The sequence below is a fragment of the Mugil cephalus genome, chromosome 14 (assembly GCF_022458985.1).
Source record: "Mugil cephalus isolate CIBA_MC_2020 chromosome 14, CIBA_Mcephalus_1.1, whole genome shotgun sequence".
Classification (NCBI taxonomy): domain Eukaryota; kingdom Metazoa; phylum Chordata; class Actinopteri; order Mugiliformes; family Mugilidae; genus Mugil; species Mugil cephalus.
The window spans coordinates 25,040,035-25,182,115 of record NC_061783.1 but is presented as its reverse complement, the minus strand read 5'-3'; the positions used below and the strand labels follow the sequence as shown (position 1 = coordinate 25,182,115).

General features: G+C 44.8%; 8 protein-coding genes, 1 long non-coding RNA gene and 1 pseudogene across 11 annotated transcripts in view; 4 read left to right on the top strand and 6 right to left on the bottom strand.

Moving 5' to 3' along the window:
* Positions 1-2,931: 2,931 nt before the first annotated feature.
* On the bottom strand, positions 2,932-7,129 carry LOC125019774. The gene is made up of 6 exons (XM_047604752.1): positions 6,945-7,129; positions 6,262-6,407; positions 4,754-4,818; positions 4,504-4,668; positions 3,100-3,204; positions 2,932-3,012 (listed from the first exon to the last, which is right to left on the bottom strand). The coding sequence occupies exons 1-6, from the start codon at positions 7,056-7,058 to the stop codon at positions 2,969-2,971; spliced, it is 639 nt and encodes a 212-aa protein (XP_047460708.1). The 5' UTR covers positions 7,059-7,129; the 3' UTR covers positions 2,932-2,968.
* Positions 7,130-18,215: 11,086 nt separating this feature from the next.
* LOC125019749 lies at positions 18,216-23,226 on the bottom strand (annotated as a pseudogene).
* Positions 23,227-34,559: 11,333 nt separating this feature from the next.
* Positions 34,560-40,525, bottom strand: LOC125019788 (cortexin-3-like). Its single transcript, XM_047604756.1, has 2 exons — positions 40,255-40,525; positions 34,560-35,070 (listed from the first exon to the last, which is right to left on the bottom strand). The coding sequence occupies exon 2, from the start codon at positions 34,991-34,993 to the stop codon at positions 34,727-34,729; it is 267 nt and encodes an 88-aa protein (XP_047460712.1). The 5' UTR covers positions 34,994-35,070; positions 40,255-40,525; the 3' UTR covers positions 34,560-34,726.
* A 9,208-nt stretch (positions 40,526-49,733) lies between these two features.
* Positions 49,734-54,747, top strand: LOC125019748 (toll-like receptor 13). The gene is made up of 3 exons (XM_047604714.1): positions 49,734-52,336; positions 52,747-52,864; positions 54,256-54,747. Exons 1-3 carry the CDS (start codon positions 49,831-49,833, stop codon positions 54,470-54,472), a joined length of 2,841 nt encoding a protein of 946 aa, XP_047460670.1. The 5' UTR covers positions 49,734-49,830; the 3' UTR covers positions 54,473-54,747.
* Positions 54,748-63,019: 8,272 nt separating this feature from the next.
* On the top strand, positions 63,020-83,046 carry LOC125019801. Its single transcript, XR_007114123.1, has 3 exons — positions 63,020-63,199; positions 70,933-71,079; positions 82,989-83,046. It is a non-coding gene; the product is annotated as an uncharacterized LOC125019801 (long non-coding RNA).
* Positions 83,047-83,051: 5 nt separating this feature from the next.
* LOC125019747 (semaphorin-6D-like) lies at positions 83,052-112,309 on the top strand. 2 transcript variants are annotated; one of them, XM_047604713.1, is made up of 20 exons: positions 83,052-83,212; positions 86,279-86,393; positions 86,792-86,849; positions 87,287-87,343; positions 87,426-87,527; positions 89,742-89,832; positions 90,080-90,202; positions 92,251-92,339; positions 92,428-92,517; positions 92,752-92,879; positions 93,418-93,549; positions 93,625-93,780; positions 94,901-95,074; positions 96,019-96,159; positions 99,117-99,194; positions 102,030-102,088; positions 103,334-103,387; positions 105,574-105,824; positions 107,036-107,161; positions 107,246-112,309. In XM_047604713.1, exons 1-20 carry the CDS (start codon positions 83,074-83,076, stop codon positions 108,461-108,463), a joined length of 3,381 nt encoding a protein of 1,126 aa, XP_047460669.1. In that variant the 5' UTR covers positions 83,052-83,073; the 3' UTR covers positions 108,464-112,309. The 2 variants fall into 2 exon arrangements, with proteins under 2 accessions (XP_047460669.1, XP_047460668.1); XM_047604712.1 differs by having other exon boundaries at positions 107,234-112,309.
* LOC125020353 (extensin-like) lies at positions 112,269-114,142 on the bottom strand. The gene is made up of 2 exons (XM_047605672.1): positions 114,031-114,142; positions 112,269-113,005 (listed from the first exon to the last, which is right to left on the bottom strand). The coding sequence occupies exons 1-2, from the start codon at positions 114,140-114,142 to the stop codon at positions 112,269-112,271; spliced, it is 849 nt and encodes a 282-aa protein (XP_047461628.1).
* Positions 114,143-114,167: 25 nt separating this feature from the next.
* Positions 114,168-116,395, bottom strand: LOC125019763 (zinc finger protein 771-like). The gene is made up of 3 exons (XM_047604738.1): positions 115,657-116,395; positions 115,458-115,550; positions 114,168-115,120 (listed from the first exon to the last, which is right to left on the bottom strand). Exons 1-3 carry the CDS (start codon positions 115,853-115,855, stop codon positions 114,417-114,419), a joined length of 996 nt encoding a protein of 331 aa, XP_047460694.1. The 5' UTR covers positions 115,856-116,395; the 3' UTR covers positions 114,168-114,416.
* Positions 116,396-116,897: 502 nt separating this feature from the next.
* On the top strand, positions 116,898-131,994 carry LOC125019756 (carcinoembryonic antigen-related cell adhesion molecule 2-like). 2 transcript variants are annotated; one of them, XM_047604722.1, is made up of 10 exons: positions 116,898-117,065; positions 117,165-117,488; positions 120,506-120,669; positions 120,753-120,879; positions 121,907-122,185; positions 123,401-123,679; positions 123,868-124,122; positions 124,616-124,733; positions 128,972-129,018; positions 129,815-131,994. In XM_047604722.1, exons 1-9 carry the CDS (start codon positions 117,017-117,019, stop codon positions 128,991-128,993), a joined length of 1,617 nt encoding a protein of 538 aa, XP_047460678.1. In that variant the 5' UTR covers positions 116,898-117,016; the 3' UTR covers positions 128,994-129,018; positions 129,815-131,994. The 2 variants fall into 2 exon arrangements, with proteins under 2 accessions (XP_047460678.1, XP_047460677.1); XM_047604721.1 differs by having other exon boundaries at positions 116,902-117,065; positions 117,162-117,488.
* Positions 131,995-140,690: 8,696 nt separating this feature from the next.
* The window catches only part of LOC125020352 (glutamate receptor ionotropic, kainate 5-like), a 21,810-nt gene continuing 20,419 nt past the window's right edge, over positions 140,691-142,081 (bottom strand). Inside the window, exon 18 of the mRNA XM_047605671.1 lies at positions 140,691-142,081. This exon is cut by the window's right edge and continues 799 nt beyond it. The gene's annotated coding sequence lies outside the window, so the exon portion shown is untranslated.

Sequence of the window (142,081 nt, the reverse complement as noted above, 5' to 3'; positions counted from 1 at the left end):
GGGACCTAATGGAGTCCTGTATCAGCTGCATAAAAGATGAATGCACCAGATGTACTGAGATTTCTGTGGAAATTGATGAAGGTAGTTTGGAAGAAACAGGTCATTCCCAAGGCATAGAGCCGGGGGGATGTTCATTCCCAAAGAGAAGGGCTCAGTAGAGATAAGTCAGGTTAGACCAGTTTGCTTAATGTTGTGGGGAAGTTCTTCTTCAGTGTTGTGTCATAGAGTCTGTGCAGGTACCTGGAGGAAAATGGCTCGATTGATACATCGGTGCAAAGGGCCAGAATCTGGATGCTTAGAGGACACCAGCATGATCTGGAACCAAATCCAGTTAGTAAAGGGAGAGAAGAGAGACCTGCATGTGATATTTCTAGACCTGACTAATGCGTTTGGTTCAGTTCCTCACAGTTTGTTATGGGAAGCTTGTGATTTTTTTAGAGTTCCAGGCAGTATCAAAGGCCTAGTCAAAGTATACTCTGCAGATATACAGCTCTGCTTTACCACAGCAGAGAATACTGCAGCATGGCAGCAGCTGGAAGTAGGCATCATGGCATCATGGCAGGGTGTACAATCTCTCCACTAGCCTTTACAATGGCAATGGAGGTGATTATTAGCCTCAAAACGGGTGGTAGGTGGAGAAAAGCTGCATGGAGGGCTTCGTCTCCCCCCAGTTAGACTGTGACGTCTACTGCTCCATGTGCTAGCAGACTGCTGGATAAGTTACATGGCAACTTGCAGTGGGCTGGGGTGAAGGTGAAGCTGAGTAAGTCTAGGAGCATCTCAGTTGTTAAAGGAAAGGTAGTAGATAAGAAGTTTGTTATAAATGAGGAGGTGATTCCCACAGTGATAGAGAAGCCAGTGAAGAGTCTGGGAAGGTGGTATGATACAAGTCTTAGCGATGTAGCACAGTTTGAGGGATTGAGACAAGATATGATCCAAGGCATTTCAAGCATAGACCGGTCAGGGCTCCCAGGAAAGCTGAGGCTATGATGTATCCAGTTTGGATTATTGCCCCGACTAATGTGGCCACTGACAGTGTATGAGGTCCCTCTGACAAAGGTTGAGAAGCTTGAAAGGATGATTAACTCATTAATTAGGAGATGGCTTGGTGTCCCACGCTGCTTAAGCATCACAGCCTTGTATGGGAAAGACATACTGGAGCTCCCAGTAACTAGTCTAACAGAGGAGTTTAAGTGTGCTAAGGCTAGACTGGAGATGACTCTTACTCAGTCAAAAGATCCAGTATCAGGCTACAGCCCCCACGGTTAAAACAGGGAGGAAGTGGAATCTGAGGCTGCCCTCAGGCTCAGGGACGTCATGGGTTATGTGCAGTTAGGACATGGAGGCCTGGGACTGTGTGCAGGGAAACCTCTGTGGAGCAAGGCATCAGTAACAGCAGAGATGTGCTAAGGCAGTGTCACAGGCTAAGCTAGGACAGTGGGTCGTTGAGGAAATGTTCTGAAATTAGCAGCTGCAATTGAGGAAAAATGGATTGAAGGAAATTCATCATCTGCTAGAAAGGAGAATAAGCATATTATGTTTGTTCAGAAGGGAGATAAGGCCAGATCAGCGAGATTCAGGCACAGTGCATGGCAGCTAAGTGTGGGCGGAGCCTGGGAGCTGAGGACCGATTTAGATGGCGGTTTGCGCGTTTCACAACAGATAGCCATAATCCTCAAAAGACCGGATGTGCTGTTGTGGTCTGAGAAAGAAAGGAAAGTGTATTTTGTGGAGTTAACTGTCCCGTGGGAAGACAGAGTTGAAGAGGTGAATGAGAGATGGATACGCGGAGTTGGCATCGGAAGCAGAGCAGCGAGGCTGGAGCGCCCGTGTGCACCCACTGGAGGTCGGCTGCCACGGATTTATTGTCAAATCTGCCATTGCTCTCCTGTGTGAGATGGGCAATCACGGAAAAGAACAGAGGGTCGGCGTAAAGAAGGAGTTTTACCTTAGATCATGGCACAAGGGACTGTAACATCTTGTCCTGTGTATTAATGAATAACATTTCAACTGTCCCTCTGATGGGTCTGTTGTACTTTCAGTGACATCTACTTTGACCACATGTTGTGGGTTCACAGCTTCTAAATGTAAATGCTACACCTGGAATCAACTCCAGACCTTTCACCTGCTTCATTGATGAAGGATTAATGAGGGAACAGACCCCGAAACAGCTTTTGACTCAACTGTCCATTTACTTTTGGTCCCCTGAAAAAAAGGGGGCTACACATTGAAGAGCTTTGACTCCTGAACCCTTGGTCCAGCGTGGATGTGAATACCTCAGATTAGAGCCGAGAGTCTGAACTGTACGACCACAGAGATCAGAACTGGATCTTTAACATGTTTTAATAAACAGCTAAAATAACAACACATATATATGGACAAAACTGCAGAACACAATGAACAAAGACTGAGACTTGTGATGATTTAGATTTTTAATTCTTCAGTTTCACAGTGTTTGTTCTGAAGGAGGAGGAGGTTTTAGGGGGAGTTAGGGGGAGTTAGGGGGAAGGAGGAGGTTTTAGGGGGAGTTAGGGGAAAGGAGGAGGTTTAAGGGGGAGTTAGGGGAAAGGAGGAGGTTTTAGGGGGAGTTAGGGGGAAGGAGGAGGTTTTAGGGGGAGTTAGGGGGAAGGGGGAGGTTTTAGGGGGAGTTAGGGGGAAGGAGGAGGTTTTAGGGGGAGTTAGGGGGAAGGAGGAGGTTTTAGGGGGAGTTAGGGGGAGTTAGGGGGAAGGGGGAGGTTTTAGGGGGAGTTAGGGGGAAGGAGGAGGTTTTAGGGGGAGTTAGGGGGAAGGGGGAGGTTTTAGGGGGAGTTAGGGGGAAGGAGGAGGTTTTAGGGGGAGTTAGGGGGAAGGAGGAGGTTTTAGGGGGAGTTAGGGGGAGTTAGGGGGAAGGAGGAGGTTTAAGGGGGAGTTAGGGGGAAGGAGGAGGTTTTAGGGGGAGTTAGGGGGAGTTAGGGGGAAGGAGGAGGTTTTAGGGGAACGGCAGCCGCACGCCTTCACCTTCCTGACAGAAACCTGCAGAGAGAAAGACGAGAAGGAATCAGCTGGAATCACAGAAACTTAAAATAAAAGATGTTTAAAATAAAAGATGTTTAAAAGCACTTTTCTCCTGGTTGTAGTAGAAGTCCGGTTCTCCAGAGAACCCCAGACAATCAGCCTGCTGCTTGAAATGTTCCAGATCTGAGGCCTTTACAGTCGGTTCTTTAGCTGGAAACAAAGAGACAGATGAATGGATGAGTGGATGATGGATGGATGAGTGGATGGATGATGGATGGATGAGTGGATGAGGGGATGATGGATGGATGAGTGGATGGATGATGGATGGATGAGTGGATGAGTGGATGGATGATGGATGGATGAGTGGATGGATGAGTGGATGAGTGGATGATGGATGGATGAGTGGATGGATGAGTGGATGATGGATGGATGGATGGATGGATGAGTGGATGATGGATGGTGGATGGATGAGTGGATGGATGAGTGGATGAGTGGATGATGGATGATGGATGATGGATGATGGATGGATGATTGATGGATGATGGATGGATGAGTGGATGATAGATGGATGAGGGGATGAGTGGATGATGGATGAATGATGGATGGATGAGTGGATAATAGATGGATGATGGATGGATGAGTGGATGATGGATGGATGATGGATGGATGATGGATGGATGAGTGGATGATGGATGAGTGGATGATGGATGGATGGATGGATGGATGATGGATGGATGGATGAGTGGATGATGGATGGATGAGTGGATGATGGATGGATGATGGATGGATGGATGGATGGATGGATGAGTGGATGATGAGTGGATGATGAGTGGATGATGGATGGATGAATGGATGATGGATGGATGGATGAGTGGATGATAGATGGATGGATGGATGGATGAATGGATGATGGATGGATGGCTGGATGAGTGGATGATGGATGGATGAGTGGATGATGGATGGATGATTGATGGATGAGTGGATGATGGATGGATGATTGATGGATGAGTGGATGATGGATGGATGATGGATGGATGAGTGGATGATGGATGGATGAGGATTGATGGATGAGATGGATGAGTGGATGATGGATGGATGATGGATGGATGATGGATGGATGATAGATGGATGATGGATGATGGATGGATGGATGGATGGATGAATGGATGATGGATGGATGGATGAGTGGATGATGGATGGATGATGGATGGATGAGTGGATGATGAGTGGATGATGGATGGATGAATGGATGGATGGATGGATGGATGGATGAATGGATGATGGATGGATGGATGGATGATGGATGGATGAGTGGATGATGGATGGATGATGGATGGATGAGTGGATGATGATGGATGATGGATGGATGGATGGATGGATGATGGATGATGGATGGATGAGTGGATGATGGATGGATGATGGATGGATGAGTGGATGATGGATGGATGATGGATGGATGAGTGGATGATGGATGGATGATGGATGGATGAATGAATGTCTCCTCCCTACCCAGGAAGTAGAGGAAGCCAGAGGAGAACTCCTTGTTGTCTGATACGCTGCTGATTTTCATGAAGTCCAGAATCTTCTTGTGGTTCTTCAGGGTTGAGTTCCCACTGAAGACGACACAACCTTCACAGCTGGGCAGAACCTGGAAGTACGTGGTGATGTTGGCCACTGACAACAAACAACAAACACACAACCATGTTTACATTTACATGAATATGAGACTGAAGACAGACAAGTTTAGAATGAGACTCACATGAAACCGTCGCACTGTCGGACTCAATGGAGACGTTCACTGAGGAAGCGAAACACGAACCGTTTCTGGGGACAGACGGGTTCATGTTAGACCTGGTCTACAGGGAGTCTGGTCTATACAGACCCTGGTCTATAGAGAGCCTGGTCTATACAGACCCTGGTCTACAGGGAGCCTGGTCTACAGGGAGCCTGGTCTATACAGACCCTGGTCTATAGAGAGCCTGGTCTATACAGACCCTGGTCTACAGGGAACCTGGTCTACAGGGAGCCTGGTCTATAGGGAGCCTGGTCTATACAGACCCTGGTCTACAGGGAACCTGGTCTACAGGCAGCCTGGTCTACGGGGAGCCTGATCTATACAGACCCTGGTCTATAGAGAGCCTGGTCTATACAGACCCTGGTCTACAGGGAGCCTGGTCTACAGGGAGCCTGGTCTATACAGACCCTGGTCTACAGGGAGCCTGGTCTATAGGGAGCCTGGTCTATACAGACCCTGGACTATACAAACCCTGGTCTACAGGGAGCCTGGTCTACAGGGAGCCTGGTCTATAAGGACCTGGTCTACAGGGAGCCTGGTCTATACAGACCCTGGTCTACAGGGTGCCTGGTCTACAGGGAGCCTGGTCTATAAGGACCTGGTTTACAGGGAGCCTGGTCTATACAGACCCTGGTCTATAGGGAGCCTGGTCTATACAGACCCTGGTCTACAGGGAGCCTGGTCTACAGGGAGCCTGGTCTATATGGACCCAGGTCTATAAGGACCCTGGTCTAAAGGGAGCCTGGTCTATACAGACCCTGGTCTATAAGGACCTGGTCTATAGGGACCCTGGTCTATAAGGAGCCTGGTCTACAGGGAGCCTGGTCAATACAGACCCTGGTCTATAGGGAGCCTGGTCTATAGGGAGCCTGGTCTATAAGGACCCTGGTCTATAGGGAGCCTGGTCTATACAGACCCTGGTCTACAGGGAGCCTGGTCTATACAGACCCTGGTCTATAGGGAGCCTGGTCTATACAGACCCTGGTCTACAGGGAGCCTGGTCAATACAGACCCTGGTCTATAGGGAGCCTGGTCTATAGGGAGCCTGGTCTATACAGACCCTGGTCTATAGGGTGCCTGGTCTACAGGGAGCCTGGTCTATAAGGACCTGGTCTACAGGGAGCCTGGTCTATACAGACCCTGGTCTACAGGGTGCCTGGTCTACAGGGAGCCTGGTCTATAAGGACCTGGTCTACAGGGAGCCTGGTCTATACAGACCCTGGTCTACAGGGTGCCTGGTCTACAGGGAGCCTGGTCAATACAGACCCTGGTCTACAGGGAGCCTGCTCTATATGGACCCTGGTATATAGGGACCTGGTCTATAGGGAGCCTGATCTATAAGGACCTGGTCTATAAGGAGCCTGGTCTATAAGGACCTGGTCTATAGGGACCTGGTCTATAAGGACCTGGTCTGCTCTCTTTAAATCCCAGTGGAGGACAGAATCTGTCCCTGGTGTCAGGTTTTGACTCACATGCGGTTCTCCTGGGACATCACCACTTGTCTGGGGGCTGATGGCGACGCTGTGATCTTGACCCAGGAGCTGTCGGTCACCTTCAGGATGTTCTTGTAGGTGTCCTGTTCAGCGTAGGCCATGAGGAAGTACAGCTTCTCATGGATCTGAGCACAGACACAGTCACTCGTTACTTCTCATCACTTCCTGAAGCTGTTTCCTGTTTTTGTGTTCTTCTCCAGATGTTTTGTCCTTTGTCCTCAGAGCTTTTTTCTGTTCTTTTGGATTATTTAGATCACATTATCTACCTCACTCAGTTTTGTGTTTTCTTCATTGTAGGTTTCATCAAACTGAACCTTATCATTTCACCTGTGCTTTGTGTTGCTACCTCGCTGCTACACATCGTGACTCAAACCTTTAAAATCTTTAAAAATACATTTTCAACTCAGACCAATCCTTATTTGTGACATCTGATATCGATCCATGAACAACCTGGAGACAACCAAGTCTCCTCCATCCTCTGCTGACAAACCTTAGATCCAGATGTGAGACCTCAAACCTCTGGAACCGTCTCTTGTTCAGCTCCTATCAACCCGGCTTTCATTGCATGGGTTGGCACTTCTCAGATAAACTTGTCTTTGTTTGAAACCACTGTTTTTTTGTTACCTGCATGTGACAGTGAAAGAGACAGGAACCAGGTTTACCATGGAGTCCAGAGAGGTGGGTTTGACCAGTGGCTGGCATTCTTCCGGAGTCAGAGCTGAGCACCTCAGAAAAAGCAGCGCAACCATGAAATGAGCTCGGAGCCACAGATTCATGATGCCGGATGACTTCAAAGCAAAACTGTAAACGAAACCTTTGTGACTGATCCCCTCAGAGCTGGTTTTATAGGAGCTGCTGGCGTTTTCACTGTTTGCATAAAGATGGTTATTTGTGCTGGAGTGTCCAGAGTTCGGTAAGAGAAGCGTATCTAAGCAGGTAAAGGGTGACGGCTGAGTGTTTATTCATGGGGTTAACACAGCGAGCATTGATCCCTGTACACAGGCTGCAACAACTCATGATGAACCCAGAAAAACTGAGGTTTCAAGTTATAACACAGTGAAACCACTTCAGAAAACAGCATCTCTGGTCCAGAACCAGAACCAGAACCAGACCCAGACCCAGAGGACGGAGACCTGGATGAAAACAAAAAAACAAGCCGAGACAAAGACGTTTCCTCCACGTCTCCAGCTCTAAATGTCTGGTGGAGAGTTTAAGTTTTTCACATGACTGGAGTCTGATAATGATCTGGGGCCTCATGTACGAAGGGTGCGTGGGCTCAAAAAAGTTGCGTGCAGTCTTTTTCACGGCAAAATTCAGATGTATCAAGAGTGAAATGGCCGTAGGAATGTGTGTGGCCAAAACGTGTGGCGTAAGTTCTTCCTCGCTGCAGAGTTCAGACATTAACAGTGAAATGACCGTGGAAATGTGCGGTGCCTCACCAGACTTCATCGGCTGCGAACACACGTATCTACTGACGTTGATCCTTTGGCTGCACCTAGAGGTGATGCCGGGACACTGTCATAATACTGTATTAGCAGCTTCATATCCACCTTGATATCGGACCACTTTTCTGATTCTGAACCCAAATCATTGACAGTCTTACACACATCTGGGACCTCCAGTAATCTGTAACAGTGCTGAACGTCGTCTGTGATCTTAATCTCTTAATTGGCCCAATTTGCAAAGTCATAAGTCATAATTGCACTGTAAATAATTTTCGTAATGCAGAGATAAAACTAATCCAGTGTGAATCAGCATCTCTGCGGTTCTTGTCACTTAAGAATTATGATGTGTCTATAAATCAAAGTTTGGACAGATGTTTGGGAGCAAAGTGGAGATGCAGTTGAACTATTCACTCGTTTAGATGAGGGATGAAATCACTAAATCAACCAGTATGTGGAAAAATAAAATCTATGTGGTTGGGGCATCTCCAATTTGCTTTCTGTCAAGTTCTTTTTTTCCCACCCTACTCATTGGGCAAAGTGCGCACACACTTCACACATCACAACTTTTGGTCGAGCAGTTTTCTGGTTTTGAGTGTACGTCCAAGTTTAGTAGGAAATCTAGGCAAGTCCAGAACCTTCATCAACAAACTGCTGTCCTTGTTTATGCTAATGGTGATGCTAATGGTGATGCTAATAGCCAGACATCTCTACTCGTGTTGTTTTCCTCCTAGTAACTGGTTCAGACCAGCCTAAAACTCAAGTACAAGCCGAGGTCTAGACCCAGGTTCAGCTCCAGCTCCAGGTCTAGGTCATTATCAGACTCTAGTCATGTGACCTTCAGGTGATAAAAACCTTAACTCTCCACCGTCAGTCTGGTTTTAGGTTTACATGAAGATGATAAAGGTACAGACTGTGTCTGATGATTACAATAGGAACTCACTCATGTCTTCACTGAGGGTTTTATTAAGTGTGAGTTCCATCCAGCCTCCTCCATCCTGTCAGCTCTTTGTTTATCCGATATTTGTATGAACTTTGGTTTGGATCGAGATAAGAACCCGAACACTCAGCTACACAAACAAAGGATCACAGCTGGAAACTGGACCGTGGTCCAATGTCAGTCACATGATGAGAATCTAACCGAGAACATTCAATACATTTAAAGAGCAGTGAAAAGGTTTTATCTGTTACTTCTGCTTCAGACTGTCGACCCCTGTAACCCCCCAGCCCCCCAGCTCCCCATAACCCCCCAGCCCCCACCCCCTGTAACCCTCCAGCCCCCCATAACCCTCCAACCCCCTGTAACCCCCCAGCCCCCTGTAACCCCCCTGTAACCCCCCATAACCCCCCAACCCCCTGTAAGCCCCTGTAACCCCCCAGCCCCCTGTAACCCCCCAACCCCCTGTAACCCTCCGTAACCCCCCAGAGTTCTTGAATATTTTATATGCATCTTAACACCATCCACAAACCAACTCGGATAACAAATACATCTGCAACCTTGACTAATAATATATTTACAAATTATTATAATGACAAAATCAAATAAAGATTTAATGTCCAAGGTGATGATGACCTTAATGAGCACTAGAGGGAGGCAGAGTTCAGGTTCAACATCACCGCAGAGGACACAGCTCTGCTGCATATTACCTCATAGAACAACATTATGTACAGACAAATGTTCGTCTTCATATAAAATAATTACCAATGAATGGTTCAACTCCTCATTTCTACTCGTCATAATTATTCTGAATATTCTGAATCCCAATGAAAGCAGTTATTGGTTGAAATGAATGAATGAATAATTAAAAATAATGATAAACAGACCCGTGGACAGTTTTTTTATCAATCATCTATTTAATCTGACGGTGATTTAAAATGAATCAGTGCCTCTGGATCAACTACAGGGGGTGCGGCCTGTGGTGCAGATGGGCAGGGACATAAGTACAGACTCCTCCCCTTCTCATTATTAATTGTGCTGATAGAAAAAAAAATAACCTAAACATAACATATAACTTTTAACATGAACCAATCATGGGGCAAGGAACCATATGTGATATCTTTATTGATCTTGATTTTCTACATGAAAATTCAAAATTTTGAAAAATTTCACAAAGGTAAAAAAGTCACAATAACATTCTAAGGTTGAAATTTTGAGTTTTTAAGTACTTCAATTATGGCCCTTTAAAGCATCAAGCTAATGAAACTGGGGCCTAGATTTAAAAGAAATAAGAAGAGAATTTGAGAATCCTGAATTTAAATGAATCTAATCAGATGTTTTATTGTGAACCTCGAATCTGAACCATCATCAGTTTCTACATGAACGCTTCAGTCAGATGGATCTATCTCTTCTCTCTCTTCTCTGTCTCCATGCGGCCTTGGGTCCCTCCATATGAGCTGGTTCTAGTTCTGATTCTGTTCCTGGTTCTGCTGCAGGTTTCTTCCTTTTCTTTTTTCTTTTTTTTTTTTGTTACTTATTTTTTTTTTTTTTTTTACTTAACATGTCAATAACATAACCAACAAACGGCAACAGACTAGAAAGAAAGAAAACAAAAACAAATAAGGAATTAATCAATGAATAAATGATCATGAAGGAATAAATGAATCAGTCCCCGGTCACAGTTGTGTACGTGGTATCCAGACTAAAACTGTGTGTCTGGCCTAAAAGCAGCTGGAAGTCGTTATTTAATCGTTATTTATCGTCCGACACACCAGGTAAGTCAAATGTTTAGGGATTTAATGTCTAATCAGGGTGTATTTCAGTTGCTGCCACATTGTTTGATTTGGGTTTTGTCTTTATCTGATCCTCGCTGGCAAATGAGTTGGTAGCAGGAGAAACCACGTGGTCCGTCTGAGTGGACTAGTTTTCTTTTCTTCCTGAGTAACAGTCCTTCAGTGGAGGCTTAAAGGTGACGTGGTTTATGTTTGCAGTGAAATGCATTCACGTCAAATCAGCCCTGTTAGTGATGAGTGGAAGCTGAGAGTGGGCCTAGGGTTTGTTGAACCATATTTGGGAATGAAACTGCTAACTTTTATTCTTCTTTAAGCTATCGTTACCTGCAGAGGGTGTAACATACTGATGCTAAAACACCCTGACATTAGCCGCTCCATTAGCATAAGAGAATAGCAAGATAACGCAACTATGCTAGCCTAAACAAGATTAGCCATTTAGTTAGTTTTTATCAGCCTTCAAACCCTCGTAGGTGTGTTTGGTTTCTTCAGCTGACAACAAATGAAGCAACATGTTTCTCTCTCTCTCTCTCTCCCACTCAGATCAACGTCCTCCTCTCTCGCCCACTCTCCATCCACAGCACATTTCACAACATCTTATGCAACAGAAGAGAAAACAGCTTCCAGGGCTCAGCGTCCTTCTTTAACGTTTTAAATGAAAGGAAGCAGGAAGTGGAGGAACCACAACGTTCTTCACTTCAATCATGAAACAGAAATCACTGAACAGAGTCACGGTTCACAGCTGAAAGTCCTCATGAAGTTAAAGAGGAGCCTGAAGGACGTCATGAGAGAAACAGCTGACGTTTCCTGCTGGAGTCAAGTTTTGGAAGTTGATCTGCAGCCATGTGCAGTTCTTCATAAACATCCTCAAAGTGGACGAATATTCCACATGTCCACAGTCCATGAGTCCAGGAGAGTTTCCATCAGTGTGATGAGACTCAGGTCCTGGTTCAGTTTCTATAAATCAGGGATTTGTCTCGTGTTTGTGTTGAAGTGTGTGATGACAACAGATCAAAGGAGCTTTGTGAAGAGCTCAGAAAAAGAGTTGTTGTTGCTCATCAGGCTGGAAAAGGTTCCACAACCATCTGTAAAGAGTCTGGAAGCCACAAATAATCCACAGAGAGTCAGACAGATTGAAGACGACTGTTCCCCTCCACAGGAGTGGTCCACCAACAAACATCACTCCATCATAGTGGGAGAGGAACCAGAGGAACCAGGGGAACTTCTAAGCAGCTAAAGGCCTCTCTCACATTGGCTGATGTTCATGTTGATGAATCCACTCAACAACCAAAGACACTGCTCTCTGTCCACAAAGGACATTTGGGACAATGTTTAGTGGACGGATGAGACCAGAGTAGAATAGTTTGGTTTAAATGTTTGGGCATTGTCATGTTTGGAGATGAACCAACACTGCATTCCAGCATCAGAACCTCATCCCTCCATGACACATGGGGGCGCTAATGTCCTGGTTTGGGCCTGTTCTGCTGCATCTGCTCATCAGATGTGGATCTGGAAGCTGTGACTAGTGAGGTAGTTTACCACCACCAGGGGGTGACTATGTGAGCGAATGAGTAATGCAACTGTAAGTGCTTTGACCATCTAAAGATGGAAAAGTGCAATATAAAACCAATGCATTCTTCTTCTTATTGTTGTTGTTGTTTATTTAAGTAGCTGGAGTCAGCAGAGACCTCCCTTAGTCCTGGGGGGCCCAAACAAGAGCCAAAAAAAAAAAAATCAATCAATCAAACGTCTCTCAGAGACCAGGACGTCTGAGACGGTCTCAAGGACCTTGATGAGTGAACACGTGTGAACACAGCTGGATTATTGCAGGTAAACAGGAAGAGTCCAGGTGGTGTTTTCTCTGATTCTCTGGTCTCTATAAATTCCATTTTAATCTGTTTCTGTTTGCTTCATTTGTTCCTTCTGGGAACCTGAGACGTGAAAGATGATAAATAAAACCCAGGATTATTCACGGTGTTAATTTGCCACTCGGCTGTTTTCACACCATGAGGAGGCGTGTGAGTCTTCTGGTTTTCATCCCGGTTCTCGTGGGTCCATTTTTCTCCTGAAGGTTGAACCGTGTTCAGACTGGGTTTGACTCAAAGTGAATGGATCATGTCCTCACAAAGATAGAAACACTGCTTTATCTGCTTTCATGCATCAGAGGATTCAATTAGGAGGAGATGTAGCTGCAGAGTCTCATCTGAATGGGACATGATGGAGTTTTATGATGATGATGATTATTATTATTTAACATGCTCATCTCACACAACAGAACATGAGATGTTTCCTGATGAAACTGATGAATGTTTTCCAGACCGCCACAGATCTGAGGGGGTGGATTACGAGCTCACTCACTTTTATGTCAGTAAATTAAATAATAATCTTTGTCTAAACTAGAGGCGCTGATGAATGTACGTCAATAGACTCAAATATTTAGTCACAGCTAATCAGATCTTCTCCACTGGTTTTATGTCAGAAAGAAAAAAACAAGACAAAAACAGTCTAAACTAACAAATGCTAAGCTAAACTCACCAATGCTAACTCAGAGAAGATAACATTGACATAAACAACCTGATGTCAATCTAAACAAGTTAAACTAAACAAGCTAACATTAGCCTAAATAATTGGCCATTATTTGAATGGAGTTTGGTTTGAAGATTGCTTTGATCTCTGTAAATACACCACTATTCATCTCGACTGATACCAACCACTACACTGCCGTTAAATTAGCTGATATTTGAATGGAGTCAGGTGCAGTAATGGTAACTGGTGGTCCTCTGCTCTGGTCTCTGGTTCTTATTGAACATATACATGTTTGTCATCTGTCAGACAGATTGTAGCTCAGCACCTCATCCTGGTTCCCACAGAGAGGGATGAGCTCTGTGTTACCATCGTCACCATCGCCATCATCATCATCACTGTCCACATTACACAAGGATTGCTGTATTGCTCGTGTTGTCGTTTATCACCAGGAAAAGAGAAACTGCTTGATCAGTAGCTTAGTAGCACATAAAAGAACCACAAGTAAAAAACTAGAGCTGTCAAAGATTCAAGTGTCTCATCAGATTGATCTCATCAGGATTAATTCTATTAATCAGGTTAAATCTGCTTCATGTTTCATCTCTATTGATTCGTTTCATTGTTGATGATCAAACAGACCCCAGGAAGAAGAGAATAAATCTGCACTGAACATCTTTCTTTGTCCACCATGTGTCCACATGAATGTGTCCCTGTTGCTACGGAGACAAACTAACTTGTGGACATTGTCCAACCAGAGGAGAGCTGACGCTTCTTATTGAGAACAGTCTCTCCCAGTGAACAGTGGCTGCAGGAGTGGACACATATTAGCAGCAGCATTGGCAGCTTGTCTTTGTCTTGGTTTGTCTTGGTTTGTCTCCAGCTGTTAGCCGCGTTAGCCCAAGTGCTAGCAGAATCCCAGACTAACGTATGCTACATTTGTTCATGATGATGGTAACTCTACATGGACAAACTGAATCATGAAATGTGTTGCCAGAGACACTCAGAAAAAGTAAAAACAAGGTTATAAAATTTAGAGATGTAACAGCTAATTAACTCCTGCACCTGTTACTCAACAGGGGCAGGAGTTAAACCAGTGAACGATGTTAGGACAGTGAGTTTTAGGGTGTTCTGTTCTGTAATCAGTTGCTGCAGAGATAAATCCACAGACTTGGACTTGGGACATTTTGAGAAGTTTAATGGATCTTAAATTGAAGGCAGAGTACCAGAGGTGTTAGAATATCAAAAAAAATATCCACATGCTGCTGACAGTTGTTTTTTTTTCTTCTTTTCCAAAACGTTCAAATATGACTTAGGCAACTATGCCATTAGACTAATGATATGAATGTTGGTATGGTGAAGCATGGTAGTCACAGCATCATGTTCAGGAGCTTCAGTGAAGGAGGACGATAATGAATCCACCTCGTGTACAGGGATGGGGCTAACTAGGCTAAACAAGCTAATGACAGTCTGTTCCAATATTAAGATAAATAAGCACACATTAGCTCATACACGCTAACATTAACCTGCTAGTTTGATTGATGGTCGGTTTGATTCTACCCTATCCCTAGTCTGTCCGTTGTGTCCTTGGACAAAACACTTAACTCACCTTGATCCCAGGTGTGTGACTGTGAGTGAGTGATGGTGGTGGTGGTTGGAGAGGTCGTAGAATCAGCTGCCATGTTTCTGTCAGTCTGAACCAGGGCAGCTGTGACTACTGAGGTAGTTTACCACCGTTATTAATATCTCAAATGGAAAGCACAACATAAAACCAATACATCATTATTGTCATTATTACTGTCCCTCTTGCTTGCCTTTTAGCATTTTTATGATTTTTAGTTTGATTTTTCCTCTTTGTGCTCTTGTGTTTTACTCCATTTCTAATAATGTGTAGTTTTTGCTTATTGATTGGTTTTACCTGCTGCTGTTTTCTCTCTGGTGGTTCCTGGTGGTTCCTCTCCTACGATAGACTTCCACAGTTGTTCTCGCTCTTCTTTTAATGGATGCTGCTCTTATTGGTAGCTTCACTCGTTATTAAGATGTGTGGAATAATTGTATAAAGCACTTTGTGCTACATTTTGTATGAAAAGTCTGATTGATTGATTGAGCTCCATGACTTCTGATTGAAAAACATTGAGTTTTGGCCCTATGATCAATGAGAATGAGTTCAAGGCATTGACTGAGAAGCCTAAGAGATTCACAGAAAAAGTCACACCTCTGAAGTCTTATAATAATCAGCCAATAAAAACAAAAGGAGAATGCAGACTTAAAGTGACAGCAAGATGCAAGCAGCATAACTTGATGTTCACCATTGTGCCTGATGGACATGAGTCAGTGTGAGGGAAGCACTGACATAGTCAACAAGTCCATAGTCCATCTGTCTTCAAAGGACACGGGACATTACCTTACACTTACAAAATCCAGCTCAAGGATGATACCAGGCCTGTGGTTCCACGAGAGTACCAGCATAACTCAGAGAGACTCCAGCACATGTGGTGAGAAGAAGAATACAGGTGCTTTAAAAATAATGCCTTCATCCCAAAGATTTAAATGAAAATGTTAAAAGGAAGAATTATCAAATCCCAAAACAAGAGGGGATAGTGAGTGAAATGGCTGGAGTGAAGTTTTTCAGCAAACTAGATGCTTCCCATGGGTTCTGGCAACTGCGTGTAGACACAGATAGCAGCAGGTAACTTCCTTCAACACACCATTTGGGCGTTACTGTTTTTTGAAACTCCCATTTGGAATCAAATCAGCACCATAGATCTTCCACTTGGTGGGATCACAGAGATGACAAGCTCACAAGTGAAGGAGTGGAACCTGACCATTCAAAAGTGCAAGCCATATTGGACATGCCCGCCCCCATAGACAAAACAGGATTAATGCGAGCCATGGGAATGATCAATTTCCTGGGCAAGTTCATTCAAGTTCATTCCTAATCTTACCTTTAAGAGGTAAGATTAGGGAGTTGCTCCAGCATAACACAGTGTTTGAGTGGACTGCTCGACACACGAAAGTGGAAAAAATTAAAGGAACCTGTAACTACCGAACCAGTCCTCACATACTTTAATCCATCAAAACCAACAAAGATCTCCACTAATCCCTCCAAAGATGCCTCGGGAGCTGTGCTGCTCCAAGTCAATGGAGACAAATGGGAACCTGTGCATATACGTCAAGATTGACGACAGGAACTGAGCAACTCTATGCACAAACAGAAAAAGAGACAGAGGGCTTAGTGTGTGGATGTGGAACGTTATGTGTATTGATTGCCAACCTTTACAGCAGAAACTGACCTCAAATCAAGGAAAAAGAACCTCAGTGACATGTCACCCAGGATACAGCGTCATGACCAGCACCAAGCAGCGACATGCCGGACGTCTCCACAAACCACAAACACATTCTGTGTGTGCAGATCTGTGTACAGCTAATGGTCTGGTGCTGAGGCTAAACAGATTGTTATGTCACACTGCATGCACACTGAGAAGGTCCTACAACAAGGAAGAACTGTTCAACTTTTACAGTGTGAAAGGAAGTTGTTAACATTTAATAGCGATGGATGTGAAAAATGCTGGCACAATGTGACGTGTTATATGTTATTGACAGTTTCATTTGTGTTGATGTGTTGAGCTATAATGTGCTATACTATTACTTCGTTTGGTCGGGAAGATTTATATCATTTTGTTAAAGTTAAAGTTGAATATATTTTATGTGTGTAAAAGAACTTTACAGTTTATGTCCACTACAAAAAAGTATATATTTTGTTGCTCTATTTGTGTTAGTTAAGACTGTTGAGATTTCCAGAGTGACAATACTTTAAGAGTTTTGCTTTATGTTGTACTCACCTGTTTGAAGAGGGATGTAATGTTAAGTGCTAACAAAGGTATTACCCACAGGTGGCAGTATAAGTTCAGCAGACTACTTACAGAGCGAATGTCGATGCAGTAAGGCAGACAGAAAAGTGCAGCTGAGTTTGGGAATAAACAGCTAGCTGAAGCTGAAGCTGAAGCAAAGTTCAACTTGAGGTTGTATTCATACAACTTTACACTGACAATGGAAACTCGAGAGGCATTTGAGAGTTTGGGGAAGGAGTCAAGGCTCAGTTACTGTGAGACAACCCTTAATCTCGCTGCTAATCTTGTGAACGAGCAGCAGATTGATGCCGGGATGCAGAGTCACCCTGTTTCTGGGGTCAACACCTTCAACTGGTGACTGGAAGACATTTGACTTTGCAAACTGTCCTTATAAGAGACTTCAGGAAATGCAGCACCAGGTCAGCATGTTCTGGAGATCCTGGAGCCAGCTCGCCGGTCCTAATGTGAGAAGAAATATCACACCACTCAGAGGAATGCTGTTGTTGGAGGGGCCAGTTTAAGCTTGGAAGAGTTGTCAGTGTCAACCTTGACTCCAGAGGCATCGTATGGGATGTGAACATCAGGGTTGTTTCAAGCTCCTGAAGTGAGACCTGCAACGTCATTATCTAAGCATCCTGCCTCCAGCATCCAGGCGTCTTCAGTCTACAACCCTTCACTGGGATGTTGGTCAGCTGGGCCTCCGCTGGAAAAGATCTCAATCCAAGCTGGAAAGATGAGGAAGATGTGCAAAGAAATTCGTTTCAAAATAAGGAAGGATGAGATCGATGTTGGAGGCAGATACTGATGGCTGGGATCATCTTTATCTTGTTTTCTCTCTATCTTCTCTGGTTCTACCCGGCTGGTTTAAGACAGATGGTTCCTCCTGGTTCTGGTTCTGGTTCTGGTCCAGGTTTCTTCCTGTTAAAAGGGAGTTTTTCCTTCAGGCTGATCTGGAGGTTTCAGCTCGGATTTTGCAAAGTGTCTTGACACGATTTATATTGTTATTGACGCTATATAAATAAAATAGAATTGAACTGAATCATCAAAGCATCTAGACCTCTAAAATAAAAGAAAGACAGAAAACAGCAGAAAGTGTGATCGATGAGTGGAATCCTGTGAAGCCTTTGTGGAACTGGCTGCTCTTTTCGAGAGGGGGGAAACCTGTGAGGGACCATCTACATTTATCTGATATTTGTATGATAATGAGGTTAGTATTTACACTAACACATGAATGAATCCAAACACTGAAGTTCTGTATGTGGTTTCTTTGCTGAAGACAGTTTTTTTTTTTTATAGAAAACACATTTGAAAATGTTTTTAAGCAGAAATAAAAGAAGACGTGAGACAATGTCCTGAGGAGAGACAGTTTATTGTCTTGTCAGATGTTTATGAAGCAGATTGAACATGAGACACGAAGCATTAGCTTAAACTAATTCTACTTATTTAACTTTAACTTCTTCTCAGAGCTCCACCTCCACGTATTTCGTCCCTTTTATAGAAAACAGTTGAAAATGTTTTTAAACAGAGAAATAAAAGATAAAATCGAATGAAAGAGGCCGTGTCCTGGTGACGTCTCTGTGTGGGACATCCAGAGACACGTCCGTCCACAGGTCTGATCCAGGTTCTACCTTCTTCATCTCAGCAGATGTCGGTGTCCAGAGCGTCCCCCGTCCTCAGAGCTCTTTGGACGCTCTGCCAGAAGACTCCGGGATGTTGTCCAGCCTGACGCCAGCTCAGGTAGGTGCGTCTCTTCACCAGCTTCCTCATGCGGTAGTACGGAGACAGCTGCTGGGGCGGGACGTCCTCCAGAAACAGGAGGATCAACACGTCCTTCTGCTCATCAAACAGTCGGAAGCTGCAGAGGACAGAGGACAGAGGACAAGGTAACGGATCTAGCTTTCATTATCTTCTGGGGTCCTTTAGAGTCTATGAACCACGTGGAGACTCGACTGATAGAATCTGAACCTTTAGTCTCCATCTAGTGGTCTAATGGTGCTACTACAGATAATAAACAATGCAGCCATCTAGTAGTGGAAGTTAGCTTAGCATTGATGTGTAGCATGTAGCCTTGGTGACTTTTAGCTTAGCATTGATATGTAGCATGTAGCCTTGGTGACTGTTAGATTATCATTGCTATGTAGCATGTAGCCTTGGTGGCTGTTAGCTTATCATTGCTATGTAGCATGTAGCCTTGGTGGCTGTTAGCTTATCATTGCTATGTAGCATGTAGCCTTGGTGACTGTTAGCTTAGCCAGTCAAAGTCAATACCAGGGTCCACAGAGACCAGGATCAGGAACATGGACTTGATGGTTGTGGAGATGTTCCTGGTTTACAGAAGACAGTAACCCTGTGTCACTGAAAAGGCCACGCCCCCTTAGGGGTGAAGACAAAGAAGAAGTTGCTGTGTTGTGTATCGTTCTTTGAACAATCTCAAAGATTAAAGAGATTTGCTCTGCTCCTTGAGAGAGAGAGGGACTAAAACCAAAGAAATGTTTGTCTTCAGGGCATCAACCAGGTAGAAGATGGAAAGCTGTGGATCCCTGAGTAGTCGATATGTGTGGCAAACAGTTTAGCACTTTAAGTGATGATGCTAATGTTAGCTAATGTCAGTCATCAGAGTATTTACTTTAATGTTAAAAATGATAAATTCATGTTAAGAAGTCAAAGTAGTGAATGTTGATGCTGAAGTGAAATGAGGTAACGACAGAGTTTAATTACTGTAACAAATATTTTTAATAAAAGGGTTAACGTTGGCTAAGCTTCACGCTGTATTTATGTCACGATTAATCGATTTAATCTTATGGAACGATTATGAATTGATGACAGATGTCATATATTACCCAGAGATTCAATGGGGTAATAGAGTAAATGTCTGGATATGACACCTCCGGCCACTGAGTGGACTCCTTCACCCATTTCTCTGTTGGTAGATGGACATACGGCTCCTGTTTTTAAAGTTTTACAATAGAATAGAATAGAGTAGAAATAGAAAACCTTTATTTGTCCCACAATGAGGAATTCTTCTATGTATCGTCACTGAACGTCGCTGGACTACAACATTATTTATGTGTCTGCCAGACTAACCGTAGCCATTTTGCTGCCTGTGGTTTGTTTTCACCCAAACTGGGGCGTGGCCTAATTTGCTAGTGTCATCCTTTGATTATTTTTAGGCTCCACCTCCCGGCTGCCTTGGACTAAAGAGGTTAAACTAAGGGTATGAAGAATAATGGAAGGCAGCGCCCCCACCTGGCCATCTGGATCTCTCTGGAGCACCACTCGCTCTGCAGGTAGTGGCGGCTGATCACACAGATGGTCTTCCTGCTTCCATAGATGGCGTCAGTGATGTTCTCTATGATGGGTTTACCTGTTGACACAGAAGAGAAGACACTGAACTGCAACTGTCTCCTCCTTCATCTCAGAACCCGTCCTCAACAGACTGAATCAGTCCCCAAAAAGAGACACAACACAGACAAGAGACTAAAGTAACTGCAGGAGCCAGAGCTGAAGAAACATGGTGGACATCAGGGAGAAAGGGGGATGTGAAAATCAGAGACAGTCATGCATACTTTAACACCAGGCTCTGAAAGAACAGAGATAAGAAATGGAGAAGTGAAAGAAAGAACAGACACTGTTCTTTCTTTTACAGGGTCCTGGGTGAAGTTACCTTCCCAGACCCACATTCTGTGTCTGTAAGCTCACCGTATAGTGGTATACCAATAAACACCCCGCTACAGCAAACCTTCATCTAAGGACTGTGAATATTGTTCTTCTACCTGGTTGGAAGTCTCTGTGGTGCAGACAGAGTCTCCAGCCCTGCTCTCCCTCCAGCACTGGGAGCATCTCTCGGTAAACCCAGTCCTCGTCGTGGACGTTGTAGGAGACAAAGGCGTCGTAGCGATGAGGAACTCCCTTCTTCCTGTTCCTGCTGTCATAGAGGAAGGCCAGGAAGAGGTGGAAGGCATAGGTGAGATGCCACCTCAGGAAGTGGTAGATGAAGGATGAGAGGAGAGTTAGAAGGACCAGAGAAGAGCTGGAGACGAAGAAGATGAGGCCGGTGTCCATCCAACAGGACTGGACGTCAAAGTCCAGCAACATGCTTCCCTTCATGGCCACAGGAAAGGCACAAGTGTACTGATGGGCGTTTACAACCTGAGTCTGGTTGTTGCTCTTCACCCACTGGATGAAGCCGGCGTTGGAGCATTCGCAGGTGAAAGGGTTGTTGTCCAGGTCCAGGTACGTCAGCACAGGGAGAAACTGGAAGACCGTCTCATTGATCACATTGATCTCATTCCCACTGAGTTTCAGAGATCTGAGAGCTGACAGGTCGGCCTGCGCCAGAAAATCCAGGGACTTGAGTTTACTCTCAGAGAGATCCAGAGTCTCCAGGTTTGGGATTTGTTCAAACAGTTCAGGGTCCAAATCTGAAAAATCTGTCTTCCCAAAGGTCAGACTCTTGAGCCTGTGGTTGAACTGAAATGTGTCTGGCTGCGGAGCAGAATTATAGATATTTACAGCTGTAAAGGACTCCAGATGTCTCATGGCCTCGAAGAATTCCATCGGTACTTCCAACGGCATGTTGTGGTTATCACCACTGCAGATTACTGTGAAAACCTTCACAGATTTTAAATGGTAGAAGGCTTCAAAGTCACTGGAAAGAGGACATTTGAGCCCATAGGTAATGCTGAGGTACATTGTAAGATTTTCCAAGCGCTCTAATCCTCTGAAGCTATTTTCATAGTCGCATGGAATAGATACAATAAGAGTTTCCAGGTTGTCCAGTTTGTCAAAGGTCTTATGTGGCACCCTTGAAATTTGATCCATCATCACATTCAAATATTTCAGGGACACTAAACCCTGAAAACTCCCCTCTCAAGGGAGGAGAGAACATTTTTGCTCAAGTCCAAGAACTCGAGTTTGTGCAGGCCCATTTTGAAGGTGTCTCCAAACGTCCACAGCTGGTTGTAACTCAGGTCGAGCAACTTTAGATCAGGGAGACTCTCAAAGACACACCTGTCCAGTTTGGTGATGTGGTTGTTAATCAGGTAAAGTTCTGCCAGGTGTGTTGTGTTCATGAAATCGTCACAGCCAAGCTCCGAAATAACATTGCTTCCCATGTGCAGGATCTCCAGGGAGGGGAGGCTCTTAATGTCGTCTGGTACCTTGGCAAGGTAGTTGGTCGACACCTTCAGGGACCTGAGTTGCTCCATCAAACGTATCGAACCTTTTGGCAACTCTTTGATGTAAGTCCAGGAAAGGTCCAGCTCAGTGAGCCGAGAGCAGTTTGCCAGGTCCATTAGGAATTTGTGGAGATGGTTGTAAAACAAATTCAAGGCTCTGAGTGTTGGTATTTTACAGACTGTAGCCAACAGATCTCTCTTTATCCACTCATCCATGTAATTCATCTGCAGGTATTCCAGCGAGTCAAGGCTCTGCAGGACCTTCTGGAGGTCTCCAAAGAGAATATTAGGGAATCTAAAATACAGGTGAGTTATGTTCCCCAGTAAAGTCTTGTCAGGTATGTCCCATTTCATACCAGAGTCTTGGCCACTTTGAGAAAGGTCTATCGTGTGAAGAAGAGGAAAGATCGGTGTTGAGATGCTGAACATTTCCAACTTACGATTATTTGAGACACCCAGCACCTTGAGGCCTGAAGGCTCATTCAGCAGCAGGTCTTTGGTCTGGAAGGAGGAAAAGTGGTTTGATCCAAGGTTCAGATTCTGTATTTGTGGCAGCTGTAGGATGGGCTGAATGTCCACGACTCGTTGGAGTCTGTTGGAGTCCAGCCTCATGGTTTGTAACCTGGTCAGGTACCAGAAGGCCGAGCTATGAATAAACTCAATCTGGTTGCCATCGAGGTCAAGAGCAGTGAGGTTGGACAGTCCTTGAAAGACATAACCTGACAGACTGGTGAGTTGGTTGTTGCTTATGGAAAGAGTTTCCAACGCTACAAGATCAATGAAAGATCCGTCATCAACATGAGTAATATTATTACAGGCCAGGACCAAAATGATCAGCTTTGACATCTGAGCAAAATCGTTTCTGTTAATCTTCTGAAGCTTATTGTACACAAGATTTACAGAGGCAGCATTTCTGGGGATGTCATCAGGGACGGTCACAAGTTTACGGCTTGCACAATCCAGAACAAGAACAGAGGAGGCCTCTTCAGGAGAGTCTATGATACAGTTTTTCAGAGAATACTCCAGAGAAAGGTTTACATGACACAGGAGAGACAGAAGTGAGACGAGAAGTCTCAGAACAAGATGTCTCATTGTGGACATGTTGGTGGAGTTCCTGAGAGGATGATGATTGTCTGGAGAGGACACAGATAAATTTGAAGTGAATTCACAAAGAGGCAAAAGGTAAGTGCAAAGAGAAATAACTACAGACCTGGTCACGAGCCTGGAAGTCTGACGTCTTTTGTGATGAGTTCAGTGCTGACAGCATAAACACTTCATTTCAACCTTACATGTTCAAAAATATCTAATGTATCCACCTGACGAGAAGACTCAGACTCAGTTGTTTTAATCTTAATTTCTTGTAGTGCTCATTTAAGGGCTGATTTAGGGAAGTGAGACATTGCTAATAGTTCACACATTTGTGTGCTGTGTCTAGAAACAAAATAGGATTGCCCATGAGGAGAGGAACATCATATAGAGCAGATGCAAGATCAGAAATGCAAACAGCAACACATCGAGCAAACTGAACTGTGAAGAGAAGTGAGAAGTGTTTTAATTTGAGGACAAATTGTGCAGCTTGTCACTTGCATGAAACCCTGAATGAGGACATTTACAAGAAAAGTGTAAATGCTAATGATATGTAAGGACTGTTGTGACCTAAAGTCTGAGGACAGCAGCCACAGCAGCTTAACCTCAATGAACTTAAACCCACTTTAATTGCTCCACTGAAATAGGGCTTGCAAACACCAGCTGTGCTGCGCTATGTATGCTATGTATGCATCAGATAACATGACTTTTACAGTATAATTGAAAATAATAGTGTGTTTTAATTGTCATTGTCCAGTGAAAAACAACACTGTGGCAGCAGTGGCTCAGGTGGAAGAGTGGTCGTCCAGTAACTGTAAGGTCGACAGTTCTTAAAGCACCGGTCTGCCAGTGTGAACTCCTCTGGTGAGTGTCGAGTGAGTGATGGTGGTGGTTGGAGAGGCTGTTGGTGTGGATTAGCAGCCATGTTACTACTGAGGTAGTTTACCACCACCAGGGGGTGAGATTAGATTCGAGATTAGAGTCTTTACTGATGGTGACTGTGTGAGCGAATGAATAATTCAGAACAATTGTAAAGCACTTTCAGACTTTATGATAAGGTGCTGTATAAAATTAAGGCATTATTGGGGAGGGGAAGGTGTGTGTGTGTGTGTGTGTGTGTGTGTGGATTACTTCTCACTTAAACAAGCAACACCCTCCGGATACACATACAGTACATAGACCAACCTTGGCAATGTGGCAACACGAGGGAAAATTTACTCAGTTATGTCTCAAAACTCTTTTCTCTTTTGTATACAACCGACAACGCCACCTTGGGTTAGGGCCCAAGGACCCGTATTACAGGTCAATTACCAACTATTACAAAAGGACACAGGTTCGTTCAATCAGGGAGAATAGGAGACGGAGTTCAATTATCACATACAAAAACTTTATTATGGCACTCTAAAATAAACAAGGCATGGGACAAAATGAAAATAATAAAAAAAACGGAGCCAACTGAGAAAAAGGATACGAGCTGGGGCTTACCGGCTGGAGGAGGAACCAACACGGGGAGTGACGTCCACAATAAAAATGAAAAGGGGGGGCACCCCACTCACACAACCAAAAAAACGTGAGGAGCGCACAAAATAAGCAGGCAGACCACACACACACACACACACACACACACACACAGGGGACCAACACCACCCGGGGAAGAACCACCACCACCGTCCACCTCCAGCTCTAGGGAAAATAAAGCACAGTTAACAGGGCTCACAATTAAAGGAAAACAAACAATATCCCACAATATAAACGAATTAAAGAATAATCAATTAATACACTAAGGAATAATACAATTAGATTAATCAAAAATCAAACAAATTAACAAACAGATTAAAGAGTCTCTGGCCAGAGATATCTACTCAACAGTAATCGTAACTAATCCATTTCTGACAAGTAACTGAGGGCTGAAATTAAGAAGTTTTCCCCCAAATAGAACGTAAATAATTACAATAAACTCCCAAAATGACACCTTACTCAAGCAAAGCAAACCACTTAACCAAAAAATAAATAACCACAATAAACTTTACTATTAATCAGAAAAAGAAACAAAATATAAATAAATGAATAAACAAAATTACACCACACCTTGAGAATTACATTTAAAACACGCACACACGCAAACACTCACGCACACACGCAATCCAAACTAGGGGCTGAGGGTCTGAACTGGGCTCGTAATGTCCAGCACAAGCGGTAGCCACACACCCACGAACGCGCACCGCCACACGTGCAATAGCAGCAGAAAACCTGGGCCAGCAGCACGAAGCAGGTCGACCCAAAACAGCCGTCAAGAACCCAAAGTCAGGAGCAGCAAAATAACAGGAGCAGCGAAATAACAGGAACCACGAAGTAGCAGTAGCAAGGTAGCAGTAGCGAAGTGGCGAGGCAGCCGTGGCTAATCAGCCGGGATTATTCAGTACCAGTCTTACTCTGCTTGGCGTCCAAACTACCGGCCTTTTATCCGGTCGGTTTCGGTCTCTACCAAAAAGGGAGAGGGGTGAAGAGGGTCGACGTAGCGGCGGGGACAGCCACCACAACACCAACAACCAGCACTGTTAGAGGGAGAGGAGTGGAGAAAGGAGGAGGCTCAACACCTGGCCAAGACAATTAGCAGCAGCAGCACACCGCAACTCACCTAAACGCCAGTGATAGCGACCCCAGTGCCCTGCCAGGACCGCGTCAAGGATGCCGGATCTATCGGAAAGGTTATGTTTGAATTAACTGACACTAACAAGTGTGCACTTTTACCGGCTTGCTGATGCGTGCCTACCTGTCCGATGCGGTGAGCAGCGGGGACAACCTGGAAGTGGGCGGGCCGACGAGGCAGGAAGCGAGAGGACAGGGGGAGAAACCTCTCCTACTTTTATCCTCTCTGTGTGACTAATGATTGGCCAGAGAGGGCAGGGTGAACCGGAAGTATTCAAGACAGTGGTGCCTCATACCACTACAGCAAGAAGGAAGCAGTGGCGGTATTGCAGTCATCCACAGAACGGACATCAAAATCACCACACTCCCCATCCCAGCAGTGTCCTCTTTTGAGCATATTGCATTCAAGCTCCCTGGCCCCTCCCCTTTGATGACTACTGTAAATTACCACCCACCCAACCCTGATTTTTTCACCGACCCCTCGACCTCCTAAACCAGCTCAGTGCCATTTCTCCATCAGTCCTCCTCCTTGGCGACTTCAACATCCACATTGACAACTCCAGCTGCACACGCACCACTGAATGTCTGGACATTCTGGACTGCTTTAACTTCACACAGCACATCCACTTCCCCACACACAACCGTGGGAACATCCTTGACCTGGTCTGCTCCGCCAGTCTTCAGATATCACCTTCATCTGGCCAAAACCTCCACATCTCCGATCACCTGCTACTCAGGATGGACATAATCATCCCCATCCCCCCCTCCAAAACCAAATGCACCATAAACTTCCCAAACATAAAATCCATCACTCCCTTAGCCCTCACCACTGCTCTCTCCCACAGCAACCCTGCTGAACTTGTTGCTCACTACAACAACACTGTTCCCTCCTGCCTGGACCATCTCAGCCCAAACAAAACCAAAATGGTTTCTTTCACACACTCTGCCCCTTGGTACACCCCAGCACTCCATCAAATGAAAGCACAGAAATGCAAACTGGAACGCCTCCACAGAAGAACCGGACCGACAATTCATCTCCAGCTTTAAACAGACCACATTCACAAGTACAGAGAAGCCCTCAACTTGGCCCGGTCAACATACTGCTCCCACATCATCCAGTCTGGCTCCGGCGACCCTACGACACTGTTCACCATAAACTCACGTTTGAAGCACCATGACAACACCACCTCATCCTTCACATCTGAAAACTGTCGGGCCTTCCTTTCATTTTTTCAGTCCAAAATAGACTCCATCCACAACAGCCTCCATTCCTGTGTATCGTTGAATACTCACTTGGATTAAATCATACCTCTCCAACTGACAACAATTCATACACTTAAACAACCATTCCTCATCCACTGCCCCCTTGGCGTAAGGTGTCCCCCAAGGCTCGGTGCTCGGCCCCCTCCTGTTCATCCTCCACATCCTTCCCCTCGACAATATCATTCGCCACCACGGTCTCAACTTTCATTGTTACGCTGAAGACATTCAACTATACCTTTCCACAGAACCCATCACCTCCTCCACACTCTCTTCCTTCTCAACCTGCCTCTCAGAAATAAGCACATTGATGAATACCAAATACCTTCAGCTGAACTGCAATAAGCCAGACCTCCTAATCATCAGCTCAACATGGCTGTTCTTACATTGGCAACTCACTTCTGATTCCCTCCTCCCACACCCGCAATCTTGGATTCATCTTTGACACTCAGCTCACCGTCGAACAGCGCATGAAACACATCACAAAAACAGCTTTCTTCCACTTCCGCTCCCACTGCAGCTGAAACACTCATCCACTCCTTCATCACCTCCAGACTGGACTACTGCAATAGCCTCCTTTACGGTCGACCTTCCAAACTTCTCACAGACACCAAATGTTCCAAAATTCTGCCACCCGCCTCCTCACCCACACCCGTTCTCATGACCACATCACCCCCGTCCTCCAACATCTCCACTGGCTTCCAGTCAAACAAAAAATCAACTTCAAGATCCTCCTACTCACCCAGAAAGCCCTCCATTACCAGTAAATATAGGCTAATTGTGCTAACCATATGCTAACTGTGCTAAATGTGGTTTAATTCTATGCTAAATGTGGGTTAATTGTGCTAACCGTAAGCTAACTGAGCTCTTTCAAAATTTCCCAGAGGGAAAGAAAAGGCTGCAGTGAGTGGTCAACACAGGATTATCGGCCACCATCTCCCCTTTCCTGGACTCCATCTACACTTCAAACAGAACTAGAAACATAGCTCAGGACATCATCTGCTCCACCTACTGCCCTCTGGGAGGCGCATCAAGACCGGGACAAACAGACTAACAACCAACTTATATCCCTTTTATCATGATCCTGCTGAATGGAAACATGAACTAACTGAAAATAGAAAGATTTATCTAATACTGTTTATCTAGTTAGTATGTCTCAATGCACTTCTACTTTATATTTACATTTTATATAAAGCTTTGTACCTGACCCAAGGATGAAAGTTATCACTGGCAGCGATGTCTTGTTCCTGTACACCCGATATTTTTGGAGACCGATCAGCTGTTGCAGCAACAGAAGGGACGGGGCTTCAGAGGTGGAGTAAACCCTCACAGTCTGCATTGGCCGTGCTGCTCTTCCTATTGACAAGGATCGGACAGTCCAAATACCAGATCTCACCCTTTCTGGGTGGAGTTTGCATGTTGTCCATGTCCATGTGGGTTTCTTCCGGGTGCTCTGGCTTCCTCCCACCTCCAAAGACCTCATTAATTCATTGTCCACTGGGGGTTTCCACTAACACTCCAATTAATGAAGCCTGGATTAAATGCTGACTCACTGTCAAACTATAGACCTGTCTCAAACTTTTCCTTTTTGTCAGAAATTAACTTGTCCAGTATTTAGCTAAACATGATCTATTTGAACCCCTTCACTCTGCGTTTCGTGGAAATCATTCCACAGAGAGAGCACTGACGAAGGTGGTTTATGACTTGCTAAATGTGGGTTCTGATCAAGCTTCTTTTTTTTGTAGTTGATTTACAGTTATATATACCGATAACCTTTGAAATTGGATCTGACATGTCCAAACTTGAAACCTGTGTGGCAGTTATTAGGAGCTGGTTGTCGAATAACTTCCTGTTCTTAAATTCTGCTAAAACAGAGGTAATGATTATTAGGCCACAGTAACTGCATCTGTTTGATGATTTTGCCTTGTCTCTGGGTGACTGTGATGTTCACTGTAGACACAGAGTGAAAAATCTTGGTGTAATTTTTGATCAGATGCTTGTAAATATTGCAAAGATCTGATTGATCCTGTCGTCAAAGGATGCTGAGGTCCTTATTCACTCCTTTGTGACTGCTCAACTCGATTATTGTAATGCCCTATTGTCAGGTTTGCCCAAAAAAAATGTTTCAAGGCCTGTAGATGGTGCAGAATGCTGCAGCTCGTATTCAGACTGGTGTGGGTAAATATGACCACATCACCCCAGGCCTCTTGTCAGGTTAGGGCTGATTTCAAGGTGCTTCTGCTAACCTATAAAATTTTAAATGGCATTGCACCATCTTATTTGAAAGGATTTTTGACCTTTTATGCACCTTCTCATGCACTTCACTACCAGGGAACTGGTTTGTTGAATGTTCCCAAAGTTAGAAAAAGGACTGTTGGTGAGCGTGCACCAACACTTTGGAACAGTCTTCCTCAAGATCTTAGGCAGCATGTTCTGTTGGGGTATTCAAAGCAAAGTTAAAGACTCACTTCTTATGCTTCTTATAAGACTTGTTTGTTAGTATAAACTATTTTATTTCTGTTCTGTTTTGTGTTTTATGTCTGATTATTTGTTTTAGCTCTGCTTGTACACACTTTTTCATTGCCACTGTTGCCTTCAGGCTGATCTGGAGGTTTCAGGTCAGTTTTTGTAAAGCATCTTGAGACAATTTGTATTGTTATTGATACTATCTAAATGAAATGTAATTGAATGTAATGAATGTAATTGAATTGATCCTGATTCTGATCCTGATTGTGATTGTGATTCTAGAGAGAGGTCAATGGGATGAAGCATATTTACTGACAGGAAAAGAAGATGAAGAAGATTAAAGAATGCATATCAGAAAGAAGAGGATAAGAACTAACACAAAGACAAATTTTCAGTGTATGTTGTTTACACATTTTCTCGACTATTTTAAGGCCCGGTTGCCATGGGAACAGCTGGATTGGTACATCAGTCAGCAGAGTTTTGGTTGTGGGTTATTGTGTGTTGGCTGACCGTGTCCTGAACCATAAAAAGTCTGTTGGTGTCCTCTTTACATCCACACTTTCTGCTGATGTGAACATTTTCTGTTCTTATTTTCTGGCATGTTAGCTCACAAAGATTCTGGACGTGGTCAGCATTAGATCATGTTAGCATGATGATGTTAGCTGTGCACTAAGAGCAAAGCTGTGCATTGTCAAAACAAACACAGAAACTACAAACAAGACAAAAATTAAAGAAATCTATAAAAATAAAGAGTGCAGACGGAATATTTTTTCAATTCGACAGAAAGTTATTTATTTAAAAAACAAGAGCGCAGACTCATAAAGAAGCTCTGACATAAGGCAGAGAGATAAATCTACACCACAACTTTCAGCCACTTTGAAAATATAGAGATCTGTTCACACTGATGAAACCTGAACGTCACCTGCACTGTAAAAACCAGCAGATCAAAAACATTAAAAAAAAAAAAAAAAAAAAAAAAAAAAACTCACTGTGCTGAAAGCAAATTAGTCGGACCAGATAAACATTTCAAACCACTGGAATAATCACATTTAAATATTTCATTCTTTGAGATTTTTATTCGAGTTGTTTTTTTTTCCAATAAAATCCAGAAAAGTTTATTTTGAAACTCATGTAAAACCAAGTATGTTTTGCCACAGAGACACCGTTGACAACATAGCAACTTTGATTAATAGCACTGAAATAAGTTAAATGTAATTTAATAACTTTATTTTTTTTAAAATGAACACAAAAATATTCTGGCGACATTTAGTCAACGTTAAATTTGGCACAGAAAGAGGTCAGTGGTTGAGGTTTTAAATTTAAATTGACTTTAACTACAGACTTTTATTCAAAGTAATCATCCAAAAGAAAAGCACCTCAAAGTGCCTCCTTATTAAAACTAAAAAAAATTGGACTGATAAAATACAACATTAATATAGAGTTAAGAATCTTTTTTCAGTTGCAACTTGAAAGTATTTGAGCAGATTAAGAGACATTGCAGAGAGGAAGTATACATGATAGTTTGAGAGAGTTTTTCCAGTTCACAACACAAAAAAAGACCCACAAAAAACTTTTCATAGAAAGTCATCATAAAAAAACTATTTAAATCAGACTTCACAGTTTTAGGGCAGATTTAACAAAATATACATAAAGGCAAAATCCACTTTAAAAAACGAACAAAAACTGCATTATGATTCATTTCAAGTCAACTCTGTGGTAGTTTTATCAATTTATTTATTTTGTCATTTGTTATTTTGACACCTCTGACCCTGAGCCTGTTGCACCTACAGCTCAAGGAAGATTTTTCCTTCAAGTACAAAGATAAAAAAAACTATTTGAGTTAAACCAGCTCAGCTTGAATGCATCACAAACAGAAAGACATCAACTCACAACCGGGACAGAAATCCAGTCCCAACTACTTAAAGGGTAAAATAGCAGCGACAGAGCTGCTGGAGTTTGTAATTCATGTAAACAGGCTTAGTGTAAGGCAAGGAGGAAGAGGATAAGAGCCTTAAGATGAGGCAGAGGAGGAGGAATAGGTGGATAAGAGCCTTAAGATGAGGAGGATAATGATGAGGATAAGGAAGGTGAAGGTGTGGGAGGAGGATGAGGAGGACGTGGAGGAGGAAGATGGGCATGAAGATGACTGAAAGGCAGACAGCAGAATTAAAGGGCTAAGACACAAATGTGTGTTAAAGGCTAACGTATATTGTCTAAACCAGCTGTTCACCAACATCTGTATTATGTGTCAGACAATACATAAAAACACAGAGGACTCTAATGTTTAATATTCAATCTCACCCTCTAAACTAGACTGCTTTTCTTTTCATTTTAAATGTGCTTTTATGTCGCACCTTCAGAAGCACTCTGACTGAAACCTGCATTACTACCAAAGACCAACAGGGGGCAACTTCATTGTTCAAGTAGTGCAACAACTGGATTCATATCCTCAATAACAATCCTTGCATCAATCTAGCCATCCACAGTTAAACCTCTAAATAAATATTTATTCCTGAAGGAAAAACATGCCACTTGCTTACATCCCCACAATGCAGGATCCATACATGCGTCCCCACAATGCAGGATCCATACATGCGTCCCCACAATGCAGGATCCATTCATGCATCCCCACAATGCAGGTGTCCAGACAGGTATGCGGTACCAAACTTAATAACTAAAATACACAACCATGGACAGTGCAGGAGCAGACCTGTAAACCTTTGGACACCGAGCTGCACCTCTAACCACTACTAAGTCAGAGTCATTTATTTACTCTGACGTTTTCCAGCCAAGAGCAAGAACAATAGGAGCAAAGGGAATTTATGACTGGACTTTTGAGTTCGGCAGTGAGACGCTGGGAGAGGACCCTCATATTTCTATCTTGAGGACATGAAGTCTGAAGACATTTTGGAAAGTTCATAAAAGTCTGCAAACAGCTTTAACTCTCTGATGTATCAATCATTAACTAATATTTAAGAGCAGAGAAGATCAAACAAAAGATGAAATCAACTAAAATTATTGTTTTTCTAAAACTAAAATTAAAATAAATCCATCATCTTTCCCATAATTTCCACCTGTAACCATTCCACAGCTCAGAGGATCGGCAGTTACTCCCACGGGGTTTAATAATCCATCAGAACACAATCTGGAAAATACGCTAACTCAATGGATGTGGTAGGAGCAAGCAAGTCCGAATGACTTCTACCACCTAGAAGCATCTAGTGTTAGCACTTAATTAGCCTGAACAAGTTAATCTCATCCTTCAGTCAGCCTGAACAAGGTAATGTTAGCATTTCATTAGCCTGAACAAGCTAATCTTAGCTATTAAGCTGATCTGATTTGAATCACTTCCCAACCCTAGATGTTATATAAAGAGAGAAATCTCTCCCTTTTACCTCTTTACCCAAATTACAGAGGATGTGTTTCATGTTAACATTAACTCTAGTTGTTTGGTCATTTGTTCATTCAGAGCTTGTTGGCTGTTGTTGACTGTTGGCTGCAGCCATGCGACAGAACTGAGCATGCTCCGTGGCGTTTCAGCAGAGTCATCACTCACATTTCTTCAGTGACTTGTCTTAAAGTTCTTAAAGTCAAAAAAAATGAAAAATGTACAAAGAAAAAGTAACTTTTGTCTCGTGAGAGACAGAAACCCGAACATGCCGACCAGGTGTTTTTCTTCCTGACGGCGACCGAGGCAACGATCAGAATAAAAGCAGAACCAACACAGAGCTCATGTTTCCCTCTTTGTGTTATTGAAATGTTTCGTGTTACTGTGCATTTAGTTGCAGGACAATCTTCCTCACTTACACCTGATTTTAAAATAGTGACGTTCTTACCATTAAGGACAAAAGTACCCTCTTCAAAAATGCTCTAAAAATTTTAATGCTTTTTCTATTAGTTTTTACATAAAAAAATACCAAAAACTTTACCAAAAACGACTTTTAACCTTTTATGTGCCAGTGTTTGTGATGACATCACAAAGTTTTTGTTATAAAACACAAAAATGTCCCATAATCTAAATGCAAAGTGGATTATTCATGGGCAGATTATTAGAGCTTTAGTAGTCTCAGATTTTAAACAAACAAACAAAAAAAATCTCATTCAAACACATTGAAATTGCAGTTGGAAGCTGCACTTTGGCTTTTTTTTCCCCAGATTTATTCTGATTCACTGTCTTTCAAGACTCTTATATTACCCTCAAGAAAAATCCACTTTCCATTTAGAGTGTCCTGTGTGTGTTTCTTCAGAAACAAGTATCTACAAATTTAGCATTTCTGTAAGGTTGGAATTTTTCTTTCAGACTGAAGTTGCGATGTGGAAATGATCCTGCAGCGACATGGACAAACTGAATGTTTAAATCAGCTTTAACCCTCTGCTGCATCAATTATTATTTAGATATAATTTAAAAAGTTCCTAGAATGTAAATATACCAAAAGGAAAATGTGGGTAGTTGCCTAATTCTTAGTCTTTACTGATTTTGAAATTACTGTTTTTGCTTTGTAATTTTAACGTTATTTTTTTTTTCACAGATATGATAATGGTTCTCAAATCATCTCATCACGAGGACGACAGTTGAAAATTTGCCAGCTAGCTAACACTGGCACATTTACTATTAAGTTGATTAATGTGCAATGTCCTTTAAATATAAGATGAAATCAAATCAAATTTCCTGTGGATTTAATATCATCAAATGTTTGTACTTTCAAAATAGGAAACTTGTTTTCACAAAACTGTAAGAAACATGGGATTTATATCACTGCCGTCCAGTAAAAGTGAGATAAAAGTGTGTGAGGAAATGGAGATATATCTTTCTGTTGGTTTCCTGTTATTTTCAGTTACTGAAATAGCTTCCTCGTTTACATTCTTGGTGGTGGACGGGGACCCTAACCGTAACCCTAAACCTAACCCTAACCCTAACCCTAACCCTAATCCTAACCCCAACCCTAATCCTAACCCTAACCCCTAACCCTAACCCTAACCCTAACCCTAGCCCTAACCCTAGCCCTAATCCCAACCCTAATCCCAACCCTAACCCTAACCCTAACCCTAACCCTAACCCTAATCCTAATCCTAACCCTAACCCTAACCCTAACCCTAATTCTTGGTGGTGGATGGGGACCCTAACCCTTCCCAGCCTGCTCTCTGCTGGTCTGGTGGATCCTGGTGGTGAAAATGAACTTGTGTGTTTCTGCTTTTTTTCCTCAGTGTGATTGTTGCCTCAGTTCAACATGTTCTTTGTCCGGGTTGCTGCCTCTCACGCCGCCTGTCAGGAAATCCGGTAGTCGAAGGTGTCCTTCTCCATGTAGTCGGTCCAGGTGGAGGACGGCATGCTGCGGTACGGGTCCAGCAGGATCCGGAAACAGCGAACGATGAGCAGGCCCAGGAAGATGAAGAGGATGAGGACGAAGACGAAGGCCGCCCTCTGCTCCAGCGTGAGGAAGGAGGCCGAGGCCAGCGAGGACGAGGAGGACGAGGAGGACGGGAAGTCGGACTCAGACGCAGAGAAGGTGCTGCTGTAGAGGTCGTCGGCCATGACAGGATGAAGAACGCTTTGCTTCTTCAACTCAGGAAAACATGCTATGTAGGAGAAGAAGGTCAGAGACTGGACGTCTGCAGAGAAACACAGGTTCACCTTTTACAGCAAGTCACCAGGAACAAAAAAGAAACAGAAAAGACATCGTAATACAGAGTGCAGACGGAAACTTCTTCACCTTGGTCACAGTTTGGAGGCGTTTTGTTTTGTTTGATAAATAAATGGGTGTCACTTCATTTTAAACATATTGTTGAATTAAGTTCCTCGTTTTCTTTCTATATCTATGTCTGACCAGATTATAGGGACGGCAAAACTAAAAACTTAAATGCAGACAGGTTCAGATGAATGTGGCATCTCCAGACCTGGATGTCCGATCAGTTTTGGGAGGAGAGCTTCATCTTCATGCTGAGGCTGCAGAGTTAAACTCTCTCCTCCCGCCCGCCTTAATATTCCACTGTCGCTTTTCACCCTGATTCAGTTCAGTTTCTGAACTGAGCTGAGGAGAAATGAATCCCTTAAAACTGATGTTTATCGTGTGGTTATTACACTCTGAAGATTAACTGGAAGTCATTCTGAGCTGGTTCATCACTGCAGAAGGAGAAAAAACAGCAGCTTCTTCTTCTCTGTGGATTCTGGATTTCCTGCAGTGCCAGAAAACCTAAAACCAGTAATTAGTTTTTTTTTTTTTAACATGTCAATAACATAAAAAAAAAACAAACAACGGCAACAGACTAGAAAGAAAGAAAACAAAAACAAATAAGGAATTAATCAATGAATAAATGATCATGAAGGAATAAATGAATCAGTCCCCGGTCACAGTTGTGTACGTGGTATCCAGACTAAAACTGTGTGTCTGGCCTAAAAGCAGCTGGAAGTCGTTATTTAATCGTTATTTATCGTCCGACACACCAGGTAAGTCAAATGTTTAGGGATTTAATGTCTAATCAGGGTGTATTTCAGTTGCTGCCACATTGTTTGATTTGGGTTTTGTCTTTATCTGTCCTCGCTGGCAAATGAGTTGGTAGCAGGAGAAACCACGTGGTCCGTCTGAGTGGACTAGTTTTCTTTTCTTCCTGAGTAACAGTCCTTCAGTGGAGGCTTAAAGGTGACGTGGTTTATGTTTGCAGTGAAATGCATTCACGTCAAATCAGCCCTGTTAGTGATGAGTGGAAGCTGAGAGTGGGCCTAGGGTTTGTTGAACCATATTTGGGAATGAAACTGCTAACTTTTATTCTTCTTTAAGCTATCGTTACCTGCAGAGGGTGTAACATACTGATGCTAAAACACCCTGACATTAGCCGCTCCATTAGCATAAGAGAATAGCAAGATAACGCAACTATGCTAGCCTAAACAAGATTAGCCATTTAGTTAGTTTTTATCAGCCTTCAAACCCTCGTAGGTGTGTTTGGTTTCTTCAGCTGACAACAAATGAAGCAACATGTTTCTCTCTCTCTCTCTCTCCCACTCAGATCAACGTCCTCCTCTCTCGCCCACTCTCCATCCACAGCACATTTCACAACATCTTATGCAACAGAAGAGAAAACAGCTTCCAGGGCTCAGCGTCCTTCTTTAACGTTTTAAATGAAAGGAAGCAGGAAGTGGAGGAACCACAACGTTCTTCACTTCAATCATGAAACAGAAATCACTGAACAGAGTCACGGTTCACAGCTGAAAGTCCTCATGAAGTTAAAGAGGAGCCTGAAGGACGTCATGAGAGAAACAGCTGACGTTTCCTGCTGGAGTCAAGTTTTGGAAGTTGATCTGCAGCCATGTGCAGTTCTTCATAAACATCCTCAAAGTGGACGAATATTCCACATGTCCACAGTCCATGAGTCCAGGAGAGTTTCCATCAATGAGACTCAGGTCCTGGTTCAGTTTCTATAAATCAGGGATTTGTCTCGTGTTTGTGTTGAAGTGTGTGATGACAACAGATCAAAGGAGCTTTGTGAAGAGCTCAGAAAAAGAGTTGTTGTTGCTCATCAGGCTGGAAAAGGTTCCACAACCATCTGTAAAGAGTCTGGAAGCCACAAATAATCCACAGAGAGTCAGACAGATTGAAGACGACTGTTCCCCTCCACAGGAGTGGTCCACCAACAAACATCACTCCATCATAGTGGGAGAGGAACCAGAGGAACCCAGGGGAACTTCTAAGCAGCTAAAGGCCGCTCTCACTTTGGCTGATGTTCATGTTGATGAATCCAATCAACAACCAAAGACACTGCTCTCTGTCCACAAAGGACATTTGGGACAATGTTTAGTGGACGGATGAGACCAGAGTAGAATAGTTTGGTTTAAATGTTTGGGCATTGTCATGTTTGGAGATGAACCAACACTGCATTCCAGCATCAGAACCTCATCCCTCCATGAAACATGGGGGCGCTAATGTCCTGGTTTGGGCCTGTTCTGCTGCATCTGCTCATCAGATGTGGATCTGGAAGCTGTGACTAGTGAGGTAGTTTACCACCACCAGGGGGTGACTATGTGAGCGAATGAGTAATGCAACTGTAAGTGCTTTGACCATCTAAAGATGGAAAAGTGCAATATAAAACCAATGCATTCTTCTTCTTCTTCTTATTGTTGTTGTTGTTTATTTAAGTAGCTGGAGTCAGCAGAGACCTCCCTTAGTCCTGGGGGGCCCAAACAAGAGCCAAAAAAAAAAAATCAATCAATCAAACGTCTCTCAGAGACCAGGACGTCTGAGACGGTCTCAAGGACCTTGATGAGTGAACACGTGTGAACACAGCTGGATTATTGCAGGTAAACAGGAAGAGTCCAGGTGGTGTTTTCTCTGATTCTCTGGTCTCTATAAATTCCATTTTAATCTGTTTCTGTTTGCTTCATTTGTTCTTTCTGGGAACCTGAGACGTGAAAGATGATAAATAAAACCCAGGATTATTCACGGTGTTAATTTGCCACTCGGCTGTTTTCACACCATGAGGAGGCGTGTGAGTCTTCTGGTTTTCATCCCGGTTCTCGTGGGTCCATTTTTCTCCTGAAGGTTGAACCGTGTTCAGACTGGGTTTGACTCAAAGTGAATGGATCATGTCCTCACAAAGATAGAAACACTGCTTTATCTGCTTTCATGCATCAGAGGATTCAATTAGGAGGAGATGTAGCTGCAGAGTCTCATCTGAATGGGACATGATGGAGTTTTATGATGATGATTATTATTATTATTTAACATGCTCATCTCGCACAACAGAACATGAGATGTTTCCTGATGAAACTGATGAATGTTTTCCAGACCGCCACAGATCTGAGGGGGTGGATTACGAGCTCACTCACTTTTATGTCAGTAAATTAAATAATAATCTTTGTCTAAACTAGAGGCGCTGATGAATGTACGTCAATAGACTCAAATATTTAGTCACAGCTAATCAGATCTTCTCCACTGGTTTTATGTCAGAAAGAAAAAAACAAGACAAAAACAGTCTAAACTAACAAATGCTAAGCTAAACTCACCAATGCTAACTCAGAGAAGATAACATTGACATAAACAACCTGATGTCAACTTAAACAAGTTAAACTAAACAAGCTAACATTAGCCTAAATAATTGGCCATTATTTGAATGGAGTTTGGTTTGAAGATTGCTTTGATCTCTGTAAATACACCACTATTCATCTCGACTGATACCAACCACTACACTGTCCCTTAAATTAGCTGATATTTGAATGGAGTCAGGTGCAGTAATGGTAACTGGTGGTCCTCTGCTCTGGTCTCTGGTTCTTATTGAACATATACATGTTTGTCATCTGTCAGACAGATTGTAGCTCAGCACCTCATCCTGGTTCCCACAGAGAGGGATGAGCTCTGTGTTACCATCGTCACCATCGCCATCATCATCATCACTGTCCACATTACACAAGGATTGCTGTATTGCTCGTGTTGTCGTTTATCACCAGGAAAAGGGAAACTGCTTGATCAGTAGCTTAGTAGCACATAAAAGAACCACAAGTAAAAAACTAGAGCTGTCAAAGATTCAAATCGTCAATAAGTCATCAGGTATCAGCTGGTAGAGGACAGAGACGGAGGGATGAGAGACCAAGACTGTCCTCCTGTCCCCTCCTGTCCCCTCCTGTCTTCAGATGGTCACCAGTATGAATAAACCTTTCATCACGTTTAGTCTCAGACGTCTCGAGGACACATCAAAGCTTTGTCTCTTCTACTTCTGTCCATTCCTGTCCTCTGTCACTCTGTCTGTTCTTCATATTTTGTCCCTCTCTCTCTTTGTCTTGTCCATTTGTCTCTTCCTCTCTCTACTTCTATGTCTCTTCTTTTAAGTCTATTTCTGTCTTGTCTTTCCTTTCTGTCTGTAATTCATGGACACCATCAGAAGTCTAAATATAAAGAAGTTAAAACCGGTCTGAGGATATAAATACTCTTTTAGTTGTTACTGAGCGCGTGCAGATGATTTAACACCTCCACCATTTTCAGGTGTGGATCAGCTGATCAGGCTTCAGCTCATCGTCTCTGACGTCTCCTGTCCTGTTAAACCTCTGCTGCTGTGGCTCATGTCTGTCATGTCTTATCAGAGAAGACACTTAGTCTGAACCAGGGCTCCGCTCAGAACATTTTGCTTTCATGTTTCTCTTCCCTGTGTTTGATTTTCAGTCGTTTTCTGAAGAGACATAGAAGATGCTGAAGGAACATTTAGAAGAAAATACAGACCAGATCTGTGAATCAGAATGAGCTCTAGAGGCAGGAGATAGATCAGACTCATGTTCTCTTCTTCCTTCTGAGAGCAAATAAACTGCATCAGTTCTTCTTCTCTGTTATGAACCTGTTCTTCTTTCTATCGGCGGTTCTGTTTCCTGAGGAACTGATGGAGAAGAAACATCACAGTGAACCAGACTGAGACAGAATAAGATTCACTGAGGCGTCTTCAGACCCTGTGATCAGTCTGATCAGGATTAAAACAACTGGATAAAAACGTCTGATCAAAAATCTAAAATAGGAACTAAACGACAACGAGAGGATAAAAGAGCGTGGATGGAGGGATGAGCTCTGGACAGACTCTGGTTCTTATCCACATTGGAGTTGGGTCCTGACCTCCCACCAGCGTCTACCTGGCTCCAGGTCTTTCTCAGGAGACACTGACCCTAAATCATGGTGACTGTCGCCTTGCTCACGGTTTTTATTGCCGCTTCACGTAAGAAACTGAAGTACGTCCTGAGGTGGAGTCACAGTCAGTAGGAATAATGCAGGTAATGGTGATGAGGTAAACCCCCCCCCCTCTCAGACCAGATCAGAGAGGACTCACCCTGAGCAGGCGGTGGTCTAGGTCCAGATCCTGGTCCTGGGGGTAGTCCTGGTCTTGGGGGTCACTGCCTGCTCTCCAACAGCTTCCTGGATGAAGTAGTTGTTGCTGTGGCGTCGCAGTGTCTCCAGACTCACAAGTTTTCTCTTATTTTTATTTTATTTTGGTGAGAGGAGGAGAAGCCTCTGTCTCTCCGTCCTCTCCTCTGGCGACTGGAGGAGGATGCTGGCTGACGCCGGCTGTGTCTCGTCTCCCGTGGCAACAGGTTGCTATAGCGACGGACCCGAGCTCACTGGGAGAGATGGAGGCGATGGTGATGGAAACGCTGGGGGTGGGGGTGGGGGGTGGGGAGGTGACAGGGAAGTTAGAGGAGGAGAAGGAGGAGGAGGAGGAGTTCAAAGATGGTTTATTTATTTCCTGATATTCTAGATGAGCGGACAGACAATGACACAACACATATATGTGTATATACATAGATACACTCACTGGCCACTTTATTAGGTACACTTTGCTAGTAAAAGGTTGGACCCCCCTCTCCTTAATTCTTGGTGTCATACCTTCAACAAGGTGTTGAAACATTCCTCAGAGGTTCTGGTTCATGTTGACATGATAACATCACACAGCTGATACCTGATCACATCTATGAGGAGAATCTGTGAGTTAAAATCACAGTAGATCAGCAGCTTCTGAAATACTCAGACAAACAAAAATACCACGTTCAAAGTCACTTAAATCCCCTTTTTTCTTCATTCTGATGCCCAGAACACACACACACACATATATATGTGTACATGTATCCAAGGGACAGTTCCTTCCTTCCTTCCTTCCTTCCTTCCTTCCTTCCTTCCTTCCTTCCTTCCTTCCACCTCTGTTTGTGATTGAATGGGATGTTTGAACATGAAGAATCAATGAAATAATTTTGACTGTTGTTGGTGTCCAGACTAACGCTGATGCACGAACTAGACAAATAACCCATTGTGCGATTCAAACCCTCTATAATTTTGCTGCTCTCTTGATTTCAATTCAATTTTACTTCTATAGTGTCAATAACAAAACAAATGATCCCAAGGCTCTTTACAGAAACCAGCCTGCGACCAGAGCATCATGGAGGGAATATGCTGCTGCTGTAAACGGGGATTTACCCGTTCAGGGACAAACACAGGATTTCTAAATCAAACTACGTGAGCACAACATGTTAAAACATTAAACAAAGAAGTTCAAAGTTATATAAATGTACAAATAATGAATACAACGAAGTTCCAATCAGAAAAGAAACAGGCAGAAAAGGCTGTAAACAAACACTAACACAAAATCAACTGTGAAACTGTGCATGTGACAAATTAAACGTTATCAGCTCCGGGGCATGCGCACTCTGGTCACTGTGAGCTGTTAGCGCCCCCTGCTGCCACAAAAGAATATGAAAGAAAATAAAGTGCAGAACTCGCCTAAGAATGATTTTATTTTTAAATTTCCTCCATGAGAAATGAATCCACTGACACTTGTTTTATCATAAACAGATGCATTAACAGCTGCAGCATATTTAATGGTTTAAAAGATTAAAAAAACAAAAAAACAAAACAGAAGTGTAAACTAAAATAACTCTGTTGTTTGCCTCTCGATCACTGGAAACAAATGATGAATCTTTTTGTTTCACACCAATGGGAAAAATACGAACATGAGTGGCAGATGATTCTTCGTATATTTAATAGTTAAGATGTAGTAAACAAGGACACCTGCAAGTAAAAATACTTTAAGGGGAAGTTTTAGCTTTAACGAGAATCTCACATTAATGAATCTCACATTCATGAATTCGGTTTAAAAAGTGGAAAAAAGTTTCCAAGCTTACACTTTATCTTGTAAAATGACCTCATGACAGACTTTAAAATCGGTTCCAGTTTGTGCAGTGGAAAAAAGAGGCAGAAATAAAATGTCATGATTAATTTGTTTGTGTTTTTTCTTTGGTCCAGCAGATGGCAGCAATGACACACACAGGACGTTAATTAGACACTCAAACACAAATGAATTACTGAAGCCAGGTTCCTGTGAGTTACAGATGAATTCTCAGTGTTTATACTGACGAGGTGTTCAGGAGAAACTAATCTGACTCTTTGGTTTGTTCATTACGAAGCCAGATCCTGAAACGACGTCAACGTTTAATTCTAAAGCACATTTGAAGAAACCGACCATTCCTGTTATTACAAAACTAATAAAGAGGAGATAAAATAAAACGTCAAACTAAACAAAGTAGAATAAAAGAATAAGACCAGAGACATCCAGCTCCACCTGGACTGAAGGCCACACAGAAGAAAATTTAAAAACTCCAAACTCTGAAAAGGGTCTGGTCCAGAGTTTAGGGGCAACGTCCTACAAGACTCCATCAGCCCTGGTTCTGATCCTGGATCTAAGGAGGTCCTGTGGCCGGCCACTAGTACTAAAGTTTCAAATGAATCCTAAACCGGAGTGGAAGCCGGAGCAGGGAGGCCACTACTGACGTGGCCTCTGAGTCTTCGTTTAAAATTTCTTTTAAAAAATCACTCATCAAGAGAAAAAACACGACGAGGAAATAAATGGTAAAGGTAACACAAAATCAGTGTTTCAATAAAAAACTCAATCACAGGTAAAACAATAAAGAATGAAATGAAGAAGAAAAATGACTGAAGCTCGTGGGACCTGGTCTGAACAAGGCTCAGATCATGAAGGTGAAGGACTAATAATGGACACCAACACTGGACACATGACGACAACAGCAACACAATCAGAGCAGAAACAACAGAACACAAAACACCAAGTAAAACAGGAGCAGTGACACTTATAAGCAGAGCAGCTGCATCCTGTTCAGCCTGTAGGTGGCGTAGTCACGGCCGGCCCAGACCATTCACATCATTTCATGGGTTTAGCGCATGGATGACAGCAGGGGGCGCTGTGGGCCTTCCACAGGACATCATGGTTAATCAGGAGTTAATCTGAAACCTAAGACACAAACTGTCCTAACGGTGGCGCTGGAGGGTTGAAGTCTGATACAAGAACAGTTTCAGTAGAAAACACCATGTGAAGTCACTCTGGAAACATCTTCCTCCTGGGAACGAAGGACAACACGGCCTCGTCTACTTCCTGTTTACTGCTGCGTCCCTGCATCAGCCACAGAAGAAGAAGACGAGGAAGAGGAGGAAGAAGATTTTGATTTTTAAAAAGACTTTATTTACATAAAAATGAAAAACAAAAACTATTCATCCTCCGATGGCCGGACAGTCCTCTATTTGTAGCACTCCATCCGTCACTTGGCATAAGATTTGGTCGTGTCCCCACAGCTGCAGAAAATTCTCCATATTTCCTGTCGCCTTGTGGAAGCCTCAGCCTGGTGACAGCCTCTCCGTCCTCTTACTGCTGGGTCTTCTGGACAGACTCTGCCTGTTAATGGTCTTTACACAGCATTTGTAGAGATCCTTTTTGTTGGTGTGGAGGTTCAGGGATGTGAAAGTCAGGCTGAAGGGGAGGTCGGGGAAGAGTCTCCGCTCTGCTGGGGACGCCTCCACAGGTCCAGAGTCCTCTGCACCAAGTTGACTGGACATCGGAGAACTCCGGCCCTGAAGCGTCCACCTGATGTTTGTGGGTCACTGTGTTCGTGTTGAGTCCAGGTGTGGTGTTGCAGCAAATGTCCAACTTAGCCCCACAGACTAGTGGTTGTGACAGCACCCAGTGCAGAGAGGTCCTGTTCTGTGGCTGTTCCCAGTTGAACAGCCACAGGATTTAAAAACGCTCTGAAAGAACTGTGGCAGCCCCTGTAACTTTAAAACTTTAAAATCTGTTAAAAATAGAGCAGCACCCAGGCCCAAGCTCCCTACACGCCCAAATATACGATTAGCCACCTCCCTCCACACGAGCTCAGGAGGTCCGGCCCGATACCTCAGAGCCTCTACTGGCCAGGTGGACAAGGCCCTGGCCCCCTCCTCCCCAGGTAGAAACAGTAGAGTTTGTGGCACTCAATGAAAACTGTTCCAGAAAATGTTAACTATTTTAGTCAGAATCTGGACTAGCAGACCTGATGCAGGGTCCAGACAGGCCAGTCTGTGCCACAACAGAGAGGCTACTGGGTTATTTGAGACTAGCACCCTGCCTCTGTAGGACATTTGGTCATGGAGCCAGTTCCACTTTGACAGTTTGAGCTCTACTTTGTCATTCAGGTTTTTTTCTCATATGTTCTGTCGTTTAGAAAACCCCCAGGTATTTAAAACCATCTACCTTCCATGTTAGGTTCTGTGGGAGCAGAGGGAGGTTTTCCTTCCAGCTTCACACTTGGCCCAGGTCACTTTGGAGGAGGAGAGAGCAGAAAATGTGTCTGTTAATCTGACTAATGTGTCTATGTCTCCTTGATGTTTAACTAAAACCACCACATCGTCAGCATACGCAGATAAAATCACATGTTTCTTAAAACCAGGTAAAACCAGACCATTTATGTGTAAACATATTTTTTGGAGGAGAGGTTCCAGGTGCATAGAGCATCCCGATGAGGGCACAGTGCTGCCGGACGCCTCTATCACCCTAAAAGGAGCACACAGACTACCATTAACCTTCACCACACTCTCAGTGTCACTATACACCTGGACCTGGGCAGTGAAACCAGGGCTGAACCCAAACCCCCTCATAGTTGGGCCTGGGCGCCTGGGGGTAAACCAACCTCTGGTGTTCCTGGTTGGACCGGTTCTATATAGAGTAGTCACCTCCTGCTCCTCATTAGCATAATGACCTCTTTTATATGTGCATAATTAATGAGGGGCTGCTCAGGCTTCCTGTCAGTCTGCATCGGGAAAATAAATCTGTGGAGGATGAAAGCAGAGGAGGAAACTCTGTCACTACGACATCGTCATGGTAACAAAGCTCTGATTACATCATCGTTGGAAGAGACACAGAGTCATCACATCCAGAACTAACCGACTGAAACACAACTTCAACACACAGCCTCACAGCCAAATCAGTAACCTTCAGCCATCTCCATATTACATGTATAGCTAACGACAGTGACAGTGATATACAGGATTACAGTACCCAAAGCTGATATTTATTTATTTGACACATGTAAGCAATGAAACACAGGCACTTAGATGGTGCACACATACACATCTCACATCTCCACAATAAATCAAAAGTCACAACAAGTGTAGGAATTTTGTGGGATGGTGCTAACAGCGAGAGTAGACACCCAGAGAGTAACATGGGAAGTATGGAAACACCAGACGTGCACTTTAATAAAATGGAAGAAATAAAAAAAAAAATCAATAGGTGAGAATGAATGGTGTCGCGATGAGAAAAAATTATAATCCTTGGCAGTTGGATTTAATATACGTTTAAATCTCTTAAAAAAGATGTTATATAGGCAGATGAGGCTCTTTTTGAAGCCGATATAGAACTCGACAAATCCATATCAGAGTCAAATAACAAATTAAAGTCGCCCGACAGGATCAGAGTAGCATCAGAAAATGGCAGCAAAGTTTGATTTGATGGAGTCAAAAAAGTCAGAATCCAAGACATTAGGAGCCGGAGAGACTTTAGAATTGTTAAGGGTCTTCACTGTCAGAACCAGAAAGATTTAATTTTCTTCTAGACAACGTCTTATTTGAGCCAGAGGGAGAAATTAACACTTTGTGCTGCTTATTCAGGCATCGACTGACATCAACCGACTTCAAGTGAATTTCTTGCATTAAGGTGATATCCACATTTTTCTGCTTTAAGTATTGCAGGCACTTCAGTCTTTTTACCGTTTCTCAAACATTTAAAGTCAAAAGATTAAGACCAGACATAATTCTATTTAAGTGATGAAGTTAGCCAGTGCAACACGATTTCTGAAGGGCATATACACAAATATGACAAGACAATACATGGAACACTTAGTGAGGCTCCTGAAATGAAATTAGAAAACCTATAAGGTAGCGACATAAACACAGATAAGTAAGACACTGATGAAGGATACAACAAACAAAACAAAAGGCAAATGAAGCAAAATGAAGTTGCAATAATGAGCATAAGTGCACATAAATAGCTGGTTATTAGATGTGGAAAATAAACGAAAAACAAACAAACAAAAAAACGGTATAACAGGGGACGACACAGAAGAACCCGTGTGAGGGCATTGGTAAACAGGAGCACAGGATCCATCTACAAACCCAAATAAAACAAATAAGTTCTTTACAGTGGTTAAACTTTTGAAACATTTTAAAGATTTATTTCATTTTATTTCTAAATATCTATTCGCAAATCAAAATAAGCACTTGATTCCAACAGATGAGGCCAAGTTGAAAGTAGATAGAAAAGGGAGTAAATGTACAATATAAGCTTAGGTCCCACTGTGAGAGCGCAGGACGGATCCATGTCCATAACGTCCGTCCGTATGTGTGCGTGGGTTAATCTATAGGTGTTGAGGGTGAAAACAAGAAAAAGGTTCACGTCACGTAGAAAGGATTCAAACTGCATGTTGTTCAGCTCACTCCAGTTCAGCCAGGAATGGCTTCATGGGTTCAGCCTCGCTGCATAGATGAGGAGGTGCCTTTCTTACGCAAACTGGACATGACTTGGGCGAAAGCTTTCCTAAGCCTGGAGGTGGAAGGAGAGTAGTCGGCAAATAAGAGAGACGAACCAGCAGCTCTGTAGGCGTCCATGATAGCTTTCCTGTCAGAGCAGCGGAGAAGTTTAAAAATTAGTGTCCTGTTCAAACTCTTGCCGTCCAGTTTTGCCGCCGTATAGATCCGATGTGCTCTTTCAATCTCAGTCTTCCCACGGGAACAAATTCATTTACACGTCCAAACAAATCCAGTAGAAGAAGAAGCTTCGAGGAGATAAATGACAGGAGCTGTGGGAGGACAGGAGGCGAATTAATGACACAACGTCCTAATTATCAGAGGCACAAGAAGACGACGCTGGTGTTTATTTACTGTTGGTGGGATCTGGGGGTTTTAGGATTCATCTACTCAGCTTTTACAAACTGGAATCGTGTCTGAATTTTTCATCAGTTCATAAAAACAAAAGCACCTGAAAACATGTGTCTCTTAACAAACATCAAATGCAGCTTCTTTCATTATTTCCTGGAACATAAGTTCAGTTAAAGCAGTTGAGACTTTAATGTCATGTCCATTAGCTGATCTGTGGATGTTTAGTTGTATCAGAAAGTGTAACTCGGAAGTGTTCAGCCCTGGTTGGGCTTAAAAGAGCAGAGTGTCAGAATGAATGTGGCCTTTCTAAACCTGGCCGCATAGAAACGTCTAATCAACCAACGCATCTCTTTCCTGTTGCTTTCTGCTAAACGGTGAAAAAATAACAGTGACATATTTTGTGTCATCTTAAATCGAGGAAATAATGCAGACATAAGAGGAAGTGAAGCTACTTCTCTCCAGTTCTGAGAGATGAGCTGACTGACAGTTGATGGTGGTGAGTAATTCACTGATTTTTAATTCACTTCAATAAAAGTAAAGAACTTGAATGAGTAAAATATTAAACTTGCTTTCAATTAATCAATAAATCCAATATGTCTTTAGGATTAGGTTGAAGATAATGAATGAAAACAGTTAAACATGCTTGAATGATTCACTGCACAAAGACAAAGGAGTGAAGTCATGATGAGGGAACTATACAGAGTCAGTACTCTACACTCTCTAGAGTCCATACAGCCAGAGTCATCATGTCATTACTTATTTAAGTAAACGTACAAAAGCGTGAGGCAACTTTCAGAAGCAGTTTGGACATTATGACATTTTCTCTTTGTGGTTGTTTTGTGGATCTTTTGTGTCTTTGTGATTATTTTGCCTCTTTGTGGTTGTTTTGCATCAAGTTGTGGGTATTGTTGGGTCAATTTTGTTCATGTTTTGTTTGTCTTTGTGATACAGAAGGTGTACTAACCCAATAGCAGCACAAACAGACACAGAATCATTGAGTCTGATCTTCTGATTAGGCAAAGAGGAACTATGAGTTAGTGTTGGTGTTTGTCAGTGCGTTTCCCTGCAGCTCCCACAGCTTAATGGAGCTATGCTCTATATTCTACTTTCTGAATGCGTCCTTGTCCCAGTTTACATGCAACAGAGAAAATCTAATAACTGATGGAACATGTCCTCCTCCTTCACACTAGGGGGCGATATGTGTCTTTTCAGTGGGGTAATATGGCTCCTTACTGGACAACCTGTTATGTCATATAATTGACAGCTGGAGTCGTTCATGTGTCAGACCAGCATTTAAACAACAACCAGATGGAGAATAGTTCAGCTTTTTTTTAATCTTATATGTAATGTAGATCTACCTCTGGTGCAGATAGATGGCGCTATCCCTCAGGTGGTTCTTCTTGTTTTTGTTCCGGGGTCACACACCAGGTCAGTGGTTGTGGAGCATGCACACACACACGTTACACCATTGTTCCTTGGAGCCCCCCATACTCAGAACCCATACCCATAGATCGGGATTGGTGTGCTATTACTTTTCTTGCGAGAAATTTCCCATTGAAAGTGAATGGGATGGCCGAAAAAAATAACGTGAAAAATAGTTTTTCAAAAGCGTACTGCTCAGGCATGGTTTGACCTAGAGACTTCATTTAAACGTTAAAATGTAGCCACAGGCCTTGTGTATTGGTGTATTAATCCTCGTTTTAATACGACTTATAGGTTTTGATCACTGTTCAATGACCATGAAAATTTCTGACGAGTGCGTGACTTTGTCACTCAGAGTGAAGGCAGGTCCCTGAAATTGCGTGAAACTTTTCTCTTTCCACGCTCATCCCGGCCACAATTTACACACTGAACACAAGATTTTTTCCACAACTGTAGCCAAAGCAGTGCAGTACAGAATTTAAACTGCAAGCCTATGTTCGCGGTAAAGTACGTGTAATGTAAAGATTTTGTCAGAGAAGCAGAATGGAGCCCTGTTTTTAACTCGCACATGTATCCACAATATTTACTCTAGAAAGACAAAAAAAACATCAAATGTTTTGCTAACCATAAGCTAACGGTGCTAACCGTACGCTAACTGTGCTAAATGTGGGTCAGCTGTGCTAATTGTAGCAACACACTGCCTTGGATGATGCCTTCGACAAAACTTGGAAATTTCAGACTTCTGATATTGTAGCGTTCATGTTACAGGTTGACTAGGAGGAGAAAAATGAGTTTGATATGTTGTCACCGTTTGCTGAACATTAAAATATGTGCAGCAGCTATTTAATTTATTCTGGAAACAGTAATTTCTGAGTTTGACGACTCAAGTCCCTTTCAAGTCCCACCCCCACTTGTGATTGGCTAGTGATAGCTGCCTTACTCTCATTCCATTGGTAGGTGAATTCAACTGGCTGCTCCAACCCGACAACGTCCCACAGCAACATTTTCTTTCTTTTTTTTTTTTTTTTTTGCTAAATGTTGACACACTAAGCTGCAACTGTCTCCTTTGCACACTGGAGATGCAGGAACACTTTAAGACATGCATTGTACATATAGGGAGACACAACCAATATGACTGAAAAACTGGTGAAGTAGAATAATAAATAAAATCACTTTCTTTGTGTGTGTTTGTGTGTCCTCTCCAGACGATCATCATCCTCTCAGGAACTCCACCAACATGTCCACAATGAGACATCTTGTTCTGAGACTTCTCGTCTCACTTCTGTCTCTCCTGTGTCATGTAAACCTTTCTCTGGAGTATTCTCTGAAAAACTGTATCATAGACTCTCCTGAAGAGGCCTCCTCTGTTCTTGTTCTGGATTGTGCAAGCCGTAAACTTGTGACCGTCCCTGATGACATCCCCAGAAATGCTGCCTCTGTAAATCTCGTGTACAATAAGCTTCAGAAGATTAACAGAAACGATTTTGCTCAGATGTCAAAGCTGATCATTTTGGTCCTGGCCTGTAATAATATTACTCATGTTGATGACGGATCTTTCATTGATCTTGTAGCGTTGGAAACTCTTTCCATAAGCAACAACCAACTCACCAGTCTGTCAGGTTATGTCTTTCAAGGACTGTCCAACCTCACTGCTCTTGACCTCGATGGCAACCAGATTGAGTTTATTCATAGCTCGGCCTTCTGGTACCTGACCAGGTTACAAACCATGAGGCTGGACTCCAACAGACTCCAACGAGTCGTGGACATTCAGCCCATCCTACAGCTGCCACAAATACAGAATCTGAACCTTGGATCAAACCACTTTTCCTCCTTCCAGACCAAAGACCTGCTGCTGAATGAGCCTTCAGGCCTCAAGGTGCTGGGTGTCTCAAATAATCGTAAGTTGGAAATGTTCAGCATCTCAACACCGATCTTTCCTCTTCTTCACACGATAGACCTTTCTCAAAGTGGCCAAGACTCTGGTATGAAATGGGACATACCTGACAAGACTTTACTGGGGAACATAACTCACCTGTATTTTAGATTCCCTAATATTCTCTTTGGAGACCTCCAGAAGGTCCTGCAGAGCCTTGACTCGCTGGAATACCTGCAGATGAATTACATGGATGAGTGGATAAAGAGAGATCTGTTGGCTACAGTCTGTAAAATACCAACACTCAGAGCCTTGAATTTGTTTTACAACCATCTCCACAAATTCCTAATGGACCTGGCAAACTGCTCTCGGCTCACTGAGCTGGACCTTTCCTGGACTTACATCAAAGAGTTGCCAAAAGGTTCGATACGTTTGATGGAGCAACTCAGGTCCCTGAAGGTGTCGACCAACTACCTTGCCAAGGTACCAGACGACATTAAGAGCCTCCCCTCCCTGGAGATCCTGCACATGGGAAGCAATGTTATTTCGGAGCTTGGCTGTGACGATTTCATGAACACAACACACCTGGCAGAACTTTACCTGATTAACAACCACATCACCAAACTGGACAGGTGTGTCTTTGAGAGTCTCCCTGATCTAAAGTTGCTCGACCTGAGTTACAACCAGCTGTGGACGTTTGGAGACACCTTCAAAATGGGCCTGCACAAACTCGAGTTCTTGGACTTGAGCAAAAATGTTCTCTCCTCCCTTGAGAGGGGAGCTTTTCAGGGTTTAGTGTCCCTGAAATATTTGAATGTGATGATGGATCAAATTTCAAGGGTGCCACATAAGACCTTTGACAAACTGGACAACCTGGAAACTCTTATTGTATCTATTCCATGCGACTATGAAAATAGCTTCAGAGGATTAGAGCGCTTGGAAAATCTTACAATGTACCTCAGCATTACCTATGGGCTCAAATGTCCTCTTTCCAGTGACTTTGAAGCCTTCTACCATTTAAAATCTGTGAAGGTTTTCACAGTAATCTGCAGTGGTGATAACCACAACATGCCGTTGGAAGTACCGATGGAATTCTTCGAGGCCATGAGACATCTGGAGTCCTTTACAGCTGTAAATATCTATAATTCTGCTCCGCAGCCAGACACATTTCAGTTCAACCACAGGCTCAAGAGTCTGACCTTTGGGAAGACAGATTTTTCAGATTTGGACCCTGAACTGTTTGAACAAATCCCAAACCTGGAGACTCTGGATCTCTCTGAGAGTAAACTCAAGTCCCTGGATTTTCTGGCGCAGGCCGACCTGTCAGCTCTCAGATCTCTGAAACTCAGTGGGAATGAGATCAATGTGATCAATGAGACGGTCTTCCAGTTTCTCCCTGTGCTGACGTACCTGGACCTGGACAACAACCCTTTCACCTGCGAATGCTCCAACGCCGGCTTCATCCAGTGGGTGAAGAGCAACAACCAGACTCAGGTTGTAAACGCCCATCAGTACACTTGTGCCTTTCCTGTGGCCATGAAGGGAAGCATGTTGCTGGACTTTGACGTCCAGTCCTGTTGGATGGACACCGGCCTCATCTTCTTCGTCTCCAGCTCTTCTCTGGTCCTTCTAACTCTCCTCTCATCCTTCATCTACCACTTCCTGAGGTGGCATCTCACCTATGCCTTCCACCTCTTCCTGGCCTTCCTCTATGACAGCAGGAACAGGAAGAAGGGAGTTCCTCATCGCTACGACGCCTTTGTCTCCTACAACGTCCACGACGAGGACTGGGTTTACCGAGAGATGCTCCCAGTGCTGGAGGGAGAGCAGGGCTGGAGACTCTGTCTGCACCACAGAGACTTCCAACCAGGTAGAAGAACAATATTCACAGTCCTTAGATGAAGGTTTGCTGTAGCGGGGTGTTTATTGGTATACCACTATACGGTGAGCTTACAGACACAGAATGTGGGTCTGGGAAGGTAACTTCACCCAGGACCCTGTAAAAGAAAGAACAGTGTCTGTTCTTTCTTTCACTTCTCCATTTCTTATCTCTGTTCTTTCAGAGCCTGGTGTTAAAGTATGCATGACTGTCTCTGATTTTCACATCCCCCTTTCTCCCTGATGTCCACCATGTTGTCTTCAGCTCTGGCTCCTGCAGTTACTTTAGTCTCTTGTCTGTGTTGTGTCTCTTTTTGGGGACTGATTCAGTCTGTTGAGGACGGGTTCTGAGATGAAGGAGGAGACAGTTGCAGTTCAGTGTCTTCTCTTCTGTGTCAACAGGTAAACCCATCATAGAGAACATCACTGACGCCATCTATGGAAGCAGGAAGACCATCTGTGTGATCAGCCGCCACTACCTGCAGAGCGAGTGGTGCTCCAGAGAGATCCAGATGGCCAGGTGGGGGCGCTGCCTTCCATTATTCTTCATACCCTTAGTTTAACCTCTTTAGTCCAAGGCAGCCGGGAGGTGGAACCTAAAAATAATCAAAGGATGACACTAGCAAATTAGGCCACGCCCCAGTTTGGGTGAAAACAAACCACAGGCAGCAAAATGGCTACGGTTAGTCTGGCAGACACATAAATAATGTTGTAGTCCAGCGACGTTCAGTGACGATACATAGAAGAATTCCTCATTGTGGGACAAATAAAGGTTTTCTATTTCTACTCTATTCTATTCTATTGTAAAACTTTAAAAACAGGAGCCGTATGTCCATCTACCAACAGAGAAATGGGTGAAGGAGTCCACTCAGTGGCCGGAGGTGTCATATCCAGACATTTACTCTATTACCCCATTGAATCTCTGGGTAATATATGACATCTGTCATCAATTCATAATCGTTCCATAAGATTAAATCGATTAATCGTGACATAAATACAGCGTGAAGCTTAGCCAACGTTAACCCTTTTATTAAAAATATTTGTTACAGTAATTAAACTCTGTCGTTACCTCATTTCACTTCAGCATCAACATTCACTACTTTGACTTCTTAACATGAATTTATCATTTTTAACATTAAAGTAAATACTCTGATGACTGAAATTAGCTAACATTAGCATCATCACTTAAAGTGCTAAACTGTTTGCCACACATATCGACTACTCAGGGATCCACAGCTTTCCATCTTCTACCTGGTTGATGCCCTGAAGACAAACATTTCTTTGGTTTTAGTCCCTCTCTCTCTCAAGGAGCAGAGCAAATCTCTTTAATCTTTGAGATTGTTCAAAGAACGATACACAACACAGCAACTTCTTCTTTGTCTTCACCCCTAAGGGGGCGTGGCCTTTTCAGTGACACAGGGTTACTGTCTTCTGTAAACCAGGAACATCTCCACAACCATCAAGTCCATGTTCCTGATCCTGGTCTCTGTGGACCCTGGTATTGACTTTGACTGGCTAAACTAACAGTCACCAAGGCTACATGCTACATAGCAATGATAAGCTAACAGCCACCAAGGCTACATGCTACATAGCAATGATAAGCTAACAGCCACCAAGGCTACATGCTACATAGCAATGATAATCTAACAGTCACCAAGGCTACATGCTACATATCAATGCTAAGCTAAAAGCCACCAAGGCTACATGCTACACATCAATGCTAAGCTAACTTCCACTACTAGATGGCTGCATTGTTTATTATCTGTAGTAGCACCATTAGACCACTAGATGGAGACTAAAGGTTCAGATTCTATCAGTCGAGTCTCCACGTGGTTCATAGACTCTAAAGGACCCCAGAAGATAATGAAAGCTAGATCCGTTACCTTGTCCTCTGTCCTCTGTCCTCTGCAGCTTCCGACTGTTTGATGAGCAGAAGGACGTGTTGATCCTCCTGTTTCTGGAGGACGTCCCGCCCCAGCAGCTGTCTCCGTACTACCGCATGAGGAAGCTGGTAAAGAGACGCACCTACCTGAGCTGGCGTCAGGCTGGACAACATCCCGGAGTCTTCTGGCAGAGCGTCCAAAGAGCTCTGAGGACGGGGGACGCTCTGGACACCGACATCTGCTGAGATGAAGAAGGTAGAACCTGGATCAGACCTGTGGACGGACGTGTCTCTGGATGTCCCACACAGAGACGTCACCAGGACACGGCCTCTTTCATTCGATTTTATCTTTTATTTCTCTGTTTAAAAACATTTTCAACTGTTTTCTATAAAAGGGGCGAAATACGTGGAGGTGGAGCTCTGAGAAGAAGTTAAAGTTAAATAAGTAGAATTAGTTTAAGCTAATGCTTCGTGTCTCATGTTCAATCTGCTTCATAAACATCTGACAAGACAATAAACTGTCTCTCCTCAGGACATTGTCTGGTTAGTTTTGTTGGAACTATTCATTGATTAAAATTAGAGTTGTCGAACGTTTCAGATGTTTCATCAGATTAATTTGAGGGTTGATGTGGATTAATTCAGATTAATCAGATTAAATCTCCTTCATGTTTAATCTCTATTGATTCGTTTCATTGTTCATGATCAAACAGACTCCAGGAAAAAGAGAACATATCTGCACTGAACGAGTTCATTCAACACCTTCAACAACTTTCTGTGTCTTTCTTTGTCCACCATGTGTCCACATTAATGTGTCCCTGTTGCTATGGAGACAGACCAACTTGTTGACAGTGTCCAGCGAGAGGAGAGCTGACTACTTCTCTCCCAGTGAACAGTTTAAAGTTAAATGATCCACCTGTAGATTCTTGGCTGAATAATTTTATGGGTTATTCAGTGTTCCTCATGGTTCCTTGGGTTTCCTCAGGGTTCTCCAGTGTTCCTCATGGTTCCTTGGGATTCCTCAGGGTTCTTTTGTGTTCCCCATGGTTCCTTGGGGTTCCTCAGGGTTCTTCAGTGTTCCTCATGGTTCCTTTGGGTTCCTCAAGGTTCTCCAGTGTTCCTCATGGTTCATTCGGGTTCCTCATGGTTCTTCGGTGTTCCTCATGGTTCCTTTGGGTTCCTCAAGGTTCTCCAGTGTTCCTCATGGTTCATTGGGGTTCCTCAGGGTTCTTCAGTGTTCCGCTGGGTTCCCAAGGATTCCTCAGGCTTAATCCTTGTCCTCGGCTCTGGATTAAATCTGTCATGTCAGCTGAACAGGTTCTGATTAACGTGTGGACTCATGAGCAGAAGGTTGTGGGTTGGCTCTCATTCTTTATGGTTTATTGACGATGATAATCGTAATATTCCTCTTTTTATTATTACTCCTCTCATGTTTGCTGTCTCTATGTTCTCCATCTCTGTGTTCTCTATGTTCTCTATCTCTATGTTTTCTATTTCTGTGTTCTCTATGTTCTCTATGTCCTCTGTGTTCTCTATCTCTGTGTTCTCTATATTCTCTGTGTTTTCTGTGTTCTCTATTACTGTGTTCTCTATCTCTGTGTTCTCTATGTTCCCTGTGTTGTCTATGTTCTCTATCTCTGTGTTCTCTATGTTCCCTGTGTTGTCTATGTTCTCTATCTCTGTGTTCTCTATGTTCTCATTGTTTTCAGTGTTCTCTGTGTTTTCTGTGTTCTCTTTCTCTGTGTGTTCTATGTTTTCTATCTTTGTGCTCTCTGTGTTCTCTATCCCTGTCTTCTCTATGTTCTCTATCTCAGTGTTCTCTATGTTCTCTATGTCCTCTGTGTTCTCTATATCTGTGTTCTCTATATTCTCTGTGTTCTTTATGTTCTCTGTGTTCTCCTTGTTCTCTATGTTGTCTATTTCTGTGTTCTCTATGTTCTCTATGTCCTCTATGTTCAATGTGTTTGCCATATTCTCTGTGTTCTCTGTATTCTCTGTTCTCTTTCTCTGTGTTCTCTATGTTCTCTGTGTTCTCCTTTTTCTCTGTGTTCTCTATCTCTGTGTTCTCTATATTATCTGTCTTCTCTATATTCTCTTTGTTCTCTGTGTTCTCTGTGTTCTCTACATTCTCTGTGTTCTCTGTGTTCTCTACATTCTCTGTGTTCTCTGTGTTCTCTATATTCTCTGTGTTCTGTATCTCTGTGTTCTCTATGTTCTCTATGTGCCCTTCAGGCCCAGATGAGTTCATAACAAGTCAAGATAAGTTCAGCCCCAGTTCCACTAGTTTCAAGAGAAACTCCTCATTGAACGTTCCTCTTGCTCCGTCTTCTGTGTGGAGGAGAACGTGGTGTTGGAACCGAGCTGAACAAGGAGTCATTAAGGGTTTTACTTTGTGTGCGTCTCCTTTTCTCCTCTCTAGAAACAAACCAACCTTCTAATGGAGGAGCTCCAGAGGAGGACGGGGGGTGATGCTCTCCTCTGAGCCCACGGAGCTGCTCTGTCCTGTGGGCAGAGTGGGACTGACGGCCCCCTCCTCACCCCTCCTCACCCCTCCTCACCCTGGAGACCGTCTGGTTCCCAGGACCCAAACTGAACTGAGACCAGCTGACAGGATGTTTGTTTAAAATCCTGGATAAACACATGAAACTGAGCTGATGATAAAGTTTAAATGTTTATCAGAGATTTCATCTTCAGAGATGTGACTGTGTGACGTTTCATGTTTTTATTTGGAAGTGAGATAATGACGAGATAAACTGAAGCTTCAGTTTTAAAGTTTTCAGCTTCTCCTCAGAGTCATGACGAGACCAGCTGGTTTACCAGGGTCAGAGATCACAGGAGGGAAGAAAACATTATTCATTCATTTTAATATTTCAGTTCTATACGTTGATCCCAGTGAATCAGTCTTTAGTTGTCAGATTAAATAAACACTCACGTCCTCATAGAGTCTCCTTTTCCATTTTATTTTATTTACGTTTGATAACTTAGCGGTAGTTATGCATTTTGCTTTTATACTGGATACATAGTTTCCATTAAAGGACAAAGAGTCCTCTTCAAAAACGCTATATTAAATCTTTTAATCCACTTCAGTCCTCACCATAAGCAACAACAACTCTTATCCTGAAATGTGTTGAAAGACAGGAGCTACTGTTAGCTGGGAGGCTAGGAGGAGCTACTGTTAGCTGGGAGGCTAGGAGGAGCTACTGTTAGTTGGGAGGCTAGGAGGAGCTACTGTTAGCTGGGAGGCTAGGAGGAGCTACTGTTAGTTAGGAGGCTAGGAGGAGCTACTGTTAGCTGGGAGGCTAGGAGGAGCTACTGTTAGCTGGGAGGCTAGGAGGAGCTACTGTTAGTGAGGCTAGGAGGAGCTGCTGTTAGCTGTTAGCTGGGAGGCTAGGAGGAGCTGCTGTTAGTTAGGAGCTAGGAGGAGCTATGTTAGCTGGAGGCTAGAGGAGCTACTGTTAGCTAGGAGGCTAAGAGGCACTACTGTTAGCTAAGAGGTTAGGAGGAGTTACTGTTAGCCAGGAGGCTAGGAGGAGCTATTGTTAGTTAGGAGGCTAGGAGGAGCTATTGTTAGTTAGGAGGCTAGGAGGAGCTACTGTTAGCTGGGAGGCTAGGAGGAGTTACTGTTAGTGAAGAGGCTAGGTGGAGCTACTGTTAGCTGGGAGGCTAGGAGGAGCTACTGTTAGCTGGGAGGCTAGGAGGAGCTACTGTTAGTTAGGAGGCTAGGAGGAGCTACTGTTAGCTGGGAGGCTAGGAGGAGCTACTGTTAGCTAGGAGGCTAAGAGGAGCTACTGTTAGTTAGGAGGCTAGGAGGAGCTACTGTTAGCTGGGAGGCTAGGAGGAGCTATTGTTAGTTAGGAGGCTAGGAGGAGCTACTGTTAGCTGGGAGGCTAGGAGGAGTTACTGTTAGTGAAGAGGCTAGGTGGAGCTTCAAACGTCATGATCATCGAATAACTTCATATTTTTTTTTTTTTTAAAAAGCAGAGGACAAATATTTTAGGCAAACAAACCTGTTTTTATTAACAAATTACAACATGAAACAGTTTCACAGTATAAACATTAAACAAGTTCCCTTCACTACACGCAATTGTTTCAGAAAAAAAAGTCATTAGTGCAAAACAAGAAACAAAAAGAAAAAGGAACAATGTAACAGAAATATAAACAATATAATATAACAATGTAAACAAAAGCAACAATGTAACAATAAATGTAAAATCTGCTCAGAGAGGGAAATGTTGACTCATTCATTTTCCACCACAGAAGTGGGTCTGCATCCCGTGTAGTTGTGTAGTTGTGTAGTCCCGTGTAGTTGTGTAGTTGTGTAGTCCCGTGTAGTTGTTTAGTTGTGTAGTCCCGTGTAGTTGTATAGTTGTGTAGTCCATGTAGATGTATTTCAATGACGGCATCAGTACTACAGATGAGGGTGGAGATCCTGACGCACACAGACCTGGAGAGAAGCTGCACTCACAAACTCGCAAGTATCGATCTCATATCGATACTAGCCATGGTATCGGTATTTAGATCAATACGCCCTAATTTCAAGCTTTCATTCATGTTTTGCAGTTTTAAATGATGATGTATATTCTTTAAAATGTAAAGAGTCGTTCTTCTTCTTTTTTTTTATTAGTGTGTCTCCTCTGGGACGAGGCTCTGGGCTCAGTTTGGGAGGAATCAGATGATCTTTGATATTCTAATGAGGGCTTCCACCACCATCAAAGACAAATGGAGCTGAGGCTGTTGTTAGGAAGACTTGACTCCCCAGAATAAATTCAGTATAGAACAGTGGTGTGGTGGTGCCTGATGCTTTCTGGAGAGAACGTCCTGGTTCAAGCATCTCCAGGAACTCCTGGTTGTCTGTCTCTCTGTGTCAGTCCTGAGATGGACTGGAGACCTGTCTAGGGTGGACCCCCTTTCTCGCCTGATGAGGAGGAGGAAGAGGATGAGATGAGATGAGATGAGATGAGATGAGATGAGATGAGATGAGATGAGATGAGATGAGATGAGATGAGAGTTTTCTCCTTCTCAATGATGTTGATTCCTTTTCCTTTCTCGGTCTCAGGGATCGACCAAAGCTGAGGCTGAGGCTGATTATTCAGTATTTTCACAGATACACTCAGGTGTGCTGCTTTAGGAAGTTACCAAGTGAAAGTAGGTCAGGGGAGAGTTTTTTTTTTTTTTTTTTAATCTTTTTAGTATTCTCAGTTCTTAGTCTCTGTATGTTGACAGCGTTCATTAGAATCTAAGAATATTTCTCTGTCTCTCACATGCATATCTCATCATGCGTATCTTTTGCACCCAAATCCATCTCCTTCATGTTTTCTTCCTGCTGAGTATTTGACACAGTTTTTTTGTTTGGTTTGATTTCTAATCATTCCGTCTCGCTGAGGTTTTCCTGTTTGGACCTGGTGCTCTTGAACACCACATACTCACCAGCTGCTTCCAACATGGACAGAACAAGCTATTGTTTATAAAATGGGTGAATTTAAAAAAAACTCTTTGTTTACATTTGTAGTTTCTTGGTTTGGTTGTTTTTGTTTTAACCTTTGCATCTTAGAGATGGTTTAGTCCAAAGTGTATTTAAGATCCCGAGACATTCCGGGTACCTGAAAGGCTCTGGGGTACCTTTAAGGGTCCGGGTACCTGTAAGGCTCTGGGTACCTGTAAGGCTCCGGGTACCTGTAAGGGTCCGGGTACCTGTAAGGCTCTGGGGTACCTCTAAGGGTCCAGGTACCTGTAAGGGTCCAGGTACCTGTAAGGGTCCGGGTACCTGTAGGGCTCAGGGTACCTGTAAGATGTTTTACATCCAGTATCACTGCCGCCACGTTGGTTTTTCCCTGTTCTGAGTTCTGAATTCTGAGGTTTCATAGACATCATTTATGCTTCGAGGCTGCTCTCATTCTGACAGTGAACCTTACTGGGGCCTAAATCAAGAATCCTACAATCTGGTTGAACCTCAAGAGGACAGACAAGAGTGTGTAGCTGTAGGAGGACAGTCTCCACTGGAGGAGGCCCACCAGTGAATGGAGATGGGGAGGCTCTTGTGTCCATGCTTCAGCAGTGCCTCCAGTTCCAGAGGATCTCACAAGGTGGGAAAAAGATCCCTGTAGGCAGGAGCCAACCTCAGCGATGTGTTGGTGTCTACACAGCACAGTCCACTAGTCCACTCCTCGTTCCATATTGTCCTCCATTGGACCCTGTCTGCTGTCCTGTCAGTTTCAGCCATGGCTGGCCTCCCTGGCCCAAAAGATCCAGGAGTTGGAGGGAAGAATCTCTACGCTCTACCAGATCCAAGAAGCTGAGAAGCTCCTGGACACCATCGTCTTCACACCACCTCACCCTGAACCTGATCCCACCACCCCCAACACCACTCCTTTGGATACTGCCACCGCCCCTCACTGTCCCATCAGGACACCTCCATCCCACCCTGCGTCTGTCTCTGTTCACCACCGCCCCACAGCTGCTTCTCCACCCAGCGTCTCCAAAGTCTCCGGGACACTTCTTGGGGCTGAACCGAAGGCTCCGATAAGTTCAAGTCCATCCCACCAGGAGGAATGGTCACAGATCAGAGCCTGCACCAGGAAAAAGAATTTCACTGCAAGCTCCTCATTTTCATCTTCACCGGGAGAACAAGTAGGATATCGTCATCCTGCAGGATTTCCCCTCCTTACCTGCGGGATCCCAGTGTCCTCCTCCATCCTCCCGGCTGTCCCATGGATCCCGCAACTCTCCATCATCACCGCCCTGTCCACCTGCTGCACCAGAGCACCACCAAGCTTTACACCTGCCCCCCAGCTGGCCTGGGACCCTCCCGTCAACCCTCCATCAACTTCTGCCCCTCCAGCCATGCAGACCCCACGTCCACTTTTCCCTCCCCCGACTTTAACTGTTGGTGACTCCATCGTAACAATCATCCATTGCTCGTTGCATCTCAGCTCCGGGACGGGACTGAACCTTCTCCTCCTCGTCCTCCTCCTCCTCGTCCTCCTCCTCCTCTGTCTGGTCCAGGTTCAGATTGTAACATCCTCCTCCTTTTGTCTTTATCTCTTGTTGCTGTGTCTTCTCTGTAGTTTCTTTCTTTTCCTCTGACAGGTAAACAAAGAACAACTCTCAGGTTTCTGCTCTGTTTCTTTTATCGTTATCAACAGAAACAAGACCAGCGTCATGTTCCTGTCAGAGATGATCAGAGATGATCATTATTAATGGTCAAAGACAAATCCTCAGTCCTCCTAAGCTTTATAAGGAGTGAATGTCTGTAAACTGGAGAGAAGACAAGATGAGGAGGGTCTGGTTGGTTTAACAAACTTACAAAATAAAATTTCCAATATGCAAAAAAGAGCTGATGTAACGCCAACCAGAACCTAATGAATAAAGAGGCCCTTCTTCCTCCTCTCTCTTCTCCTTCTTTCCTTCTTCTCCTCCTTGGTTTTGGAGAGTGTCAGGAACCCCGTTCTCCAGCAGTGACTCAGAAACAAACTCTCTTCTTCTTCTTTGTTTCTATTTCTGACTGCGTCTCTGCAGAGACACAACGAGAAGCTACTCATGCATCATTCAGGCCGTCAGTCATAACGCAAACACAAAATATAGAAATATATAGTCAGACTGATTAATTTTAGAGTTTCTAAAATGAATCAGTTGTATTCTAACACTATAGAGTTTCTCAGTATCTCATTGAGAGCCTGTGAAGGGTTAATTATTCCTCCTACTACCAGGTAACTGGCATCCATGATCCTCGTGTTAGCTTAGCATCAGCATGCTGCGCATTAATTAAGTTTTGATTTTAAATGTCTCATCTTTCTTAATCTATCTGTCATGAGAACAGATGGGGGATGACTGGAGGTCAAAAGCTCCGTTGCCACAGTTACCGTCTCCTTGGTAACAGGATCACTGCCTCTTGTCTCCTCCTGTCTCTGTCCTCCTCCATCCCCTTCTTCACTTTCCTTCCTTCCTTCCTTCCTTCCTTCCTACCCCTGTCATTCAGTTTCCACTGGTCAGAATCAGATTCAGAAACTTTATTTATCCTTTGAGGAAATTGTTTCATTGCTGTCGCTGCATGAAGTGATAGTTTCAAGGTGACGGAGTCAAATCCAAATAGAATAAAGAAATGTAAGAAAATATTTAAAATCAAATATTTTAAATTAGATTCAACATTCTTATTGTTCCCCTTTAGCCCCTCCTCTTAAGCCCCTCCCCTTTAAGCCCATCGCTGTCTACCCCCAATTAAGCCCCTCCCCCAGGCGGCGCTGAAACACAGACAGCAAGTGGGAACTGAAAACCAGAGAATGGAGAAACTCCAGACGTCATAAAATAAACCTGTAGGGGAAAAGAAGTAGTAGAGCCCAGTAGGTGGTTTGTGGTGACGAGGTGGAGGTGAGTGGTTCAAACGCTCAGAGTGGATCATGAATAATAGACGAGGACACGTTCAAGGGCCTACGGTAAACTCCGTAAAGATAGATAGATAGATAGATGTTGTAGATTTTTATATAATATAAAAACATAAGATAGATTGTACTTTATTAAATATATAAAACTAAGTATATACTTTATCTATCATACTCTATCTATCTATCTATCTATCTATCTATCTATCTATCTATCTATCTATCTATTATGGGATGGAAGCGGTTGAATCGAAGCCTGCAGTGACTTTAAATTGAAAGGGGCGGGGTCGGCGGCTGCAGTCCTGCTCTCTGATTGGCTGGGGAGCTCTATTATGGTAATGAGGTGCAGTCCCGTTCTGTGGATGGCTGCAGGCCTCTGTTATGTTAATGAGGAGGGCGTGGCCTGTTGCCGGAGCCTCGCTGTGCTGAGAGCCGCCTCATTGTGTGGTCGCTCAGGGTCTGGACGCTCCGTCACTCCGTGGATCAGTGGATCAGTGGATTTATCCCCGGAGGATTTACCGTGGAAATTACCGGAAGGTTTGGATTAACGGCGGCGGAGCGGGCTCGTGTCTGCAGGATGTCTTCACGTGGACACGCCGAGGTGAGCACCTCTTCCTCCTCTTCCTCCTCTTCCTCCCCTTCCTCCATCTCTTCCTCCACCTCCTCCCCCTTCTCCTCCTCCCCCTTCTCCTCCTCTTCCTATTACTCTTCCGTCTCGCTGCGTGATTGTGCGTTTTTGATTGACGGCTGTCAGTCACTCATTCATTAGACATGCGCAGTAGCGACAAACAAAAACAAATAAATAAATAAATACCGAAGCAGATTCAGTCCAGACATCCTGCAAATTCACTGAGGCTGAGTGTGTGTGTTAGTGTTAAATGTTTGTTGTGCAGGATCAGAGTCTTTGTCTGTATTTTTCTTTAACACACACTCTTTATCTGTGAGTCTTAGTCCTGGTCCAGGTCCTGGTCCAGGTCCCTGGTCCTGGTCCCTGGTCCCTGGTCCTGGTCCTGGTCCTGGTCCTGGTCCCTGGTCCCTGGTCCTGGTTCAGGTCCCTGGTCTTGTTCTGTGGTCCTGGTCCCTGGTCCTGGTCTGTGGTCCCAGGTCCAGGTCCAGGTCCCAGGTCCAGGTCCCTGGTCCTGGTCCACCGTGAGGTCTGCGTGGTCCTGGTTCAGTTAGAATCAATATTAATTTTTTCATCTTCCTTTAAGACTTAAAAGAATCACCACTGGATCAATCACCAATCAAACACCGGGCTGAAAGTCCTGCAGCCACAGAGGTAGAAGGGTCCAGGTCCTCCTCCAGATCCAGGTCCAGGTCCTCCTCCAGATCCAGGTCCAGGTCCTCCTCCAGATCCAGGTCCAGGTCCTCCTCCAGGTCCTCTGGTGTAGCTCCTAGCTGAGCCTAAAGGAATCTGGTCTGAGGAGTGACTCCAGGACAGGAGCTGTGATGTTAGTGAGGAGGTGTCAGGGAGGAGGTGCAGGGAGGAGGTGTCAGTGAGGAGGTGTCAGTGAGGAGGTGTGATGTTAGTGAGGAGGTGTGATGTCAGGGAGGAGGTGTCAGTGAGGAGGTGTCAGTGAGGAGGTGTGATGTTAGTGAGGAGGTGTGATGTCAGGGAGGAGGTGTCAGTGAGGAGGTGTCAGTGAGGAGGTGTGATGTTAGTGAGGAGGTGTCAGGGAGGAGGTGTGATGTTAGTGAGGAGGTGTGATGTCAGGGAGGAGGTGTCAGTGAGGAGGTGTGATGTTAGTGAGGAGGTGTCAGGGAGGAGGTGTGATGTCAGTGAGGAGGTGTCAGTGAGGAGGTGTCAGGGAGGAGGTGGCAGGGAGGAGGTGCAGGGAGGAGGTGTCAGGGAGGAGGTGGCAGGGAGGAGGTGTCAGTGAGGAGGTGTGATGTTAGTGAGGAGGTGTGATGTCAGGGAGGAGGTGTCAGGGAGGAGGTGTGATGTTAGTGAGGAGGTGTGATGTCAGGGAGGAGGTGTCAGTGAGGAGGTGTGATGTTAGTGAGGAGGTGTCAGGGAGGAGGTGTGATGTCAGTGAGGAGGTGTCAGTGAGGAGGTGTCAGGGAGGAGGTGGCAGGGAGGAGGTGCAGGGAGGAGGTGTCAGGGAGGAGGTGGCAGGGAGGAGGTGTCAGTGAGGAGGTGTGATGTTAGTGAGGAGGTGTGATGTCAGGGAGGAGGTGTCAGGGAGGAGGTGTGATGTTAGTGAGGAGGTGTGATGTCAGGGAGGAGGTGTCAGGGAGGAGGTGTGATGTTAGTGAGGAGGTGTCAGGGAGGAGGTGTGATGTCAGTGAGAAGGTGTCAGGGAGGAGGTGTGATGTCAGTGAGGAGGTGTCGGGGAGGAGGTGCAGGGAGGAGGTGTCAGGTAGGAGGAGTCAGGGAGGAGGTGTGATGTTAGTGAGGAGGTGTCAGGGAGGAGGTGTGATGTCAGGGAGGAGGTGTCAGGTAGGAGGAGTCAGGGAGGAGGTGCAGGGAGGAGCTGGGCTTGAGCCCGTTGCTACGTATGAGGCATCGTGTCATTGATCCATAGAACGAGTCACATCCACAGACTGAATCCTAGAATCTGATCTATGAGACTGAAGAGAAATAAATAGCAGATCTACTTTAGAACCATTGTTGCTCTTCATCCATGTGGTATTAACCAGGTAAAATGATTCCTGCTCCATCCAATCATTCAGTGTTTGGAGAATATCTCTCCTCCTCTTCTTTCCACCATGTTCTCCTCTCTAAGCCTCTTAAAGTTCTCCTCCCTGCTCTCAGCACATCTCACTGCAGAACCTTCTTTAGGAACCTTTCATCTCTGCCTCCATCTAGGAACAACTCTGAGAAAACATCAGGGTAATAATTCATTTATCTCAGGATTAGTCAACTCTTTGCTCTAAGAGTTTTTATGGGACCAGGTCTCCAAGAGGGACGTTGTTCCTGTGATTAACCACCAGTCATGAGCTAGAGATTAAATTATTATGGACTGTTGATGTGCTGCAGGTTAAAGTCTAGATTTTATGGGTCATTCCAGGTTAAAGACTAATCCACAGAAACAGATTCACCATTAAATAACAGTTGGCTTTTATCAGCTGATTCCTAGTAAATCTAACTAGTGTTTCACCTAACGAGGCTCCTGGAGACATTGAAGATTCAACTTTCTTTTCATTCCACATGTTCAGGTCCAGATCAACTAAATCCAGTTCATCATCAACCAGAGGTTCAGTCAAAACTTAGAGCTGGAGAACAGACAGTGGGACATAAGAGGGACGGGACAGGCTGGTCTATAGCACATGGACATAAGAGGGACAGGACAGGCTGGTCTATAGCACATGGACATAAGAGGGACGGGACAGGCTGGTTTATAGCACATGGACATAAGAGGGACGGGACAGGCTGGTTTATAGCACATGGACAATATTTACAGATGGAAACTATGAACAGGAGAGAGATCAGCATCTACACGATGACTGACTGAGCTACTATGAACATGTTCTAAAGGTGGAGTAAATGTTAGTCGACTAGAAACAGGAAGTAGAACATCATTTACTCTGGAGGATGGGGACAGATGATAAATCAGGACATATGAAGACAGATAAAGGGAACATGAAATAAATGATAAGCAGTAGCTGCTGCGGGTGAAATATTGGCTCCGTTGTCTAATCTGAATCTAATCTAATCTAATCTTCTGTCCGTTTGTTTTCCTGGATGCTCAGAGGTCAAAGGTGGTCTTCTAGAGCATCGTGTTCAGACCAGGGACCACTGAACCCATGACACAAACAAACCGAACCCTAACCCTAACCCCTAACCCCTAACCCCTAACCCTAACCCTAACCCGACTGAACCCATGACACAAACAAACTGAACCCTAACCTTAACCCCTAACCCTAACCCCTAACCCCTAACCCCTAACCCCACTGAACCCATGACACAAACAAACCGAACCCTAACCCTAACCCTGACCCCACTGAACCCATGACACAAACAAACCGAACCCTAACCAGTGAAAAAGGCTGATTTCTGGTGTTAGTGTAAACTCAGTGTGAACGCCTCCATTGTTCTGTTGTGTCAAACCTACACCTGCTGTCTGATGGAGGTCTGCTGGCGTCGGTTTTGTTCGTTAACCTCAGGGTGAGCTTGGAACCAATGACTGTGAGTCTCCGGTGGGTGGATGAGAATAATGTTGTTATTCCAGTGCAGGAAGATTGGTGGCGTCGCTCTAAAAGCCTCCGTCGGGTATTATGTTCAACACTGAGCAAATCTGAGCCGCGGGACTCGTCTTTTGTTCTGATCCTCTGGAAATTAAACTCCGTCACAGGGAGAAGATGAACCTCCATCCATGTATCCATCCGTCCATCCATCCATCCGTCCGTCCGTCCGTCCGTCCGTCCGTCCGTCCGTCCGTCCGTCCGTCCGTCCGTCCATCCGTCCATCCATCCATCCATCCGTCCGTCCGTCCGTCCGTCCGTCCGTCCATCCGTCTGTCCATTACTGGTTTAGTTTAGTTCTTCTCGTCTTTACAGAGTTGTTGTAGTTCAGCCTCATTGGAGGGTTCTCCAGATCATTGGAGGGTTCTCCAGCATCAGCCTCCTGTTTAAGGTCCGGCCTCGGCATCTCGGTAGGATCCAGACCTGGATCCAGACCTGGACTCTGACTAGGCCCCTCCACAGTCTTCATGTAGTCGGTCTCCATCTGAGGTCATGGAGGAGGAGGAGAAGGAGAAGGAGGAGGAGGAGGGGATGTAGGGGGAAGGGGGGGGGGGGGGTCCTCAGATCCTCAGCGATAGCAGATGAGGGAGTTAGGAAGACAGGAAGTTCTCAGACCTTTAATCTCTGAGAGGGTTTGATTTCCACTTTCCCATCACCCTCCTCTGTGGCTGCAGGGCGCTGTGGTAGAACTAATCAAAGACTCCTCCTCCTCCTCCTCCTCCTCCTCCTCCTCCTCTTTCTTTGCCTCAATGCTTTCTTGACAAAATTCAGTTTTAACTGTGATGCAACGTGATGAAAGGAGCTGGGAGGACTCTGAGACTCTGCTGGTTTCCTCTGCAGCTTCATGATGATTGGTTGGAGTGATTGTAACTCAGTGCTGCAGAATGAGAGTCCTGCAAAGCCCCCCTTCTATGGGCTAGTAGAGTCCCCCCCAGCCCCTGCACTCCTCCACCAGCTCCTGCCACTTCCCCTCTTCCCAAGGCTCAGAGGTGATGACCATGTTCATCACTAAAAGGTGACAGAGACCGTGCAGCCCGTTATTATTCCTCTCCTGAGGTGAAGCCAGTCTGATGTTACTGACCCTGAGCCTGAAGTCGTTGTAATGACCCAGGATCAGGACCTCGGTCTTGCTGGGAAGCCGTACATCCAGGTCCAACCACAACAGCACGTCAGTGACAGCCAGGGGCTCCAGGTACCCTCTTTCTGCACCGAAGGGCCTAATCTCTTTCACGGTGCTGGAGAAGCTGTGGGCCACACTTGTAGATGAGGTCGGATGATGAAGGAGGGTAGGCCAACGGGTCCTGGGGAAGACAGGGCTGCCACGAGGACCTCTTCAACCTCTGTCACATTTGGCTCTGTGAACTTGACTTTGATGTTGGTTTGATTCTGGTCTTTGTTCTGTCTCTTGTCTCATCCTGAAGATGTTTAATAAATCAGAGTGTGGACAGATGTTAGGGAGCAAAGACCCGTTCACCCATTCAGACCAGGATGAACCCATTAAATCCACCATTAATGTATTCATCTGCTGACAGGTCCTTGGATCAACAGACTCCAATTCAATTCAATTCAATTCAATTCAATTCAATTCAATTCAATTCAATTCAATTCAATTCAATTCAATTCAATACAAAATGTCTCAAGACACTTTACAAAAAACAGCCTGCAACCTCCAGATCAGCCTGAAGGAAAAACCAGAACCAGAACCAGCTCATAGGGAGGGGCCATCTGTCTTAGACCAGCCGGGTAGAACCAGAGAAGATAGAGAGAAGCAGAACAGGAGAAACAGATAAACTAACTTCTGTCATAGATACAAACATCAAGCTGAAGGAAACATGTAGGATCTAGTAATATAACACATAGCTGATGATCTGTGACAGTTTGTGAGTATAACAGGAATCATGGGCAGGTTGGTGAATAGTTCATCTAGGTAGGAGTGGACACCTGGAGGAGGACATGAAGACTGGGACAGATGTAGTTTATGGAGCTCCACAGGTCTGATACACAGACTCCAGACCATGAAGACTGGGCTGGTTGATGAGGCCACGGCAGCAGATGTAGCTTAGAACTCCACAGGTCAGATATTCAGCCTCCAGACCAGAGACCCTCACAAGAAGATGGAGGGGAGAGAGGGAGACACAGTGGTTAGTAAATTATAAGAGACATAAAATAAAATGATAAGATATTAGAGCGAGAGTTACAGACATGTCCTCAGTGCATCGTCCCCCTGCAGCCTAGGCCTGTAGCAGCATAACTAAGAGGACAACATGATTAGTTTGTTTATCCAGACGTAGGGGCAATGTCTGGACCACAGGACCAGGTCCCAGGTAGAACTGGTCCCGTGAGAATAGAACTTTTTACACTGAACAGCTTGAAGAAAAGACCCAGAGCTGAAAGGGTTAATGTGTCTGAGGCTCGTGGAGAAGTTTAACTCGGCGTTAGAGACTCTTTGTTGTGAAGTTTTCAGTAGTTCAGTCATGAGGCTGAAATCTCTTCTAGAATTTATTCTCACCTCAGGTTATCACGCTGTGGTTTGTGTAGCGTCTGAATCATACATGAATACTAAACAACTCCTGCATAATACATTAAATAGTAGCATGCATATTTTACAGGAAGCAGCCGTGCGACGTGTTGCTGCCTCAGATCAGTTTCATGTGTTTAGTTCTTCACACTGAGACACGTCCAGGCCTGGAGGATGGAGAATGGAGGACGGAGGACAGAGGAGGACGAGGGATTTTAAAATATTAATCATTACATTAATTATGTCACTGCAGACACCTGAGGACGTCACCCTGGTCTTGGTTCTGGTCCGGGTGGAGACGCTACAGTCTCCAGATGGAATAAAAGGAATGAAACATGTGGACTGATGTGACCACAGACGTTTGAGCTCATTTTGTGTTTTCCAGTTTGTTCTGAGACTTTAGAGCCGACAGATGTTTCATGAAGAGCTGAAACAAACAGTCCAGCTGTGTTTGGGATTTACTGGAGACAAATAAACCCTGAACACAGCGCCTCCATCACTGTCACGGTTTAATGAGTTTAATGAAACAGAAATGAGATTATAGACGTGGAATTATAAAACACATACAAACAGAACAAGGTAAAAAGTAACAGGTTAAAGGCAGTGACCCAGAAGAACCGGCCAGCTACAGACAAACCAACGTTACCGAGAGATGAAGACAAAATAAAAATGTGTAATTGGGGGTTGTTCCTGCTGGATCTGATGGTTTTAGTCTGGTTTTAGCTCCAATGTGTTCATACAGAGGCTGAGCTAAAAAAAGAAAGAAATCAAACTTAGACTTAGACAGACTTTAATGATCCATGAGGGAAATTACTTTGTCACCGTAGCTTCGGTGCACATAAAAGTAAAAACTATAAGGTTAGATTAAAATTATTATTGAGCAAAATAAACAAATTTACAGTATTAACGAGTAGTTGACAAAAACAGTGATGTGGTTGTTTGGCCGTTTGCATAGCAACAGCAGCATGGGTGGTGTCTGATGGTGTCTCTTGTCGCTGAGGGAAGGATGTAAACATTACGGAGTGTGTCTTCCCGTAGAGTCTGAGGCCGGGTACAGACGGACTGTGGTCTATGAACCAGGTCTCCACAGTAGCCTACTTGGAAGGCTCAACATCACAGAGCTACTGGAAACAGAGACAGACTCTGGGACCAGTAGACTCTGGGCCAGTAGACTCTGGGACCACTAGACTCTGGGCCAGTAGACTCTGGGACCAGTAGACTCTGGACCACTAGACTCTGGGACCACTAGACTCTGGACCACTCTTGGGACCTAACTCTGGACCACTAGACTCTGGGACCAGTAGACTCTGGACCACTAGACTCTGGGACCTCTAGACTCTGGGCTCTGGGATCACTAGACTCTGGGACCAGTAGACTCTGGGCTCTGGGTCTGTCTGGTCCGGGACGTGATAATAAAGAAATGTTTAAATGTGAAAACTTGAGTGGAGACGTTTCTGTAAATGTTTGAGATCGTCAGACATGAATCAGGGCTCCGTTCAGACTGAACCTGATCTCTAGTCTCACCTGTCCTCGTCCTAGTTCTCAGAAAACCAGCTTCCCACAATGCACCTGGGTAAAGATAAAAGCACTGACCCCTCCTCTTCTTCTTCTTCTTCTTCTTCTCTCAACAGATTTCTGAGCAGAGGAGTTGATCAGGGTTGAAACTACATTTGAAGTAGGGCTTCTTCTTCTTCTCTTCCTGGATTTGGACCTTTCTCCTTCACTGATTGGCTGTGCTGCCCTGAAGCTGCTTGTGATTGGACAATCCCAAATTCAAGGTAAGAGGTCGTTCCTTTTTCTTTTTGACTCATGTAGAGACATTTTCAAAGTGCTTTAAACTGGGGAAGTTTCTTCTGTCCCATCCATGAACACAAATAACTTATTTATTTATTTATTTTATTTTATGTGTTGCTAGTTTTGGATATTTTGATTAATTCCTCTTTGAGACAAGATAAGCTTCTCTTTGGAGGAAATCTCTTCTTCTGGATCGTATAATGAGCTCATGGTAGAATGTGATGATGTCCAGGAGAAATAAAATGTCCAAAGGCTGAATTGTGTGTACGTTGCCTCCTGTAGTGAATCAGTAGCATTTTGGAGCCAGATTCACTTTCACTCACTCCAACGTGGAGGAACTTTGGGTTCTTTGGTTTGATCCAGATGGAGAGTGGACCTGGTTCTGTTTTAACGAGAACCAAAATTTGTGTCTAAAATGGGAATTAATGTATTTTCACGGTGAACTTGTGATTTGAATCAAATGTTTTATATGTAAATCACAAACGAACAAAAGCTCAGAGCAGGAAAGAAAAAGTCAGTGAAAAGCTGAACAAGGACATTTGTCCTGTGACAGCTGATGAATGGCTCCTTATGAATTATTCATGAGGTAATAACAGTTCTGTCAAAGGAGAACAGGATCAGGTTAAAAAGAATCAGATTGATCCCGTTTCCATCCAGATGGAACAGCGGATCTGTGACTCTGAGGCCAGTGTGTCCAGGGTTTAGTCTGCACTCAGTTTTCCCAACATGTTCCCACGGGAACAGCCGAGGTTAAAGACCTGCTTGAACCTGAAAAGACACAGATAAAGAGCTGAAGACAACAGGACCAAGAGTCCCTGAATGCATCACATTCTCAGAACTAATGTCGGACTGAAACTGAGGCTAAATGTAAGAAATGGAAACATTAGGAAACAGTGAAGGAACTTTTTGTCCTGGTGTGTTTAAAGGCCATCTGATCATTAGTCAACTCATGTCTGTCTGGACCTGGTCTGTCTGGTCCGGGTCTGTCTGGTCCTGGTCTCAGTGTTGTGTTCTGTCCACTTTTCTGAATAAAACCAATAGAAGTTACTGAAGTGTTGTGGGCCAGACTAGACCCTCTGATGGGCTGTTTTTGGACCACGAGCCGTATGTTTGACTCCTGTGATCTGGACTCAGAAGAAGAAGTTGAACTCTTCGTAAAGTTGAAACTACTCACGACTGAGGCTTGATGCTAATGGAGATGCTAATGTCGATGCTAAAGGTGATGCTAATGGTTTAAGGTGGAGGTTTCAGATGAGCTTCGTGGGGTTTCTGCCTCACCCTCTGCAGATTACATCAATGTCAGAATCAGAATCAGCTTTATTGCCCAGGTACAGTATCGGTATGTGAACTCATACAAGGAATTTGACTCCGGTCACTTTGCTCAATGGTGCAACAAAATAAAAAACAACACTTCAATAAGCATTAAAAACGTATGAAAAATGAATAGAAAAATGGTACAACATAAATAGACTTTCACAATTAAAAAATAGAAAAATAAAATATACATCTATGCACCTGTATATATAGTGTATACAGTTAGTATGAACATGAATACGAAAAGTCTTTGTCTGTTGTTACTTTTAAATAATTGAAAATTAAGAAATAATAAAGTTTTCATATCTGCTTGGAGCTCTGTGAGTTCACTGGTGGGTTTTATTTCTATGAAGGTGAGATTTCTCCTGCAGGAGTGATGTTTCCCAAATGTCCCAGTTTACTTGAACCCACCACGTACTTAGTGGATCTGATGGTCTCGGAAACAGAAATATTAATTCATTCATTCATTCATTCGTTCGTTGTTGTGTTTCTCCTGCAGGAGTGAAATGTGTTGGATTCAGTTTGACTTTGATTGGTCTCCTCTCAGGTTCAGCTTTAAAGAGACGATGACTCCTCAGATCTAAATTCAGCCCTGAACTCTTCATACGTCTCGTTTTAATTTTAACAGCTCCCGACTCAAACGGTTTCCTGCCAATGTAGGTTTATCTGACAGCTTAAAGACTCTCTCTCCAAGCTGCCAAATCAAACCAACCACCAAATGCTGCCTGTGTTCAGTGTCGTCCTGACAGAGGAGCTGAAGGTCCCAGAAACTTCACACCACCTCCTACGAGTCGGTGACAGATACAAGTCTAAAAGGTGGAGAGATTACATTTAGAGGATTTAAAGTGGTGATGTCTCTGTGAGCAGCCCTCCCATCATAGATGAGTCAGACATGGCTAATATCTGGAACTGTCCCCCAGGACATGCTAATGGCTATACTAATGTCAATAGGAATGGCGATGCTAATGCTAATGCTAATGGAGTGTTGAGTCTGATGGTTGTTGGCCTGGGAGGTTGTGTTTGAGGAAAGAACTCAACTCCAGATGCTAAAGGCATTTCTAATAGAGATGCTAAAGACAAAGTTAATCGTAATGGCGATGCTATGGGCAAAGCTAATGTTGATAACACTAATGGCAAACAAAGGCATGGAAACATAGGTGATGCTAACGGAGACGGTAGCAGTAATGCTAATAGCCAGCTGGGTCTGATAAAGACTCTCTACTCCATGTCCTCAGAGTTGTGCAGCGACATTGGCCTCCATGATGAGTTTAGCATTTAGCTAGCATCATTAGCAGTTAGTTTTAGAATCAGAGCTGCCGTCTAATGGCAGGTTTGACCTGTGAAAGTGTCTGAGTGCCAACAGTTCCAGACAACAACAAAATAACCAAAGGACTGGCTTCTGAAGAACCAGACATGTGAACATCACTAGCTGCATGGTGTCTTGGCTATTGCTGTGGTTGCTGCATTTGTTGACCAGGCTTTAGCTTTGAGCTAGGCTAATGGCTAATACCTACATTTAAGTGATGAATGACTCTTTTTGGTTTTAACAACTTTGATTTTTTCCACAGACATGATAATGGTTCTTAAAACATCTCACCAAAAGGACTACAGCTGGCTAACGCTGGGACATTCACTATTAAGATGATTAATATGTGTATGTCCTCTTAAATAAATCAATGGAAAAAATAGCTTCAGTGGTAGCTGACAGATATCTGTAGACGCTGTTTCCATGAGTTGAGAAAAGGAACTGCATGCTCCATTTCCGAGCGTGAAATAACATCTTTTCAGAAATAACACGGGGCCACATGAAATCCGACCTTGGGCCGTGATTGGGCTGCGGGCCAGACTTTGGACAGCCCTGTATTAAACTGAAAACTGGTTTGTAGAAGAGTCCACACAGACGGAGTCCTCTTGTGCGGTAACTGAACTTTTTTTGCCAATCTTAAGAGCCCGTTGGTATTTTCAGAGTCTCTCTCTCTGGGATTAAGGTCGACAGGGATTATCTGCAGCAGACGCCACAAAAACTCGACCTCCTCCTCCTCCTCCTCCTCGTTAGGAGGAGTAGATGGTTCTGGTCTTTGAGGTCATTTTTTCTTGTCGTTCTTCAGCAGAAACCAGATCAACCTTTATTTGTTCAGGTGCAGTGATGGCGGATGAATGTCTGGAACTTGGAGCTCTGTTAGTTCACTGGTGGGTTTTATTTCTATGAAGGTGAGATTTCTCCTGCAGGAGTGATGTATCAGTCCACCCACAGCCCAGATGCCCCAGCTTACTTGAACCCAGCATGTATTTAGTGGACAGAAATATTCATTCATTCATTCATTCATTTGTTGTGTTGTGGTTGTTGTGTTTCTCCTGCAGGAGTGAAATGTGTTGGGTTAATTTGGACTTTGACCTGAATATAAAACAATAAACTGTGAAGCCTGTGATTGGCCTCCTCTCAGATCCAGATCCAGATCCAGGTCCAGGTCCAGGTCCAGGTCCAGAAACATTGTTATTGTGGACGTGGCCTTGTTCCTGAGACTTTAAAAGGCTGTGGGATTAATCTCTCTGTGTTTATGTGTTCTTGAGCAGTTGGTGGTGGTGGTGGTGGTGTGTGTGTGTGTGCGTGTGTGTGTGGGGGTGGAGGGGGTGGGGGGGTACGTCTGTCTTTGGATTAAAGGAGATAAGATTTGACCTCCTCGTTTCTCTTCTCGACTTTATCCTCTCGGCTGGAAAATGCCCTAAAACCTCCTAACCCCTCCCCCACCACCACCATCATCCTCATTAACCCCCCCCCCCCCCACACACACACACACTCACACACTCCTCCACTCCTCCACTCACATCATGATCTGATGACCTTCCTGTTCTAACGTCAGGATAAATGAACCAAAATTAAAGATTTGCCGTCTTTTACAGACGACTCTTTAAATCCTGCAGAGATCTGGTCTAGAGTCAGAGTCAGTGGATCAGCTGAGACCAGGTGAGACCAGCTGAGACCAGGTGAGACCAGCTGAGACCAGGTGAGACCAGCTGAAACCAGGGTGGGGCAGCTGAGACCAGGTGAGACCAGTGAGATCCGGCTTTAGACAGCTGACCTAGGCCTGATCTGGTCCGCTAGAAATTTCAGGTCTGTCTTTGTTCCGATTTCTGGCCCTTTGGTACCTGAAACCTTCCGTCATGACCTGTTCATCGAGCATAAAAGGAATAGCACGGGGAGAGGGGGGAGAGGGGGAGAGGGGGAGGAGGGAGGTGTTCTCCAGGAGGTGGCCCACTTTAAGAAGCATTTATTCATTTGTTAGATTTTTTTGGCGAGGGCCAGAGTTCCCTGTCTGCCCCAGAAAAGAGAAGAGAAGATAACGCCCATGGTTACCTGAAGGTCTCGTCTCCTTTTAGAGGCTCATGGCTCAACATATTCCAGCCAGAAGGAGCTGAGAGACATTTTAGCTTTTTCTGTTGAGGAACAGAAATTAAGATGAAAATGAACTTTATTTATACATTTAGGATAAACCCTAACCCTGTTACCATTTCATTTATGTTGATGGTTAAACTGGCTGTAAATCCCTGAGGGTGAGTAATAATTAAATCCTGTGTAGCTTTGTGAAAGCTGAGGACAAGTTCTTCTTTTATTGTTGTTTTATCTCTTTCCCTTCTGCTTGTCATGTTTTTAAATGATCTAATGTTGTTTTAATGTAAAACACTTTGACGAGATGTGCTATATTGTTCTCTAAGTGAGGAGGCTGGATACTCATCATTCATTTTTTCTTCAGGTGGAGGTGTTTTGTTGTAGACCTGATCAGCTATTACCAGAACAGACTCACATGGAACACTGGACCACTTTCATCTAATATTTTATGTGTTAGGTCGGGTTCTTTGTTGACTTTCATTCTCACCACAGCTGAAAAACCATCAGCAGATCAGGCCTCAGCCTGGAATCCTGAAGCCAGTGAAGTGTGGACAGCTGTGCTGTAGATCATTTCTCCACCACTGCCTGTGTCTCAGTCATCGAGTGTCTGGAAGTGGATCAGGTTTCGTTGACCGGATGCTTTAGGATGGAGGTGATGTGTCTAATCCTGGAGGAGGATTAACCGGCGGGACTGAAACCCATGGACGTGTCCCGCTGTGTCTTCAGATCTCAAATCTGTCTCATCCCTTCATCTGTTATCCAACGATTCACCTTCATCCTCTCTCCTTCCTCCCAGTCTGTGGGTTACCACGGCAACCACGATGTCATCGTCGCTGTTGTCATCGGAGGAGGAGGAGTTATATTATGATCATATGTTACTTATATATGATGATGTTCTCTGGTCTCTGGTCTGTTCTCTGGTCTGTTCTCTGGTCTGGTCTCTGGTCTGGTCTCTGGTCTGGTCTGGTCTGGTCTCTGGTCTCTGGTCTGGTCACTGGTCTGGTCTCTGGTCTGTTCTCAGGTCTGGTCTCTGGTCTGGTCTCTGGTCTGGTCTGGTCTGGTCTCTGGTCTCTGGTCTGGTCACTGGTCTGGTCTCTGGTCTGTTCTCTGGTCTGGTCTCTGGTCTGGTCTCTGGTCTGTTCTCTGGTCTGGTCTCTGGTCTGGTCTCTGGTCTGGTCTGGTCTGGTCTCTGGTCTGTTCTCTGGTCTGTTCTCTGGTCTGTTCTCTGGTCTCTGGTCTCTGGTCTCTGGTCTGGTCACTGGTCTGGTCTCTGGTCTGTTCTCAGGTCTGGTCTCTGGTCTGGTCTCTGGTCTGGTCTGGTCTGGTCTCTGGTCTCTGGTCTGTTCTCTGGTCTGTTCTCTGGTCTGGTCTCTGGTCTGGTCTGGTCTGGTCTCTGGTCTCTGGTCTGGTCACTGGTCTGGTCTCTGGTCTGGTCTGGTCTCTGGTCTGTTCTCTGGTCTGTTCTCTGGTCTGTTCTTTGGTCTCTGGTCTCTGGTCTGGTCACTGGTCTGGTCTCTGGTCTCTGGTCTCTGGTCTGGTCTGTGGTCTCTGGTCTGTTCTCTGGTCCTCCCAGTCTGTGGGTTACCACGGCAACCACATTGTCATCGTCACTGTTGTCGGAGGAGGAGGAGTTATATTATGATCATATGTTACTTATATATGATGATGTTCTCTGGTCTCTGGTCTGTTCTCTGGTCTGGTCTATGGTCTATGGTCTATGGTCTATGGTCTCTGGTCTGGTCTCTGGTCTCTGGTCTGTTCTCTGGTCTGGTCTGTGGTCTGTTCTCTGGTCTGGTCTCTGGTCTGGTCTGGTCTGGTCTGGTCTCTGGTCTGTTCTCTGGTCTGTTCTCTGGTCTCTGGTCTCTGGTCTCTGATCTCTGGTCTGGTCTCTGGTCCCTGGTCCCCGGTCCCTGGTCTCTGGTCCCTGGTCCCTGGTCCCTGGTATCTGGTATCTGGTATCTGGTATCTGGTCCCTGGTCCCTGGTCCTTGGTTTCTGGTCTCTGGTCTCTGGTCTCTGGTCCCTGGGCTCTGGTCCCTGGTCCCTGGTCCCTGGTCCCTGGTCTGGTCTTTGGTCTTTGGTCTCTGGTCTCTAGTCTCTGAACTCTAGTCTGGTCACTGATCTCTGGTCTCTGGTTTCTGGTTTCTGGTTTCTGGTCTCTGGTCTGGTCTGGTCTGGTCTGGTCTGGTCTGGTCTCTGGTCTCTGGTCTCTGGTCTGGTCTCTGGTCTCTGGTCCCTCGTCTGGTCTCTGAGCCCTGGGGGACACTGAGTCCTGGGGGACACCTAGTGCCAGGGCAGCAGTGGATGAGGAGTAGTTGTGTATGTGTATGAATTGTTGTGTGTTGGAGAGGTAGGGTTCTCCTTGGTTCTTGGTTCTGGTGAGAGCCAGGATAGAGTCGGTGTGTACTTTTAAATATCTGACTTTTAAAAATGACTTTGAATTGATAACCACTTGTCTTTTAAGGAGCACGTTCAGTCTTGTTTTTCTTTTTATGTGAAACAGAAAATTGACCTGTTTACCTGTGACAAAGATCTGCTGTGTATGTGCATCACGCTGCACTGGGATTTATTCCAAACAGTGGTTCTGTCATCCATCTCTATCGTCTCTACAACATTCACACATTGAGCCTCCAGGTTCCCATGGACAATAGCCTCGTTAGAGCTCTATTCATAGGGCATGTTAGCCTGGGCACTCAGTTCCCCCCATTCAAGGACAGGTAAGTATCAGCCATTATGGTAATTAGTGACCCCAGTTTCTGGTCAAGCAAGTTTCAGGTGGGTGTTACCCACAGAGTTTTTCCTATTTAAACCTCAATTTCCCACTAGTTTATCAGAACTGAAGAAGCTACTCGGATGAGTGGCGAAACGTCTTCAAGAAATTCTACAAGTCCAGCTGACCTTATTCAACGCTTTTTGGATTACCATGACCTGGATGACTGAGAACCTTCACAGACACGTCGTCTCTACACTAAAGTTAACTGGTCATGGTTACATGCTCTTCACCTCATGTTCATTTATGAAGCCATTCTGGGTAAAATACTTCTTCTCTTTTAACGTGGAAACAAGGAGCTTATTATCTCCACTCAATTAAGCAATATTACCCGAGGTTGTGCTTTAACGTCATTTGAGGAGGACGGTGATGCAGTCAGGACTGAGGCGGCCGCAAGCATCACCGAAGTGCTCATATTACGTTAAAGCACATCCTCCTTGTTGCTATTATACAACAATTACCAACAAAATAAAGCATATAACTAAATATATATTCATGTTGATGGACATTTTGCACTTCCTGTTTCCATGGAAATAAATGGGGTCTGACTAATAACTGGAACACAATCAGCCACGTCAGTAGAATCCTATGTGTAACGGGACCTAGTTCACCACTACAGGAAATAATCCGAACCTTAGTAACGACCTAGCAACAGAAATGATTTTCTAGTCCCAGGTGAGTGTATTTTTCAGCCGCTTCCTGCTCCAGCTCTGACAGTTACAGTGTTGCCATGGAGATGGATACAATGTTGCCACAGACTTGGCGGAGCAACATTTTTAGTGATGAGTCCGCCGTGCTGTAATACTGATTTGAGCACGTTCTAAATATCTTATTGACCAATCAGACTGCTTCGTCGGAGCTACTTGTTGTATAATGGACATTTTTCACCTGTTTGTTCCAGAAATAAGAACTGAAGTGGGAAAGAAAACTTTTAGGTTTTGGCTCCAGATGTTTGGAATAAGCTTCAGTCTGAACTGCAACTATTAAACCTCACAGCTGTGACTGGGTTTAAAGCTTTGATGGGATCAGTGGAGTCCAGGCTTTCTGGATGTGAGTGTATTAATGAAGTACGTTCTCATTTACAGTGGGGGAAATAAGTATTTGATCCCCTGCTGAATTTGTAAGTTTGCCCACTTCCATAGAAATGATCAGACTCTGGTTTTTATGGTTGTTTACTGGTTATGGGTATAGACAGAATATCAGTCGAAAATGCATAAAAAACACACAATCTAAAAGTTATAAATTGTTATGTATTTTATTAAGGGAAATAAGTATTTGATCCCCAAGCACAACACAAGTCAGTACTTTGTAGAGAAACCTTTGTTGGCAAGCACAGCGATGAGACGTTTCTTGTAGTTGGTCACCAGGTTTGCACACAGCGCAGGAGGGATTTTGGCCCATTCATCTTTACAGACAGTCTCTAAATCCTTCAAGTTTCTTGGCTGCCTCTTGGAAACTCGGAGCTTCAGCTCCCTCCACAGGTTTTCGATCGGGTTAAGGTCTGGAGACTGACTAGGCCACTCCATGACCTTAATATGCTTCTTCTTGAGCCACTCCTTTGTTGTCCTGGCAGTATGTTTTGGGTCATTGTCATGTTGGAAAACCCACCCACGAGGCATCTTCAGTGTTCTTGCTGAGGAAAGAAGGTTTTTGCCCAAGATGTTACAGTACATGGCTGCATTCATTGGCCCCATAATGCGGTGAAGTTGCCCTGTACCCTTTGCTGAAAAACAGCCCCAAAACATGATGTTTCCACCTCCATGCTTAACCGTGGGTATGGTGTTCTTTGGGTCATACTCACGTTTTTTCATCCTCCAAACACGGCGGGTCGAGTTAATGCCAAATAGCTCAACTTTGGTTTCGTCAGACCACAGCACTTTCTCCCAAGCCTTCTCTGAGTCATTTAGATGTTCACTGGCAAACTTAAGGCGGGCCTGTACATGTGCCTTCTTGAGCAGGGGGACCTTGCGGGCACTGCAAGAGTTCAATCCATAACGGCGCAGTGTGTTGCCAACAGTTTTCTTGGTGACGGAGGTCCCAACTGCTTCCAGATCATTAACAAGCTCCTGCCGTGTTGTTTTAGGCTGCTCCCTCACCTTTCTCATCATCATCCTCACTCCATGAGGCGAGATTTTGCGGGGAGCTCCAGACCGAGGACAGTTGATGGTCCTTTTATGGGTCTTCCACTTGCGAATAATGGCACCAATAGTTGTCACCTTCTCACCAAGCCTTTTGCTGATGGTTTTGTAACCTATACCAGCCTTGTGCAGGTCTACAATCTTGTCCCTGACATCTTTTGACAGCTCTTTGGTCTTGCCCATGGTGCTGTAGAAGTTGGAATGTAAGAAACTGATTCTTAGAGCAGGTGTGCTTTATATACATGACGAGTTAAGATCAGGAGTATTGGTAATTAGTTGACTGAGCACAGCTGTGTGCCACATGCGCACCAGCCAATCTGTAGGAGCCTGAATTCTAAGTGAATTGTTGGGGATCAAATACTTATTTCCCTTAATAAAATACATAACAATTTATAACTTTTAGATTGTGTGTTTTTTATGCATTTTCGATTGATATTCTGTCTATACCCATAACCAGTAAACAACCATAAAAACCAGAGTCTGATCATTTCTATGGAAGTGGGCAAACTTACAAATTCAGCAGGGGATCAAATACTTATTTCCCCCACTGTATATGTTTGTTTCTGTCTTTTAATTCTGTGACTGTGTAGCTGTTATCTTGGCCAGGTCTCCCTGGTAAAACACTAGATTTCAGTTGAAATAATTTCACTGTGACAGTTCTACTGTGAAGGACATTTTAATTCTCCAGGTCCTGTTCAGACTTTAGACACAAACATTGAGAGCAGCTCAAAGCGTTTAACTTTAACTTCACTATCGTCTACATTTCTACAGAAAAACCACTCAAAACAGCCCAACCAAACCCAATGGAACAGAACTACCGTAGTAAAATGAGTCACTGAGTCCTTGTGTCCAGTGTTGATCATGTTGTTGAGTCCTTGTGTCCAGTGTGTGAGTCTGTGAGCTCCTTTAGGCTAAATGTTCCTGGTAACAGCTGATCAGTCGGAGGAATCTGATCATAGTTTCATCCTGTTTATCTCTAACTGATCTGATTCACTGGTAAATCTTCACTGGAAGTTTATTCCCAGTGTTAATGAATGGAAACATCCTCTCAGTGAAAGTGTTTTTGAAGGTGTGTATGTGTGTGTTAGTATCAGAGAAGGACAGATTTCCTCTGTTCCAGTCCAGATTCACTCTGATCCTCTGGAACTTCTTCTTTACTTAGAGAACAATGTCAGGAGCTGGTGGTGACCATGTTGAGTATTTACCTTCATAGAACCTCATTGTCTACAGTCCATGTCCGTCCACATGTCTCCCTTCGTCTGGACAGACTCTGCTGACACACCTAGTTCCCACCATGTGTTATTTCCAACCTCAACATCCCAGCTGTGAGTCCTTGAGTTAAGGCTCTCAGAGCCCAGGACAGACCAGTTAGAATCAAACCTCTCTGGATTATCAGGAAGTTGTTGTTTATCTCCTCCTCTCACACTGGTCAGATCTTCAGACAGGATCAGTTTTCTTCCAGCAGTGTTTGGATCCAGAATGACAGGAGTGTAGGAGACCAGGTCCTTCATGTTGTTCCAGATGTTGAAGGCCAGGTTGCCCAGATGTTTGGCCTGGTCTATCAGAGCTCCTGAGGGCAGCTGTGGATCATCCAGCAGGGGGCAGCGCTGGACTCTTTCCACTGCAGCCTTGTAGTTGTTGAGGAATGAGACGTCTTCAGCTCTCAGCTCCTCCTCTGTGGCTCTGACTGTGTCTGAAAGAGCTGCTATCTCTCTGCTCAGAGCCTCCATCTTCTCCTTCATCATCTGACTCTTCTGCTCCTCTTCCTCCCTCAGTGCAGCCATCCTGGCCTCCTCTTCCTCTGCTAGAAACTGGTGAAGCTTCTTGAACTGCTCCTTAATCTGCCTCTCTGTGTGTCGGGCCTGGACCTTGATGTGTTTTTCTGTTTCATCAAACTTCACTTTAACTTCTTCACAAACCTTTAACTTCTCCTTTAAGAGCTCCAGAGTTTCTGTTAACTTAGAAAATGTGTCTCTCTTTAGTCACAGTAATAAACTGTTTCCTGGTTTGTCTCAGGTGAGGGGGCGGGGCTTAACCAGAACTCATCTTATAAATGTTGAGCTTTGACCTGTTGTTGGATGTTTCAGTCCAGAGGGTTTAATCTGAGAAGGAGCGTTATCTGGTGTTTAATTGTGGACTGAGTTGCTCCAGTATGTTCTGTGAGTTTATTGATATAAACAGAGCCGCTAAATTTTTTTACATTCCTTCATAAAAATGGCCACGAAGCTAAATGCTAGGTTAAATGCTAATCCTCATTTTCCTTTCTCTCTTTGTTCGTTCACAGCTGACGTCGGCCATGACTTGCTGACATTACCCCCTCCTCCCTCCTCCACCCCCCCCCCCCCCCCCCCTCTCTCTTTCACTAAAAAATGGCCGCCTCCAGCTGGCTGTCGCCATGGCGACGACAGCGGCCGTCGCTGCTTCTTATGCTCACTTCCTGTTTCCTCTTGGCCTCGGCCACGCCCTTCCCCAAAGACCTGGAACCAATCAGCGTCGTCAGCTCGGACCGTGAGTATTAACACATGAACTCTGACGAATACATGAACCCTGAATATCTGCTTGTATGAACTCATGAACCCTGAATGTTTAACTTGTATGAACACATGAATCCTGATGAACACATGAATCCTGATGAACACATGAATCCTGAACGTTTAGCTTCTTCTTCTTTTGTGAATCGTCTTCACACATCCAGCTCTGTGTCATTTTGCCCCTCCTAGTGTCAGGTCCCACTTTGAAGAGGTCCTCCTCGGAAGGTGGTTTGGATGTCTCCAGGAAGGTGGTTTGGATGTCCTGGATGGCTCCAGGGTCCTAGCTGTACTTATGTGCTCATGTCCATCCTGCCGATTTCCACTCCCTCTTCCAAGCTGCTGCCAGCTTCCTTTACAGACAGGTCCTATGGGAAGGAAGTGAGCTGCTCTTGGGCCACCATCTTGAAGGAATGGTGGGACTTAAGTTTGCTTGGAGAGGCTGAATGTGTTGTTGTGGCATGCAGGACGTGTTTTTGATGTAGGCTGGCTGGGGCGATACCTTCACGAGCCAGTAGATACAGCCACAGCGCCAGCGCCATGGAGAGGACAAGGGCTTCTGTGGAGTTTCTAAGTACCATGGCAGCACATGAGTGAGACCCTTGCTGTGGCTTTGGCCCTCATATCCTCACTTGTTTTTTGAAAGACAGTCCAGGTGTACGCCAAGGTCATTTGGAGCCTGCTGCGAGTCCAGGTGTTTGTTTTCCACATAGATCTCCTACTCCCTTTTTGCTTCCCTGTTGTTGAGATGGAAGGCTGCTGACACTATCTTCCTGGGGCTGAGCTGTAACTGCCAGCTGCAAAGATATGCAGGCAGGATGCCCATGTCCTGGTTCAGGTCCTCCTCCAATGATGGAGAGGTCATCAGCGTATGTGTACATCCTAGTTGTCTCCGGTAGGACATGTTAAAAAGCTTCAGTGGCAGGACAGACCCCTGAGGGACCGCAGACCATCTCTGGTCTGAACAGCTGCGGTTGGACAGCATCTCCATGATGAGGTTCACCATATGCCGGTCTGGGATTGTCCTCAGCAGCTTCAGGTGGAGACCGCAGGGCCAGATGGTGTTGTGGGTGCCAGCTAGGTCAATTAAGTACTACCCCAGCTTTCTCACTGGCCTGGAAGGCATCCTCGTGACCTTGTGTGAGCAGGGTGACCTGGTCTACTGTTGACCCCGCTGGAAGCCTGTCCCCTCTGGAGCTGATTGTCTCCAGCTGGCTAGATGTGGCTGTGGACCGTCCTCTCCGAGATCTTGAAAGGGACACAGAGGAATCCTTGGTGTAGATGGTGGGTATGGGGCCCGTAGGGAGGGCTACACTGACAACTACACACTGACAACTGATGTAGCCTCGATCTTTGTAGACAGCCAGAGACTATAGACTGGAGGAGCAGGTGGAGACTGACTGGAAGTCCAGCTGAGGTCGGACAGGAGGACTGAGGCTAGTCTAGTTTGGTGATGGTGAGGTCCTCGACATTCAGTTGGAGCACTGATGGAGTGCTGACGGGGCACTGATGGAGTACTGACGGAGTACTGATGGTAGCACTGATGGAGTACTGACGGGGCGCTGGTGGAGTACTGACGGAGTACTGATGGTAGCACTGATGGAGTACTGACGGGGCGCTGGTGGAGTACTGACGGAGTACTGATGTAGCACTGATGGAGTACTGACAGGGCACTGATGGAGTACTGACGGAGTACTGACCGGGTACTGATGGGGTACTGATGTAGTACTGATGGAGTACTGATGGAGTACTATCGGAGTACTTACGGGGTACTAACGGGGTACTAACAGAGTACTGATGGGGTACTGATGGAGTATTGACAGGGTACTGACGGAGTACTGACGGAGTACTCATGGGGTACTGATGGAGTACTGACGGAGTACTGATGGAGCACTGATGGAGTACTGATGGGGCACTGATGGAGTACTGACGGAGTACTGACCGGGTACTGATGGGGTACTGATGTAGTACTGATGGAGTACTGATGGAGTACTATCGGAGTACTTACGGGGTACTAACGGGGTACTAACAGAGTACTGATGGGGTACTGATGGAGTATTGACAGGGTACTGACGGAGTACTGACGGAGTACTCATGGGGTACTGATGGAGTACTGACGGAGTACTGACCGGGTACTGATGGGGTACTGATGTAGTACTGATGGAGTACTATCGGAGTACTTACGGGGTACTAACGGGGTACTAACAGAGTACTGATGGGGTACTGATGGAGTATTGACGGAGTACTGACGGAGTACTGACGGAGTACTGACGGGGTACTAACGGGGCACTGACGGGGTACTGATGGAGTACTGACGGGGTACTGACGGGGTACTGACGGAGTACTGACGGGGTGCTGATGGAGTACTGATGGAGTACTGACGGGGTACTGATGGAGTACTGACGGGGTACTGACGGAGTACTGATGGGGTACTGACCGGGTACTGATGGAGTACTGACGGGGTACTAATGGGGCACTGATGGAGTACTGATGGAGTACTAACGGGGTACTGATGGGGTACTGATGGAGTACTAACGGGGTACTGATAGAGTACTGATGGAGTACTGATGGGGTACTGACGGGGTACTGACGGAGTACTGACGGGGTGCTGATGGAGTACTGATGGAGTACTGACGGGGTACTGACGGGGTACTGATGGAGTACTGATGGAGTACTGACGGGGTACTGATGGAGTACTGACGGGGTACTGACGGAGTACTGATGGGGTACTGACCGGGTACTGATGGAGTACTGACGGGGTACTAATGGGGCACTGACGGGGTACTGATGGAGTACTGATGGAGTACTAACGGGGTACTGATGGGGTACTGATGGAGTACTAACGGGGTACTGATAGAGTACTGACGTTTGTGTCCTGGCCTCTTGTTCGCTGGTCTGCCCTTAAACGATTGGTCGGTGATGTTAGTTTCATGAGCTGGTCTGGAACCATTTCTTTCCTACAGGGGAGGTCGTGTCCTCTTCCCCAGCTCGTATGAACAAATGAATCCTGTGTAAACACATGAATCCTGACTGTGTGTGTGTGCAGAGTCGTGTCGGTATCCAGGTTTCCAGGGTTTACTTCAGGACAACGACACGCTGCGTCTGGGTCTGGACTTTCAGACAATGTTACGGATCAATCACATGTTGTTCATCGCAGCCAGGTCTGTTCACAACATCAATTCTTCAAAAGATTTAATCGTATTCATCGCAGCCAGGTCTGAAATGCATTAGCAGTAGGTTTCAGCTTCTTCATGCACGTTCTAGTTATATTTTCACGGTTACAAAAAAGTAACAAATATTATGTTGACAAGTTGTTCATCAAATAACCAATAACAGCCCCAATGGCGATTACTTATTTATTCTTTGTCTTCTTTCTCAGGAAAACTATCAGATTAATTCATATAATTAATTAATTATGTGACACACAAGTAATCAATGTGTCAGATAATCTATAATTAGTCATTTCTCGTGTGAGGATGAATGGATGAATCTGAGTCTGAGGATGAATGTGAGGATGAATGGATGAATGTGAAGCTGACTCAGTGCTTTAACTCCTCAGGGATCACGTGTTTGCAGTGAACCTGACGACGGCTTCAGAGAGAATCCTCCCACAGCTGGTGAGTCTTCTTCTTCTTCTTCTTCTTATTACAGTTATTAGTGCCTAGTCTGTCCATTGTGTCCTTGAGCAAGACACTCAACCCACCTGTCTCCCAGTGTGAACTCCACTGGCGTATGATTGTGAGTGAGTGATGTTTGGTGATGATTCTCTGTTATCTTGAGACTCGTTAATCAATAAAGTGATCTTAAATCTTGAATCTTGAATCAGCCTGACCCGGGGCAGCTGTGACTACTGAGGTAGTTTACCACCACCACTAGGGGGTGACTGTGACTAACGCAATCAATTGTAGATACTACAATAGCAAATAATGAGAGTAAAGAAGCCTCAAATATCAGAACCAGCATGTTGCTGTCTGTGCTGGTGTCCAAACAGCTGATCATCTCATTCGTCCTCGTTGGTGTTTATCACTTATTTCTTCCTCTTCCTGTTTTTCAGAAGTTGACGTGGAGGTCCAGAGATGTCAGCAAGTGTACGGTCCGAGGGAAGAACAGCGTGAGTTCACATCTCCTACTGTTCCTGCTTTCCTTCTTCCAGAAAACATTCTGACCACGTCCTGCTTTTGATCTGGTTTCAGGACGAGTGTTACAACTACGTCAAAGTGTTGGTGCCTCGAAATGACGAGACTCTGTTCGCCTGCGGGACCAACGCCTTCAACCCGACCTGCAGAAACTACAAGGTAACGGGATAGAGTCCAGGATGCATCGGTGACGTTTTAACCATGAACTAAGAGCTCAGCACATATTGATGCTGTCTAGGCTGCAGTGGTGGAGCCGTCTCTAGGTCAATCACTTGTCTTCGTACAAAGCAAGAACTCTAATTAGTCTTTAATTAGCCTTTAATCAGGGCTAGAGCTACAAGGGACCAAGGAGCCTGTAGTCCTTCAAGGAATTATCCTTTTTCTGAATTTTATTGTTGTACTTTGACTTTTTGCCATCAACATGCTCAAAAAGTCATGAAATGTTGAAGAAGATTAAGTGGAAGGTGTTGGACTTAATTTTGAAATGAGGCCAAAGAAAATGTGTGATGTGTGAATCATTCAGCTACTTGATGTAAAGTTTCTTAGTGTTTCCTGTAACCTGTCTCCAGTGTTGGGTTAATGACGTCTAACACATCAAACCCTATTAAGTTTGACTGGCAGACGCTGACCCCGTTAAACAGAAGCTTCATACTGAGGTAGAAACTAGACGAGGAGCTTCTCTTTGAGTTTGAAGAGTTTGGATCTAAAAGCAGACACAAGGTGCTCAGAAAACGTCTGCTCTGGCTCTGGGATCAACGCCACAAAATAACATCAGCTTGAACTTTGTAAGGAGCGAGAAGTCATTCAAAAGGGTTCTGAAAACAAGGCTGTTTGGTTCGACTTTGTGGTGTGCTCGCGTTGACAGACCAGACATTCATTCATTAGCCTTAATCTTTATCTTCAGGTGAAGTCTGGCCCTGCTGAGGGTTTTATTTCCTCTCCTCCCGTCCTCTCTGAGCAGAGATCAATAAAGACGAGTAAACGTTTAATTAAAGTGATTCAGTGTTTGATTTAACGTCCTCGTCCTGCTGAGCTTACAGCCAGGACACGGCAGGGCCGAGAAATATGGAGGGAATTAAAAACGGACAGCGAGCTCAGGACAGACCGAGCTCCTCAAGGTTCACCTAGGGTTAGCATCTAGCTAATGTAGCTCCAGACTAAGTTTATCTAGGGTTAGCATCTAGCTAATGTAGCTCCAGACTAAGTTTATCTAGGGTTAGCATCTAGCTAATGTAGCTCCAGATGAGGTTTATCTAGGGTTAGGATCTAGCTAATGTAGCTCCAGACTAGGTTTATCTAGGGTTAGCATCTAGCTAATGTAGCTCCAGACTAAGTTTATCTAGGGTTAGCATCTAGCTAATGTAGCTCCAGACTAAGTTTATCTAGGGTTAGCATCTAGCTAATGTAGCTCCAGATGAGGTTTATCTAGGGTTAGGATCTAGCTAATGTAGCTCCAGACTAGGTTTATCTAGGGTTAGCATCTAGCTAATGTAGCTCCAGATGAGGTTTATCTAGGGTTAGCATCTAGCTAATGAAGCTCCAGACTAGGTTCATCTAGGGTTAGCATCTAGTTAATGTAGCTACAGATGAGGTTTATCTAGGGTTAGCATCTAGCTAATGAAGCTCCAGACTAGGTTCATCTAGGGTTAGCATCTAGTTAATGTAGCTACAGATGAGGTTTATCAATGGTTAGCATTTAGCTAATGTAGCTCCAGACTAAGTTTGTCTAGGGTTAGCATCTAGCTAATGGAGCTCCAGACTAGGTTTATCTAGGGTTAGCATCTAGCTAATGTAGCTCCAGACTAAGTTTATCTAGGGTTAGCATCTAGCTAATGTAGCTCCAGATGAGGTTTATCTAGGGTTAGCATCTAGCTAATGTAGCTCCAGATGCGGTTTATCTAGGGTTAGCATCTAGCTAATGTAGCTCCAGATGAGGTTTATCTAGGGTTAGCATCTAGCTAATGTAGCTCCAGACTAAGTTTATCTAGGCTTAGCATCTAGCTAATGTAGCTCAGATGAGGTTTATCTAGGGTTAGCATCTAGCTAATGTAGCTCCAGACTAAGTTTATCTAGGCTTAGCATCTAGCTAATGTAGCTCAGATGAGGTTTATCTAGGGTTAGATTGTTTCGATTTGATTATTTGATGATTTGATTTGATAAGTTTTATTTTGAACATGTTAAAATAAAATTAACAGGTTATTAAACAATAAATATAAATATAACTGAACTATAAATATAATAAAAATATAAAACAAATGACGATGAAGCTAATGACATCTATAAAGATAATAGTAATGGAATCCATTATTAAATTTATTGTTTTATCCTTTCATCTCTATAAAACTTCTCCTCCTCCTCCTCCTCCTCCCCCAGATGACCTCCATGGAGCAGGTTGGAGAGGAGGTGGTGGGTCAGGCTCGTTGTCCCTTCGAGTCGGGTCAGTCCAATGTAGGATTGTTCGCGGGTGAGTCAACACATGAGAGCGTTTTATATCCTCTGATCTTCTACTTTCACCTTCTAATGCTACGCTAATGCTAGCTAGCTACAAAGAAGCCACTGATAACTCTAGAGTCCAGATTAGAGACCAGGTGAGTCCAGGTGTTGATGTGATGTCTGAATATATTTACTTATATATTTCCTTCAGTCTCAGATTTTCCTTCTCCTTTAAATTCATGGAGACATTGAATGTATCCAGCTTGTCTGTTTCTCAGGTGGAGATTTCTACTCGGCCACCATGACGGACTTCCTGGCCAGTGACGCCATCATCTACAGGAGCCTCGGAGAAGACCGACCCGTCCTCAGGACCGTCAAGTACGATTCCAAGTGGCTTCGAGGTAAAGAGCAGAGATTTGGTTTCATTCTTTTCAACTCAAAATCACACGTCTGACTTTACACTGATTGTTTCATTCTGACAAACTGTGTGAACACGTTGGAGCTAAAACCAGACTAGAACCATCAGATCCAGGAGGAACCAGCTAGAACCAACCATTTCTAGAACTTAGAATGTAAATCTAACCTGGACATTTCTAAAGCTCATCAACACATTTACTTATTTACAACTATTTCCATTAAAACTATTTAGGACCATGTCCACAACTATCAGGTGTCCAACCAGTAATAATGTCTAAATGTCTCTAAACTGTCTCCTGTCTCCATAGACTGAATATAGCCTCACTGTTGCTTAGCAACCACTGACACATCATGTCCTGATTGGTTGATGGATGCATGTTTCCACCAATAGGAAAGGTTGTCATGTTGTGTTTCTGTCTATCATGTGTAGCTGGCTAGCTCTCTCCTCCTGCTAGCTCTCTCCTCTTGCTAGCTGTCTCCTCCTGCTAGCTCTCTCCTCCTGCTAGCTCTCTTCTCTTGCTAGCTGTCTCCTCCTGCTAGCTCTCTCCTCCTGCTAGCTCTCTCCTCCTGCTAGCTGTCTCCTCTTGCTAGCTGTCTCCTCCTGCTAGCTCTCTCCTCCTGCTAGCTCTCTTCTCTTGCTAGCTGTCTCCTCCTGCTAGCTCTCTCCTCCTGCTAGCTCTCTCCTCCTGCTAGCTGTCTCCTCTTGCTAGCTGTCTCCTCCTGCTAGCTCTCTCCTCCTGCTAGCGCTCTCTTCTTGCTAGCTCTCTCCTCCTGCTAGCTCTCTCCTCCTGTTAGCGCTCTCCTCTGGCTAGCTCTCTCCTCTTGCTAGCTCTCTCCCCTTGCTAGCTCCCTCCTCTAGCTAGCTCTCTCCTCCTGCTAGCGCTCTCCTCTGGCTAGCTCTCTCCTCTTGCTAGCTCTCTCCTCTGGCTAGCTCTCTCCTCTTGCTAGCTCTCTCCTCTGGCTAGCTCTCTCCTCTTGTTAGCTCTCTCCTCTTGCTAGCTCCCTCCTCTAGCTAGCTCTCTCCTCTTGCTAGCTCTCTCCTCTTGCTAGCTCTCTCCTCCTGCTAGCTCTCTCCTCCTGCTAGCCCTCTCCTCTGGCTAGCTCTCTCCTCTTGCTAGCTCTCTCCTCCTGCTAGCTCCCTCCTCCTGCTAGCCCTCTCCTCTGGCCTAGCTCTCTCCTCCTGCTAGCTCCCTCCTCTTGTTAGTTCTCTCCTCTTGCTAGCTCCCTCCTCTAGCTAGCTCTCTCCTCTGGCTAGCTCTCTCCTCTTGCTAGCTCTCTCCTCTGGCTAGCTCTCTCCTCTTGTTAGCTCTCTCCTCTTGCTAGCTCCCTCCTCTTGTTAGCTCTCTCCTCTTGCTAGCTCCCTCCTCTAGCTAGCTCTCTCCTCTGGCTAGCTCTCTCCTCTTGCTACCTCTCTCCTCCTGCTAGCTCTCTCCTCTTGCTAGCGTTTTCCTCCGTGAACCAAACATGACCACAATATTCAGGAAAAAGACTCAGTTATTTAGAACCAGTCTAGTTTTACTTGGTCTAGAAACACTAAAAAAAAAAGATCTATAGGCTGAAGTTCCTACTAAAGTTGAAACAGAGACTCAGTGAGAAGAGTCTTAATGCTACGTGGTCTTGAACCTGTCGACTCCAGAGGGTTTACATTCTTATTTAGCTTCCTTAGTCTTTCAGTCTTTTGCTGTAACTGGTGAATGGTCTGGTTAGAAAACAGGTGGGAGTATTTAATGGATTAATTGAAGGAAAAGTTTAACCTCAGATTTAAATTAGCTTGAATGGTTTTGATTTCATGTTTTTTCACTAGATTTCTTGTAAGAAAACATTCAATATTGATTCATTTTATGGGTAAAATAATTACAATTCATGAATTGATGCAGTTTACACATAAATATTTAAATTTAAATCCTTTGGCTGAAGAGCTTAAGGGGGCTCATTTATACCTGGTGTTGAAAGGCATTCTGGGAAATGGAGGAAGTGAGAAACAGGTAAGGGTAGCAGCCTTTTATCACCATCATATCCTCTCTCTCTGCAGAGCCTCACTTTCTCCACGCCATTGACTACGGGAACTACGTCTACTTCTTCCTGAGCGAGATCGCTGTGGAGTACACGGCCCTCGGGAAGGTACGAGGCCCCAGAGGAGCCGACAGGGATTTAGTCTCAGAAACTCTCATGTCCAGTGGAATGAAGATTTTCTGTCCCGTGTCTCCAGGTGGTGTTTTCTCGGGTTGCCCGTGTTTGTAAGAACGATAACGGAGGCTCGCCCAGAGTTCTGGACAGATACTGGACTTCCTTCCTGAAGGTGATTATTAATTATTTGACTGAACTCCAGGTCACATCAGAACAAACCTTTGAGAAAGAAACACAGTGTCCTCAGAGAACAGCTTAAAGGTGTTAATGGATCTGCTTCATAAAGGGGGGGTTCTGGGGTGGACCAGGCTCTGGGGTGGACCAGGCTCTGTCTAAGTGTGTTACCTTGTTTGAAATAAACTGAAAGAGTTTTTCGTGACTGATCCTGGTCCTGGTCTGTGTTAAGGCTCGGTTGAACTGCTCAGTTCCTGGAGACTCTTTCTTCTACTTCGACGTTCTTCAGTCTCTGACCAACGTGCTCCAGATCAACCAGAGACCAGCTGTGGTCGGAGTCTTCACCACTCAATCCAACAGGTGCTTATTCTATTCTTTTTATATTTCAGGAGCTAGCGCCCAGAATCTCGTTACGTCGTCACATAGTGACAATAAATGATTCTTGATTCAAGGCGTCTTCTTTTATGTGAGAAACACATTTAAATAAGACTGGCAACAGGAAGTCTAGTTCTTCTTTAGAAGTGACTAAAACTATTTCTCAGCAGTGAAGATGTATTTATATATTTATATTTTTAGAAGACAGGAGCATGTTTAGGTCGTGAGAATATTTTCTTCTAGGAGTGAGATGTTTTAGACCGAAGATGTTGGACTATTTATGTCTGTTCTCTTTATTCCTGGGAAGGTGTTGATAGTTTTTGGGTTTATTATGTGCCATCATCCCTTCTCTCTTTCTGCCTTTTCTATTCTGCTGCTTCTTCTTTGTCTAATACTTCAGGAGACTGACCTGATTACACTTCATATGTAGCAACAGACAGGATGTCTGGATTATATAAAGACTGAGTCACTAGTTTTAGTTCAGCAGCTTTAAAAGTCTTGAGTTTTGTTGGTGTGTGTCCAGTATTCCCGGCTCGGCCGTTTGTGCCTTCTACATGGATGACATAGAGAAAGTGTTTAACGGGAAGTTCAAGGAGCAGAGGACCAGCGACTCGTCCTGGACGCCGGTCCCTGAAGAGCAGGTTCCCAGGCCAAGGTGAGACACTCGAGCCGAGCATGGTGATTTCATGATGACAGCAGCTTTGACAGGTGGCTCTGTTCTGGTCTGCAGACCCGGGACATGTGCAGGCGACGGCCCGGCTTCAGACTTCAAATCATCGGTTCAGTTTCCAGACGAGATGCTGACTTTCATCAAGTCATATCCACTGATGGATGAAGCCGTCCCTTCGGTCAACGACCGACCCTTCTTCACCAGGACATCCAGCAGGTATCATGTCTCATGTCTGTCCTCGCTGCTACTGGACGACTAGTGTCTCAGACTGAGGCTGAATGTGGCATGAACTCTTATGAAGGGTCAAGGTTCCTGTTCCATCCTGTGCTGCTGATTAGAATCAGATTAAAAGGGTCAGAAACTAATCAGAGCTCATACTGATGATTATCTTCACAGCTGCAGATCTGGATGGATTCATTTCACGTCCTACTCTGCCTCTTGTCCTCTCACCTCTCTGTCTCTGATATCACAGACTTCATATAGAACAACTTCTACACTTCTTTCATGATCAGGAACCATCCAGCTGAAGGAGCACAATGCTCATATTTAGATTTTTACTCACAAATACAAAAGAAAATGCCAGCTAAGTGGTCATTAAGTGGGTACAGTTTTAAATTTACCTAAACGCTTCAACAACGGATCCCAGAAAGAAAAGAGTGCATATTTTATTTTCTCTAATTGTATGAATTGTGTCAGGTCTCTAAACCACAAAGACACGTTGGGTGGATTTTTTGATTTCCAATGCAATAATATTCTTCTACAAGAAAGGCATTGTAGGTTTTACAGGTTTTAACCATCAGTTCATCATCGTCATTATGTCCTCTCTTCTTCTTCTTCTTCTGAGGCTGACTTATGAGCAGCTTTCTAGACTGAAAATAAAGTGTTATTTAAATTAAAGTAAATTAGATTAAAAAAAATTTAAAAAGAAAAAAACCTTCAGACAAGAATGTTCAGAAATCCACTGAAGAGAACATTGAGCATCATCTCCATCAAAGTTTGCTGTAGTGGGGTGGTTATTGGTGTGTTGGTATACCGGTATACGGTGAGCTTACAGTCACAGAGTGGATGGATCTATACGTAAATGGAAACATCTTGTAGAGTCTCCACTAAAACTTAAGGCCATGAGACTTCAGGTACAGGTGACAACAGCAAAAGGAAACAAGAACAAAAGAGCAGACCTTCAGGGGGTAGGAGTCAGTCCAGATATAACTGAGTTACCTGGCTTCCTAATCCATGACTATTCTTCATCTGAGACGGATGGGATCAAAGAATGATGAGACTCAATGTGTATTCTTCAACACCTGGTAAACCGTCCTCTTCTGTTTCCACCCATCAGGTCCAAGCTGACCCAGATTGTGGTGGATGTTTCGGCAGGGCCCTACAAGGACCGGACCGTGATGTTTCTGGGCTCAGAAGACGGACGGGTCCTCAAGGTGCTGGCCAGCATTCACCCCAACATCAGCTCTGGATCCAGACTTCTGGAGGACATCGATGTCTACAACCCGTCCAAGTAAAGACCTGCTGTCCCAGGACTGGGTCCACCTGAGACCTCTAGTCATTAATGTCTGAGGACGTCTGTAATCTTTATAAAATGGGAATCACAACACGACATATCTCCTGGTCCTTGTCTGAATCTGAATTAGAATCTGAATCTGGATCAGCTCTATAGAGGGTATGTACGTGACATCACAGGAAGCTGAACTCTCCATGGTTACGACCACTGAGTGGCAGTGTTAGCTTGAATCATTGGCTTTAACAGCGTCTAAAGTTAACAGCTACATAAACAATGGGGCAGAACTGGTGTGTCATTGACTGGACCATGTGAAAGGCAGCTGGAGATATATTTTAACCATCAACGGACAGTTTATATATGTACATACCTGTTCACAGACAACCAGAATATCTATCAGTGTTCTTGTCACTTTAATTTCTCCAACAAATCTGACCTTCCAGTACGACAACTGTCGAAGCTTGTGTAGCTTTCAGGCGCTCAGGTCAACAAATAAATATCAGGAGAACTACTTTCTGTCAGTGCTCTAGTTCGTACGCATCTGTTGAGTCAAATTGTCCTTAATCTGATCTGATAATCCACATTTTCCCCAGTTGCTGGACTTACTGCTACACTTAGCCATGCTGACGGAGGTTTGTTTTGATTTAGACATTCTGAGGGGTGTAAATGGTGTAAATGCCCCTCAGAGGGGTGTAAATGCATACATAAGCCTAAAATAAATAATAATAAATACTGAACCATCTGTACATCATAAAAATAAAATAAAGGATGAGCACAGATCCATCCATCCATCCATCCATCCATCCATCCATCCATCCATCCATCCAGTACTAGTACAGTGAGCGATGGGACCCCCATACTGTTGGGACATAGGGTTAGGGTCTAAACCACCTCAGATAAAACTGATCCCATGACTGATGCTTGTCCCTGTTTCCTGTGTCCAGGTGTAATGTCCAGGGGCAGGAGGACAGGAGGGTTCTGGGTCTGGAGCTGGACAAAGACCATCACTCCTTGTTCGTGGCCTTCAGCAGCTGTGTGATCCGAGTTCCTCTGAGTCGCTGCAGTCATCACGGAGCCTGTAGAGAGTAAGAGTCAGACTATACTCACTAGATTATATTACATCTTGTACCACCACAACTGTGCCACCACGGTACCCACATTGTAACCACTGTACCGCCACTGTAACCACTGTAACCACTGTACCAACACTGTACCACCAGTGTACCGCGGTACCACCACTATAACCACTGTACCACCAGAGTAACAATGTAACCAACCACCTGTACCTACCATACTGTACCACCATGTACCACTGTACCACCAGAGTAACCAGTGTACCACTGTATCACTACTGCTGTACCACCACCACTGTACCACCATCACCACCACTGTCCACTGTACCACCACTGCTGTACCACCACCACTGTCCACTGTACCACCACCACTGTCCACTGTACCACCACTGCTGTACCACCACCACCACCACTGTTCCACTGTACCACCACTGCTGTACCACCACCACTGTACCACAACCACCACTGTCCACTGTGCCACCACCACTAAACCATCACCACTGTCCACTGTACCACCACCACCACCACTGTTCCACTGTACCACCACTGCTGTACCACCACCACTGTACCACAACCACCACTGTCCACTGTACCACCACTGCTGTACCACCACCACTGTACCACAACCACCACTGTCCACTGTACCACCACCACTGCTCACACTGTCCACTGTACCACCACCACTGTACCACTACCACCACTGCTCACACTTTCCACTGTACCACCACCACTGTACCACTGTACCACTACCACTGTGGCATCCTGCGAACACAACCTTCTTGAATTTGAAAACCTCATAATTTACTGTAATATCAAACTGTTTTTTAAATGTCTTCACAATCATGTCTCACCCCTGTTTTCTGCACTGATAAAAAGACGTTGGACATGAAGTCAAGCAAACACACGAGCCTCCTACAATGGTAACTGTATTGTTCCTAGGTGCACAACATCATTTGGACAGTCTGCCTTCTCAGTTAAAGGGGTTCACCTATGGAATACTCTACCCACTTACCTAAATAGAGATTGATGCAAACGCTTTCAACAGAGAGCTTAAAGCATGACTAAAAGCAAAACAATGCTTTTTTCTTTTTTCTTTCCTTACTTTCTCTCATTTTAGCATTGTTCTTAATAGTACTATTATGTTAATTATCCTGTCTGTTCCATTTCCTAACATTGTAGGAAACTGTACCACCACCACTGTTCCAGTGTACCACTACCACTGTTCCACTCTACCACCACTGTTTCACTGTACCACTACCACTGTTCCACTCTACCACTACCACTGTTCCACTACCACTTTTCCACTCTACCTCTACCACTGTTCCACACTACCACTTTTCCACACTACCACTACTCTACCACCACCACTGTTTTACTGTACCACCACCACTGTTCCACTCTACCACTACCACTGTTCCACACTACCACTGTTCCACTCTACCACTACCACTGTTCCACTCTACCACCACTGTTGCACTCTACCACCACTACTGTTCCACTGTACCACTACCACTGTTCCACTCTACCACTACCACTGTTCCACTACCCCTGTTCCACTCTACCACTACCACTGTTCCACTGTACCACTACCACTGTTCCACTCTACCTCTACCACTGTTCCACTACCTCTTTTCCACTCTACCTCTACCACTGTTCCACACTACCACTACTCTACCACCACCACTGTTTCACTGTACCACTACCACTGTTCCACTCTACCACACTACTACTGTTCCACTGTACCACTACCACTGTTCCACTACCACTGTTCCACTCTACCACTACCACTGTTCCACTCTACCACCACCACTGTTCCACTCTACCACCACCACTGTTCCACTCTACCACCACTAATGTTCCACTCTACCACTGTTCCACTCTACCACTACCACTGTTCCACTACCACTTTTCCACTCTACCTCTACCACTGTTCCACACTACCACTACTCTACCACCACCACTGTTTCACTGTACCACTACCACTGTTCCACTCTACCACCACCACTGTTCCACTGTACCACTACCACTGTACCACTAGCACTGTTCCACTGTACCACTACCACTGTTCCACTACCACTTTTCCACTCTACCTCTACCACTGTTCCACACTACCACTACTCTACCACCACCACTGTTTCACTGTACCACTACCACTGTTCCACTCTACCACCACCACTGCTCCACTGTACCACTACCACTGTACCACTAGCACTGTTCCACTGTACCACCACCACTGTTCCACTCTACCACTACCACTGTTCCACTGTACCACCACTATTCCACTCTACCACTACCACAGATCCACTACCACTGTTCCACTCTACCACCACCACTATTCCACTCTACCACTACTACAGATCCACTACCACTGTTCCACTCTACCACTACCACTGTTCCACTGTACCACCACTATTCCACTCTACCACTACCACAGATCCACTACCACTGTTCCACTCTACCACCACCACTATTCCACTCTACCACTACTACAGATCCACTACCACTGTTCCACTCTACCACTACCACTGTCCCACTGTACCACTACCACCACCGCCTATAAAACAATCCTCTGGTCATCCATGTCTCTGTAGAAGACTGTCTCTGGTGGACGTCCCAGACTGTGGTTTTAGCCTAAACCAGTTTGAGGCCATCCCAGACTACCAAGCTACAAACAAATGCCAGTCGACCTCTTTCAAGGATAACAACACAAATAAAACAGCTTAAAATACATGAAATGATAAAAACAAAAATTAGGAAGGGAGACACTGATGCTCACAAACTGCCACATTCATCTCATCTGCTTTGTTTCATCTGACCTTTTCTTTCTCTCCATCCTTGTTCGTCTTTTCGTCTACCTTCAGTCATCTCCACTTTCTTTTTCCCTCGTTCTCTTCCCCTTCACTAAACTGTAATTCAGAGTGGATTTCTGGACCAGACTTTATTGATGAGGTGTCGCTTTGTCTGTCCAGGGCCTGCCTGGCGTCTCGTGACCCGTACTGCATCTGGCTTCGGACCGGGAGTTGTGCCAACATGGCGCCAGGTTTCAAGTACGTCTTATTTTCCATTTACTCTCCATCGATCTGACGTCTAATAAAGCTCCGACGTCTCGTATATGTGAGGGATGTAAATCAGAGGTAGAGCTGGGCGGATGTCTGTTGCTGTAAACCTCTTCTTGTAAACTCACAGTTGAGTTCGGTTTGTTCTCTGAGGACAGTAAACACTTTGGTTCATGATGATCTTTTTTGGCTCCCGGAACGGGGGGGTGCTCATTCTGGTCCAGGGGTAACGTTCAGATCAGTTTCATCTCAAGGGACCGGACCAGTAACACAACAGAATAATTACTTTTAATTAACGACAAATCCAGATGTTTCCCTTTGTTTTAGTGCAAAGAAGAGTGAGGAGATCAGGAGGATGTTTATATTTAACAAAATAGAAAGAAAATCAAAAGAATTATCAGAGTAATCTGGGCTCATGTCTAGTCCTGGGTCTAGGTCTGTCTAGTCCAAGTCTGGGTCTGTCTAGTCCTGGGTCTGGGTCTGTCTAGTCCTGGTCTGAGTCTGTCTAGTCCTGGTCTCAGTGTCTGAATAAACCAGTGAAATTAGAGATAGAAGTTATTGTCATTGATAAATTAAAGTCTTTTATGTAAGTTTTTGTAAATTCCTGCTGTGGACCAGATTACAACCTCTGGTGGACCACTCCTGGCCCACGGGCCGTATGTTTGACACCTGTGCTTCAGAGTCAGTTTCTCTGCAGTGTGACCCTCAGTGGCCACTTTATTAGGTATGTCTGTGAAGGTTGTCAGTCATATCTCTAAAGAGTCAGATGTTTGTAGGGTTTTAAACCCTGACTCTCCACCAGAAGAAGAAGCTTCTTTGTGGATCTAGTGGGAGGAACCAAAATGGAGAACAGAGTTTTCTTCTGTGTTTGAGTTGCATCAATCAATCACATGGATCAGTGGCTCCCATTGGTCCAGATCAGATCACACCCACCACTCTGAATCATTCCTGTAACTCGGCAACAGAATGACCCCGAAGGAGGGTCATTTTAGTAATAATCCAGGAAGTAACCAGGTGGTAAATCAGGAAGCAATGCAGGAAGTAAATCAGGTAGTGAAAGGGTAGTAAACCAGGAAGTAATGCAGGAAGTAAACGGGAAGTAAACAGGTAGTAAACCAGGAAGTAAATGGGAAGTAAACAGGTAGTAAAGCAGGAAGTAAACAGGTAGTAAACCAGGAAGTAATGCAGGAAGTAAACAGGTAGTAAACCAGGAAGTAAACGGGAAATAAACAGGTAGTAAAAAGAATGGAAAACTAGGGAGTAAACCAGGAAGTAAACCAGGAAGTAAACAGGTAGTAAAGCAGGAAGTAAAGCAGGAAGTAAACAGGTAGTAAACCAGGAAGTAAACAGGAAGTAAAGCAGGAGGTGACGATGAGGTTCAGTTGTGACTTCTCTGTAGGATCCAGACCAGATGTTGCAGCAGCTGGGTGGAGAAGTGGAGAAAAGGTCATAACACTTGGTATATAATTTATAACATTTTCTCTTGATCTGTTTTCTTTGTTTAATTTGAGACTTATTTGGATGTTTTAAAGTCTGTTTATTTCTTTGCTGTCTAGTTACTCAGTAGTGATGCACGAGTAGAAGATGTCACAGTGTTTCCCTGTGTTCCTCCTTCACTCAGACTCAGTAAACCTCTCACACAGACATTTACTGCTGCAGCCATTAGACTCCATGTTTAGTGATGCTGCGCTGCAGCGGTGGGGTGTCCCGTCGGCCTGCGGGAGTTTCTGACTGATGGTATTTCTGGATGAGGAGGCTGCTCAGCTCCCCCAGGATTAAAACCAGCCCAGAGAGGCTGGCGTGGAAATGATATCACTTCGATTAGTATGTGGGGGGGGAACGGTGGAATAACCGGCGGTTTGGCATCACATCGATCGGCCTGAAGCCTCGTGGAGTGGGCGCGAGCTACCTGACACTTTGGAGTTATTGATTGGAAGGAGGTGCAGGGAACACATTTTATTTGAGAAGCTAGTCACTGCTGCAGAGTGAGTGTTTCTCATCCTGCCTCAGCATATTGATGAACTCCGTTCCATCCTCAGAAATGTGTCTGGAATTTAGAGTCAGACTAAAAGCTTTGGGGAATTTGGAGAAGAACTTAAAGAGCGTCTGTCAACTAGAACCCAGCCAATGAGGAGAGGAGGACGGTTGGATCTGTTTCCGGTCCCACAGAGAAAACTCCAGGAATGAATTCGATGTGTTGTTGTGATGCTGATAATATTCAGAATGAATCATAATAATCAGAAGAACAGATGGTTTGCAGAGCTCTCATTTTAAATCATGGTTGAACCTTTGTGTGTTTTCTGGATGCGTTTTCATCCGAACGTCTGAAGATGAAGGAACCATAAACAACAGATATCACTGAGTAAATGTCACACTGCTGGGTTAAAGAGGAATCCAGATCTAAACCTCAGTGTCTCCAGACACACATTCAGTGAGTAGGTACATAAACGTGTTTATAGGCAACATTAAATACATTTAAAATAAATAAACTTCTGTAACCTCTTCAGTCCTGGGGAGGTGCTATTAATATTTCCTCCATGTTATTAAACTAACAGTTCCAAGCTGCTTCATATCAGTATTTCAATAGAGCCAAGGACAGGTGTCATGTGTGGACCACGTAGTTTGATCCGTCGCCTCCTGTCCTCTGACCAACTATGTCACTAAATCTAATTAAACGTCGTCTTTGCTCGTTATCTAGTTACCGTGGAGATCCAGGCCTGATTGAATTCCTAGGCAACAGTAACCCACGGCAACCGTTGTGAGGGGATGAGAGGATGCTCCATGTCTGGTCGATGTTTCATTCCTTTGTCTTTTCTGTCTCTGCAGGGCCGGATTTGAACAGGACATCGATGGAGAGCACCCCCCCCACCCCACCAGCTGTCACGGTGAGGACAAGGAAGGGGGGGGGGGTCAAGTTCACACACAGTGGTGTTAAAGTGTTTTCCCCTTCCTGATTTAAATGTCTCACATCATCAAACTAATTTAAAAGTCAACCAAAGTATATGATCCATTCATTTAAATGAAGGTTTTTATTACTGAGGGACTCTAGATCCAGACCTCCGTGGTCCTGAGCTGAAGCGGTCCTCTCCTAAACCTGATCCCTGGTTTAGTTTAGTTCCTCTTGTCTTTACAGAGTTGTTGTAGTTCAGCCTCATTGGAGGGTTCTCCAGATCATTGGAGGGTTCTCCAGCATCAGCCTCCAGTTTAAGGTCCGGCCTTAGCATCTCGGTAGGATCCAGACCTGGATCCAGGTCTGGACTCTGACTAGGCCCCTCCACAGTCTTCATGTACTTGGTCTCCATCCGTTCAGAGATGGACTAGATGCTGGGTTCTTTATTATTGTCGAGTTCTGTTCAGAGAGATGGACGTTCTCCTTCAGGGTTCTTAGGGAGAACCAGAACTCATGGTTCCATTTATCACAGTAAGTCTTCCGGGTCCTGAAGACCAGCACCCTACCAGGACCAGTTTTTACTGCTGCTGTCAGTGACTCCAGATGGAACGGAGTCCAGCTTTAGTCTTGTCCTGAAGTCTTGGGGGTCCTCCAGGTGGTCCTGGTCTTTTTGTTCTTGTAGGTCAGCAGTGGTTCTGGTCTTGAGGTCCATGTTAGTCCGGTCTCTTTCTGGACTCTGACCTTAACCGAACCCAGTGAGGCTGCAGGTCTCTGGATGTTGTTGTGGGTCTGTTGTGGCCTCGTGGATGAGGGGTCTCTGAGAGGTCTCAGGGGGTCATGGTGGTGATCCAGCCTCTCTTGGGAAGGTTCTCCACTGGTCCATGTGTGGATAATGGTTCTCACCGTGGTTCCCTGGAGACCCACAGCTTTAGAAATGTCTTCAGAACCTTTTCCAGACTCCTGGATCTCAGTGACGTTCTCTCTCATGTGTTCTTGAATGTCTCTGGATCTGGGCCTGAGGTCCAGCTGTGGAGGATCTCTCTAGGACCAGGTCCTGTTGAAGGTGTTTCTGGACTGAGATCAGGTCTAGGTGGGGCTGGAGGAACTGGACTCAGGCCCACTTTTACTCCACTGTAGATGTTGTGGTTAGGGAAGAACATAAAGTCAGCCCACAGTCCTCCTGAATGAGTGAATGAGGGAACGAGTGAATGGGATGTGACGTTTGTCGTGTTTCTTGCAGCCGACATTTTGGCGACAACACGGAACCAGGAGTCTGCAGCCGACTCCTCCTACGGTAAGAACCTCGCTCCATTCATCATCATCATCATCATCATCATGAAGATGGTGATGAAGGTGTCTCAGCTCCTTCTCTCTCTCGCTTCATTAACACCAGCTGATTGAAGGTAGCGTGGGTGGGAGGATGTTCTTACCTCTCCTCATTAGATGAACCCTCTACTGGACGTCTCAGACTAGATATTAGATTAGATTAGATTGGATTACATATTACATAAAATATTAGATTAGATTAGATTAGATTAGATTAGATTAGATATTAGATTAGATATTAGATTAGATTAGACTAGATTAGAGATTAGATCAGATATTAGATCAGATTAGAGATTATATTAGAGATTAGATTAGATTAGATATTAGATTAGATTAGATTAGATTAGATTAGATTAGATATTAGATTAGATTAGATTAGATATTACATTAGAGTACATTAGAGATAGATAAAGGGAACACGAAATAAATAATAAGCAGTAGCTTCCTAATGATACTGAACTATTACAGTATTGGCTCCATAATAAATGAGGTGAGTTGGTGGAGAGATCTAGTCCTCCTCAGTCCCCCACTTAGAGGGGACATTAGTAGTCTAGATCTTAAAGCTCAACTAAAACCAGAAAGGCCTCTATGTAAAAGTATGTTTTAAACAGAGACTGAGAGGGAGATCATTTCACCCTTCATTAAATCTGAGAAACATATATATATACTACTAATAATAAATCAGTAGAGGTCATGATATATGATGTTCATCCGTTAATGTACCAGGATCATAATTAATAATGTGTGTTCTCTGTATTTACTGTAGGTGTGAACTGAGTTACCAGCTGAATAAATTAGCATTAACATTAGCCAGTAACTGGTGGAGGTAGAGCAGAGACCTGACCCTAGACCACCGAGGGATCCAGTTTGACCAACAGGAGGAGGAGGAGGAGGAGGAGGAGGAGGAGGCCTAACCCTAGGTTCCTAGATTCTATTCTCATCCCTCTTCCCTCATCTCCTCCTTCCTTTCTCCTGCACCTGTGATCCACCTGTTCCTCATTAGGGCCAATGATGTCACTGAAAGTACAGCAGACCATCCTTAGGCTGAACAATCACAAGAAAGAGGTGGTCAAATCATCACTTTGGTTCATTCTGAGTACAAAAAAAGTCCTGGAGAACAGAGGACAAGAGTGGTGGACGATCACAGGATCCTTTCACAGCATCTCCAGGTAGTAGATGCATCAGTATCTAACACGTCCTGAGACTAAATGCAGAGGCTTCACCACAAGGTGCAAACCATCAATCAGCCTCAAAAACAGAAAGGCCACATTACACTTTAGCAAAAAAGAGAAACCTCTGAAGACACCAGCCCCCCAGTTCTAGGACAGCATTGTTTGAACAAATGATGGGAAGAAGAAATAACGCAGGAGGCTCCTAAGGACACCACATCTCCTGTAAAACATGGTGGACACAGTGTGATGCATGGACATACGTGGTGTTTATTTATGATGACAGAAGACAGAAGCAACCAGATGAACTCTAAAGCACATAGAGAGATACTTTGTTATTATTATTATCAGTATTATTATTATTATTTACTTAATTCAGCCAAATGCACCAACGTTTATTTGACGGTGCTTCACAGATGGACATAACCAAAAACATAGAGTGGATCAACCCAGGAGGTTTTAAAGCCACAAACTGGAATATTCTGCAGTATCTGAGTCAGTCACCAGATCAAGCTTACTCAACACGATCAAGCTGCATTTAATTTATTTAAGACTAAACTTAGGACAGAAAGACCAGAAAACGAACAACAACTAAAGACGGCTGCAGTAAATCCTGGTGAAGCGTCACCAGGGAGGAAACCCAGCATCTGGTGACGTCCATGGGCTCCAGACTTCAGTCATTACTAACAATACCATACAAATAATGTTCATTTATCCAATTACGTTTGAGCCCCTGAAGTGAGGAGGCTTTGTTTAAAACGGTTGCTGTTCCTAAATGCTTCATAGGATGTTTTTGTTCAGCCTCTTGTATTTAACCTAAAAGTCTGTTCTTCAACTCATCTCAGCCGTTTCATTTCAGACCCACCGTGGTGTCATGTAGAGCCCAGATCATCAGAAGATGGTCTCTTTGTTTTGGTTTCATTTTCCAACATGGCTGCCTCCACACAAACACTATGTCCTGTCTCCGTGTCTCCTTGTCCTCCAGGCGTCCGTGGTCTCCCAGACATGGACCAGCGAGTGTCTGCCAACGTCCACTACACCCTCCTGATCGCCTGCGTGCTGGTGGCCTTCTTCCTGGGCGCCATCTTGTCAGGTTTCCTGGTGTCGTGCTACTGCAGCCGGAGCGCCGCCCACCGGGCCCGGAGGCTGGGGAAGGACCCCGAGGCCTCCCTGCCCCACGCCCTGTCGCTGAGATCCCTGGCCAAGCTCAACGGGCTGCTGGACGGCCCTCCCAAGGTATCTGAGCCATGAAGAGCAAGGTTTTATTGTCACAGCTAGATACAGTTTATCAGCTCTTTGGCTCAGGAGGAAGAAAAATAGAAACTATAGCAGCATAAAGATAAAAAAAACACAACACAATAAAATAAAAACTATACAATAAAAGAACACAGGGAACAGAACAGGGAACACAGGGAAACCAACATTTAAGACAGTGGAGTGTATGTGGACTGGAGAGTACACATAATAAAGACATATATATATTTACTGAAGGAGAAGTTGAAGGTGTGAGGAATTTGACGTCTTCATTTAAATCCTGTTTGATTAACTACCACAGGTGTCAAACATACGGCCCGTGGGCCAAAAGCAGCCCAGCAGAGGCTCTGATCTGGTCCACAGCAGGAATTAGTACAAAGTACAAAACTACAAAGAAGACTGGAATTTATCACTGAGAAAAACTTCTGTCTCTAATTTATCCACTGGTTTAATCTAGACCAGGACCAGACAGAACCAGGACTAGTCAGAACCAGGACTAGACAGACCAGGACTAGACAGAACCAGGAATAGACAGAACCAGGACCAGACAGACCAGGACTAGACAGACCAAGACCAGACAGACCCAGACTAGAGAGACCAGACAGACCAGGACCAGTCAGACCAGGACCAGACAGACCAGGACTAGACAGACTAGACAGAACCGGGAGCAGACAGACCAAGACCAGACAGACCAGGACCAGACAGACGAGGACTAGACAGAACCAAGACTAGACAGACCAGGACCGGGACCAGACAGAACCAGGACTAGACAGAACCAGGACCAGTCAGACCAGGACCGTGATTATCATTAAGACATTTAATTTTTTACTTTTTGTTATTATTTATCCAGGTTAGTCCCACTGAGACCAGGGACCAGTTTTACCAGAGAGACCTGGTCAAGTTACACAGTCACAGAAACAAACAACAAATACATTAGAACATTCTTCATTAAAACACTAATGTCAAAGTCTGGAGTTGTTGTTATCTTTAGTTATTGTTCTGTTACTGGTCTGAATGTGGCCCCTGGACTAGAACGAGCCTGACCCCCCTGGTCTAGACCACGGATCATAATAAACTCGACCTCAGACCCCTTTAGACTCAGCTATGAGCGACGTCAGAGGATCTGGAGGAGGACCTGGAGGGAGACTGGTCCTGAGCTCTTCCTCCTCTTCTGTCTTTTCCTGCTGTTTCAGGAGGACAAGCTGGACATGTCCACACCAAAGATGTACAGCTCCTTCATTCCCAACGACCGGGGGGAGGCTCACCTCCACACCTCAGGACACCAGGGCCTGGGAGACCTGGACCTCAGCCTGTCTCAGGTAGAAGTGGTTCTTATGTCCTCCTCAGAGTCTCGTCCATCTGATGCTGTAACTTCTTTAATGTTTGTCTAGTCTCTGTCTCAGGGGGACGGGGAGCTGTCTGGTCTGCCCACCCCCGACTCCACGCCGGAGCTCCCCATCAAGAACATGAAGGCCCTGCGCCACCATCACTACGAGAAGAACCAGAACTGCAACAACCCCAGACCAGGACCCAGCTCCTCCTCTGGGACCAGTCTGGGCTTCATGGCCGTCGTCGGCAACTCTCTGAGCCAACAGGCGTGTCCTGTCTCTCATCACCACGGCAACGGGGCGACCCACGGGGCAGCCACCTCCTCCACGTCACTGCACCTCCCCGAGGAGAGGAGAGTGTCTTCAAAGGATGACCGAGGAGGAGGAGCAGGAGCAGGAGTAGAAGGAGCAGTAGGAGGAGCAGCCCCTCCCCACCACCGCTCCCAGCAGTCCCTCCCTCAGTCGGTGGTGGACGTGTCGGCGCTGGACGAGCTGCTCAAACACATCCATGAGGTCAGCGCCTCAGGAACCGGAGGCATCAAGGTCCTCACCTCCACCTCCTCGTCCTCCCTGTTCCCCGGGCCGTCCTGCTCCTCCTCCGTCTCCTCCTCCTCTGAGGGCCATCATCCTCACCACAGTCACCGCGGCCCCACCCGCACCCATCACTACAACCAGCAGCAGATCCCTGAGCCCGAGTCCTATTACAGCACCTCCCCCCTGCCGAGGGACGGCCTCCCCAAACATCTGGACGCTCCTCTTCTGACCTCCACCTTCTCTTCAGCCACTTCTTCATCTTCATCATCCTCCAACAACCCCACCTCCTCCACCTCCATCCCATCCTCCTCCTCTTCCTCGTCCTCCACTCCTCTCCAGCAGCAGGTGATACCAGAGAGACCAGGAGGAGGAGGAGGTGGAGGAGGTATTTCTGTGGCCCGCCACCACTCCCAGCGACACTCCCTCATCAAGATGGGGAGTGGGGGCGGAGCGGTTCCTCGCCACCACAGCTTCAACCAGCGTGGGACGCAGCACCTACACTTCCTGGCCAGAATGAACAACAACAACAGCAGCAACAACAACATGAACAGCAGCTCCACCAGCACTGGGGGCCGGTGGCCCCCCGTCTCCAGCTCCTGCCTCACTCGGCAGCACAGCTACAGCGAAGGACCACATGCACAGCGAGCACCAATCGTCCGGAGAACAGCGTCGCTTAAGCCCCAAGTTCCACCCAAACCGCTCTTCCTGCCAAATGCTGCGACATCGCTGGCAGCAGAGAACCGGAAATTCAACTACTGAGACTAGGGGGGAGTAAAGGTCTAAAAGAGGGTGGTGATGGGCCAAAAAGACAAAAGGGACATGAAAGCTTTCTGTCCCCATCACTTCCTGCCGAGAGGATGCCGGGCTCCTTAATGATTCAGGAGGACCTGAGGCCTGAAAACCCTGATTAATGCAGTGTTCTTATAAGAGCTTTGATCCTTGTCCCTCGTTGTTGCACCGTGGCACGAAAGCAGGGAACTGGATTTGTGCAGACCACTGCCTGACACCATGGAGTTGGAGTTGAGGTCTTTTCCACAGGAGACCTCTGGAGGATGATTCCTTCTCTTTCCTCTGGACAGGAACCCCAAAGGAAACAGAGCAACAGATGTTAACTGAGCTGAGGAGCTCAGGCTTCTTTTATACCATATTGGTATCTGAACAACAGAACACATGAGCAAGTGATGGATGAGGCTTTTCTGATCATTCATCCACACTCCTTCACTTTAATCATTCATACGACTTCATTGATTCTTTATTGATAAATGAATTCTCCTCCAAAATTCATCTAGTCAGGCCACAAAGGTTCTCATCCTCTCATCATATATATCCGATAAAACAAGATGAGACAAAGACATCTGGACGAGAAGACGTTTCAGCTCTTTTTGACTCACCTGGTCCTGGTCCTGAATTTGAACATATCTGTGTTGATGGACCCGGTGGTTTTGTGATGATCCATTAATGTTAGATTAGATCTCGGTCCTCCTCTGACCAGACAGAGGTTCCCTACTTTCTAAAGGACAGAGTCTAGACATTAATGGACCATCAGAACAGGTTCCTCCAGGTCTGGGACCACATCCAGGTCTAGGTTAGTGTCCGGTTATTATCGCTCTAGTCATGTGACCTTCAGGTGATAAAAACCTGATCTCTCCCCCAGACATTTAGAGCTGATGTAGAGTCTTCTAGTCCAGATGAGATAGTTATGATGAAACTGTCCCACAGTGGATCATCTTTGTCCGTCCATAAGGACAGCGTGGGTCTGTCCTCTGAATGGTCATGAAGACGAGGACTGAGGTTTCTAGCAGCGTCCTGATGTCAGACTAGTTTCTGTTGATGGACTGATGAGAGGACTCTGAGAACCATGAGCTGACTCTGGTGAATGTTTCTGATTCACTCTACTTCAGGCTCTTAACGTCTGTGGGGGTGTTGCTTCACAGTTTCTCTAAAAATACAAAGATGTGAAGAGAATGCTCTTTTTCTCCCAGTGTTTATCCAGAACAGGCAACATGTTGAGGCAACAGAGAGGAGCAATACTGCCAGCAACAGCAATAAAAGTTGGTGACTGAACCGGGATTAAATCCTGGAAATGAAAGCATGAGTGGAAGAGAAGTTAAGGGGGTGAATTAATCCGCTGCCCCGCTGCAGGTTCATTTTGAACTGGAAAAGTTCTGACGCCAAAAATAAAGATTAAGAACGGCCCTGATTCCCCAACATGTCCCGTTCTCTGGTAACCCAGCTGGCTGGTCTCTGAGCAGGTTTGAGCCTGGCCGGGCGGATTTCTGCTCCAAAGACACAACTGATGGACGGACTCAGGTGCTTCTCCTGTTCTGGTGAAAAAAGGAATTTGCTCACGTTTTCCATGGAACTATTCCTTGGTGGTGCCTTCAAGGAGGCTCTGAAACCTGTTAATAATTGTAAAGGAAGTAAAAGCACCACGTGTCGGCATGAAGCCACACACTAAAACTTTAGAAGCAGGATTTCAAAAAAATTGGGTTTTTAGATTCACAAATGCAACAAAGAAACATGAATAATAATAATAGTAATAAATGTGCACAGAATAGTTGGTCTGAGTTGAATGAACATTGTGTTATTTCAACTTGCACCGTTAACTGTAGCTTCTCAACATTAAACTAATTAACGTCAGTGGTTTAGTTTCTCCTCAAAGTCAAACACAATTCAAACCAAACCAACTGAGCTTCTGTCACTGAGCTCCTACCACATCACAACCAAAGCAGTCTCACTGGAACCGACCCGACTTCAGCTGTTTTCTTATTTAAAAATAAATAAGAAATAAACTGTTCCCTTATTGATCCCTCACGGGGAAATTCAATCTAATTCAATCTATTAATATTATTAACGTTTCTAACCATAAATGTTTCCATAAGTCTTCCAAAAAGCTTTGAGAGAATCTTTCTCGAGTCTTTGAATGGTTCTGGGTGGTGTTCTGGGTTCTGGGTGGAGTGACGGATGTTCCACCAAGGTTTTAAGGAATCCCAGGGCTGAATGTGTTTCTCAACAGAAAGTAGAATACCAAATACCTCCATAGAAGGGAGGTCCAGAACTCTTCTGGATGTTCTAATGGGGTGTGAGTTCTCCAGGGGATCTGGAAAGGTCTTAATGATGTTTGAGGAGGATCCAGACGTCCATGAGGAAATGTTCAGAGTCCCAGATTTAGACCTTTGTCTTTAAGTTGTTCCTAAAGATCTTTCGACCTTTAGGAACAGCAGACAGACATCTATCAATCATTGGGAAGAATTAGAGACAAGAGGAGACCAGAACATATCTGAAGTACGACAACAGGAAAATGAGCAGAGATCAATAACCAGCAGCTGGAGGGAAGTTTGGTCATTGAATGAAACATCCAGGAGGCGGCGGTGATGCTGCAGCAGAGAGTTCCTGAAGGTTCCCGGTCTGGTCTGCTGCAGACAGCCGAGCCGGCTCTGCACCAAATGATGCAACGCTGACAGCTGGGGTGGGGGGGTCCTGAATGTATAGCACCTGTTGTAAAAGTGGTGGTGCATCGGCTGCTCTGAACCAGAAGGAGTGGTTCAGGTCTAATAAAAACAGCAGTTTGATACTGAGCGGCTGTAGAGAGGGATTCGTGTCACGGCCGACGTTTGAGTAGCTTACATCATCCTCTTTCATCTCTGACCCCAAACTGTTTCATGTAGTTACCAGAGATCACTAGGGGAGTCACAGTTAGAAGAGAAATCTGTTTCTGAGTCTTCTCCGGAGGACTACGCTGCAGGATTGTGTTCATTCCCCCATTTAACCTCGTTCAACAACCAACATACAACATTTACATGAACCTTACATTACTGTGCTGCATTCAAGGACCCTCTGAAATGAGAGGAGTCTTGGTCTGCTGGTCAAATGTGTGGCTGCAGACACAGATCAAGAAAACAAACTAAAAGAAATGTTACAAACTAAATTTGTTCTAAATCACTGATTCCTCGGTGCAGACCTGTCCTCCAGCCAGCTCCTAAAAACTCCACCTGGACCTTCTCCCTTTTATGTCACTGTAACCGGAATGTCTTTGAGGTTTGGACTGTTATTCAGACAAAACAGTTTTTGTCAAATACCAGAAACTGGATACATTTAGCTTTACTTCTTGTATTTACACATTCAAATTACTAGGACTAACCTGCTGTTTGTCCAGATGTTAATTCACAGTTGAGAACGTTTCTCGTTAGTCGTGCTGTAAAGAAACGTACCTGGTTGGTGCTTGAGGTCGCCCTGAAGGCTTCTCCCTCTCCAACAGGCCTCAGACAGCCAGCCCGGTTTCCAGACTCCTCCTCTGAAAGATAGAAAAGCTGATGTTCATTTGTGATACAACTGAATGTTTTCACTGGGTGCTACTACGGAGACGCTGCAGAGAAGAAACACTGCAGCTCGTTTTATAAAAGGCTTTTTGTATCAGATGCACTTGTAACCTTGAGAATAAATCTGTTCATTTTGTGGTGTTGCTGTGGAGACGCTGTGATGGAATCACAGTGCCCCCTGGTGGGCCACACCTGAACGACAATGTAATATTTCAACCACTATTATGTTACTGTACTGCTAATACTTAACAACGATGGTGTAAATAAAGGCTTATGTGGAATATCACTGAGAGTCGGGGGTGGGGTGGGGGGGGTGGGGGGGTTGAAGGGGTTCTGGGGGGTTGGAGGGGCTCTGGGTGGTTGAAGGGGTTCGGTTCTGGGTGGTTGAAGGGGTTCTGGGGGGTTTGGAAGGGTTCTGGGGGGTTGGAGGGGTTCTGGGTGGTTGAAGGGGTTCTGGGTGGTTGGAGTGGTTCTGGGGCGTTGAAGGGGTTCTGGGTGGTTGAAGGGGTTCTGGGGGGTTGGAGGGGCTCTGGGTGGTTGAAGGGGTTCTGGGGGGTTGGAGGGGTCTGTGGTGGAGGCTCGGGTTGAAGGGGTTCGGGGGTTGGAGGGTTGGTGAAGGGTTCGGTTCTGGGGGGGTTGGGTGAGGGCTTCTGGGCGTTGAAGGGGTTCTGGGGGGGGTTGGAGGGGCTCTGGGTGGTTGGAGGGGCTCTGGGGGTTGGAGGGCGGTGTTGGAGGGTTGGGTTGAAGGGGTCTGGGTTGAGGTTGGGGTTGAAGGGGTTCGGTTCTGGGTGGTTGAAGGGGTTCTGGGTGGTTGGAGTGGTTCTGGGGCGTTGAAGGGGTTCTGGGGGTTGGAGGGGCTCTGGGTGGTTGAAGGGGTTCGGTTCTGGGTGGTTGAAGGGGTTCTGGGTGGTTGAAGGGGTTCTGGGGGGTTGGAGGGGTTCTGGGGGTTTGAAGGGGTTCTGGTGGACTTCCGGAGGATCCACTGAGGTTAAAGGAAACCCAGAGACCAGCAGAGCTTCATGAGAGTCACTGAGGAAGTTCTCACGTGCTTTGAATGTGTTTGAATAATCATGTGTCTCAACAGGAACCAGAACTCCCAGCTGTAAATGCCTCGTTAGAAGGAAGGTCCAGAAGTCCTCTGGATGTCTGAATGGGGTGTGGGTTCTTGGGGTGCTATATGAAGACCACTTCTTCAGGTGCTCAGAGAACTGATTAGGATGTAACCTGAGTCCACTGGAGCGCTAAGACAGGGATCGGGGTCCTGGGGGATCACCAGTGGGGTTGAGTTGGATTCTAGGAGTGTGTGTGGGAGGTGTTCCTGGAGTACTGTTTGAGGAGATATTTATTTATTACACTCAGTTATTCTGCTAAGTTTGAATGAACATGAAGCCTGAAGCGCTCTGCTGCCATCTACAGGACTTTGTTTTACAGACTTTCCATTGATGACGTTTGAATTTTATTCGATTAGCTGCTGATTCTCAGCACCGGTACATTCGTTCCAGATCAGCGTTATCTGAGACCCTATGTAATGTCGTCTTCCTCAGTACGGTAAAATCTCAGCTCTACAGATGAAGCTACTGAGAAGAACGAGTAATCTAGGGGGACAGAGTAACACTAACAGATTCAGTCAAGATTGTTCACACTAGAACTTTGTATTTTTTGCATGAGATGTGTTCTGACACAAGTCAGTTAAAAGATAAAAAAGACCATAAAAGAATAAACATAAGATTGAGCTTTTTAAATCACCTGGTTTTATTATTTCAGTAAATATCGTTCAGTTCTCGTTAGATAAAAACTCCAGACTTGTGTGTCCAGGTTGTTGTACCACCACTGACTGAGGGTTTGTTCTTCCAGCCCCTCGCCGTCATTGGATGACAAGTAAAAAGGTTTTCATCCAATGACAGCGAAGCCACGTCCGATGCATCTGCATCAGTTTGCACCAGAGTAGAAATGTCTGTTAAAATATAGAAGATATAAAAATATACGTCTCGTCCTCCTCGTTCTGACCCTTGACTCCAGAAATCTTTGACACTGTCTTCCTCGAGTCTTTGAAGGGTCTGGTGGACTTCTGGAGGATCCACTGAGGTAAAAGGAAACCCAGAGACCAGCGGAGATTCATGAGAGTCACTGAGGAAGTTCTCGTGTAATATAAATGTGTCTTTAGATCATTAGAGACAAATCAAAGACTTGAAGCCATCAGTGAAGGGTTTGCAGAATCCTTCCCAGGTGTTCAGGAGTCCTAACAGATGTCAGGCTCTGGAGGTATTTCAGGAGATCAGTAGTTAAGAGTGTTGGGGGAGGAGTCCCATAATGGCACGGATAAAGGATTTAGCTTTTAGGAAAGTAACAGTGAAACAGTTTGACACCGGGAGCAGAGCTGTGGTGAAACAGCCTCAGCTCTGTGGAGCTTTCTGAGTCCAGTGTGTCCGAATGTGGCGCTTGTAGTTGGAGTTGTCACTGAACCTGCGGCCGCACTCGTTGCAGCAGTACGGTTTCTCTCCCGTGTGAATCCTCAGGTGTTTCTGGTAGCCGTCGAACCGCGTCAGCCTCTTCCCGCAAATGTCACACGTGTACGACTTGTCGACCTTGGCCTCGGCTTTGCGGTGGACCTGGACGTGTTTGGCCCAGTGGCCGCGCTGAGCGAACGCCCGGCCGCAGATGGTGCAGATGTACGAGTCCACCACCTCGGGCGGCGGCACCTCCAGCTCCACGCAGTCGTGCAGACCGTTACATAAAACCGGATCCGGAGCATCGGCTTTGTCCTCCATGAGGTCGGGGCGGGGGGGCTGACCCGAGGTTCCCGGCTGGGGGCCCAGCTCCGGGTCTTCAGGGTCCTGGAACTTGTGGAGGGAGGAGGTCATGGGTTCGTCTTCCTGCTGCGTTGGGGCTCTGCTGCTCTGGAACAACATGACGCTGGTGGTGTTCTGATCCGACCTGTGAGACGCCTCCTCCTGATCCAACCACTGCTCCTCTTCCTCCTCCTCCTGCTCCTCCTCCTCCTCCTCCTCCTCCTTCTCCTCCTCTTCCTCCTTCTTGATGTGAGGGGGTGGCTCTTCACTCAGGTCCAGGCTGGAGCTCCACTCCTGCTGCTCAGAGACTGTCGACCATGAAGAGAACAGATCAGGATGTGACGGATTCAATCAGAACCAGTATTTATAATATTTATTCTAGAATCCAGATGAAACAACTATTAACTAATTCCTCAGAACCTCCTGTGGGACGTCCTGGACCACAGTGCCCACCGCCTGGCCCCTAGCGTGATATGATACGAATGATGGAGAGAGGTCCAAACTGCAGGTTCTGGTCTGTACCAGCAGATCCTGGACTTCAATCTAATATTTCTGATGTGCTGGGACACACCATGTGACTACCATGCTACTACTCTAATAAACATCAGCACAAGTATAAAATCTGAGTGTATAATCCTTCCAGACCTGAGCCGTGGTCCTGCAGGGACATCCGGGGCTTCGTGCTGACCTCTGACCCCTCACGTCTCTCCCCTGACCTCTGACCTCTGGACCAGGAGCCTAACGTGCACATAGAGACACGTGGTTACGATGTTGTGGCTGATCAGCTGCTTCCATTTCAAGGTAAATAAATCAAGGTTTAAATTGAAAATGTATAGTCTCTGACCTGAGCCCGGGTCCTGCAGGGAGATCCGGGGCTTCATGCTCAGGTCCAGCATCCGGCGCTGGCGGTCCAGCTCCAGCTTGGACCGGGAGATCTCCTCCTCGTACTCCGCGATGGTCCTCCCGAACACCCCGAAGATCTCCTCGGCCGCCTCGGTGAGGCGCTGGACGATCAGCAGCCGCAGCATCTCGATCTTTGACATGATGGCAACGGAGCAATAACGGAGGAATAACGGAGGAATAACGGGGAAAGCTCCTCTCAGCTGGTACCTTGTTTACTAGTTACACTTCCGGGTAGGTGGTTATGCGCATGCTCAGTAGGGCTACGCTGCCCGTTGGGATTCAGCGCCCCTGTTGGTCGGGATGACTAATTACACGCCAATGGTGATACTACTACTACTACTAATAATTCATTAGTATAATTAGACTCTGACTGATTAGGGAGTAGTACTGTATTTCACTGTTTTATTGACACCGCCAAGAAACACGAAGAAGCAGGGACTCGATCTTTAGTATTACTTCCACACAACAACACAGAACAACTACACAACGACTACATAAACAGACACACAATGAGATGATGAGGAGACGCGTCTCCACCAGGAGGCGCAGAGGACCAGAAATATTCCATGAAAGTCAGATGATGATAGATACAGATACATAATATAATATATAAGAAGAAGAAGAATATATATAATAATACCAGTATAATAACAGTATATAGTACTAATAATGGCAGCAGCATCAGTATGTAACAACAACAACAACAACAATAATAATAATGATAATAATAATAATAATAATAATAATAATACACATATAGAAATGTGTCATGTGTGCAAGGTGAGCATACGTACATAACTACACTATATAATATGTAAACATGTATTAATGGGAATAAACAGACGAATGAGGCCAGAAGGAGAAAATACCACTAAAATAAATATAAAGATCCTACTAAACGTTTCTATATGTTTCTGCGTGCGCGCGCGTGTGTGTGTGTGACTGTGTGTGTGTGTGTGTGTGTGTGTGTGTGTGTGTGTGTGGATGTGTGTGACTGTGTGTGTGTGTGTGTGTGTGACTGCGCGTGTGTGTGACTGTGACTGTGTGTGTGTGTATGTGTGTGACTGTGTGTGTGTGTGTGTGACTGTGTGTGTGTGTGTGTGTGTGTGTGCGTGTGACTGTGTGACTGTGTGTGACTGTGTGTGTGTGGAGGGGGCGGTCCCGGGGCTGGAGGGGCCCCGGGCTCCGGGGGGTGTGCACCTTTGCAGGGTGTGTCCTCCTGTAAAAGCCGCAGGTGTCTCGTGCTCTGCGTCTTTCCTCTTCCCTGCTCGCGTCTGTGAAGGAGGTCTCGAAGCGTCCTGATGGATCTGGTCTCCGTGAAGTGGATTGTGTTGGTGCTGTGTTTGTCGGGTGAGGATAAACGGACCTAATCCTGCCCCGGGGGACCGGGGACCGGGCACCGGGGGACATGCATCTTTATTTATCTCTTTCTCTGCCTCGTCTCAGCAGGATGCTGCTCGGCTCAGGACGCCCTGCCGGACGGCCCCGTGGAGGCGGTCGTGGGGTCCAACGTGACCCTGAAGACTCTGCTGAAGGAGGCGGTCTACGACGTGATCCTGTGGAACTTCAGCGACGGGAAGGACTCGATTAACGTGGTCACGCTTCGGGCCTCGGGCCCGAAGGTGAGCGAAAGATTCGCCGGCAGAGTCTCCGTGGACAAGGCCACCGGAGCCCTGACCCTGGGGCCCCTGAAGGTGGAGGACGGGGGGGACTACAGCATCTCTGCGGTGGGAGACGCGACCTGGACCGGGGAGACGAAGCTCCGCGTCCTGGGTGAGTCACTGGATCGGTGTGGTCCCTGGCCCCATTCAGACATTCAGAGTTAGTTTAAGAGTTTTAATTATTTAACTATTTAACCCCCCTTTACTCTGACGCCGACTTCATTTTCATATTCAAGAGGAAAATAAATTATTTAAATGTTGAAGGAGAAAAACAAGTTGTTGGGATCATCAGAGACCGGATCCTCAGGGCGTGGCTGAGCCCCCCCTCTCTCTGTGGTCTGGTTTCTGTTGTTGGGACAAGTTTGACATGGAATACCAAGGCCGTGGAGACATTTTGTCCTGGTGGGGCCCAGAGACACAGAGACAGCAGGTGTTTGGGTCCAAGGAGCAGATCAATAAATCAGGATCTAATCAGACACAATAGAGTAGAACAGAGTAGAGTAGAAGACACTTTTTAGAGACGTTGGGACGCTTGTGTAATGTAAAGGCAGAAATATGAGTACACATTAAAGTACACATTAAAGTACACGCTGGGCTGTTGCACTTGTGCTGAACAGACGGTTTGTAGGTGATGTCACAGAAGCTGGAGTCTCCATGGTTACAGCCACTGAGTGACAGACAGTGACTGGTGATGAATCACATTTAGTTCAGTTCCTGCGAAAGCCTCCCTGGCCACTTTATTAGGTACACTAGACAATAACAGGAAATAAAAGGAAATATGACTAAAATGACATTTTCTGTGTGTCTGTGGAGGGCAGAGTGGACATACACCCACTGTCCAGTTTATTAGGTACAGCAGTGAGAGGCGCCATGCTTATGCTTTTAGGTTATAAGGCTTTTATTCATGTTTAATAATTTAATCATTTGAGCTCTTCACTAACCCCATCCTCTCCTTCTTGACTCTGCTTCTACATCAACATTATTTAGATTAGAACCACTTCACTGGCGTACCTAATGAAGTGGCCACTGAGTAATGAGAAATGCCAGAGAAATGTGGCAACAGCAGCCAGAATAATCTGTGTGTTCAAGGTGAGGCTCTGACTCTGTGGCTGTTGGTTCTCCACATGACGTCAGTGTGGATCTGTATTTAGAACTCATGAGCTCATCACCACAACACTCAGGTCATTATTCATATTATTATTCACCCTCAGTTTGCGCTAGTTGATGCAACATGTCAATATATTTGTGTCACAAAATTCTTATCTTATCTGATCTTATCTTATCTGATCTGAGCTGAGCTGAGCTGAGCTGAGCTGAGCTGATCCGAGCTGATCTCATGCTCAGTAGCAGTAGAAAAAAAAACAGTCATTGAACAGCCAGGATGTTTCTCTGCAGTAGATCATTAACGTCCCTGCAGGCTTTACACATGAAACTATTGTGTGAGGTGGGTGGAGTCAGAACTGGTCGCCACTCCTTCCTGCAGCTCCAGGATTATCCAGAACGGGTCCAGCAGGTCGAGCGCTCACTGCTTTCCTGGATTTTAGATTGTGACTGAAATGACGGTTAGGCACTGGCCTCTCATTGGAAGGAGGATCTGATCAACAAAGCTCTAGGAAATATCCACCCACACACACCCTCTTCTACTCAGTCAAATGTGAAACCAGGATCCTTCTTGGTTTGACAGAATCCTGACTTTACATCACCACCAACACTACGGCCACCACCCTGCTGCTGCTGCTGCTGCTGCTGCTGGTGAAGAAGAAGAAGAAGAAGAAAAGCTTCTCATAAATTCACCACAGTTGATCCATTTATTAGGAAATGACACAAAAATTCAAACTTGAAATGTTTTTCTCTGCAGTCACGAGTGTTGAGAATTGTTCCGTTCAGACTTTTGGCCAGAAGCAAATTAAAGTCACTAGTAAAGTTTGGATCATTCGGTTCATTCTGCTGCTGCTTTTGGTAGAATTCTGGTTGGAGCCATGTTTGAAATCTGGACTTGTTGTTGTGACTCTGTCACAGCTGTGTTCAGTGTCTTTGAGCTGATAAATGTTTTAGGCCAGTCATTCCCAGACCAACCAGGTCCTCCCATGAGATATCAGCAGCTGTCAAGGGAGGAGCTTACTTCTTCTTCTACTGTTTAAATCTAGGTGACTAAAACACCAGAACCAGAAGCCTGGTTGTAGCCGTGCAGTGACAGAGGCGTTAGCCAGTAACTAGTGTGATGTGGATGTGTGGTGAGGTGGTGGTGGGAGATCATCTAAACACAATCCATAGAGTCCACAGGTCAAAGGCTGCAGACAAACAACAACAAACACTGAATGCTGCAACATTTAAAAGAAGAGAAGAGGAGTTTCCTGGAGACTCATCTTCCAGAGGGTTAGCGAGTTTGGAAAGGTTTGTAGGGAGTTGACATTGTCCAACCAGAGGAGAGCTGACGCTTCTTATTGAGAACAGTCTCTCCCAGTGAACAGTGGCTGCAGGAGTGGACACATATTAGCAGCAGCATTGGCAGCTTGTCTTTGTCTTGGTTTGTCTTGGTTTGTCTCCAGCTGTTAGCCGCGTTAGCCCAAGTGCTAGCAGAATCCCCGACTAACGTATGCTTGGCTTGGTTCATGTGCTGTTTGAAGCTGGAAAGAAAACTCCTTCCTGCAGAGTGTGATGATACTTTATGTGTCTCCACTGGTCCCTCTTGGTGTCTTTGTCCTCAAATGTCTCATGGAGAGGACCAACGTGCTGTTTAGCGTCTTCCATCTTTATGGGTTGGTTCTGCTGCCTGTCACTACCAGATCAGCTGGTGCTAACGCTAACGCTACTTGGACAAACTGAGACACGTTCACAGTCGTTCTGCTGCAGATTCTTCATTAATCACATTAATTATGATGATGATTAATTAGCGTTAACAAGTTAATTCTGACCGCCCTAATATATATGTTAGTCAGGAGATAAACTCAGCAGCTGGATGTAGAAACCAGGAGCAGTCTTCATCTTGTCCCTTCAGAAGGACACTGACCTCCTGGGGTTTTCTCTGGGGCCCTTGGCTGCTATGTCATCTGGTGATTGTAGCTGATTCTGTTATAGAGTTTGAACTATTCTCTGTCTCTCATGCTGACTCCATGGTTCTCTGTGCAGAGCCGGTGTCTGACGTCATCATCAAGTCCGACCCACTGGAAGCCATTGAACCCAACACCACCGTGATCCTGACCTGCACCGCCAAGGGCTCCGTTGCCAAATTCACCTGGATCAATGGCACAGCACCCATCATGGCCGACGGCAAACGAGTGACACAGAAGGATGTCTGTTTACTTTGGATTGAGATTTTTAGATGTTTAGAGTGTTTCCAGCCATTGTTCTCACTGTTTCTGTATTCTTTTCTCAGGTGGAGACGTCCAGCAGCTTGACCATCAGAAACGTCCTCCGGTGGGATCTCATGGGTCCCATCTACTGCTCAGCCGCTAATACACTGGAGACGAAGAAGAGCGCCCCCTTCAACCTCACCGTCTTCTGTGAGTAACCCCTCCCTGACTAAACACCAGCTGGGAACAGAAACACAACGCTAGCTTGAGTCAGGAGAAGCTAATCCTGAACCAGTCCTCCTGCGGAGACCTAGACCTTAACCTGAGCTCAGGTCCAAGAAAGTCCAAAACCCTTAGCAACATTACCACAAACGATCTGACAGTAGATGCTAATGTTAGCTGATAACGTTAGTCTTAACAAACACATTCAGATTGGCCCGGCGTATCTTTGCTGGAGCAGAATCGATTCAGACTCCAGGTAAACTTTCCTCTAGAAACAGGCTGACATCCAGGCTAGCACCTGGGCTAACATCCTGGCTAGCACCTGGGCTAACATCCAGGCTAGCACCTGGGCTAACATCCTGGCTAGCAGCACTAATCATTTTTAAACAAATCATCAGTTTCATATATACAGTAAGAAATAATAAACTTTTAATCGTTAAATGAACTGCGACAGTTTCTAGACTCCATCGAAGCTTCACATTCATCATCTCTCTACTGGTGTTGCAGTTGTGTGAACACCAGGTCTGGTGAAAGTAAGTTGTGTATCTCTGGAGCCTCGTGACTTTTCAGGCGTGTGTTCTCAAAGCTCAAACCACACTGTGTACACAGTGGTGTCACTTCCACTCCTTCCTCATGACTAACCTGAAAGGCACTGAAACCACACCGACCGCTGTTAACCCTGTTATTAATTAATCACAGGAGGGTTTACTCTGGACGGACGCTCACCGCCAGCAAACCCACCACCAACACATTCATTCAACACTTGATTTCAGTTTTAATCAGAAGGAAATGTGTGTAAATAGGACTGATTCAGCTGAAGAACCTGGATGGATATAGCCAGAGATTCATGGATGAAACTATAATTACATATTTATTAGAAAAAAACACACAAAGGTTGTTATTATTCTTAGTTACTACACAGATCAGAGACTCAGAGTCAGAATCAAGAAGGAACTAAAATCCAGTTTGATGCTTGTTAATAGAACTGTAGATGACATGAGCGTCTTCTCCACAGATGGACCAGAGGAAGTCACCATCACTCCTCCTAAGCCTAACCCTTTCATCGAATCCGGCTCCAACTTCACCTTGACCTGTTCGGCCCAGTCCCACCCCCCCGCCACCTTCAACTGGTACCACAACCAGACCCAGATGAAGTTCTCTGGTCCGATCCTCTCTCTGAAAGTCATCGAGGGTGAAGGATACGGGAAACAAGCGGCAGACTACACATGCAAGGCCAGCAACACCAAAACCAACCGCATGGTTCCCTCTCCGGCCGTCTCCTTCACCACAATGGGTAAGTAATGGGCGGAGCTTAACCCTCCATCTAGAACTAGGAACCATATGACGTAACATGGTTCCTGGTTCCTCTGAGTGAGGTTTATCGCATGTAGTTTTCATTGAGCCAATCAGAGAAGATCCAGGAAACATTGTCAGGTCTAATCAGGGTCTACAAGGTCCCCCTCTGAACTGGTTTATTAGGAACCATGAAGAAGAACAAGTGTCCTAATGTTTCTAATGTGATGATGTTGACAAGTGTCTGAATCAGCTCTGATGCTCCAATGTGACAAATACATGTTTACATTAGTTTAAGGACCAGGAACCAGATATGAGACCAGGAACCAGATATGAGACCAGGAACCACATATGAGACATTCATTCATCTGGATTTAACTCGGGGACATTAGAAGTAAAACAGCCGTCTTCTGTCCTACAATAACACTCTGGAGTGGAAGTGTAGAATTTAAATAAGTGTCCTGTGAAGGGTTAAACCTGTTCTTCTACTTTGTGTGTTTGACTGCAACCTGCAGCTATAATGACGTTCACATTAGCATGCTCCAGTGTAGTGCATCACATCATACATCAGATTAGATTGAACGCTTTTAAAGCAACATCCGACATCAGCACTACACCAGCCTCCACACAACAGCACCACACACCTTTCAGCCTGTCTAAGGATGAAGCTTTAAAGCTCATTTAAGACCCTGAATATTTCAAATAATTCTAAAGTGACAACAGCTCCACCGGCTGAGCACCAGGGTGAACTCATTCAATCATTTCACTGTTCAGAATGAAGACTGAACAGACGCAAAGGTTTCCTCTCATCCGCCTGCGAGATATGACAACACACAGCAAGAACCACGGATCAGTGTCGGCACTGGAAATGTTGTTCAACCTGTTCTGCCTCTAATTCTCTTCCTCTTTTGTTTTGGAGGAAGTTGTGTGGGCCTGACTCATGGAGGCCTGTAACCTGTTCAGACCAGGGTTAGGAGGTAGGGTTAGGGTTAGGAGGTAGGGTTAGGAGGTAGGAGGTAGGGTTAGGAGGTAGGAGGTAGGAGGTAGGAGGTAGGAGGTAGGAGGTAAGAGGTAGGTAGGCTCTACGTTGATGTGACTGAGTAGAGAGAAGTACAAGATAAGAGCGGCGTCTGTCCTCCTGCAAACAGTTTAGTCTAAAGACAAAATAATTAAAGCCTTTACATTAAACGGATCTCTGTCCTGTTCACACTCTCAGAGGCCGTCTCAGGCGCCAACGTCGTCGGTCCGACTTCGACCCTCATCGCCGGGAACAGCTCGGCAAACCTCAGCTGCAGTGCGACGGCTGGCACCGTGAAGACCACGACCTGGCTGAAGGACGACCAGCCGCTGAGCGCTGGCCCCAGGGTGGTGTTTTCCAGCGACATGAGCTCCGTCCTCATCAACCCACTGCAGAAAGAGGACAACGGAAACTACATGTGTCATCTCGGCAACCCCATCAACACCGTCACAGCCGTCTACAGGATGGTGGTGAACTGTGAGTGTTTGCTTTGCTAAGAGACCGGGAGCATGTGCTGGTGTCTGCAGGGTTTATGGTTTTACATTACAATGCATTTATGAGCGTTGACTGAGCTCAGATTTATTTTTATGACATTCATAAAGTTTCACTGCAGGACATTTAGAGACATATTTAAATGATAAAGCATCGTTTCTCTGTGTGTCCAGACGGTCCCGACTCAGCCACCGTGAAGGGTCCTGAGGCCGTAGAGGTCGGCGACCTTATAGAGATCACCTGCATGGCTGAATCCGTCCCTCCCGCCAACATCACTTGGAAGTTTAATGGCACAATGCTCAATGAAAAATCAACCAAGTATACCATCGAGAAAGCCGAGTACCAAAACTCTGGGACGTACACATGTGAGATGCACAACACCATCACTGGCAAGATGGCCACCAAGTCCCACTTCCTGTCGGTCAAAGGTGAGCTCCACATCTGCAGCCGAGCCCACACATTACAACAGTGTTTGTGTTACATCACCTGACAGGTTAGAAGAAACCGGACAGTTCAGTTCTCGCTGTCATCTGTTGTGTAATCTTTTATTTGTCATGTGATTAAAGGGAGACTCGTCCAACGCTTCGGTTCATGTGGAACCTGTAAAAATAACAGCCATGCTCTTACACTTAGACAGACTTAGGGAGAAACAATGCGTGCAAAAATAGAATAAATACAGAAAAACTTCAGCTCGTAGCTTTTACTTTCAGTTTTATTTCCACGACCAAAGAGCTGCAGGTTTATTTATCTCCTCGTAAGCGTCACGCTGGAATGCAGCTTTGCTTCTGTTTCTGATGTCTGGTCCAGATACTCTCTTCCACAGACGTCACTCACCATTGTTACATATCCACATCCTGTATGTGGTTCCAGCTCAATGACTCACGTGCAGATGAAAACGTGTGATTGCTCTGTCCTCTCTAGCCCATGGAGCGTTGGATGAAGGTTTGTCGGACGGAGCCATCGCTGGAATAGTCATCGCCGTCCTCGTCGCAGTTGGAGCCGCCATCGGATTGTTCTTCTACTGTCAAGGCAAAGTGCCGTAAGTGCTCAGCTCTATGATACCTGGGGCAGGAACTGGAGACAAAGATGGCCGCCGGACGGCAACTTCTGTCGTCTGAAGTTCTTGAAGTTGATGTTGACTGGAAGTTTACTAGAAGTTTGCTAGAAGTTTGCTAGAAGTTTACTAGAAGTTTACTAGAAGTTGATGTTGACTAGGCATTTACTAGATGTTGACTAGAAGTGACTAGATGGGGGGTGTCAGAAATAGTCTCTGGGCCGAGTGTTTGTAGCGTTGCCGTCTCGTTGTTGTTTGTAACATGGTCGTCATTCTTTCTCTTTCTTTGTGGTCTGAGTATTTCTCCGCTCCACCACCGTCTAGTAAATCCTCCTCATTCCTCTCATGTCAGAGCTGCCACACCTTTCCACACAAGCAGCCGTTGATATTATTACACCACCGTTTACAAGAAGCTTGAATAAATTACTGGACAGGAAAAGACAAAACCTCCTCCTCATCCTGTCGCCTTGTGAAATCATCATCCCTGGTTTGGAGGAGTTACTTTAAACCACATGTTGTCATGAAGACGTTAAACCCAACGAGTGTTTCACACCTGAGCAACGCCTTCTTCCCAAAAAGTGTCAGGGATGACATCGTTCACCACATCCTGCCTCATTTCAACACTCTGATCAGGAAGTGAACCTTAGTCAGCGACAGAAACCTAAAGCCGGTCCCTTCAAAGCAGCTGGTCTAACCCCAAACACCCAGTCAGTATAAACCATAAATAAACAGAAGTACAAAGAGCAGATGCAGTAGATTCACTTCACAAGACATCCTGGAGGACCATCAACACCTGGCCTCACCTGGTCTCACCTGGTCTCACCTGTGCATCTACCTGGTCTTAATTAAAATGCACTGGAGGTCTGGCAGCAGCGCCACCATGTGGTCAGTAGAGTATTGTAGCAGCTGCTGTCTCTAATGGATCTCTACCTGGACTGGAACCAAGTTGACTTGGAGACTTGATCCAGATTATGGAACAAGATGAAAAGGTTTTATCTTGAGGTCAAATCTGGACTGATGATGGTCTGAGTTCTACTAGAGTCCCTTCCTTAACTATGTTGATCAGTTGTCATTGGGGGGTGGGAGGCCCTCTGGGCCCCGGGGCCTTGAACTGATTGACTGATCCGTCCTGTCAGCTGGTGGGTTCCTGGTGACTGATGCCTTTGTTCTTTGTACAGAACGTAGCAAGGCTCAGATTTCTGTTCTGGTTTCATCAGACAGGAGGCTGGCCATCAGGACCCTGTCCCTCATCCACTGGGGGCTCAGGTTCTGGTTTCATCAGACCAGGAGGCTGGCTATCAGGACCCTGAAGGTCCTGTGTTGATGTAAAAGGACCAGAGGACTCTTGCTAGGTGCTGCATGGACAGATTAATTAAACCAGTGAAAAGGAAAAAGTGAAATGATGTCAGACTTCTCACTTGTCATTGAACACAAACTCTGATCGAGTCCATCTGAGGGGAGATGAAGACAAACCTCGTCCCTGTAATTATGTTTTTGTCTTGACTCTGATGATGAACATGTGGAGATAAAAGCTTCATGTTGAATTAATGACAGGGTGAGGACGGTGACATACGTTCAGCATGTAGCAGGAACTTCTGTGAAGCTTTCATATTTTTATTTAAATCTGAAATCTAAAAGTAACGTTTTTCTCTGTTGAGATCTTGTTTCCATCAGAGCTCCTTGGTGCCTTCGCTACACTCTGAAAAACAAGCTGCCAGCTGGGAAAACCCGTTCACGTCACACCCCTCGGTCATAATTACTAGCTGGATGTGAGCGGCTCATCTCCCACCCAGCGTTATTAGCTCCAGACATGCAGCAAACTTCTATTGACTGGTAAACATGGGAGAACAGAGTGTTTGTCTGCAGATACGATTCAGTGTCTTCTCACTGAGACGTCGATGAAAGAACGACCTTCGACCTGGAGCTAAACCAAGTGTCTGCGTGTAAATCTGAAAGCTGCTCCTGTGAATCATTGGTTTTCTGGTGTGCAGGGTGAGGCCTGTGTTACAGAGAATTACAGGAATGTCACTGTCATGTCTGTACTCGTCTTTTCCCGCTCTCGTTTGTCGTTTCCCTCGTACGTCGCTTGGTTTTAGTTCTGTGTTTGTTCAAAGTAGTTTGATTTTTCATAACACCCCCCCCCCACCCACCCGGTAACATTCCTGCACCATTAGGTCACCAGACACAAACAACAACCTGTAGACATTGTTAATTAACAATAGAAACTACATTACATTTCCAAAATGATACATAAGCGACAAACTAAAAGTAGAAATAATGAAACAGTGAATAAAAAACACATAAACAGAGAAAAGAGCCAAAAGAATAAGTAAAATGAAATAATAAAAGTAATAATAAATAATAAATTAAAAGTACTCATAGTATGGGGTCTCTGTAATGAAGCCCTAATGTCCCTGGTATTCATATTCTCTATGACGGTTAAAAACCAACCAGACAACATCAGACCTGTGGAATAACCGATTTAGTCCAGAGTCAGATGATGTGTGACATCTTTAATCCACTGCTCGGTTTTTCATTCCAGTTCATGAATATAAGTCGTCTCACTGAAAGAGATGCAAAGACTGTCATATTTTTTCAAGCATGTATCTCCAAATATTTCTGTTAAGGCTGAGGGCTGTATAGGTTCTTTCAAGAAACCCAGTGAGGTTCTAAGTGTGGACGTCCAGAAGGGACCTAGCTTTGAACAGAACCAGAACCTGGGGAATGTGTGGCTCAGTCACACAAAGGGTCCACGTCAGGCTTGAATCAGATTAGTTTAACTTTGGATCAGTGAAGGCTTAATTCTCTTCGCCTTAATTCTGTTTCCTATCGTTCTATCTATTGCTTTGGTCATCAGCTGAGTTTCTGATTATATAACAACCCATTTCATTTATCATTTCATTTCATTTGCACATTTTAAATATGATAAAACGTAGGCTTTCTCTGGGTTCTCTGGTTTGGTGACTCTTAACTGACCCTAGGTGTGAGAGTGAGTGGTCTCTAGTGACGATAAGAGGTAGCAGAGGGTGAGATGGGATGATATGACCAACATTACATATGCCAAGTTTGTGAAGCAGGACTAATCAATGACTTCCTGGAGCTGAGATGGAAAACCCCACCCATGTATCTGACCCACTCAGAGTGGAGAGCTCGGCTAAGAGCCCTAACAAACACATCGCCAGCCCCTGAAGAGCTCCACAGAAGATCTTTCCACTCCACCAGTCAACGCTCTGGCTGGTTCCTTCCCCAGTTAATAAGAACCACCTGGTTCCACCGTCACTCGTCTCCTCCAGAGAATCTTTAGTGAATCCATGAAGAGCTTCAGAGGCTGGAACAAGGTCCCACATCTGGAAGTAGAAATCTGATCAGTCAGTGGCTGAACTTTCCTCCACTGACTTCTTCTGAACTGGGCTCTTATCAGCAGACCAGAGAAATGTATCTGAGTTTCAGTGATACAGTTCAGATTCTGAGACTCGGGCTCATTCTTTACCTGTCTGTGGAAATTCTTTTTTATTAGATTTTATTCTTTATTCAACAAAGGTTTTGTGTGTGCTGGCAGACATTGGTAGGATTCCTGTGCAGGTGGTCAGATTAGCTTCAGGCTCCGAGTCGACGTTTCAGATCATTAAATCCAGGGTCCATCAGACTCTGGGTGTTTCTGTCCTTTGAAGCCGAGGAGGAAACATGAAGTGAAGGCCCCTGAGATGTTGAGGGGATATTGTGGTCAGCATTTTAACGTGTTTTGACATATTCAACACAACTCTTGTCTCCTCTCCGCTCCAATTTCCACCTTTTCTTAAAGCCTGTGTTTTCTAAACGAGAAACTCCTCTTCAAATGTGGGAGGTTGTCTGTGATCTAAATCCTGGGGATCGTCCATGTCTGTGATTAGTAAAGTAATAATTACATCATAAATGACCTGAACCTTATTTCTGGTAACGCAGAGGTCTGAACCACGGGACCAGGTCCCAGGTAGAACTAGTCCCATCAGAACAGGACTAATGACCTGACGGTGACTGACCCTAACACCACCTCTGTAAAGCTGCTATGTGGGAATATCACTGGAGGTTTAAGATATAGAGGCAGCAGTGTCTGTGGTGAAGGCCTTTATTCCCTTTGTCCCTGTTTTAAAATGTAAACTGTTTCACTGGTGATGATGATGATGATTGCGTGAAGGTTGACCTTCCTCAGGAAGCTTCATCAGAGTTTTCTGTTGTTTCCTCAGGGTCACGGAGTCTCCGTACTAAAGACTACCACTAAAGGCTGCTGCTGGTGAGTTTATTACCTTATTGTAAAGGGAAACATCAGCTACACACACACACACACACACACACACACACACACACACACACACACACACACACACACACACACACACACACATTCTTTATACACACTTGTACACACAAACACAACCTCAGAAAAACACACATTAGTACAAACGTGAGTCAATGAACAGAAAAGTCTGAGTCAATGAAAAAGCTCCACAGTTTATACAGTATAGACTGTATATATGCACACACACACACACACACATATACTATATACACACAAACATATACACAACGAGCAGAAAAGTCTCAGTTTATTTCTGCTGCAGTTTGTAGAAACGTCGTCTCTGTAGCGTTTGATTTGTTCACAGTGAAGAACCAGGTGAAAACTCTAGGACATAAGACGTGTTGTTTATGTGAAATGTCCCCATCAAAGTAGGTCTGAATTAGACCAGGATATGAACAGGAAACAATAATGAATTATATTAAAAGTAATAACACTCTGACTTTATATTCATGTTGTTCTTGCTGCGTATTTTTCAGTGTGTAGCCGAGGCTAATGCTAATGAAACTAACGGGTCCATCTTCTGACTGAATGTTGTTAAATATTTAGTTGCAAAGCGACGTTGAGTCCAGAGCTGAGGGCTTGATGCAGAGAAATTAATAAACAGTTAATAGTTAATGAGCTGGATCAGACCATTGAGAGGAGGTAATGATGCATCAATGGAATAAACTGAAGAAATGTCAGAGAAATATCCTCAGGTCATTGGGATTAATGAGCTCCCTTCTCTCTCCAGGCCCAACCATCCCACCATTTAGTTTCCCATGATCCTCCTGTGCAGCCGGGTCCAGGATGGTCCAGGGTGGTCCAGGATGGTCCAGGGTCCCTCTCAGTGTCTCTGTCTGTCCTCTGTCTGCTGAGGACGGGGAAACGATGGACTCTATCAGGACCATGAGTCCTTCATCTCATTATTTACACTTTTTGGAGCTTTGTCTTTTTCTTTGTTTTTCACCTTCATGTGAAACTCGTCCTCCGTCCTCGGATCTTTTCCTCCTTCTCCCCTGTCTGTCGTCCTTCAGCTTTTATTTCGCTTCCTTCAGGAAAGTTAAGACCAGAGAAGCTGGACTGACACCGATGAGGGACTTGGCCTGAGAGGACAAGTAGACGTCCAGGTTTCTGTGGTTTGATTTGTCCCTCTGTCCGTCCCAGGCGGGTGGAGTTTCCCTGATTGGAGACACAGTCCAGTCTTAAAAGATTCATCACTTTCATCCAAATACCTCAGCCTGAGATTACTGCTAAACCTCAATTAGATGTCTATGTTACTGAAGGAGTTTAGGAATAATTTATAACCCAGACACACAAATAAACCAGTTAACGCTGCGTTAACACAAGCTCATCTGACGGACGTCATTTGTTTGTTGCAGAGAGAATAATTTAACCCTGCAGAGGGCAGTAATCTGCCCCGCAGCATCCAAACTGACTCAAAGAAGAAGAGGACGAAGAAACAAATGAGCAGAAGCTAATTTCCTCCTAGAAAGTCCTGACAGATGTTGATGAGACTAATAGAAAGGTGAGAAATGTTTCCTGCAGGTAGATTATATTTCAGTCCAAGGCTAATCTGCGCTAACGATGGAGACGATTCCGTATATTAATCTAAAGAGACCTAAAATGAATGAACCCTACATCAACGATGCTGGAGACTGAAGATTTGAAGAAAGTATTTATAACAGTGACACGTGATCAGAGTGTGAGGTCTGTCAAAGTAAAGGGAACTGAAACCAGGCGTCAGCTCCTCAGTAATTCTTCCTCCGCCAGTTCGTTGAAAACTCTCGTCATCGTCTACTGCGGATGGGAGGAGGGAAGGAGACAAGATTCAGCATGTAGGGACGAGTGAGGTGAAGGCGAAGAAGAAAGAACCAAGAGATATAAAAATGAAAAAGGCGGGAAGGAGCGGCCTCCTCTGAGTTTAGAGCCCTGATCTCAGGGACCAGTTTAACGTGGACCTCTGGTAATCTGGAATAATCTGTGATCGTAATCTGTGCGACTCGTCCATGTCTGTAATTAGTAAAGTAATAATTAGACCACAGAGGTCCTGAGATAAACCAGGTCCACAGAGAACCAGACTCTCTCGGTCTTTGTTCTGTCTCTTGTCTCTTGTCTCGTCCTGAAGACGTTTAATGAATCCAAGTGTGGACAGATGTTAGGGAGCAAAGATTCGTTCACCCATTCAGACCAGGATGAACCCATTAACTCCACCATTCATGTGTTCATCTGCTTTAAATACTGACAGGTCCTTGGATCAATAGACTCTAATGTAGAGTTTATTATCCAGTAGAAAGAGGAAACTGTCCTCTGACCTGCCGCAGAGACACAACTACAGACATTAGAGGACACCACAGGACCAGGTCCCAGGTAGAACTAGTCCCGTGAGAACAGGGTTTTAGTCGATCCGTGTCGTCTCTGCAGGGTTTGATGACCAGACCTCAGATGATTTAAGCTGTTAATGATGATCTCAGACTTCAACGTGCACTGATCTCCAGTCAGAAAAAGTATTTATTTTAGTTTAGTTAGAGACAGAAGCAGCTGAAGATCATAGCTGGTCTGCAGGACACATGGACTTTGTGTTTTTCAGCTTGTGAGATTTTATAGACTGTGCCTTATTTCCACCTGTTTGTGTCTGACACCGAGCCGAATGTATTAATACCAACATGTAGACTGGCCTGTAAGAGAAACTGTCCTTGCTGTAAATAACAGAGGCACACTGTAAAATGCTTTGTGACTTTTATTTTGTGTTTGGATTGTGTCTGTCTGGGGTTTATTTCTGGCTGAGATGCTTTGTGTTGCTGATGTTTACAGAAACTGTCTCTCCTCCTTAAAGCTAAAGTTAAATGTCCCCTCAACCAAGTCCTCTTTACCCTGCTTTGTAAAAGGCTAAAAGTTTGTTTTTATTTTTCATTTAAAACAAGAAACAACCAACCAGAGTCTGCGTGTGTCTTTAACCAGTCCATTCACAGAAGAGCGTTAGCATTGACATAACTAACACTCCCACACCAAGACCCGTCCTCCTCCAGGTCCTCCAGGTCCTCCTCCAGATCCTCCTCCAGGTCCTCCTCCAGGTCCTCCTCCAGGTCCTCCAGGTCCTCCTCCAGATCCTCCTCCAGGTCCTCCTCCAGGTCCTCCAGATCCTCCTCCAGGTCCTCCTCCAGGTCCTCCAGGTCCTCCAGATCCTCCTCCAGCTCCTATCTGAGCCTAAAGGAGTCTGGTCTGAGGAGCGGCTCCAGGACTTTCTCATTGTAACTCTGATCAAGTAGCGTTGAAATCATTCAGTGTTTGGAGAATATCTCTCCTCCTCTTCTTTCCACCATGTTCTCCTCTCTAAGCCTCTTAAAGTTCTCCTCCCTGCTCTCAGCACATCTCACTGCAGAACCTTCTTTAGGAACCTTTCATCTTTACTTCCATCTAGGAACAACCTGGCGGGAAACTCTCTCTGTCTGTAGGAACAACTATTAGCTCTGAGGGTCTTTAGGAATACGGGTCCTGACGCTCCCACCTCCACCTCTGAATTCACAGGAGAGACAACCATTCATGTTAAAACCAATGTGGACAAACTTTAAATCTTAGTTCTGGTAGTCCACATTAAAAACTATAAAACTCTATAAATAAAAGCTAAATGAATAAGAGTTGGTTTCATTGCCCCTGGTCCTTTAGTGACAATGGAACCAGAACTAAAGGAGAGTCCAGTGGTTGCTAGATTCATATACTTCACCATGGCGACTACTTTCTGGTGTTCAGGAAGGATAAACTGTCTGTAGAGACCAGAGCTGGTTCAGGATTTAACAGTGGAGCCTCTTGTGGTGGACAGTGGAACTGCAGGGTTTGGCTTCATGTTTCAGAGGTTCCTGCTCAATCGAAATCGTAAACTCTAAATAACTCATGATCCAACAAAATGTCTGTATAAACAGATCAGTGGGAACTAGGTCAAAAGTCAAGTCATTGAAGTCATATCCAGATTGACTCTTCTTTCCTCCTTTTAGTTTTCACTTCCTTTAAAACAGAGGAACTGTGATGACTGTTGGTCTTTATCCTGGAGACACAGCTCACCGTGGATCTTATATCTCTCTAATCAGATCAGATCAGATCAGATCAGATTCTCCTCTCTCTCATCAAGGTCAAGTCAAGTCAACTTCAAGTTTATTTCTAAATCACATTTAAAAACAACCTTGAACCAAAGTGCTGAACAAGCAGAATAAGAACAAACATAAAATAAGACAAAGTTAAACTGTATTTGCAGAATAAAGCCAGAGAAATCCAGCTCCACCTGGACTGAAGGCCACAGAGAAGAAGATTTAAATGCTCCAAAGTCTGGAGGCTTTGACTGAAAAGGGTTGGCTGGCCCCATGGCCTCTGGTTCTGAGCCTGGATCTGGGATCCTGGGTGTAAGGAGACTCAGTAGCAGCTGGTCTGTTGATCTCAGAGCTCAGACTGGAAGTAGTCCTGACAGATAAGATGGGGTCAGCCATAAAGACTCTTAACAACAAAGAACGTCCGGTCTGATAAACAGGTCCAGGTCCTTGTTGCCTGTAACTGGCTCAAACACACAGTGAGACTGAGACATTAACAATAACAACAACAACTCTGCATTAATTGTGAGTGTGAGCACATTCCGACGCAAAGTCTGAAATTTATCAATTTGTACTTGTGCTTAGAAAAGTGTGTAACTTTAGGCACAAACTCTAGTGGTAGAACAGTGGAACTACACATAGAACCATTAACAGAGTCTCAGTGTTCTTCACACGTTCCCACATGTTACCGTCTCCTCTAATAAGAAAATTATCTTCTTGCTTGTCTTGTGCTATTGGAGGATTTTTAAATCAGATCAGATTAATTAACGCTCTGTTCACAGAGCATTAATTAATCTGATCTGATTTAAAACTGTGTTTGGAGCCAGAGACGAACTGAAGCAAAGAGCTCATCCAGCTCCTCCACCCTGACATGTTTGGAGACATGTTTGGAGACATGGAGCCGACACTCAGCACAATCATTTCTCTGGCCTCAGTTTACATCCAGCTCCCAAACAGACATCACCAACAAGAACAGATTAAACCAGGAATTCAGAATCTGGAGCCATAGACTGACCCACATCACAATAAACCACACAATGAATTCAGTTACACAAATAATACGTCTCTATTAAACCTCAGAAACTCACTGAGACTAGAGAGAGGATCATCCAGAGACTGCAGGTCAGTCTGTCTGTAGCTGCTGGTTGGAACAAGACACGCTTTAGTTTTCTTTATTTTAATTTGATCTAAATTTATTTAACATTTGTGATACACATGCATCAATCTGTTTCAGTGACTGGTTTATCTGCAGTAAAGCATTTACGATGTTGGTCACATGGTCCGTTACTTCATTAATGAATTTGGTGGATCAACAATTTTCTTCCACCTCCTCCAGCACCAGAGCTCATGTAGAACTGCTCCTCTTCCTCTTCACCATGATTTCAGTGAAAGGGATTGTTGCTGCCATATGTGGTCAATTCGGGGCGTTTCTGAATGTAAAGGATGTGAATCATGCAGGAGCCCAGTAGATAGGAACAGCAGGATTTATCATCACTGATTATTTATCTGTGTGGGAGGACCAGTGTCCACGCGTTTGATAAATCTGAAGATTTTTGTACTTACACACATTATAAATTTCATTCCTACGGCAGAATGTAGAACCTTTTCTACACACGGTTTGATAAATGAGGCCCTGGACTGTTGTATATATCTGCTCATATCCTGTACTCATTTATTTATTTTTATTTCTTAAAGGCTTATTGTTGTACAGATGGTTAGAACAAGGTTCAAAAAGAAAGTATTTAATGGCGACAAAATCTAACAAAAAGATGCAGTGATAGCTGATAAATCCAGGCGTGAAGCCAGAAATTCAGTAAGTTCACATTAATAAGCTGGTTCCATGACACACTGAAGCTTCTCTGTCTGATTGCAGTTTGTTGACCCAGGCTCATGTAGTCTTATTTGAACCAATTCTAAATACAAAACTCTAAAAGTGTAAAACTGAATTCATTGACTGTTTGCAATAATTACAGGAGAAGAAGAAACATAATGATTTATAAAAAATACAACATGAAGTAAAAAGGAGATGGAGGTGTCCTGATGGAAATATGAAACTGTGAAATATTGATGTAACCGTGGTAGAAGTTAGAAACCAAACTTCAGCTGCTGCATTCAAATGAAAGAGAAGTTACCACTAATAATAATAGTAATTTCAAATATCAGTGACCAATGAGGGCCTGAGAGAGAAGCGGGTTCAGCCAATCAGGTGAAGGGGAGGGGTTATCTTTCAGGGGCGAGGTTTGACATGAATCTATGGATTGAACCTGTACGTCCACCTTAACACTCCATACCTACCGTTAGGGTGGTAGGGGTGGAGGGGGTGGAGGGGGTGAGGCTGCTGCTGGTGGTGGTGGTGGTTGATGTGATGAAGTCAAATGTTGTGCACACACACACAGTTCTTTGTGTTTGTGTGTGTTGGAGCAGGTTGAGCTGACAGGACTGAACACGCCTACAGCATTTACTCAGGAATGTGAATGACGGGGAGGGAGGAGGGAGGAGGGAGGGGGAGAACGAGGTAGAGGAGAAAGAGGAGCCCTAACCCTTGGTTTCCTGTTTTTTTCCTGGACTCCTCTATCTCCATCCTGGACTCCCCCAGTCTGCTGCTCTCCAGACGGAGGTCAAGGAGCTTTCAAACCTGAACTCCGTCCAGCATCTAATCGACATGTGCACCATGACCAGAGAGTGTGTGTATCTCATCTTCTTCCTCTCACCCTCACCAGGGTCGTGGGCGTTGCTGGAGCCACAGGGGGAGAGGGCGGGGGGGTCCACCCTGGACAGGTCTCCAGTCCGTCTCAGGACTAACACAGAGACAAACAACCACTCACACCTAGGGTCAATCTAGGCTCACCAAGATCCACTTGGACACAGTTTGTGAAAGAACTCAGCTGGTAGGTGGTTCTTGGTTCTTGGAGAACTAACCCCAGTTCTTCCTCACATTCTTGTATCTCTTCATGTAATCCAGACTCAGTCCATGATGCTGAGACCAGGGCTCTGGGGGGAAGACTCCCACGCTCTCAGTCTTCCTGCTGGATGCTACATGTTGAACGTGTTGCTGCAGATCAGAGGACGAGTGAGTCGATTGAAAGGCATTTAATGACTGAATGAATGTTTGTCATCATCCTGTCATAATAATATGAAATGCTATATTTGGCATCAGACTGAGTTGTGGCCTCAGGTGACTCAAACCTGGGCTGGGACGGTTCCAGGACACTGTCGTCTCATTTGAACTAAAATGACCGGCCTAAACTTTCTAAATAAAATAACGGATGAAAATATGAGATATTGTGAAATATTGAGCTGACCGTGAAACATTTAACCGTGTTATTATCATTATTATTATTATTATTTGGAATTAACTGCTTCACACTAACATTTTAAGTTTAAATCTTTTACTTTCAGAGCTTGAATGTTTCAAAAACTATTTCAATTAATTAACTAAACTAACTAAACTCCTCCATGTCCTCCTCCTCTACTCCTCTTCTGTGTCCTCCTCCATGTCCTCCTCCCATCCTGAATGTCTAGGGTCTTAGAAAACAACCAAGATGTCTCCATGTCTCCATGGTCTCTGTCTACACGGAGTCCAGCTTTTTTTCATTTTGTTTTTCTACCTCTGTGTTTTTGTATGTGTTTTACTTTATTAGAGATCACCGCCAGAGTTCTAGATGGACAGGTTCTAGATGGACAGGCTCCAGATGGACAGGTTCTAGGTGGACAGGTTCTAGGTGGACAAGCTCTAGATGGACAGGTTCTAGGTGGACAGGTTCTAGGTGGACAGGCTCTAGATGGACAGGTTCTAGGTGGACAGGTTCTAGGTGGACAAGCTCTAGATGGACAGGTTCTAGGTGGACAGGTTCTAGGTGGACAGGCTCTAGATGGACAGGTTCTAGGTGGACAGGTTCTAGGTGGACAGGCTCTAGATGGACAGGTTCTAGGTGGACAGGTTCTAGGTGGACAGGTTGTAAACCAGAGCTCTATATGGACGGAGTGTCTCCTATTTAATGGACAGAGTGCTATTGATCTTCTCGTCTTCTTTCCAGGAAGCTGAATCAGCTCAGCTCTCTGATGACTTCCTGCCTCTGAGTGTTTGTTTGCTTCTAAACATCAGGATGGAAGAAAAAAATCAATCACACATTAATGTGAATTTAGGAATGAGCAGATCAGCTGAATGTAAAACTCTGCAGAGATAAAACTAAACTCAATAAAAGAAAAGAAGAAGAAGAGAAATGAATGATTCAGTCTGCAGGTCAGCAGTCAGATCAAGACCAGAGAGGCTCATCGATTTGTCCTGAGAGGACAGACATAGGACAGAGGCAGGACAGACTGACAGGGAGGACAGACTGACTCTGAGGACAGAGGCAGGACAGACGGACAGGGAGGACAGACTGACTCTGAGGACAGAGGCAGGACAGACAGACAGGGAGGACAGACTGACTCTGAGGACAGAGGCAGGACAGACGGACAGGGAGGACTCCATGCTGATGTTCATTCATTAGTAGATGATTATTCGGGGCTTTTTACTCTGACATCAAAGCTGATGACTCTTCTTCTGCCAGTAACTTAGTCTAAATGTAGTGATGTCGTAAAACCACTTCCTCATTCATGATCATCCAGATTACTGGATGATCATGTGATCATCATGATCACTACTGTGGAGACGAGTTAACTGGAACCATGTCAGTGACGAGGTTCCTATCTCTGTCCCTTCACTCAGTGACTCCTCCACTTTTATTCCAGGAGCAGATAACTGACCTGCGTACATTCTGTTCTTCATGAAGATTATTTAGGGAAATAAAGATTAGCGGAGGGAACGTCTCCTCACATGTGACCTCAGCTCTAAAATAAAACTCTCAGTGCCGTGTATTTTCTGTTCTCACATTGATAATGTTGTATCACAGTAGATACTAGTGACGTAGAAACACGTCTGGTTCTTGAACACAACTCTTTAAATGTTCTTTTTATCTGTTTGTGCAGGACTATGGGTCCAATATTCCACAAGTTTAGTATCTTTAGGAAGCTACTGCTTCTTATTACCTCCTATTTTATACCTCCTATTTTTTCCTCTAGTATAAATGATGTTGTAGTTCCTGTTTATAGTCTTCTTACATGTAATCCGTCTGTAGAATATGTTCATATCAGCTCAGGCAGTCATATGTTGATCTTTTACCTGCATCTGCAGGTTTTCAGACACCCTTAAAATCTTACACAATGTCAAATATTATCATGAATTTATTTGTGGAAACATCCTTTTTTGTGTTTCAAAGGTGCGGCTGCATTAGACACAAACACAAGTTCTATTTACTTTGTTTATTGTTTCCAAGAAAAAACAGGAAAACTAAATTCAATGTGTCAGTTCTCAACATTGTTGGAATCAAAGTGAACAAATAACAGAGAATGAACAGAAACTAAATGCAGCATCAGATGATCAGATTAATATTTCTTAGCAGCAGTAGAGCTCTAATCCTGGCTCCATGTTCCCACCAGACTTTCACACTGTTCACAGCTAATCTGCTCCCGTTCTTCTTCAGTTACTACTTTTAATTCTTCTAAAATCATTGCTCTTTGAAACAGACCTTTTGATAATCCACCACAGATTTACAATGGGGCTCATTTAGGGGCCACTCTAAGACCTGGATCCTGTGCTCCTGCAGACAGGTTCTAATGGTCCTGGATCCTGGATCAGGTTCTACTGGTCCTGGACCCTGTGCTCCTGCAGCCAGGTTCTGCTGGTCCTGGATCCTGGATCAGGTTCTACTGGTCCTGGACCCTGTGCTCCTGCAGCCAGGTTCTACTGGTCCTGGATCCTGTGCTCCTGCAGTCTGGTTCTACTGGTCCTGGATCCTGTGCTGCTGCAGCCTGGTTCTACTGGTCCTGGATGTGAGTCAAGGGGGTTTATCTGGTAGAAACATCCAGTTTGGACCTGGACACAACAGAGCACGTGCAGAAGGGACCATGTGGGTTTGGAGAACGAGCTGAATGTGTGATGACAGAGTGAGATGAGCAACACCAGCAGCATCATGCATCAAAGCATGATGCTGCCTCCACCATGTCTGACAGTAGCTACTGTCCATGCTGAAGATGATGCTTGGCCTGGCCTTCTGCGTAGCAGAACATTAGCAGGAGGAAGATAAAGCTGGAAACTGGACTCATCTGACCACAGAATCTTCTTCCAGGTCCTGACTGTCCAGTCCTTGTGTTCTTGGGTCTAAGCTCTGTCTCCCATTGATCAGGGGCTTCTTCCCAGCCTTGTAGGACCTTAAGCCATGATCTAAACGTCCACCACATACAGTGAGGCTGGAACACTGGACACCAGTTTGGTTTGACCACTGCTGTTGGAGCTCCTGTGATGTCATTGGCTGGTTTTCCTGCACATGTGGATCAGGATGAGGTCATTGGTTGTTGTAGAAACCCTTGGATGCCCAGATGTTGGTTTGTCTTCCAGCTGTTGGTTCGTCTGTATTTCTGCAGAGTGGATCCAGCTGATGAAGGACTGAATCTGTACTTCCTGGTGATCTGGAGGCAGCTGGTCCTTCCTGGCTGAGAACCTGGATCTTCAGGCGTGTTTCCTGTGTTAGGTTCCTTGTTTTAGACGTTTTAGTCTCTGAAGAACTTTAGATGTTCTGTCTTTATATAGACATGAAGCACAGCAACAGAACAATGTGTCTTTAAATAAAAAGCACGGCCTTCATTTTGGTTCCAGTGATCCACTAATGAAGGCTAAGAGTGATTCTGTGCAATATTTCACAAATGTATGGGGTGTCTGATGGTGAACTGGATTTAGTTGATCCGGACCTGAACATGTGGAATGACAAGAAAGTTGAATCTAATCTAATCTAATTTAATCTATTCCAAAAGCAGTCAAACTAAAACTACTACTAATAGTACATGTTACTGTTTCATTTACTGTGACGGTTTCATTACCGCCTCTTGGTCTGCTCTGCCCCCTCCTGGCTGCATGGTGCTACAACACTGACAACTTGTTCTGATTTAAACTAATAAACCAAATAAATCCCTCAGAACAATTAATTTATCTCATATTATTGAGCTTCACTTCAGTTTCAACACCTTTGTCTCCGACTCACTGCTGTTATTTGGCCTTTAGTTCAGGAATGAAGATGAAAAGATGCAATTACTCTCTCTGACCTGTAGATGGAGACAAAGACTCATGAATGGTTCCTGAATGGTTTTAGTTTCACTGAGGACAAGTGTTCATTCATTCATTCATTCATTCATTCATTCATTCATTCATTCATTCATTCCGTAGGGTTTACTTTCATTAGGACTAGATTATACTTGATTGTATCTGTTGATGGAATAAAAATTAAAATCAATGAAGACACTAGAAAAAAAAATGGAACTACATCGTGAAAACAAGTAAAGAATATTCAGCTGTCTTCATAAAATATTAATTATCTGGTACTTGCTTTAACCCCATCTCCATCCAGAACACCTAGACCCACCTGGACCCATGTGGACCCACCTGAACTCACCTGTGGAGCTTCTTTCCAGGACCTGAGACTGAAGAATAAACCAGAACCGGCTACAACCCCTGGGTTCACTGACTGTAGTTTTTAGTTTTTTATTTCAAACGTGTCGATATACTGAACATCAGAGGGCGACGCCCACCATCAATATCAAGAATAATAAGAATGATGAGAACAAGGACATCGTCTGTAGTCTCTACCAGGACCAGGACTGATGGGAGCAGGACTAACGTGGTCTCTGCTGGTAGAAATCCCAAAGAGGAGGAGGAGGAGGAAAATAAAGCCAGAACCAAACCTGGACCCTTTTCTCTGAAGAAGAATCGTCAGAGAACCTGAAAACCAAACGTTGGATGTGATTGGTCAGTGAGTGGACGGCCACAAATTAAGATTCTCAGCAAAAAGACACGAAAAAAGAAGAAGAAAGAACAGAAAAGAAAAACTGGACAGAAACTACAATCACAAATGATTTCTTTCACGTTTACAGGTGAAAGTCTTTCACCAAACTCAGCTACACAAACAGAACTGTACTGAGGTAGTTCTTGGCCTTATAGGAACTGCATGGAGATTATTTGATAGGACAGGAGACCAGGAACTTCAGGAACCAGTTCAAAGCTGAACTTCCTGAAGGTCTGAGTATTTTTAAAGCATTTTTAAACCAGAACCATTTATTATTATTTTTTTTAATAAAATCAGGATGAAGCCACAGAAACATTTAATTCAATCACTTTGGCCAAAGGTCTTCCTGTAGTTCCTGGAGCTGCTGGTGGAAAAGCGTCTCATATTTATCGTTTTAAATTTAAAAGTGGTCAGTTTTAGATTCTGTTCTGCTCCACTAGTCCAGACCCAGTCTGCTTCAAGGAACTGGATTTGAGCTTTGATTGACTGAGCTCATGGACTCTTCTATGACAGAGGAAAGTTGAGGTGAGTTGAGAGTCTTAGTTTCTGTTAGCATAGCTTAGCAGTTAGCCTGACTCTCTGTCTGTTGTCTTTGGGTTTTCTGAGAATGAATCTGCTCAACGATCACAGTCACTTTGGTAGCACGTTTCCAGATTCACTGATTTTAGGAACCACATAAAATCTGCTTATAAAAAAGAAAAAAGGTTTTAAAGTTTATTCACAGTGCGACGTGTTCCTTTAGTTCAGATCTCTGAGATCTCTACTCGTGCATTTTCCTTTTCTGGATGAACTACCCCAGCACAGCGTCAGATCTACGTCCTCCACCAATCACGGATCTGTAGCCACACCCCAAACAAGATGGCGTCTGCCCCCTTTGACCACCTCAGCAGCTGTCATCTGTCCTTCAGAGTGGTCTAATCTGTACCCCCCTGTGCAAAGGTTATTGGTATGATCCACGGAGGCAGAGTGGCATACATACTGTGTGAAAATGGTTTCTCCCATCCACCCCCAGTGACCAGTTTGGACCGGTCCTGGTAGCGGGGTTAGGGTTCCTTTGTGTCCATG

Coding starts and splice junctions, on each gene's coding strand:
- LOC125020353 (XM_047605672.1), bottom strand. CDS start 114,142: ATGAATCTCCGCTGGTCTCTGGGTTTCCTTTTACCTCAGTGGATCCTC. Junction 113,006..114,030: donor AAAGATTTCTGGAGTCAAGG/GTCAGAACGAGG, acceptor CTTTAACCTCAG/TGGATCCTCCGGAAGTCCAC.
- LOC125019756 (XM_047604721.1), top strand. CDS start 117,017: ATGGATCTGGTCTCCGTGAAGTGGATTGTGTTGGTGCTGTGTTTGTCG. Junction 124,123..124,615: donor CCACTTCCTGTCGGTCAAAG/GTGAGCTCCACA, acceptor TGTCCTCTCTAG/CCCATGGAGCGTTGGATGAA. Junction 124,734..128,971: donor TACTGTCAAGGCAAAGTGCC/GTAAGTGCTCAG, acceptor TTGTTTCCTCAG/GGTCACGGAGTCTCCGTACT.
- LOC125019763 (XM_047604738.1), bottom strand. CDS start 115,855: ATGTCAAAGATCGAGATGCTGCGGCTGCTGATCGTCCAGCGCCTCACC. Junction 115,551..115,656: donor CCTGCAGGACCCGGGCTCAG/GTCAGAGACTAT, acceptor TGTGCACGTTAG/GCTCCTGGTCCAGAGGTCAG. Junction 115,121..115,457: donor CCTGCAGGACCACGGCTCAG/GTCTGGAAGGAT, acceptor CATGGTCGACAG/TCTCTGAGCAGCAGGAGTGG.
- LOC125019774 (XM_047604752.1), bottom strand. CDS start 7,058: ATGAATCTGTGGCTCCGAGCTCATTTCATGGTTGCGCTGCTTTTTCTG. Junction 4,819..6,261: donor ATGTCCCAGGAGAACCGCAT/GTGAGTCAAAAC, acceptor GTCTGTCCCCAG/AAACGGTTCGTGTTTCGCTT. Junction 4,669..4,753: donor CGACAGTGCGACGGTTTCAT/GTGAGTCTCATT, acceptor GTTTGTTGTCAG/TGGCCAACATCACCACGTAC.
- LOC125019747 (XM_047604712.1), top strand. CDS start 83,074: ATGGCCGCCTCCAGCTGGCTGTCGCCATGGCGACGACAGCGGCCGTCG. Junction 92,880..93,417: donor TTCACCACTCAATCCAACAG/GTGCTTATTCTA, acceptor GTGTGTGTCCAG/TATTCCCGGCTCGGCCGTTT. Junction 95,075..96,018: donor GATGTCTACAACCCGTCCAA/GTAAAGACCTGC, acceptor TCCTGTGTCCAG/GTGTAATGTCCAGGGGCAGG.
- LOC125019788 (XM_047604756.1), bottom strand. CDS start 34,993: ATGGCCGACGACCTCTACAGCAGCACCTTCTCTGCGTCTGAGTCCGAC.
- LOC125019748 (XM_047604714.1), top strand. CDS start 49,831: ATGTCCACAATGAGACATCTTGTTCTGAGACTTCTCGTCTCACTTCTG. Junction 52,337..52,746: donor CCACAGAGACTTCCAACCAG/GTAGAAGAACAA, acceptor CTGTGTCAACAG/GTAAACCCATCATAGAGAAC. Junction 52,865..54,255: donor AGAGAGATCCAGATGGCCAG/GTGGGGGCGCTG, acceptor TGTCCTCTGCAG/CTTCCGACTGTTTGATGAGC.